This window comes from Aptenodytes patagonicus, chromosome 2 (genome assembly GCF_965638725.1).
Source record: "Aptenodytes patagonicus chromosome 2, bAptPat1.pri.cur, whole genome shotgun sequence".
Taxonomy (NCBI): domain Eukaryota; kingdom Metazoa; phylum Chordata; class Aves; order Sphenisciformes; family Spheniscidae; genus Aptenodytes; species Aptenodytes patagonicus.
This window is the reverse complement of record NC_134950.1, coordinates 57,630,242-57,752,137: the sequence shown is the minus strand read 5'-3', so window position 1 is coordinate 57,752,137 and position 121,896 is coordinate 57,630,242. Positions and strand designations below refer to the sequence as shown.

General features: G+C 40.3%; 3 protein-coding genes across 6 annotated transcripts in view; all 3 read right to left on the bottom strand.

Moving 5' to 3' along the window:
- Window positions 1-643: 643 nt before the first annotated feature.
- Window positions 644-27,124, bottom strand: TWSG1 (twisted gastrulation BMP signaling modulator 1). 2 transcript variants are annotated; one of them, XM_076329964.1, is made up of 5 exons: window positions 27,014-27,124; window positions 24,681-24,846; window positions 16,641-16,740; window positions 12,052-12,318; window positions 644-2,877 (listed from the first exon to the last, which is right to left on the bottom strand). In XM_076329964.1, exons 2-5 carry the CDS (start codon window positions 24,801-24,803, stop codon window positions 2,696-2,698), a joined length of 672 nt encoding a protein of 223 aa, XP_076186079.1. In that variant the 5' UTR covers window positions 24,804-24,846; window positions 27,014-27,124; the 3' UTR covers window positions 644-2,695. The 2 variants fall into 2 exon arrangements, with proteins under 2 accessions (XP_076186079.1, XP_076186080.1); XM_076329965.1 differs by having other exon boundaries at window positions 24,681-24,808.
- A 2,582-nt stretch (window positions 27,125-29,706) lies between these two features.
- ANKRD12 (ankyrin repeat domain 12) lies at window positions 29,707-105,373 on the bottom strand. 3 transcript variants are annotated; one of them, XM_076329961.1, is made up of 12 exons: window positions 105,235-105,373; window positions 85,500-85,637; window positions 77,067-77,214; window positions 60,255-60,401; window positions 58,307-58,507; window positions 53,920-54,062; window positions 52,127-52,274; window positions 43,761-48,442; window positions 35,965-36,063; window positions 34,170-34,313; window positions 31,308-31,403; window positions 29,707-30,985 (listed from the first exon to the last, which is right to left on the bottom strand). In XM_076329961.1, exons 2-12 carry the CDS (start codon window positions 85,584-85,586, stop codon window positions 30,800-30,802), a joined length of 6,081 nt encoding a protein of 2,026 aa, XP_076186076.1. In that variant the 5' UTR covers window positions 85,587-85,637; window positions 105,235-105,373; the 3' UTR covers window positions 29,707-30,799. The 3 variants fall into 3 exon arrangements, with proteins under 3 accessions (XP_076186076.1, XP_076186078.1, XP_076186077.1); XM_076329962.1 differs by lacking the exons at window positions 29,707-30,985; window positions 31,308-31,403 and adding an exon at window positions 31,833-32,343; XM_076329963.1 differs by lacking the exons at window positions 77,067-77,214; window positions 105,235-105,373 and having other exon boundaries at window positions 85,500-85,579.
- A 4,599-nt stretch (window positions 105,374-109,972) lies between these two features.
- Window positions 109,973-121,896, bottom strand: part of NDUFV2 (NADH:ubiquinone oxidoreductase core subunit V2) — a 17,195-nt gene continuing 5,271 nt past the window's right edge. Inside the window, exons 3-8 of the mRNA XM_076329960.1 lie at window positions 117,891-117,953; window positions 117,693-117,809; window positions 115,887-116,055; window positions 113,705-113,814; window positions 112,735-112,811; window positions 109,973-111,809 (exon numbers count right to left, since the gene is read on the bottom strand). Coding sequence (XP_076186075.1) covers window positions 111,716-111,809; window positions 112,735-112,811; window positions 113,705-113,814; window positions 115,887-116,055; window positions 117,693-117,809; window positions 117,891-117,953 — 630 coding nt within the window. The 3' untranslated portion in view covers window positions 109,973-111,715. The remainder of the gene's footprint in view (window positions 111,810-112,734; window positions 112,812-113,704; window positions 113,815-115,886; window positions 116,056-117,692; window positions 117,810-117,890; window positions 117,954-121,896) is intronic.

The window sequence follows — 121,896 nt, the reverse complement described above, 5'->3', positions numbered from 1 at the left end:
TTTTTAAAGCACGTTCTTAAGTACTTAGGTAGGTGACGGTTTGCTGGTATCCAGACCTAGGTGAAATAAGAGCCCCTCAAATAAATTATTATTTTTCTTGCAAAGTGTAGTAAGACTAAATAAAGTGATTAGATTTCTGTCAGAACATTTTGACTATTAGTAAAATTATATTTTATTGATTTATGTAAAGAAAAAACTTAAAAGGCACCTACAATTTTAGTTTTGGAAAAAACTGCTGAAGATTTAGTAATTCTTTGTATTGTTCCATCTGTCTAGATCAGTAACTTTTACACTACGCTTCCTGGTAACATTTGCCCTGAGAAAATAATGAGAAAGAAAACACGTGAACCAGAAATGTCTTTTTATTAAAATACCTCTTAAAACACTCATCGTAATAAAACGCACTGGATGTTGCTGTATGACATTTGCATACACACAATGCTTACAGCAAACTCTAGACAGCATCAGGAACTACGAAAAATAAGGCAAGCCCCAGAAAGCGTGCATCCTCACTACCTACTCTCGGGCCATTACACAACCAACCATATTTACATGTTTATGCCGTCCCCCCCAGTGTTTCCTGGAGATCTGTTAGGCCAGTCCCCCCTTCCCTCCCACTCCCCACCCTTGCTGTTCCCTTGACTTGACCTCACAGTGAAATTCTGATGATGTAAATGGAGACGGTGTCACAGAGCCAAGGGGCAGCAGGTGCCTGACCAGAAACATCAGCCCTGTTTCTTTCCCCCAAGAAGATTCTGAACTATCATAATGTTTCCAATAATTTAACATTGCAAGAATCCGAAGCATGCTAATGACCTGTAGCTATGCTTGCTATATGTCTCCTATCTTGGTCAAGAATGATGTTGCATCACCCTCCAGCTAAAAACAGTCACAGCCACTCTAACATATTCTTTCTCTGCATTCATTTTAAGAAACTCAAGCACAAGAGAAGATAACGTGAATTGTCAAATATAGGAAGAACAACTCCTTCATGATAAGCTAAGTTTTTCTATTCACGTCTATGATTTTTTTATCACTTAATTGCAAGTTTAAAGTATGAAGGTATTCCATTATCTGCTAGTTCAAAACAATAAACATTCTTCTTTTAAGTACTTCTTTATAGCTGAAAAAGAGACTGAAGAAAGTAACGTTATTTCACAAGAGTAGAATTTTTTATTATTATTTCATCGTATTGAAAGAACTGTATCATGAGAAAAAAATGAAAAACACATTCAGGCAAACTTTTCAACAAAATACATTTAAAATGACTGCTTTCATTTGTACATGGTACAGATAGACAGGTGCAACTAGAAAACAGTTTAATCCCTCTAGACTGAGGTTAGTGAGAGAAATGAATAGTTAAATTCTTTCTTGTGTGCGCATATGCATATATGCATTAAAAAAAAATTTCAAGGAGTTAAAACCCACATCATTATAAATACCAAAAGCTGATCATTAACTACTCATATACTTTATTCTTGTACTTAGTACCATTATCAATGGAGACCTAACTGGGTCATAGTAACTGCTATCTAACTGTCGAACGTATTAAAACTCTTGCTTAGAAAAATGGACAGAATGTTCTAAACTCAGAACATCCCAATTTTGCCTTTGCGGACACATCTTCCCTTCTTCAGTGACAACATTTCACGGGAGAAGAAAAAAAAAAAAAGAATTATATTTTGGAATAAATATTCACAGCAAACTACTAAATGGGAACATGCCTACTGCCAACTGCTCAACTGGTAACCCTGTACCACTTGCTAGTTCATGTTGTTTCATTCTTCTTTATTCATTAGTTATTAAATCCATAATAACCTTTCATGTTTCCTTTACTGGACTGAACCTTCAGGGAGTAAGCAACCCTAGAGAACAGTGCAAAAGGAGGGAGATGCAACTGCACTTAATAGCTTTATTTTGGTATCTAAGAGAAGACTGAAAAGATATATATCTTTTTTTAATATATAAATTACGCAACACAGGCCCCAGTGTACTTATGAGAGCAGGGCAAACGAAACTCGGAAGAAAAGTGTCCCATACATAGTGTTTTGTTGGGCAGCCCTTCTAAGAAGTTAGGATTTTATCCATGACAGCCCATGCATTGAACTTGAAAAGAAAGCATGAATTTTTCTTTTTCCCCAAATACCATTTTACAATAGAAGGCTAAGCTCAAAAACTGGAAGGTAATAAAGTGGGGGAAAAAGAAAAATCAGAAACTAAAATGAAAAAAACAGCCTCCAAAGAACAACCACCCCCCAACCTCCAACCTAGCAGCCATTTAATTATTTGTTGAACTTAGATGATGGAATCTCATTACCATATTCTTAAGGTTTCGCTACTCTAAACTACTAGATATAGTACTACATTCTGAAAACCAGTATAGTCCATACTTTCAAATCAAAGGAAAACAATCAGAATGGCAAGGAATGAGCATGGCTGTACCATTCGAGCAGAAATAAAGAAAAATAAACTTAAAACATAGTGTTGAAACTTCTACTGGTTAGCCTTGCTTACATGAATTAAAAAAAAAAAAAAGAAAAAAAAAGTTTTCAGATTTTATACATCTTTTTTCAACCAGGTACATTTAATTGCAACCAGCAGACACTCCACCAAAACGCAGTATTTGCAATCCCCATCTCTTTAACTGAGAGAGATTACTTTGGCCTCAGTATTGCTATATTACAATTTTCCTGCTTCAAAACATGCAGTTCATACATTTTACAGTTTTACTGCCATAGTCGATGCATTCTGGCCCAATACACTCACAGCAGGCGTTGTGAAACCATCGGTATTTGGATGCTCCCATGGACTCGCAAGAGATCTTGCACTGATGTATTGACATGCAGTCATCAAAATACACCACAGTACACATGTGTTCTAAACCAAGAGGGGGAAAAAATTTGGTTTAAAAGGTCTTAAAATATTTTTAAAGGTTAGTTAAAAATTAATTAAGTGTGCAGCTTTTGAAGTAGGATTGCAAATCGTCATGGCTATGAGGCATAAAGAAAAAACAGGTGATAGTGAAAGCAGAGAGCAGAGACAGAGACCCAAGGTGAGATCTATCAACTTCAAGTTTTCAGTGTCTACAACTCGACCTGTTGTCCGCTCTGCCTCTGGACTAATTTATTTCTATAGCCACAGGCAAGAATGTTTTTGCTGGAGGGTTTTTGTGTCCCACGGTTATGAGGGATACCTTTTAAAGTGTAAGGATGGGCTATGCCAAAATAAGAAGCAAGCATGTGTCCTCTGGAGGTAATATCTTCATCACCAAGATACCACTTCCAGTTGCCAGCAGTTACTACATGCTGTCATTAAAAAGTTCAGTTTTAGAGAAGTTATTTAAAAACCACCAAAACCCACTTATTTAAGTGTAAGCATTTCCTCCCCCCCAACTCAACAATATTCTTAAACTACATTAAATCACAGAGCTAGAGAATCCTGTTTTCCTCAACTTGAAACTGCACACTTTTTTCTTCTTTTTTTAGCAACACCACCAGCTTTATTGCTAAGGGTAAGAAACCCCTTCTGCCTAAGCGTCAACTTTATTCTTCTAACATCCATGCAATTACTTGAAATGCCATGAAGTTTGGTGTTGCAACCTCAAACTGGAGCTGAGGCATTCACCACAACTATAAAACAAAAACATCCCTCCCCAGTCTACTTCCAATTCTCCAAGCTGACAGATTCTACCGACTTTCTTCTGTGCTGACCAGGTGATTACACTGTAACTTTGTTCATCCTCCAAAGGACCTTGATTCCATCACATTTACCCCAGCGTAACTTGGCACACTTTCGGGAAAAGCACAACTGAAAGCTGTCTACAAACATGAATGTCTCACTCACACACATCGGATAGATTTGTGAGTGGGAGATGTCGAGGGGCTTTCTAGCCTATTACTGCTTATGGTGCATGGATCCAGGAGAAACATACTGACCTACATTCCAACATGGATTAGAAAAATGTAATCCAAATGTAAATGGTAAATCAAGACAATGGGGTTTTTTTTGAATGATTATGGAGATACGGAGAAGGGTAAGTAACTGAAGGACTCTTGGAGCAGTGTAGTAGTTAACCATAGTGTTTATTCAGTCTCTTACCTGTGAGTAAGTCTTGGGAGGCTGAAGTGCACCAGAACCTCCCCTTCAAAACATTGGTGCCCCATAGATTAGCAACCTCAGTAGTACGTGTATCTCATGGCAAGCTCCTAAGGTGAGGTCCAAAGGTGAGTTGAGGCCAGCGAGGGTCTCTGTCACCCTACAAGCCATCAGATCTATGCAGTCAGTTTCCCCAGCACCAACAATAGATGATCTCTGTGGGCATGTGGCAAGGAACAGCACAACACAGAGGAGAGCACAATGTACCTGCCAGCTTTTCTGTGGACACGTCCTCCTCCTCCTTGACATCTGGAAACCATGCCTACCCTTTTAAGAATTATCATTTGTCAAAACATGTATGAGGGAATCCTGATCAGAATTAACTGCCTTGTTCAGGCTCTGAACTGATTTACACTTCTTGCAGACACCATATACAGTGCAACAGGCAATAAGGATCTTGGGGAGGAAGTGCAGACCCATAGCTGAAGCAGTTTTCTGCTCCCAGGAAAGCTGTGCTGTGAGTAAAACTGCAGTTGTCCAAGAAATCTTGGAATACCTGAACTACTGCCGGGAATGTCAACAAAATACACTGTGGCTGTGTAAGTCCCGTCCCATTCTTGGCACTTCTATTTCTATGACCCTTTATAATAAAGCCTGAGGCACAGCAACCAGAGGAAGAGTTCTCAGAGAACAAAACCTCTGCATAAAACCAACCAACATATCTACAGCTTCAGTAAGGATACTTTATTCAGAGGGGAGGGGAAAAGAGCAAAACAGAAGCATATGCTACAGTAGCACAACCAAAGAGTGACCACCCAGGTATACACATGAAGTGCTCCGCCAAAGCTGAAAAGCAGTAGGGAGATGCAACCACCACAGCCCCATAGGCAAGAATCCACCTAGGTGCCCCACAGCAGCTTCATCTTGTTACAGGGAACGCACAAGGACTTGACAACATTTCATCACCAGCAACAAAAAACTAAGATTGCTTGGGTCCCAAGAAGGAGCATACACCCTCCCTTCTCAGGAGGCCCAGGCATTCCCATATCTGTCCCCCTCACTCCTCACAGGAGGTTTTCAGTGGAAGAGTAGGGTGTGAAAAAGTAGAGGTGAGTCACCAGGCAGTGTTCATCACGAGATCTAAGCACCAGTGTCCCATCAGTCATCCAGTTCAGTGCTGGTGTACAAGCACAGCAACCTTACAGAAGCCTAAGAAATATTCATACTCTTTATACCCTCTTGCTTAATCCCAATTCACTCATTTGATCCCTTTTCAGTAGTTTTCTTCTCACGTTTGACTTTAAATGCCCTAAGTAAGGTCAGTCTTAGAAGGTGTCAGCTGCAGGCACACAGCCTCTGCCCCAAAAACAGGCAATCCTGGCTAATCCAGAAAGATTTCTTGCTGCAAAATCATCTTTTGAGATGCCATCTCCACCTGACTGACATAGTCTCCGCATCAGCTTGAGAAGGCAAAACAACTCATGGCTCGCTCTAGATAGTAATGGAACAACTCTTTAGAGAAAACGGAGTCCTCTCCAAAGGGTGGCTAGAAGTGCTCACTCACTGTTGATCGCTGCACTCCTACTTGCAACATGCAAAGGAAAGCCAGTAGGTCAGGAAAGATTGTCAGGAAGGTTGGGCACGCTCTGAGGTGGGTCAGCTGCTCCCAGCACTTCCAGTCTGTCTTCACACCAGAGAATGACCAGTCCCGTCTGTGTTAGGGGATGCCTGTGTGCACCTTCATGTTAGCCTCATCTGTGACAGTAGTTCCGTCAGAACTACTGGAGAAGTAGTTCTAAGAAGAGAACTACTGTCAGAAGTTCTGGAGAAGCCCAATTCATCAGCTTATGCCTGCTGAAACTTGAAATAAACCTCTTGTGGAAGAAGAGTGTGTGATTTCTAGGGTGCAAAGATCAATGACACTGAGTTACCTATGCCTGAAGTTCCTGTCTGCTGCTCAGTGGAATCCAACCAACGTATGCGCTACGTTGGTGGCTCAAGACACAGGCACAGCCTGTGGAAAAGTAGGCTGTAACACAAAGAGCGGAGCACATGTACAGCAGCAGATGGCTACAACCAGCAGTACCATCCCTAGAACACCAAGCTCTGGTGTCCTGGTTTTGGCAGGGATAGAGTTAATTTCCTTCCTAGTAGCTGGTACAGTGCTGTGTTTTGGATTTAGGATGAGAACAACGTTGATAACACACCGATGTTTTAGTTGTTGCTAGGTAATGCTTACACTGGTCAAGAACTTTCCAGCTTCCCATGCTCTACCGACTGAGAAGGCTGGAGGTGCACAAGAAGCTGGGAGGGGGCACAGCCAGGACGGCTGCCCCAAACTGGCCAAAGGGACATTCCATACCATGTGACGCCATGCTCAGTACATAAACTGGGGAAAGCTGGCCGGGGGGGCCGCTGCTCGGGGACTGGCTGGGCATCGGTCAGCGTGTGGTGAGCAATTGCACTGTGCATCACTTGCTTTGTGTATTATTATTATTACATTATTGTTATTATTATTTTATTTCAATTATTAAACTGTTTTTATCTCAACCCATGAGTTTTTCTCACTTCTACTCTTCCAATTCTCTCCCCCATCCCACCAGGGGTGGGGGAGGAGTAAGCGAGCGGCTGTGTGGTGCTCAGTTGCCGACTGAGGGTAAACCACAACATCTGGTCCTCCTCCAGCAGCAGGATCTATAAAGCAGCTAGTGGTTCTTACTGGCACCCCCTTCCAGCAGTCTTGCCTCTGCTATTCCTCCGACAGCAGGGCTCACTGTCCAGGCCTGGTCTACCCAAAGGCTGTCCTTCCCCTTTTACTCCTCCTCGTAGCAGGAGATGGCTAGTCCCAGCTGTTCCTCTTGTTTTCAGAGCAGCAGCATCCAGTTTTTAATGCACTGCTGAGAATCCCTATGGTAGTTCTGACCCATACAGAGGTACCATCTAGCTCTTCACTACAAAGACAACTCCTGCTTGGCCCTCTTTTCAAGCACCATCTCCTCAGAGGACTGAAATGCCCAGAGTGGCTCCCTCCCCATGAGGACCCACTCAGCCTGGCATGTTCCCTCTGCCGCGGCTGGAGGCCTTTCTTCAGGAGTAACACTGAGGTGTGCTTTTGCATGAGCAAAGTTATCTCCAGGGGGAAGGAGGCTGGAAGACGGGCAGCACCAGGCCCATAACCCTGGCAGAACCAGATGACAGCAGTCGGGCCCTGTGAGACTGGAGAGACTGGTCTCCTCGACCACTCTCCCATGACCAAAATGGGAACCAAAGCCAGACCTCAACCTTATTAAGGTGGCAACAACAACCAAGGACATTAATCTTGATTGACTGGAGAGTGGAGAAGAAAGTTTATTTCCACCCGCACATAAGCCAAGAGGATATGTCCTAGAGGACCAGTCCAAAAATGCTGTGAAGGGGAGAGGGCAGACTGTACACAGTAGGCCAGAGCCAGCAGTAGACTTGGCTGGTTCCCAGTAGCTCTCGTAAGCAGCTGGAGGACACGCTCCATGTATAACCCTACCAAACTGTTTCTGAAGTCTCGCTCACTCTGAGACTTGCCAGGTCTGAATGAGTCAGATTGGCCAGAGAGCACTTTGTTCGTCACGGGACACTCCCGGTCCCCTCCTCAGCAGCATCTGTGCGCCCGTGTAGATGCTGAATTACTGAAAGCAGGAGAGTTCCTCACATCAAGCATTAAATCCCTCTTTATAGGCTGCAGAAACAGTTACACAGGGGAAAAAGAAAAAAATATATACCTACAGGCTCAATTGGGATCCAGGAGAGCATTTAAATTGTTTCACAAACCTAATTATATAGTCATCACTTGGCTCCCTCAGTGTAGATAAAAAGGATGTTACTTAGTGCAGTAACAGCTCTTTCATTTGCATTTTGCCAATTTTCACACAGCAAGGACTACAGACTACAGGTGGGGAGGGGAGAGGGAAGCAGCAGCAGGGCACTCCCCGCTACATAACCCTTTCCCCCCCCCCCCGAAATTTTTTCCCCCCAATTCATACTCAACGAAGATTGTGTGGCAGAAACAACAATCAAGTCTAAATTCAAAATGACCAGAAGAAATGGACTCACGTTTCTATCAGGCTTTGCTATGATACTGTCTGTGCTGCAAGCGAGATCTGTACTGGCGCACTACAGAGGAATTTAGCAACTCGGAGAAGATAAAACAATTCAGTTCTTGTAAGTTAAGGAAAAATGTCTATCTACAAGATGAAAAAACTTTCCCAGGTAGTGACAATTCCCTGTCTGCCACCTTTGAAGTTAAAGGTGCTATGTAAGTTCAGTTGTCTACTGAATCGGTAGCTCTAAAAGTACTTTAAAAAGGTAACTGTCCGTCCAGCAGCCATACCATTTTATGCCAATCAGAACTTATAAAAAGAAACATAAAAAAAAAAAGTCTTCTAGAGTACCTACAGAGGTAGATGCCACTTTACTGGATTTCTAGCTCTCCACTACCTGGCTGGCACTGGAGGGGAGCCGAAGTGCAGAGTGGACGCCATCCCCTGTGTCACCAAGCAGTGTAAGTCAGAAACCCTTAACTACAACACAGATTTTGTTTCATCAGTTGCCAAAAGATTATCTAGTTCCCCTCTCTCTCTCGCCAACATCCTGTCATCATCTGAAACAATTAAGCTTATTTAAACATCTGAACTCGCAGTTCAAAGCTCTGAGGGTATCAGCTAAAAGTGAAAGAAAAAGAATATAGTACAAATGTAGCTCTAGATTAATAATCACCGCAATCCTCTCTGAAGTAGCAGCTCAAATGCCAGAAACTACTGATACGAAGAACTACAGCAGCTCCAGCAGTGCACACATACTTTGGCAGCTAAAACGTTAAAAGTCAATTCACTGGAGGAAAGGGAAGACACTCATCAAGATAATAACGGGGAAGTTCAAGGTCTGGCGGTTGGGCTCGCAGTAGGCTGGGGTGAGAAAGGAATGCTTTATAACCCACCGCACCCTACCTCCTCCCAGATCTACAGTCGCCCTCCCGGGGCCGGTGGCTCCATGCCACTCAGGCACAAAGCTTGCGGGTTCCCATGGCTGGTGCTGCTTTTCCTGGCACTCACCCAGAACTGCAGTGAGCAAGTCTGGCACCCTGGACCAGCTTAATGGCAATCCCTGCATGAACGTGCGTTGAAATTAAAATCAGAACTGTGTTACACGACGTGACAAGGGGTATTTGTAGGCAGAGCCTTTCCAAATTTTGGGATGTATTCCAGAAGACAGCACAGAGACTACTGTCCCCTTACCAAAATCTACCTCTCATTAGCCCCTTTCCCTTTACAGGCAACGCAATAGGCTTCTGCCAGCACACCACGTTGGAGTGAAGCATGCAAGGTGCCACAGAAGAACCACGAAATGGAGGAGGCACAGCACTGTAAAGAAAACATAAAGCATCTGTGTTCCTGCTCACAGGAATATTCTTTCAAATCCCTGAATGTCATGGCCTTGAAGACAACTGCTTAGCGAGTCACCTTAAGGATGTCTCCATTTGCAAGATCTGCCCTTAACCCTAACAGCACATCTGGGGAGAAGGAAAGGGTAAGGAGATGGTTTTCAGTTTCTTCCACTGCAGGCTATGCTTGTACTTACTGCAACTGAGCACGCACACATACACATGCACAGACCCACCCTCTACTACAGCGGTTCTTCTAACACATGCTAGCTTGTTAAACCACAGTGACTCGATTGTGCGACTGAACTTTGCACAGGCAGAAGCCATCAGACTCCAGCAACTTCCTGGGCTCCCTCTCTGTGCCCATGCTCACTAGGCTCTTTGGCACTTGACATACTACCCCTCCACCTTTTGGTTACTGCGTCCCCGATGAACTCATCAAAAAACAGTATTAAAAACAATCCCGCCCCATGGATCATACAACATCCAGCACAAGAGGTGCAATTCCCCAATTGTCCTTGCTTCCACCACAATAAACATCAACTGACCAAGGCCGGGAGCCAACTCTGCTCTCCACCTTCTCCTGTTCTCGCTGCTTGAATCATCCGTGTTTTTATAAGCAAGCTTTAATATGACTTCTGAAAAAGCACAGCACTACAAAGTTACCTACATTGTGACCAAGAAATGACAAGACTCAACAGGCTTACATGTCTAGGTACTTAAGTTTAGGATGCTGAAAGCCATTTTCTACCTTTTCCAGTTCTTCACTGATCACTAAGATGGAGGAGGCATAGCCAATGATTACAAGAACAGCTCTGACATTTATTTCTGTTTTAAGTGTCTACTGAAGCCCAAAAACCAGTGGCATTTGGTGACTATTTCCAAATATAACTGTTGTTTTTGGACTGTCATCATTCCAGTGAAACCTCTGTCAACCTAATCTCTAATACGTTTTCAGTAAATGAAATGAAGAAGACTTTTGACTAAGAAAAGATTGCAGTGTTATGTATTTGTCTGTGTTGTTAAACTCAAAACTCCTCCACACCCTTGAGATGCAATGCAAATGCCAAGTTTAATTCAAAACTATCATTAGCCCATCCTGTTGGTATGGTAGTAAAGGACTTCCAGGGAACAGCCATCTGGGCTGAAGTACCTAAGTACAGTGGGATATATTCCAGATTGTTCCAAGCATAATTTTTTTTTCCCAAGTATAATTTACATCTTTAAATACTGTAGTGTTTGCACACAGGGCTTTTTGTGGCTTGCCATTTAACATGGCTTTCTGCATCATTCTCATAATGGCGAGCAAGTGTTTTAATAACATCAAAGACATATGAATGAGATGCTTTCTGACCATCTGGTTTCCCAGTTCTGGAATTAATTTATTTTTCTAACGTGCCTTAACCAAAGGAAATTAGAAAAGTTGCCATTATGGTCCCATTTAATCAACAGCAGTCCTACTTGGAAACATAACTAGGTCAAAGGTTCACAATGGTATGGAAAAAGCAGTGTGTCCATCAATTAGGGTATCTTTCATTGATAAGATAAAAGAGCCATCACAACAGCAACATATGGGGTTACAAATATTTAAAGTGTGCGTTGGGAAGGAAGCAAAGCATTAATTACACTAATAAAACAAATCAGAAGCTCTTTTTTCCCTGTTAAGCAGCAATTTCACTATGAACTGTTTATGAGATTCTTTTAAGTCCGATGTAATGATTTGCAGGGAAAAGTATTTCAGGTTTAGTATGGAAACCAAGAACCAGAGAGTATTTTTCTTATGCCACTGTTGTCACTACCTCAAACTTCTCATCTCCCCCCCCAGCAAACAATATTCTGAAGTCTGTCCTCTAAACTGAAGGTGAGAATATAAAAAACATGATATAAAATAAGAGGAATGAGTCCGTAAGTTGAATCCCAGCCCCCAAATTCCTTATTTTTAAGATTGTCTGTCACATATCCCTCCTCAACGTATAGAGCAATCTTGCTAATCTTACTCAGGTTTACTATTAATCCTGGATTTCCTACAAACCATCCTTCTAAAGAGTTCGTTATGCCAGCTCAGACGAAAGAAATAAACTACTCCAGATACAATGGTTTATGACACGTGGCTTTCTCAAACCTCTGAAGCCATGTGTTTCAGTTGCCTCCCTCTGCACTGATACATGATTTGGATTCAGTATTTGGTCTGTCCTGTCTCCTAAGCTACAGGTAACCGCTTCAAAGTCAAAGAACATACTGTGCCAGTGCACATGAAATAACGTGAACAAACTGCCTCATGCCACAGGAGGAATTACAGAGATAACAAACTCATGTGGTTCAGTGTCTCCTAAGATCATCAGACACTTTAACACCATCTTCCATGTTCCTCAATACTTTTGCCTCACTTGTTTTGTTATGTCATGCTCAAAATTAGACTGAACTTTTCAGACTTTTTTATGGGAAAAGAAGCAGCGAGCACAGACAAGCACAGAAGATGCACCAAGAAGGCTCCTGGAAGAGATGAGAGGAAACGCTAGGAATTTAGACACTATACTCATTACCTTTGTCACTAGAGTAAGGTGCGTGGACATTGTTGCTTGGAACAGAGACATTCTGATGCTGTGGCTGGTTCACTGTTTCTAAAAAGGAAACGAGGTTCTCATGGTGCGACAGTTCTTCTGCCACAGGGAAGGAAACAATATTCCAGTTCAGCTGAGTATCCCCTTCTGTCAGTGCCCGGAAAAGGGAAGGAATTGGTTCATGCAACTCCTCAACAGTGCTCTTGGATGTTGGAGGGGTGTCACTGTAATTGCGAGGATTGCACATACCTGCAGAGGAATGAAACAGTAAGTTACACGAAACTCCCTAAACTCTTTTCCTTGAAACAGGTGGGAATATTTAGAAAATTAAAATTGCTTTTTTTTTTTGCTAAGCACAACGGAGCCCTCTCATATATATCCCACTCTTAGCTCAACAGCAGAAGTACCACCAAATACAGCAGGACGAGCTATCCGTAATGGCAGATTTCAGCTCTCTGCAGACTTCCACAAAACACACCTGTGACTTGTGACATCCAAGTGAAAAGAAAAACCTCATCTAAACAGCACTTTGCTCCCTTTTTATGCTAGCATTACAGTTTAGAATATGAAGAGTTCAACGAAAGGTTTGTTTCCCCCGGGAAAAGAAACAAAGCACAGTACAATCGATACTAGCATAAATCTGGAATGAAAGCTTATGACTGAACGAAGATAGTATCTTGACAAGTCCTGAGGTACATGAAATTTTGATCACAATTCAAGTATTCGATCTCATCCGCTGCAGCAGTGCACTAGATCTTTTTAGTCGTCTGCCAGAGATGCAAAGATCACTATCAGGAGGGAGCAAGTCTGAATTACTTGACCTGCTCAGAGACAGCTGAGATGAACCTCGTTTGGCTACTTAGTTGGAGGGGTCACTACAGGCAAAATGCTTATTTCCAGGTTACCTCTTCCTTATTTTTCAACGTCTTTTGTGGTATCTTTTTTGAAACCTTGTAACCTTTTTTCTCTTTGCCACTTCCTACAAAATGTTTTTGTGATGTGCAATGCAGTTACCAGTTTTCATTAACCGTTTAAACACTAACATTTGTTACTAGCAATGAAACTGAAGGGTGTCTTGATTCAATACAAACATTGAAACAACCAAGATTAAAAAGAAAGGTTGTATCTGCATAGCTATTTAAACTCAGAAGCCATAAAACACTATTAGAAGTCACCTGGCAAGAGACAGACAAATCCATTTTCCTCATGTACATCTGGGTATCGTTTTGGGTAGTTTCACAGACACAGTTTTAGACAGCTACAGCTGCAAAAGTATCAAAGTGATATGGGACATACATGCTCAAAGTCTACCTGCCTCACTCAACCAGAGAAGCATCTCCTGCCCTGCGGGTACATTAGGACTCCAGCTTCAGAAATCATGTTTAACTAGAGCCTTACACACAACCACAATCTTTTCAATCTAAGTAGATGGATTTCCATAATGAACAAAAGAGAGTGAAGTTCGTCCATGATGATTAGCATGAGATCTGGCAAATCTTAAGCAAGTGGTTAGCATTACCAGCATTTAATAATAGGAACAACACAAGATAATCTGCTCCTGTAAAAAAGGCAAGCCAAGTATTAGGTAGGGGGGAAAAAAAAAAAGCCTCTCCTCCAAAGAACATCAGAGGTCACACTGAAAAATAATTGCACTTACGCAAACTTTCTACTGTAAACAGTTATTTTCTTACTCCTCTCAACTAGGTTTGCTCTTTACAGAAGTTCCTGGACTCACTGCTTTTATCAAAAATTTCTGTCACTGCATTATCACCTTTTAGTAAGCACTTGGAATATTCACCATACAATTGTAATAAAGGATGCCCACCTAAAATTTAATTAGGAAGATATCAAACCAGGTACGAGTTTTGTATAGATACATCAAGAGACGTACACTTTAATTGATGTCATTCTATTAATGCTGTGAAATGGAAACCAGTGAGCCTTTCTAGAGGCCCCCTCCATCAGGTTGGATTCAGAAAATAAATTTCACTGATAAGGACGACACACAGGAAAAAAAAAAAACCATCAAGATTGTTTATCAAATTATTGCAGAATATGGACAGTATGTGTGCATATCAATCCAGTATGAAAATATTATCTTAAGATGGCACCAGGAAACCATTGCTCATAGTTTAATGGGTAATTGTTCATTCCACAAAGATCCTTCCCTCTTACTATTTTTTAAAAGTATTTTAATTATAATAATTTTATAATAGTTATTATAATACAGTAGCTTTGGTTAAAGCAAAAATAAAAAAGCTTAACTTAAGAGCAACTGGTAAGGAACAAACATGTCTACATTACTGCTTTGGAAGTCAATGATTTAAGACAAAATTTGATAACCAGACTTTAAAACATAACTATGCCATCATGCTAGAGCTAGGTCTCCTGCAACTGAAAGAAACACAAATGTATTCAACAGTAACAAGCTGTACAATAATCCTTTCAATTTAAGTATTTTTCCTTCTTTTGTCCCCTCCTCTTACCTATCTATTACCACATATTGTTACTGAAAATCCAAGTTCCCTTCCAGCATCACAGTTCTCACATGGAGATTTTAGCCAGCCCACAGAGTTATACACAGTCCCAATCCATCTTTCTTGGATGAGAAGATGCAGAAATGGGCTATTGAAATGATGGAAGCAGACAAGCCTTTACATGAGGGACTGGAAGAGCTTAACCCACAAAGCTTAGAAAAACAGAGGAAAGAGGAACCTGCTGTTGTTCTCCCTCCTCTAGCGTCTTTGTCCCTGTCAGAGAAGGGAGAGAAGATCCATGCAAAACACAGGACAACAACTGACCAGAAGTAAAATTAATGCTGGAAGGTAGGAGGTAATTCCTGACCTCAGAGCAGAAGTGACCTGAAAGACATGACAACCTATCAGCTTTTACATTAGACGTGATCAGCTTATAAAGAGACTTAAATATCAGCTCAAGTATCAGCAAAGACCTGTCTCCAGGAAGCTGGGTATGGCATGCACTCCTGTTTCCTCATTTGAGTAAGGCTACAGCAAGGACGACCCTACACTGAAGAGAAGGAGAATAGGACCATGCCATAGAACCAACAAGGTCTGAGGCACCTGCAGAACCATCAGCAGGTGTTTTAATTTACTCAGTACTGGGAAACTGAACCTAAAACCTCTTTAACTTCTCTCCTGGATAATACCGTGGGAAAGAGCAGCAGAACAGTGAATAATCTGCAGATTTAGAAAAAAACCTGTGTGTGGACTCAGCTCTTTCTTCATAATCCCAAGAGGTAGGTTCTTCCTTTCCCTAGAGGAGATCAGCACATTAAGCCTTGCTTTCTACAGCAGGTAACAGTTCTGAACTAGGGAAATTACCTATTATCCTATTCCTCACCCCTGTGGCTGAACATGACAACAGCACACTTTAGTATTACGTTACAAAAATCAAGAAGACATTGAAAGGGCAAAGGGGATGGGGAAAAACGAGATTATATATATATATATTTCACTTTTCAAAGAGCCCACTAAAAGATTTCCCATCAAATAGGAAAAAGAAACTCTAAGTCCTATTTCTAAATGTGTATCCTCCACAGGTGCAGGGGCTGAAAATACTTTATGCCATTGGGAAGAATCACACATGCGCAGGACCGTGCCACTCCACTGCTTACTGGAAGACAGTAAAGCAAAGGTAAGCTAGCCAGAACCAAGCAAAAAGCAAGGTGTCAGAAAGCGTCTTCACATCATGATGGAACAGGAAAAGCAATGGACTGCACTGAAAAGGAGCATTTTGAAGCTAATCATCTTCATGAATTCAGAGAAGACCCAGCCAGCCAGAGAAGCTCAGAGCAGGTACAACACTCAAGACGCATCGCTTTCATGGAAGCCAGGTGGATTTTGAATGGCAGCAGAGGGAGACTTACAGCAACCACAGGAGGATGAAGCTTTCAATACATTTAAAACAAGAGACGGAACTAGAATATATCCTCCCTAAGCAGGGGCAGCATTCAGTTGCAGATCTGGAAACTCTGAACACTACCTGTTAGTAGTAATGCTGTTCTTGTTAAGACTGTCATCTAATCCTACAGTAAGAACTTGTATGCCTCTTTCTTACCCTCCACAAAGAGCTCTTGTTCCAAATAAAAGAATGATGAAAACATTGCGCCATGCACATTTACTACTAGTCCCAAGGATTCACAAGGGAACTCAAACCTAAAATTGTCCCTGTGTGGTATCTGTCAACCCACTTTACAGTTAGAAACCTCCATACAGCATCCAAATCCATGAAGCAGGTGCTGCGTAGTTTCCTCAAGATGACAATTCAAAAAGGAGTTTATGTTTTAGAGACAAAATTAAGAGTCAGTTACAATGACATTAACCAAGCAAAATCTGGACTACTGCCACCCCCGACTCCATAGAGCAGATTCAGCCTTCAAATATTTGGTTCCCCACAGTAATTTATTCCGTACCCACAGAATGAGCTGTAAGATGTTTAAAGCACAGATTCTGCCCCGATGTTTTACTTCTATTATAAGACTGTGAGCTCAGCATGTGGCCGGAGAAAGCAATTTAAAAAAAGAAGAAAATCCCAAACAAATGCAAACTTACCAACACAGTCACAGCACTCATCCCAAAGTGTGCCCAGGCAGAGCATGCACTCCTTACAGCAGGAACAGTTCCCTTCCCCAGGACGGCACTGACACAGCTCCTAAAAACAAGAGAAACTCATTACTCCACAGCAACCCCAGATGTAAAATGCTAACATGGCACAGCAATTCTTCCTCAAGCCGCAACTCAAATTACAGCATTAAAAAAGCTTAGTATGCTAATACAGTGAGTAAACGGTAAAATAGTTCCAGCCAAAGAACCGATCTTAGTTTACAAAAGGATCTTTTGCAAGTTCTTTTTTTTTTTTTTAAAAGGTGAAATTCTAAAGACAAATCTGAAGTCAGCATTTAAAAGAAAAAAAAACCTATTCATGGGAAAGGTGTGTGCACTTCTGTGTATGCCTGAATCTACAAGTTCTTTGAATGTTTTTGCCATCACAACAGGAAATTCAAAGAAGGATGTTTCTTTATATATAAATAGTGTGCATACGTTGTAATTTAGTTAAAAAAGGAAGTTACTATAAGCAGCATGTGCATACTGAAGAATATACACGACATCTACCATCACACCTATTCGTGGATTCTAAAAGGAACTTATTTGGTTAAGTCATCTGACCACAGGATTTTGTGCATCTCTGAATGCTTGTTACACATTGCTCTCCGTCTGCAATATTAGTGACCAGAGTATTTTTTTTCCCCAGGTCCAGCTGATTCATTTTTGCTATTATGAAAACAACCCTCTCCCTCCTCCCCCCCAGCTGACACCCTGGGATACTTCCAACACTTCTGGAGCCCCTAGAAAGTGAAATGGTATGCACACGCATTTTTCTTTAACCGTTATTAAGCTAGAAAAACAGAAAAGGCATGGAAGCAAGAAGCCAAACCTTTCTCTCAATGTTACCTAAACCTGAAGGTGCTGGTTTAGCAGTCCTGCTGAAGACGCTACACTTGTGGACCTCAAAGCGTGGAAATAGCCCACATGGATGAAGGAAATCTAAAAACGAGGCAGTCTCCTTCCCTCTAGCTCAAATCCGTATTAGTAATTCCAGTTCAGCTGAAAGACTGTGGCTACATGATGATAATATATGGGCTTGAATTATGCCGTAGTGCAAAACATGGACAGTCAAGAAGTCACATTTGGTTGCCCTGCCTAAGAATTTGGTTTTGATGACATCTGTCTAACTATCATGTTACGCACAACTGGTGAGAAACTAAATGCCGTTACTGGAAACACTGACCACGGGATCCTTCCCACCCCCAGCTTTACTGGAAGAGCCATCGGCAAATCTCTGCTACGCACCGGACCAGGGAGAAGACGATGTCCATCCCCGCTCTTTGATCCCATTCTCCAGAGGCAGGGGAGGGACACACCGCAGCATGGTCAGGAGACGCACGCGGACAGGAGGGAAGGGCAAGAAGATGGTTTGGCATGAAATTCTCCTAACCTGGAGTCGCCACTCGAGGCTCCACCACAGCTGGGTCACCCCTTACAGGCAGACACAAACATCACCTGCAATGTCTTTTTGTGGCGCCTTAGGAAGAAGCCGAGGAGGCAAAACTCCACTTTTTAAGTAATTTTTTGCCTGCTATTGTTAAGAAGCATCAGGTAGGGAAGAAAGGAAGCATTTTTACAGGATCAATGCAAACATCAGGAGTGCATTTGCTAGGCAAGGCAAGGCGCAGAGATGCACCCGACAGTGCATGACCCCCGTTCTCTCTTTATTCTGCATCACTGGCAACTGCAAACGTCCGCAGCCTGTTGAGCTGCGCAGCAATCACTGCTCTCTTGCATCAACTCACGCGGGCCCACAGAATACCGAAGAGCGCACTTCAGAGGGCAGGCCAGAGCGAGGTCCGGCTAGGGACGGGGCGTAAGAATACAGCAAACGAAGCTGCAGGGCTCCCAGGTCTGGACAAAACCGGAACAAACCCCCAAACCTGCTGCAGACATGCTACAATGTATTAATGCAGGCTAAATGCATTGATCTGTTATTTTTCCATGCACTTCATCCCAGATCACAAATCTTGAAGCTAGCAAAGAAACAAAATTCACAAACTACTGCATGTTCTACGTAATGCTGAGAAATGCTGTCGCCTGCACAGTTTAATGTGAACTGTTTGCCCTGCTGAGTGATCAAGCGTGAACTCCTGCTCCACATGCATTTTTGCAATACGCAGCCTTAGTAAGTCTTCAGTTTTTATTTACAGAGTGGAAAACTACCAAGATTTTCTACTTTTTCATCCTCAAAGTTTATTAATGTCACCTATTATGATGCTGTTTCTAAGTAAAAGATGAAAAACAGGCTCATTAATAAAATATACAATTTTTTCCACAAGAGGAGGCACCACAGACTTAGAAAGATGACTTATGTGAATGAATGACGCATTTCTAAAATATTTATCTTACCATTTGATAAACAGATTGTGTCAGCCTTGAGAATAAAAAGCCTGAATAAAACAACTTCAAAACCAACAATGAGTAAAATACTGTTACCTTGGCCAGAGAATAATACTAATACATATTAGCATGAAAAATATCCTATATATTAGTTCTTCAACAGTAAAACTGGGCAAACAACTTCATACTTATTAAGACATTGCAACACCAACAAGCCAGTATGTGGGAGGAGGCGATTGTCCGTAAACTATTAAACGTAATGTATGAATCAAAGCCAGAAAATTCACTAAATTTAAGTTGTTTCAGTTTTATAAATTGCACTGTGTGAGTCCAAGAAGCGTATTCTCACTGAATTAAATGTAACCTTAAATTATACATTTGCAACGTAATAAAAAAAATTCTGCTTAGCTTCAATATGTGTAAGCACTAGCTTGGGATAGCATCACTATACCTACCAGTATTTTAACAACTTTGTTTTTATAGGAAGGGCTTATGAGCAGTGTAATTTTTTATTTTATTTTCTATTTTTATTTTTTACTTTTTTTTTTTTCTTTTTAACTTGGAGGGGGAGGAGGGAAGAAAGAGTAACCTAATTAGTCTTCTGCACAGTTCTCCAGCTCCCCCCTTCTCAGAGTTCGGCTGTCTCTTCAGGGCAATAGCTGTATGTTTTTCCACATATGTGTTTGCACGTACATGGTTTCCTTAACCGCTCGAGTCCTTCTGCCTGACTCATCCACACTGGATACTTGTACAGGATACATCTTTTTAAAAGAATGCTTACATGAGACGTGGGTGAAGCGAGGCAGAATGAGAAACGTTCCTTGTTGATAGCTGGGGGTGGTGAGGCGTCAGTGGAAGAAAATATTACTCATAAGTCAACTTGGCAACTTCCCAAGCTGAACTACTGAAGGTGTATCGGAGAATGTATTTTGCTAGGCAAGAAATACGCCTCTCAGTCTAAAAATACAGCATTAAATAGGAAGCGGGCATGTTTGTACAATAAAGATACTTCTGCTCAGGAGAGCAAATAAAGATTTTTACAAGGTGTTTAACATCTGCATTTTTTCAAAGCTTTCTTGAAATGACAGAGACTATTTTCTCGGTGCAGTGAGAAACAGGACCTGAAGGCACTGGCGACATCTTTGCTAACTGGAATGGGGAGTGAAAGAAAAAGAGCTAATGTTTTTTCCTAGAACAGTTTAATAACAGAAAATCTCCTGGAAGCAAACCAACCAGAACTGTTTTGTTAACCCAACTGTGTTACGTACCACAGCTAAAACATACACACTGAAAGTAATTTTTAGATGCCTAAGCCCTGAATTTAAGGAGTGGTGTTTATTTCATACCACAGGGCTAAAAAGTCTTGGAAATCCTTTCAAGCTGACAAGTTTGTACACAAGATTAACAGGAGGTGAAGACAAAGATGAAGAAAGATTTTAATCAGAACGACACTGCACCAGCCAAGGTGGCTGCAAGCATGTAGTGCTTGGGAGAGAAAACTCTGTATTCTCCGGAAAACAACCCCTCTTTAGAAAGATCTGAAATCCATGCCTGAACTATAGAACCGTTTGTTTCCTACGTACGACAGTAGTTTAAAGAGCGGTTGCAGAGGAGACAGCAAAGCTCGGCTTCCAGCAGAACACGGACGTACCACCCAGGCCTGACTACTGCAGGTAGCTCTGCACCGCAAAAGCCAGCCTGGGACTCACCTCAAACCCGTTTACTATGAACAAGTGTGGGAACGTCCCATCCTAGAGGTTTCTGCCTTCAAGGATTTCCTCCATGTTGCAAGGACACAATATACGCATCCACTCTGCCCAGCGACCGTAACCGGCCTTCTCATCTCCTCCACACATGGAAACATCAAAACAACCCATGCGTCCAAGTCAACAACAGATGTCCTAGAATAAATACTGCAATATGCACATCGTGTGCAACCAGGCCTTGGTGGCCTACCTGAAAAGCAAGGTAACAGTCAGTTACTGACTTCAGTGTCCCCAGTCCCAGAGACATGGGAAGGCACTACATCCAAAGTCTTCAAGGGAACTAATTTTGCGGTCCCACTCTGCCTACACTCCAAAGTCTTATCCACAACTCCTTCAACAACTACAGGAAGCCACAAAGGTTTTTTGCGAAGGCTAAGCTTATGTGGAGAGTTGCCTGAAGCTACTTTCTTATAGGTCTTTGCCTACAGAAAAACAAGAAGTAGACTATGAGAGCACCAATGAAGCTAGAGCCTCAAGATGTAAAAGGAAAGCTGAATGCATGCGAGTTGTTGATCTCATGCCCTGTTCTGGATCTAACAAAATAAATATTTATGTAGGGACCACCCTTAAGCAGAGCAGCTCCTAAGGAGTGGCAGTAATGACTGTACTGACTTCTAGCCATGCTGGCAAAAATATTTACGTTAACTGTATGCTTTTTGAGAGAGCAGGTTTTTTGTCTCATTATGTCTCTAAGACAGGCAGCCTCACTTTCTGCACGCAGATGCAGATGACAAACATTCACATTCTGTTTGCTCCCCCAGTTGTCTCCGAGTGACATTATCTTGGTTTCAAGCCACAGATTTTGCCAAACTAGAACAGTTATAAAAATAGGTTAGGGAAAAATGTCACGCGATAGTCAAGCAAACTCACTCAAGACAGTAACTTATTTTTAAGTTCAGATTTCTCCAGAAGGAAGAGTTTAGAGGGGTAAAAAAATACATGGGTATACTCTACTTGTATACCTACCCAAGAAATAACACACACTTCATACAGCAGTGCAGCGCTTCCGCCACAACAGTGCTGAAGATTAAAAAAAAAAAAAAAAAAAAGAGCCAAGAAGAAAGATGACAAATGCTTTAAGTCAAAGCTTTAGGAGTCTTCACATCCACAATCAGACTAGTCTGACCTGATCTGTTCTTCTGTAAAGAATGAATACTGACTGGTATGTCAGGCCTGTTTGCAGGAAGAGAGCAGCCAGACGGTGAAAATGAACAGCGGCATTCCCCCATAACTGTACACAATTCACATGGCCTGGGTTACTTTAGGGTCTCGGACAATTGCGTACGATTTTAGGGAAATGCTTTAAAAAGGGCTGTGCAAAGTAAAAACAGAACACACCTACAACGAGTAAAGCAGTATGGCGGCCTCTTTGCATGCGCAGGGCTGTGTCACTACAGAGACGCCACCATAATCCAAGCAAAGCAGTCGTGTGAGCCACCTCCATGCAGCGCTGAACCTCAGCCGCCTTATTCCCAGCCGAGGAAGGACTCCAGTAGCATTAGCTCCACTTCTCCTGGGCTGTGCTCTCTTCAGACTAGCTCATAAAAATAAAGTTTAAATGATGGGTGTCTCAAGCTTGACTCTGATAAAAGGTAAGTGGGAAGGAGATGTCTTTATTTTTGTGGATGGTGGACTCTCTTAGCAGTAGAGGAAAAGGAGACAATAAATCTTCCCTGTTTTTCCTTTCATCCCCATTCATCTGGACCAACTGCTTTCTCCTGAATATGTGTCAACATATCTGTACCACTGTGCTTGCTATTTAAGTGCCTCGTACATCCAGCCATAACTGGCATCTTACTTTTTAAAGGTTTCAGGCCAAGAGGTGATACAAAAAAATGCAGAAGAAGGAACTTGTAACTGCATCAGTTTGTCACAGTGCACAATGCCCAACATACCAGCAAAACCACTGACATTGTCTTTGAAAATGTAAAAGTCAAAAGCCTTTTGCTTGCTCCCGTATTTAACAATTCTACAGACCGTGGCTGAGTCAGAAGCAACAGCAATTTCTTTTTTCTTTTTTTAAAGCAACGGCAGTGCAAAAGCCAGAAAGAAGACAGTTCAGCCTAGAGTCAGTCTTCACGCCACAGGATGGATTTGTGAATCTGGCAAGTATTTTTATTTGTAAATCAGACAAATTTTATACGGAAGTCAATGGAATGAAGTAAACATGGAAATGCTTCATGCCACTTCTGCATCACTTTTCAGACTGTGAACATACATTTACAGTAAACATATTAGCACATTACTGGCATATGATATTTGTGCTCTCTGCTTTTGCATTTCCAATCTACAAAGAGGCTGTAAGAATGGTTTCTTTTAAAGAGGCTGCAACTGACAATTTAAGAAGGATGTGAAGGTCCTTGAATGCACCCTAAGGAGGGCAACAAAGCTGGTGCAAGGGCTGGAAGGCATGTCCTGTGAGGAGCAGCTGAGGACTCTGGGTTTGTGTAGTCTGGAGAAAAGGAGGCTGAGGAGCCACCTCATTGCTCTCTACAGCTTCCCGAGGAGGGGAAGTAGAGAGGGAGGTGCTGAGCTCTTCTCCCTGGGATCCAATGATAGGACACGTGGGAATGGTTCAAAGCTGTGTCCATCAGGGGAGGTTTAGACTGGACATTAGGAGGCATTTCTTTACCGAGACGGTGGTCAAACCCTGGAACAGGCTTCCTAGAGAGGTGGTTGATGCCCCAAGCCTGTCAGTGTTTAAGAGGCATTTGGACAACACCCTTAATAATTTGCTTTAGCTTTTGGTCAGCCCTGAATTGGTCAGGCAGTTGGACTAGATGATCGTTGTAGGTCCCTTCCAACTGAAATACTCTATTCTATTCTAACCACGATGGCTCCTTTTTTCCCAATACGGAGTCAAAAAGCGTGTTCAATACACCGTCAGTAAATAAAGACTTGGTAGATACCAGAACTGCTTGCAATGCTGCTACAAAAGGCGCTTTCATTCTGCTGCACTCCATGCCTCTCAACTCTTGCTGTAAGAAGAGCAACCTGGTCTCAGTCTGTTTCTTTCACTGTGTGGGCATTACACACAGTGAGTCAAAAGCAGCAGCTGGATTTGAGTTTAACATCCATTGCCTACAAGTTCAACTTGTAAGCATTTTGTTTGGTGTTTTTTGGGGTTGTTTTTGTTGGTTTTTTTTAAGGTAGACCCGCATGCTTTCAGACCTTGCTCCTTACCATTAGTAGCCGTAGGTCCCTCCTGATCAAAAACTTTTTCCAAATGCACCTCAGGACTCTGAGACAAGTTAGGCCCCTACTCATGTTAGTTCTCCCATGTGAGTTTTTAGGCATCTTTTCATCAACTGTACAAACCTGATGTTATGGAGAGCATCAGGCATCAACTACTGCCCCTCTGCCTGGGCCGGGAGAGTTAAAAAAGTGGGCAGATTTCAAGTTACGGGGAAGAGATAAGGGGAACACCTCAGACAGATATGAGAACTTTGTAAGTGCATTTGAACTGCTGGTATTGCAGATATCTTTAAAAAAACCAATTGTTGCCCACAGAAACCTTTCTAATAACCTATCTGTTTTAAACTACTGCTTGTTCACAATATCACTAATAAAGAAGAAAGAGACTGAGAACTAACAGCATGACTGGTAGTGGCTTCTAGCAGTAACCCAGCAATCATAATCCTCAACTTGAAAATGTTTCCATGAAAAAAAGAAACATGCCCATATACACAAGCGCTTATCTATAAAACGGTTGTTAATCTGCATTTACATGTGCAGGAGACCATAATTAACTTCTTTAAAAAAAACCCACTATTTAACATAAAATACCAGTTATTTTTATCACTGGATCTTTTCAAGACACAGCTTCAGAACTGTTTCTTAAACACTTAAAAGCAAATAAAGGAAACACGACTTGTACCTGTATCAGGCATTTACTGACATCGCTAGCACAGAGCGCCTTATTGCAGCCTGTTGACGACTGGATCCACAGCAGGAACAGAAGGAGAGTGACTGTGGGCACTGTGACGTACTGCGACCTCATGTTTCCTGCAGGTGAGCAATTTTCACAAGTACTTCAACCAGCACTGAAATAAAAACCAGCAACTGAAAAGGCTATTGGAACACAATTTAAATCCTACTTCCCTTCCCCCTTGCAACTCCTTCAATAAAGATTACTATTCTTTTTAAGGGGAAAAAAGAAAAAAAGAAAAAAAAAAAAAGATCAAATTGGGGAGCTTAACAACAAACCCAACCCCTCCTCGCCCAGCTAACTTATTTATTTGAAGCTTTCTGCTATTGCACCTTTGGATTAAAACTGCAATAAACTTAAGGTGAACAATCTCAAGTTTGCAGTATCAAATATGATACCCCACAAGCAGTGACAATAAAAAGAGGCCTCAGAAGAGAAAACCCACCAATGAAGACCTAATTCTGTACACGCATAAAGCAGACAGATAGGTTTCACGTAGTATCTCCCCAGGCTAAAGGTACGCATAGGAGTCTAGGACCAAAGCTATACAGCAGCCTTTTACAACGTGGAAGGTTAAGTTGCCGTGTCATCTTTAATGTAGACAGACAGTTGTTTTCATCCCAACAGTTAGATATCTATTAGCTCTCAATTCAATCACAAAGTCATTAACTTCGTCTTTTAAAAATACAGACACCAACATTTAAAAAAAAAAAAGTACCGGAGACTTTGAACAACATACTTTCAAGAGCCACGCAAGTGACTGAAGTCAACCGCAGACGAGCATCTGCTACTTCAAACAGACAGAACTGGGTTTGTCCAAAGCATTCCACCTTTCTCCCTTTGTGAAAACCCAGCTTCTCGGCAGGTGGTATTTGTTACAAATACAGCATGATTAGCGGTGTGCCAGTGAGTTCTTACTTGTGCTTAGCATGTCAACCCAGTCAAAAGAGGAGCATATTGCACTAGGCACCGTACCAATATATAATAAAAGGCAGCCCATGTTTGGGCAAGCGTACAGTGAGCCTGTATTGTTCTCATAAGAGGGAAAAAATGTTAATGGGGCACTGGATTTCTTTCTTTCAGTATCTAGAAATGTTTTTCTGCTTTATGAACTAAAAAAAACCCCCAACACGCTCAATAAGCAATATACAAACTTTAAAAAAGTAGAAAAACAAGCTGATGTGTACATAAGGCACACATTTAAAGCCTGTGGCAGATTAGCCTTTCTTACAAGGGTTACTAAATGCTTCTGAATCTCTCCATGTTGGGCACACCGCCATCTGTACCCACGCAGGACTGGGAGGGACCCCCCCTGCTCCCCCCATGCAACACCCGGGGGCACGCATAGAGAACACGGGAGCTTCCCCCTCAGAAGGGGGTCACCGCTTACTCTCCCTGCTACCCACTGCGAAGAAAGTTTCCCTTGAACTAGAAGCGGTCCAAACCCATCGGGCGTTGCATTCCGGTGGGGGCAGGCGCAGAAGCCAAGGCAAGCACGATGCTTGGCTAGACGAGCGATCCAGGCGTGTTTTAACACCGCACCGCATCGTTTCGACAACGGGCCGTGCTCGGCTGTTGTATAAAAGGCTCCCGAGAAGCGGAGCCGGAGCGATGCCATTTCCACCAGCACCCTGCTCGGATGCGCTGGCGCCCCGGGCTGACCGCGTACGCACCCCTGCCCCGGGCTCCCCCCACCGCCGTATTTTCGCTTCACCCACCGCTGCTTCCCGAGACTTTTACCCGGCATCTCCCCCGTCCCTCCGGAGCGCGACCCCTGCCCGCCGCCCCTCCGCTCCTGCAGCCCGCCCCGGCGGCCCCGGCTCCCCCCGGCCCCGGCTCCGCATCGCTCTCCCTCACCGGCGGGCTCGCACCCGGGGCGGAAAAGACCCAAACCCCCCCCCCCGGCCGATCAGCCCGCGCTCGGCTCCCCCTCCCCGCCGCCTCACGGGAGGCCCCGGCCCCAAAGATGGCACTGCCAGGGGCCCGGGAGGACGGTGACAGGGAGCGCACCCCCCTGCCGAAGCGGCCCGGGGCAGGCGGGGCCCCGCGCAGGGAGCGCCGCCGAAAGCCGCCCCTCCCGCCAGCGGGGGGCCCGGCCTCCTCCTCCGGCAGGCAGGCAGGCAGCGGGGCGGCTGCGCCGAGCTGCACCGAAACTTTCCTTCCACAAAGAAGCAGCCGCGGCCCCGCCACCGCCTCCTCCCCGGCCACCGGCTCCATCCCGCCGGTGCCGCCGCCCGCACCTCTCCCTCCGCGCCCCCCCGCTCCGCCGGCGGCTGGCTCACCGGACGGCGCCGCGGGCCGGGCACCCCCCGCTCCGCCGGCGGCTCTCACTGCTCCGGAGGCGGCGGCGGCAGCAGCAACCGCGCGCCTCGGCCCGCTGCTCCCCCCTCGGCCGCAGGCAGCGCGGAGGCGGCGGCGCGGCCTCGCATCGCCCCGCCTCGGGGCACCGTCAGGCGCCAGGACCCTCCCCCCGCCGCCGGCAGCGCGCCCCGGGACCCTCCGCCCCGGCGGGCGGCGGCTGCGCGGAGCGGGGCGGGGGGGGGGAGGCGGGAGCCGGCGACCGGGAGCTTCGCGCTCGACCCTGCCTAGCGGGACGGGCGCGGAGGGGCAAGGCGGAGGAGCCCGCCTCTGGAGGGGCTGCGAAGCGGCGGCGGGAGGGCGCTTCTTCCGGGGTGAACGGCGGAACGTCCCCCCTTCCTACCCGAGTGCGAGAAGGGAGAAACGCGGAGGTCTTGTGGGGAGAAAAGTCAGCCCGGGGAGCTGGGCAGGGAGGAGCAGGGCGCAGGGCTTTCGCCGAGTGGCCGCCGCGGGGAGGGGAGGGCAGGGCGCCTGGGGAAGCACCCCCGCACCAGAGGGCTGCGGGCAAGGCGTGAGAAAGAAGAAAGGGAACGGGGGGGGGGGGGGAACCGCCAGTGGAAGCAAGCGGGCTTTGCCGCTAGAGGCAGCCTGCCGAGGCGCCGAAGGGGAACTCGAGCCTTGCGATAAATGAGCAGAAGCTGTCCTGAGAAAGAGCCGGCGGCGGAGGGGCCGCGCCCCGCCGAGCAGGTGGCGCGGGAAGCCCCGCAGCCGCAGCCAGCTCGGGGGAGGGCAGGGGCAGCCTTCGATGAGGAAGGGAGCCTGGGCGTTCGGACAGCCTCGCTCAGGATCTCGGAAACGCTGCTGTGTGGGTGGTTTATCCTACGTGCCGAGCTCCAGGGGACTAAGGTAACAGGTTTGGTCCCTGGAAGAAAAACGCAGGAGGAACCTGGCCAGGTACCCAGAAACCCGGAGTAGCCCTTGGGCTTCCCAGGAGGCAGCTGGGAAGTTACTACTGTATTTCCTCTCATCCCGCCTTCTGCCCTCCCAACTCGCACCACTTTGCTGAGGGAAATCCACAGCAGGGTGTCCTTAACACACTAGCTATCACCCCACAGCGTAAACTTGAAAAAAAATACACAACTAGAACAAACCCTGGATTCAAATCAGAGAAGCCAGGAGATCATTGTCTAAGGGACTGAAACACTTGGACGGTCCCCTTTCTTTGAGCAACTAAAGTTGCAATGGAAAAACCCAAAAATCTGTTTCACAGACCCTGACAATAGGAAATCATCTCCTTTTAAAGAAAACACAGGCTAACCCTAAGAAACATCTGTCTTCAGATCTCCTTATAGGATAGGATATTGCCAAAATACTTTTAAATTATCACAAAAATGTTTCTGCTGATGCTTCCGGAGGATGAACTTTCTGTTTGTTCTACAGTAAACACACTTGAACCCCCACCCTCCTCCCAGCCCTGCGAGACCCGCAGGGCTGTTCTTGCTGCCACGTGGGGCGCAGAACTGCCGTGGCACCCCAACACCGTCCTGCTCCCTGGTTTGTGTTGCAGCTGTTGCTCCGGTAGGGTCCGATGCCCTTGCTCTCTCAGCACGCACCGAGGTACCACTGTACAACTGCACCAAGTTCCAGCTATAAACCCGCCCAGCTGTCTCCTCCGTACCATCCTCCGTCACCTGCTTCTTGCCTAACAGCCAACACTCCTGCGACCCAGTTTCTCTTTTCTGTTCTTTATGAAATACTCTTAATTATTCATATCCCATACTTCAGAAAGTCTGTATTAGGTTGTCCCACTTCCAGATACGTATGCTACTTTTTATTACTCTAAGTATCTGATGGAAGTAAACTCATACCCACTTACTAGTTGTTAACACCTTGCAGCTTTATCCATTTTTTCCTTGTCTTTTTAAGCAGACAATACAGATTTCTGTATTATTTTAAAATTTTACAGCTACTTTCAGAAGAATATTTTACTTGCAGAAGAATATCACATTTGCATTTTCCTCAGTACATCTTCAATTCTGAGTGATGTCAGGAAGATATTCCTATATAAAAGCAGGAACAACTTCTTCCACAGGTACCTAACAAATTAAAAGTGGAAAAAAAAGTTACAGGGCAGGAACTACATATTAATTGGTTTTAATATGCTTGAGTTACTATTACTTTATGCTTGATGGGAACTAACAGTGATGCGCGCACAGGAAGGAGCCTACTGTCCATACAGTCTCTTGTTCAGTGCCCGTTTGCTCTCCATCACAAGAAGGGTACCCTGGGCGTAAGTACAAGCAGAAGGAATAAGTACGCCGTAGTAGTTCACCTAGTAATTAAAAATCAGTTCAAACCAAGTACTTTAAATCTCTTTTCCGGGTAACCAGGTCTCTTGCCTAAGCCCCGTTTCTTTCAGAAGTAATTTCACAGACATCATATCCCAAGCATTCTTGAATATTTTATGGACTAGAGGGCAACAAATCTTTTTCATGAATATCTAACCTCCTACTAATAAATATTTAACTGTCTGCTCATTAACAGTACTAAGAATAAAAAAAAGTGTTAAATTTCATAACATGGGAATTTGTTTTTACTTCATTGAGCCTCCTTACATACTTCAGGAATGCTAAGATTTGGTATAGCAAGTGTTACAACATTAAGAAATTCCAACTAATAACATGACCAATAAAATTTATTAAACATTATATTTACAACTATTTACATATCCTTCCATAGATTAATATTAAAATAGACAATATACAATTTAAGAATTTTCATTCAAAGGCATTTTGTTGGAAAAAATAGGCTCTATTACGAGACCACCATATAAGAGCAAAAGGGTTTTTTGTTTTACACAAAAATATTTTCAGTATAGTAAGTCATAGGTATGGCATTACAACAGCAGACTAATATGAAATATGATTTTGTAAATATTACAATTGTTTAGGTATCAGTTATTGAAGTAAAGGAGTTAAGAGTTCTGTGAAGCATGCAATACAGTTCAGTTTCAATTCTTTTACAGTTATGGTGATGAAACAAGCAGCTAAATCAAACACATGCCATACAAAAAAGAACTGCCAACCAGGAACACACTACACTTAATAAAAACTACAACTTTGGTCCAATAAAACATTAGACAAAAACAGTTTTACAGTTAAAATATCTATTTTATACAGGTTTGAACATTAATTACAAGACTATTTACATTTGCACAATATGTATAAAATAAATTATTTAGAAATGAAGACAATATTACATCTTTTTCCAAAAAGAAAACTGTACAGTAATTCACAAAATACAATAAGATTAATAGACTATTTTCCTCCAAGTCTTAATTTTCTTCCACAGGCTTTTTCATCATTTTTCTGTGGGAGTTAACTGTTACTGAAGTTTCATAATACAAAGCTTTATAGCAGATTTTAAGTATCATTTGTTTTTTTGGTGGCTGTTTTAGTTATTAACAGCTTCCAGCGCTGTTAACTCACCATGTTTCGTCATCTTTTTCAGCAATAAGCTCTAAAGCTATAGGCAATTTTAAAATACAGATAATGGCATTTACTGGGAAACTGACTTTAAAATTAGCATCCATCTTCTGCGTTTCAACAAGAGCCCGTGCCACACTTCTCTGAAGGAACACCTGAATTATTAAGAAAGGTAGTATTCCACAGAATTAAGTGCTCTGTCTTAAAAGAAAAATACCTTTGTGTATCACTGCACCTCAATTTCTAGTTGTCCAAGGGAAAGGGTGAGCCAGAAGATGCTAGTTGTCATATTGGCGTCAATTCAAAGTCATCATTAACATCAACAAGAGGAACGTAAAACTCCTGAATTTCATAAATGCTGATAGATTTGTATGTAGCAGGATCGAGTTCTTGTAGTTTAAGCTGCCACTCCAGTCTCTGTACTGCATTTAAAGCCGCTGCCTCATGCTGCTGCCTCATCAAAAGGCACGTCTATTTTAAAATTGAGAAAGAAGTTATTTCAATATTTGAAAAAATATTGCAACAAGTTTGAAAATAGGAAAAATATCTAGGAGCCTCTCTGGTGGTAGTAAGTAATTTCCCCACTATGTATTTAGAAATTTGCAGATTATTCCATTAAGCTATATAGCAACAAATATTAGGTTTTTTACACTGCTAGACCCTCCTTTATGTTGCCCTTAAAACCTCTACAATAGCCTATGATATTGCATACAAATCTACTAGTTATTCATCTCACCTTCACAGTGATGTTAGAGGTTTTTTTTTTTTAAAGTGGAAAGGCAAAGAAGTGTACCTTTAATTTGTCAAACTTATCATCAACGTCCTGTAACCATGACATAAACTGTCTTGCATTAAATCGATCCCTCACTGATGTTTTGCTGTCATCAGCCTGCAAAAAAAAAAAAAAAAATTATTCAAACTGTAAGTTATTTGATGATTCAGTCTTAAACATACTTTAAAACATAAAACCTACTTTGTAGGACCTTCATAAACAATAAAAAATTGTTTAAGAGTAGGAGGTTTCAAGATTTATGCCTTAAAGTCTTAACCAGTACAAGGCAGATCCTTCCACAAAATTGCTATCTCTTTGTTCTCTTTAAAATTCAGTAACAAATTAAATGAATATTCTCTCAGGAAAAGCAAAAATTTAATAAAGGAAAACTTAAGCAGCCTGGCTTAACTGGCTACACAAGTATTCAAAAGCAATAATAAAAAAATATTTTTACCATCAAAATCCCCAAAAGGAGATTAAAAAAAAGTGAGCAGACATGTCTAAATGTCCTGCTCAGTGAAACAATTTTTTTTTTTTTTTAAATATTTAATAAGAATCTGGAATGTCACATCTGCCCATCGTGAGAAACTAGATACCCTATAGATAGTCCTAAAGCCAGACTACGCCAATTTAACATTTAAATAATAATCACTAAATAGAACAAGCTGCTGTTACTTTTTTAGGAAAAAAGAAAAGACACTGTAGGAATTTGTACACTGCAGCAATGGGCAAGAACAGGGAAAAAACTGCAAAGACTGAAATCTCTGGAAAACAGCTGAGATTTCAGATATCAAGGACAGCTGAACAGGCTGGTTCTAGAAAGAGCCCTCAACAACACTGATCTTGTAACCCTGAAGAGCTGTAGGCATTTAGGTGAGCTGTGACCAGCTAACAGTCTGTTGACCGGACATTGGGCCTTTTTCTTTCCTCGTCTTTGGTTTGGCCCACACGACTGCAAAGTACGGTTCTCAAGGTCTGCCCAACATGTGCAGCCGGTAAAGGCAAGCCTCCAAAGACTCAGAAATCCCATAAAAACGGTTCTGAGGTGGTCATTTTCCTGCAAAATAAACCAGATCTTTGCTTACAAATCTTTCCCAGCTATTTCCTCAAATACAAGGAAATTTTCATCAGAAATGCTTCTTCATTGTAGAACAAAAGTAAGAGTTGCTAGCGGGGTAACAGGGAAGTGGCAGAATGCATTACAAGAGAATGGTTTCTTATGCATCTACATTCTTCCCATGAAGCAAATTTAAATCAAAGCATCAAGTTGGTAGTTTAAAACATCGATTTCAATTATACTAAAAAATATATTTAATACTTTGCTGAACATTATGTGCAGTATTATAATTTTCTAAGAAAAATTACCACAGACTGAAACACAAAGCTGCTGAGGTAGTGAGGGGGAAGAAAAGGCATTTTATTACTATTACTGTTATTATATAGATGGTCAAAAAAGCTGCATTACTTGGGGGGGAACCCACAACAACTTCTCCCCCCATAAAGATTCCTTTTATTTCATAGAATTCAAATATAGAATCAGCTTATTTAAAATCAACTGTAAATTGTTAACTATAAAAATGCAGTTATATGCATAACTCAGATATATCTCAAATTTCTAAAAAGCTCAGAGCCTCTAAATTGGGGCAGAAAAGAAAAAGCAAAGGACATTCTGAACTTCAGAACTAACAATGATGGTATTTGGACTGTTAACAGAAGAGAAAGATCTCATTTTTGCCCTATCAGTTAGATTTACTAAGGAAATGATGATTTAAAAAATTGTCGGTATAAAGCTTACAATGGGAGAACAATAGAGTCTCCATAAAACTGCTATCTCCTGCTGAATCACCTCGTTGTGCATAGCTCTAGCTCTTTAAAGATGGGGGGAAAAATGTAGTAACAGACTGAGGAAACACTGGAAGCTGTAATAATTCTACAAGGGGCTCCAGGACTAAGTAGAATTCCACATATGTCGGAAAAGTAGGTGTTTCATTTTAAAATGCCCAACATCCAATGCATCAACACTTTTATTACATCTGTGACATCAAATTTCTTCTTTGCATTATGTGCTCCTCACAGTCATTGAAACAAGTTCTGAATGCTGTTTCCATTTTTGTTAGTTAGCCGACCTGTTCACAAAATACCGACACCATGAAATTATATTCTCTTAGAGATACGGCTGCAGCAAACCTCTGAGTGGTAGTCCATAAAAGGTATGCAGATTATAAAGTATACTGCTCATTTTAGGTTTTAATCAGGAACTAAATACTAACGTTGAACATATAAATAACATGGCGCATGTGGAGCTTGAGGTGATTTTGAACAAAATAATTTAATCTGGTAGCGTTTAACATTTCACTGTTGGTCATGTGTTTTTTATGGAACAGTTCTATGACTGCCTTACAGAGAGGAGAAAAGTATTATGTGAATATCTCCACAACACTTTTCCAAATTTCATGAACAATCTCATCACTTCACACATTACTGCATTCCGATTCTCTGGACTAGTGACAAAAATGATCTTACATTCTGATAATTTTTTTTGTTGTTTAAGCTATATTTGTAAGCTACCAAAATATGTTCTGACTGAGATTTGATTTCATAAAAAACAGCAATGTTCTCATTTTATCCTTCTCATAATTTCTAGAGGTGAAAGAAAACCATACATGTTACAAAACAGAAAACCAGCGTACATGTACCCATATCCTCTTGTTATTGTACACCCAAATGAGGTCTAATCAAAGTAACAATCTACAATGTGCAAAATCTTAATTCCAGACAAATCAATGACAAATTCAGTATGGGAATAGAATTCTCTCCAAACACTCCTTTTGAGTTAGGCTAGAAAGACCTTTTTGTCTGAAATTCTGAAATACGTCTCTTTACCTGAGCATCCAGAGGCACGTTATAAACCTCGGCATCCAGCAGAACAGTGCAGGCACTGAACGGTAGTGTTTGATTAGCTAGCGTTCTTGCTGCTCGATAATGAACACGTAGAACTTCTTGTTCGTTAGAAACAATAAGCTTTTCCTAATTGAGTAAGATATCAACATACAAATACACATTTGGTAAATTAAGCATTTCAGTTTGATTCATAAAAATGTCCATTCATTTAAACATTTCTTTTTAGGGCTTACGCTTTTGAACAGCGTGAGAAATGGGCTGGTGGAGGGAGGAGCGGTCGTTCATCTAATCAAATCCAAAATTTCAGTTTAATGATGCAAAGAGTGTTCCCTGAGTGTCAGAACTGAAAACACCGTCTCCTCCCCACACACTGTTGGCTGAATGTCATGCCCAGATTTTCCACTTAGTGCTACTGAGGCAAGTTCTAGTCAATGAAGAAGGTGAAAGATGAAAGGTATGAGGAGCACAGGGTTGGGATATAGGTTTGTGAGTCTTGACTATATTAAGATTTTTGTCACATGCTTGTCATGCCAGGCACAATGGCCAAGCAAACTGAAGCAGAAATATAATTTGCAGGATAATCTAAATTTTTAATTTTTAAAATTTATTTTTTCTTTAAACAAACATGCAGAAACTCTATAAATCAATAGCTGGACAAAGATTCTTTCATGAACCGAGACAAGAAAATATAGCTCACTTGGCCAAACTTGACTTAGAGCTGTATAAAGTGGATTTGATTTGAAGAACAGTCTATTTGAGCAAAATAACTAAAAATACGCAGAATTTTATAAGACATAACAGAATGTATGTGTGTGTTTACTGCTCTGCAACATAATGGCTCTAATTTTTATCAAAAGAAAAGAAGGTGGATTATAAAAAGCTTGGAAAACAGAAAAAGCAGCATCTTTCCTTTGGTTACAACTGATTTCTTTTCAGTCAGAACTTGAACCATGTTTACATTCTTTGTGCTTGTTATTTTATACCTACCTTTACACTGAAATACCGAATTCAAGTAAAACCCCTCCCTCAACTGGTTTGGTAAGCCACATCGAAATCAACTTAATCAAAAAACTACCACATTGGGTTTTAATGAGCCAGCTGCTTTTATAACTGTATGGAAACCCTTAAAATACATTCTACATGAGAAAGGGGTCCTGCCTGTGTCCACAAGTAATCTGACTCACAATACTGACAAGACATCTAAATCTAGGCTGCCAAGGAAAAAGGTTTGGGCAACCTAAAAATAAAGAATATTCTTAAACCAGAAATATTTTCTCAATTTCTGTGTTCAAATTCACTGAAGCCTACAGATATAGTTCTAACATAATTTTAGGCAGTTTTTGCAAGCAGAATATTGCAAATAATGTTTTAGTCTGCGAGCCACATGAATTTTCTACCAATACAGAATTTACTCCTGCTTCAATTCTTTTAACTCGATCAATTTGGTTCTGAAGTCTACAACCATTAATAGCTTTCAAAACTAGAGTCTGCAGCTTTCTTCCCACTCCCCCCACTGCCCCTGGGAAAAATGTGGGCCACATCTTAGAGCAATTAACAGGAAAAAGCTGCTATCTTACTGACTTAAGTATTCTGCTAACAGTTGTCCAAACCATTTTTTTGTATTTACAAGTTTCTCCAATTCATAAATTTGGATAGAAGGCGGGTTATTTCTAAAGCATTGTTAAATTGAGCAAAATATAGTCTATCCATTGAAAAAGAAAAAACCCTAAAGCTTAAAGTCGGGAAATAAAAACAAAATAAATTACTTTAGTCTTACCCTTTCAATACTGTGCTGTAAACGTAGTTTCATCCTTACAACCTCCTGTTGTTTAAATAGTTCCTTAAGTGGGTCTGACAGTGAGGGAGGTGGTGTAATCTGCGGAAAAAGTTTTATAAATAGTATAGTGAATATGTATTTAACATATCCTTAACACTGCCTGTATGATTTGAGCATTTATTTAAAGAAACATAAGCAAGGTATTTTTTAGGGAAAATACGAGAGTTTTGTACGTTCCATTCATTATGTGACTTCAATCCATTTGCAGTAAAAGGTTTTAAGGATTCTTTACCATAAAGTTAATAAACCTGACTGAAATGGCATTTGAAACTGTTTAGTGCTTTTAACCAGTCATTGTCAGCATGCCGTAGCTGTTCTTTAAAAGGGCTATACATTAGAAGATAGTAAAAATACAACTTGCTTTCAATTTTAAAGACTCTTTAAAGCACAGCCGTTCATTTTGAGAAGTTAAAAACTGCCTAGCCAAATACAAGAGCAAAGTAAGAAAAAGAAAAATATTGCTAAAAAATTAAGTCACTTGATATATCTATACAGTGTCACTGGCATTTTATATGGCACAAAAGATAACCAACTGTATTCCTAATCTTACAGCCATGCAGAACAGAGGCAAGCACAAATAGAACACTAGAGCCCCAAGCAGTGGCTTGGAAAAGTGTTTCCTCCTGTCAGTTACTCAAATGAGTTTTTTTAAAAGGTTATGCCTAAAAATAGTAGTAATAATAATAAAATCAAATAGACTGGAGTGAGCTACCAACACTGTTATTGATTGGCTGTACTCTATAAACATTTTGCATTTTTAGTTAGTTATCGTAAACAACCAGTATTACTGTCCTGAATGAGCTGTATGACAAACACTGAAAAGGCACCTGGAGCCCTCATGGCAACTGCAGAAATCAGATGGTTCTGGAGAAGTAACTAATAAACATCTTGGGAGTTTTAAGGCTCCACCCAGAGTTTACTTTTCTCTATGCAAGTTCTGTCTGACAGTTCAGCATGGTTTTTAACAACTGCTAGGTGTAAGAGCATTGATACTGCTTTGGAAAGACTCATCAAAACGAAACGAAATACTGCTTACTACCACCGATACTCAGAAACCACAGCTGAAATACATACCTACAGGTATTACACTCTACCTTGTGCCTAACGCAAACACATAGACATAAATAATTCTATTCAATAATATGGATCCTGCAACTGTCAAGAAATAATAAATCCATTATGAAAATATGGACACATTGCGTTACTAGTATCAATCATGCACCTATACACTCCAGTGATTTATCTACCAAAAGTGACTCAATTATTGTTATCTTGGAAAATTATTTCAGGACAATTTTTTTCCCCAGCTGGAAGTTAGCCAATGTCATCAGAATTAAATAACATATTGAATAACTAGTTGCGGTTCATTCCTGAAGTTATTATTTGGTATAAAATGACATTCAACTCCTTCACGTTTCAAACTGCTAAGCAAGATACACTTCACTTCTCTCAATGAAAACGGTTTGGATCCCAAACCAGTGAGAAACGTTTATGGCATATGCCATTTTGTGTAAGTCATCAGTATTAAAAACAAACACACGCAACAAAAAACCCAAACCACAGACACCTACTGGAATAATCTGTCTCAATCATAATGGATGTCAGCATGTTTAAGTTCAGCCCGAGATATACCGCAGTCTAGTTTTGCCTGGAAACTTTGCACGCAGGGCACAGTACAACAGTGCTGTCAGAGTCTTTCAATAAAATAAGACAAGATGCTGGTAGCAACACCAAGCTTTTATTTAATTGATTTTACTAAACCCAAAAAGATCTCTCAAAAATCTCAGTGCGTTCGTTAATAGAGAAGCACACAGCCTAAGAAGCAATATAAACAATCAGTCTATAAATATTCTTTGAGTTTATGCAGCTAAGTTATCCAGAAATAAAAATTTCAGAGCTGGCGAGCACCCACATCCCCCAAACAATTTCGAATGTTATTATAAAATGTTATTCCTTTAAATTTACAGATGGTTTAACATTGCAACAGAAATAAGAATCAACACCATCGGAAATAACTGGAAAGGACTTCGAACTTGGGCGGACTTTTATTTGAACGCGTAAGAGAGTTCTGCCTCTGCGAAGCCCCTATTACACCGCAGCTTTTATTACAAGTCTTTTTCAGGTCCCAGAACGGTTTTATTGGACTACTGCTTTTGCCGACCCGCCACGTATACATTTTCTAACCAACGCCTAAAAAGACAGGGACAGTTTCGCCCCGGCCGGCGGCCCGCACGCCCCCCGCCGACCCCGGCGGGACAGACGCGTCCCAAGCAGCAGGCGGCGCCCTAGCGCTGCGGAGGGGAAGGCGGGCTCACCCCCGCCGGCAGGAGATCGACGCGCGGCCGGAGACACCCCCTCCCCCCCCCCCCCCCCCGAGGACGGGGACCTCTCAGCGGCAGTTAACCGCGGCCTTCCAACCGCGGCGGCAGCCCCGGACGCCCTCAGAGCCGCTCTGCGCCAGCACCGAGCGCCAGCAGCGCGAACGGCTGCCGCTGCGGCAGCTACCGGCTTTCATGATCCCGGAGATCGAGCACTGCTGCCTCTCTGTAAATTTACAAACGTTTCACTCCAGTCAGCCCTACGCCATCTTCCAAAACACAAACCTAAATACAGGACTGAACTTGTTTACATTAATTTGTGAAATGATGAATTTTTTCCTCTCTTCTTAGACGCACGGGAGGAAGGTGCCTCACATCCCGCAAGTCTGCAAACAGGATTAGAGTCGTCTCACACCACCTGCTGGAAGTCCCAACTTGTGAACCAGCACTGGATGGATCTGGACAAAGGAAATAAACTTTCTGGTCTCAAAGGAAACTGAAGTTAAAGGTTTCATAGAATCACAGAATCATTAAGGTTGGAAAAGACCTCTAAGATCATCGGGTCCAACCGTCAACCCAACACCACCATGCCCACTAAACCATGTCCCTAAGCGCCTCATCTACACGTCTTTTAAATACCTCCAGGGATGGGGACTCAACCACTTCCCTGGGCAGCCTGGTCCAATGTTGAACCACTCTTTCAGTAAAGACATTTTTCCTCACGTCCAATCTAAACCTCCCCTGGCGCAACTTGAGGCCATTTCCTCTCGTCCTATCGCTTGTTACTTGGGAGAAGAGACCGACACCCACCTCGCTACAACCTCCTTTCAGGTAGTTGTAGAGAGCGATGAGGTCTCCCCTCAGCCTCCTTTTCTCCAGGCTAAACAACCCCAGTTCCCTCAGCCGCTCCTCATAAGACTTGTTCTCCAGACCCTTCACCAGCTTCGTTGCCCTTCTCTGGACACGCTCCAGAAGAAAATTCTCCAGTTTCAAGGCAAGAACAGCCAGAGGAGCCTCTTGGATCTTCTAGTCAAAGAGATGGTTAGTAAAGAGACCATAAAAAGTGTATAGGGAAAATATGAACGTGTAAGTTGGACCTGCAAGAACAGAGCATGAAACTGAATGCCACAAGGAAAAGGTGACCTCAGTTTCTTGTACAACCGAAGTTATCAAACTAGTTTCTTAAGGGCCCAGACTCCATACAGAAAAGAGGGAAACTAAGGATTCCTGCCTTCTTGAGCATTCTCTAATCCCAGTCTGAGAAGCTACCCAGAAAAGCTAGACAGAACTCAAGCCTTTCGCCGCTTTGCTCCGCTTCACTAGAAGGCAGCCATCGGAACAGGTTTGTCTGGTAATACCTAAAGTTCAAGACATACCCTCACCATCTCCAACACATGAAAATCAATTAAGAAAGTCTCTTCCGTGCCTTGCACCCTTCATAACAACTACAACAAGAACACCAGCTCTTCACTCTATAAACCTTCAATCCTCAGTTGTGCCCGTTACAAAAAATAGCAACACTTAAGCTAACTCAGATTCGCACATACACAACATTTCTGCAATTATTTTCACACATCTCTACCCGTCTCCCCTCGCCCGTGCCACGCAAATCGACCAGCCTGCTCTACTGCTATAATATTTCATGCATTTAGGAAACAAGTTTCTGGTAGCACCACTAAAATAAGCTTTTGCCACTTAAGTTTCTATAGCAATGCCAGAGAGACTGGACAGAATCCCGTTTACTAGAAACATGTCTGCTAGATAGCCATCGCAAGCTGGAAATGAATCATCTTGCTATCTCTTCTCAGGAGGCAGTACAGATAAAGATGACTGAACCCCGCAGAACATACTGATGTAGCAATCCGAAAGGCAACATAGCGAAGTACAATTTAAATTTACTCTGTCAGAAGATTCAGATTTGTTTCCTTCTGTTTTGAACTGACCTGATGTCTCCTATCTTATGTTTTGTATTTGCATTGGTGAGAGGGAAGCCACAATTCATATGTGACTATCCTTACAGCCTTAGATGATACGGGTCATAAATTACAGTATATAAACAAGGTTGTAGAAAGCAAGCTTAAGCACACCATCTCCTGGTTCCCACCTACAGGATGTTTGAAGTTCATCAGATAAACTATAGTGCATCATTAAAATTCTAATGCAGAGAACACAAAGTATTCCGAGTCCCAGAGTGTCAGAGCTAAATGTATTGTCTTCACGTAGCCCTTCACACAGTGATATCTAAAGTACAGGAATAATTTAAGAAAGAGTATCTACTTTCACGTAGCCTATGTAAATTAATGAGGCAAAAATCAGGTTAACAGAGAATCATTAAAGAACCACCCTAAGGAAAAATTCAAAAAAACCAATCCCAACAGAGAGGTCATTTTACAGTTGCCTATTAAATTACACATTATATGCATAACAACATGTACATGTTACTAATATTCCACAATTGTAGAGAGACCAGGCATAGGCCTAGTTGTTGGACAATGTGTGCAATATATAAACAAACATTCATTTCTGAGCATGAAGTGATCTCTGGTTTAGCAATACTCCTTCTGATGGTATTTGTAATGGGAACTATTATGAATATGACTTTCAGTGGTGACAAACTATAATTATTAAATCGTATACACAAGTAAGCTCTGCAAAGAAGTTAAATCTGAACTACTAGTAATTTTTTAAATGGTATCTTTTTTCTGGAGAAACATGAGAAATTTTATCAAAATCTGTATTTACACAAATGACAGTAATTAAACAAATCATTTAGCTGCACTGTGGATGATTTTTTCAGACAAACAAAACTAAAATGCTTAAAATATCTCCCTCTCTAGATTACAACTCATGCTGCTTTCTTACACTTTTACTCCTAATGGAAATAAACACCAATTTCCTAATCGTTTATTTACTTTCTCAGCATTTTTTTTTCCTTCCCTTTTGCTCCTACCAGCATGGAATAAAAAACTTTACCTGTTCTTTCTACAACTGTAGAAGATTAACAGTACCATGAAAGCATATACAAAACAAGTAACAGTTTAAAACACCAGTATCACCACAACATGTATGTGTGGGAAAGCAACCCAGAAATCTAAATGAGATAAAAAGTAGTAACTGTAATCCTTCAAGCACGTATTCACATTTTTGAGAGTTTGGGTTTTTTTTTTCCCCTCCCAACAAGTAATTAAAAGCCATGAGAATGGGGAGTATGCATTCATCTCTGACACTTACTGAACGTAAGTTACCCAAGAATTTGTACGACCTACCCAACTACCTATATTTATTCTCATGAACTGCAGAGTCCCTGTTATACACCGCAAGAGAGACAGGAAGGAAGTATGAAGCAATGCTTTAATACCAAGTCAATAACCCTCCCTTTCTTATAGGGCCTATGCACATTGCCATTTGTGACAGGGAGATGAATTCTATTGCCCAGGTAGAAGATGGGCTAAGGAAAAATATATGCTGTGCTTCTCCACTTTCCACTTATCCCAAATTAAGCACTGAAGTGTGATGCCAAATCAGTAAGTTGTAGCTTGGAAACAGTATGTACTTGACTAGCAGCTGCTATAAAAAATAAAAATCTCTCTGCTTCTGGTGATATAGTATAGAAGCTGCAGCAGCTACTCAGAAAGATTTCTAGACTGGGGAAGGCTGACAGCCTGGTACATCGTAGCAAAGCTTACTATACATCCTAGTTCACTTACAGAGCAAATACAAGGGTCATCTTACCCACATCTTTCCTCAGACTATAATTGATTAACTAATTTCAAAGAACTGTGGTCCACCATCAAACAAGAGAAAACTTACTTAACACTAGAGGATACACGTATTCATTCTCTTGGGCAAATATAGGGGGCATAGTGGAAAAATGAGAGGAAACAGCTTACATGGGGATTATGACTACCTCTGGAATGAAGTAAACACAATTTTTAAAATTTACTTTTATATATTAAATTTGTGTCCATTGCCTAATGAAAAGAATCTTCAAACTCTACTGGAAAGAGCTAAGGCAGCATCTCAAGTAGGAGCATCTTAATGATGCTTTTTGACTCATCTTAAATGAGTTAACATAATAACTAGTCCATTCAGAAATAGAGAGGCTGAAGACTGGATACTTGGCTTGCGCGTATGAGACTTCATACACACAAACAGTTCAGTTTAGCAGGCATTTTTGCCATTCAAGGATTAAGATATTCTCCCCATTCCTCCTAAACTCAGACTTTTCCTTAACTTGACACATCTTAAGTAATGGGCATACCATCAAATAGTACTGAATTCTGACATTATCACGTTACTGTCAGTCAAACAACTGCTTTAGGAAATCAAATACGTGGTCTCAGCCTATTCCAGCTATTATGTGTGTTAACTTAAACCATTCAAACAGGTTTAAGCTAATATGTTTACCTCAGAACTAGAGCAATTTAAGTGGATCAGATAATAGGTGGAAAAATATAAAACCTCCTTCTCCTACTCCCAGGAGGCACAGTACTTCAAGGTGGCTAGCAGAAAGCCCTCAATGGACAATGTTTTGGGTCTCCCCTCTCCCCCCACGTAGAACACAATAAGCACAAAATCAGGTGTGCTGAGGAGAACAGAAAGGAATTACAATTCAGGTGCTACCATGATTATGCTGACATCAAAACAGAGACCAGCAGCAACCATGTTATTGTGAGGGGCACCTCTGCAGCAAATAGTAATACTAACTGCACTTGAGCCAATTACGTTCTGCGTTGCACAGACCTCCTTCACAGCTGTCACCAGGAATATGCCTGTATCAGAACTATGGAGAGCTTAGAACTAAACAAGTGTCCCTGAACTATGGATCTTCAGTGAAAAGGAAGAGAACTTCACATTATTAAATAAAATCCAGAACACTTTAAACTGATGGATTACAAAAGCCAGGACACAGAAGATTACATCTGCTGCTTTTCAGAGTGTTAAGGAGAAACTGAGATAGCTAGCAGGCACTCTCCTACTTAAAACTTTTGGTGATGGACTTAATATTTTAAAGCACTGCACATCCACCCCCCCTCCAAGTGAAACAGCTTTGAATAATTAGTTTTAACCAAATTATTGCCAGCAGAAATTCGGAGAAGCTCTTAACAACTGACTTCACTTCTGAAAGGGTAGGCTTTACAGTAGTAAATACTTTGAAATATAGTATTTGTCTAAGTGCCTTTTAAAGGTGTCATACATGATGGTTTGTCTTGTAATGACTGTGAAACCACTGTTTATATTTCCACTGAACGGGGCTTTTAAGTATGACATTACTGGTCAATATTAATTTGACATATGTCAACTTCCTATTTTCAGCACAATTATTTAGAAACAAGTTAGGAAGAATATGAAAGTTAGAAAAATAAAACCAAAACATGCCTTTCATTGTACTGTATATTTAAAGACCACGATACTTACAGTTGGGATGCATATCTTGCTCAAGGGATTGCCATCCAGTAGGTATGAGCCATTGAAGGTCACATATTCATCATAATATTGAGGTGCCTGAGGAATAACACTGCACAATAATTTACGTTTCTCTTCTATTTTTTTTCTTATGTGCAAGTATTCAAAATACGGGTTCGCTCTCTCAGAACTGTATGGCTGAATCTCTTCAAGTTTCAAAGAATCAACAATAGCTGCCAGCGACTGCTGGGTTTTCTCCTTAGCTTGCAGTAAAGAAGGGTTCACTTGCACAGGCTGAGGCACACGCGACACCTTTCTTTTACGTGGATGATGTACCTGAGCATCATCCTCTTCAGTTAATCTAATCCTTGCTTTCATAGACGCTGATGATTCAGACTCTTTTTCTGATGTCTGCATGCAGCCAACAGGATTCTGCTTACCCTGGTTAGCAAGCATATTTGCTCTGTTCCTCGTGATTCTTTGAGATACTTCTTGCTGTTCCACCTTCTGATCCTCAGCAATTTCTTCTTCTAGTTTAACTATTTGGCTGTATTTATGCACCTCTTCCTGCATAATCTGTTGTGAACTATTTTCTGAATTAGATAAAGAGGAGTACTGTGGTGGATCATCTGTCAACACATTTTCTCTGTCTGCAGTGCAGGGTTTTTTATTAGCTGATTCGTTCGTAATTCCCTTTGACATTCCTGAACTTAGTTCACAGAGATCAGCATTGGCTTTACTATCGACATGTACTGAAACCAACTTTTCTTGTTGGCCTTTTTCATTTCTAATGTCTGAAGCATCTGCTGTGTTACTATCCACTTCACTCTGAGCATTCTTACAAACAAGTTTATTGAACGTGTATGAATTTATATTTAATTGTGAACTGCTATCACTTTCAGGAATATCTTTTTCTAACGGTACCATAGGTAAATCATTCACCCTTTCATAGCTCTGTGAAATATCCTTTGCAGAGCTCTCAGAATATACAGCAATGGGTGCATCAGACTTCTTAATATTTGAAGGGAAGAAAGCATTTTCCATCTCTCTGGTACTAGTAGCATCTGTATCCAAAGTAGAAGCTGTAGTTTGAACAAGATTTTGTTGTTGTACAAACGATGAATCTTGACTGCTAATGCCTGGTAAAGAAATGTGTTTAGACGCATCCAGGAGTGGCTGGATAGGTAAAGAACAAGGCGACTGTGAAGGCAAAACCGATGCAGATTCTTCAGAACTGGAATTTCCCTTGATTTCAGCATGCTGAGGCAAAAATTCAGATGCTTGTTGCTCTTTTAATGTCCTGTTTTCAGAATTATGCATTGCTATGACACTGTTAGTATCTTGCTCTGATACGCCATAACCTGAGCTGTTAAACTCATTGTTTAATGAATTAAGTCTGTCAAAAGGCACATCCCACTGTTTGGTTTGCTGAGTCACACCACTTTGACTACACGGCTCTAAATGCGTATTACAGTCTTCTGAAGGGCCCATCTGAGCAGTATTTTTAATGGTACTTGTACCCGTTGTTGCCTGCTTGTTGCTAGCAGCTCCAGTCAGAGATGATGTAAAGTTTGACTGCAAACCAGACATACTACTTTGAAAATCTCTTTCAAGCATGCTACATGGTAGTTCTGGTTTAGGAGAAGTGCTAGCAGAAGTCTGAACCGATGGCAGAGCATTCTGATTATTTTCTTCTGGTATTCGATGCTGTTTGCTGTGTTCAGAAACAGCAGCAGGCATGCTGCATCTTCGAACCTCTACAACAGGTCTACACTCATTTAAAACCAGTTTAACGTCTTCAACAGATGCTGATCTAATGTATGCTGGCGGAAGCCTGTTTGCGAAAGGTGGCTTAATGCGATCTGGCAACTCAGCAAGACCATCAGTCTCTTTTTCAAGAAGGGCTGGTGATTTGGCACTTGCCAAAAACGGTGATTGTGAAAAAGACGTCTGGGAATCAGAACCTTCTAGCATGAAGTCTGAGTCATATTCGATTACAGGCCTTGGAGTAGTTACTGTGGTATGGCAAGAATCCTCAGAGCTTGCAACTGAAACCATGGACACTGATCTGGAGCTCAGACCTGTCTTTTCACTTTCTGATTTGGGGGATCTATTTAAATTATCTAAAACCGAGGAAGGCTTTATAACATTGACACTTCTCGTATCTACTGATTGTGATCTATTACTTGTAGCATCTTTCTGCTGTTTTTCCTTCATGCAAACATCTGGCAACTCTGAGCTTTTTGAACGAATCAGTTCTTTGCTTTTTACCTCAGCTAATGAGTGCTTTGGTTTTTCTTTCACCTTGTTAAGTTCTAAACAAGTGCGGTTTCTTAAACGTTCCTTCTCTTTCTGTTTTATTTTTTCTTTATGCTTTCTATGCCACTGCTCTATTTCCAGATCTTTAAGGCTAAGCATTCTTTCAAAACTAGTTTGCATTAAATCATCGTTGACTAATCTTTTTTCTTTAGGTCGAGCATCCTTTGCTGCAGGAGCTGGCTTAGGCTTAAGTTTCTCATGTTCGAGTTTCAGTTTAAGTAAACTATTTTGATGCAGTTTATCTTTATGCTTGTCTCTCTCTTTGTATCGGTCTATATCTTTTTTATCTTTCTCTCTACCCTCTGGAGTTTTCAACAAATCATCTTTTGGTTTTTCTTTCAAAGATGACAGTTTGTCATGCACTGGTTTATTACTTTCTGTAATACTGCATCTCCTTTCCTCTTGCATATGCTTAGAGTTTGCTACTGTTGAGATCTCCTTGTCTTTGGATTTTTCTTTTTTTTCAAGTTCCTTTTCTTTGTCTTTAGTTCTATTTTTTTCTGATTTAGTATATTCAGATTCTTTTTCAGACTGTTTGACTTTTCTGTCAGTACAGTGTTTTTCTTTGCTTTCAGCCCAATGTCTGTCTTTATCAGCCTTTTCTTTATCATGCTTCTTATCAGTTTTTTCTTTATTTCTTTCTTTGTCATCAAGTTTTTTAAGAGCACTCGTGCTTTTTATTTTATCATTTTCCTTATGGCATCTTTCTGCTTGCTGGAAATTGGGCTTCTCCTTTACCTTCTCTATATTTTCATTTACTTCAGCTTTTTCTTTCTCTGTCTTGTATTCATGTTTTACCTTTTTCTCTTTTTCTCCATTTTTTCTTTCTATCTTTTCAACATCTTTTTCTTTGGCTGAGGTTCGCTTTTCAGTCTTTTCTTTATTTTCCTTTAAATTCTTTTCCTGCTTTTCAGTATCTGTTTCTCTTTCTGTTAAAGGCATGCTGGCTGCCTCATCTTTAACACCAAAGCAGAACAATTCAATTTCTTTATCTCCAAGGATAATTTCTTTTTCTTCTTTTGTATCTTTCGTTTTTTCATCCTTGAGAAACTTCTCATTTTCCTTTTTGTTCTTCTCTTTCTCCTCTTTAGCATTTCTCTCTTTCTGGAACTGTCTCTCCTTAACTAACTTATCTTCTTTTGCCACAGCTTTTTCTAGCCTTGATTTTCTGTCTGAAGAAAGAGATTCATGTTCTATATTTAACAACGTATCTTCATTCTCATCACTTTTGAAAAAGTTCTCTTTCCAAAATTCTCTGTCAAACTCAATACTTCTTTGACCCTCTTTATCTTTATGTTTATGTTTTTCCTTTTCCCCATCCTGTTCCTTTTTGTGCTTGTCCTTTTCTCTTTCTTTGTGCCTTAATTTATGCTTTTTAAGTGTTTTACCTTCCTTGTCAATCTTTCTCAGAGTATACTCTGAATTCTCAAATGTTGAGCTATTATCTTCCTCTTTAATTTTAGGACTAGATTTTTCACCAAATTCTAAGTGAAAATCTTTCTGATGATGCTTGCTTTTTTCTTTGTGCTTGCAGGATTTGCCACTAGAACTTTCTGTTAGATATTCAGAATCAGTGTTGTGATCAAACCGAACTAATTCAGATTGCAATGCTATTTCAGAACCTCCTGGTGACAAGCAAGTTTTGGTGTTTTCTTGCTTTAATGGTGTTGACTGCTTTTCACTTAATCCACAGGGATGCTTTGGAGATTTGCCAGCAGTGATATGAAATAGATGTAAAGAAGAATCTTCTTTTGGGGTGAAAGACTTCTTAAAGGTTTCTTCCTCTCTAGTTTTATCTAAAGAATCTAACCCAGAAGTAGCTACATTTGTTACTCTAGCATTTTCTTTTTCTTGCTTTAGTTCTTGATTCTCTTTATTTTTGCTCTGATTTTTTACTTTCCTTTTAACTTTGCCTTTTTGCTTGTGTTCATTTGTAACCATATATTCTTTCTTCACTCTTACATCAGAATTTGATGTCTCTGAAATAGAGCAAGGAGAGACTATCTTCTTGTCCTGAAGTATTTCTTCATCTGAACTTTCAGAACTTGAATACAGAACTCTAGATGGTTTCTGCTTTTTGCTTTTAAATGATTTTGAAAAGACAACTTTTTCTTGTTTCACAAATAAGCTGTTCTTTTCAACTTCAGTCTCATCCTCTTTCCTTAGGTCTTTTCTAAGAATATGTCTGTCATCGATCATTTTTTTCATTTCATCTTCATCATCATCTTTAAACTCATACTCATCAAGAGCAGATGGAAGTGGCGCCTTACTAGGGACCATTTGTTTGCTGTCATTGGCTACAGAGTCCTTTTCTGCTTCTGAATCAACATTCCCCTCTACACTGGAAGGATTTACGGATGGAGCTTCTTCAGAATCTAGAGTAAGAAAACCAAAAATTAGTTGAATACTGATAGGACATTCTTCACACTTTAGTTCAGGACAAAACAGTTCAGTTCAGCAGTCATACTGCTATACAAATGAAAAAAGAAAAAACCACTCAAAACACACAATAAACCATCTCACTAGAATTAAACTTTTTAAGAGAAAACAAAAGGTCATGAAGCCAAAGTGCTCCCCGCACTTTACAGTTGTCACTCAGGTATGTAAAAATATTAATTAGCACTTATATCCCAATCTAATAAAAGCAATGCACTTTAAATTTTATAAACCTCATCTATTGTGCATAATTCCTGCATAACCTGACTCTTTCTCAAGGACATCTTGCTATGATGACTCATTCCTCCAGGAATTCATCAACTCTTATGTTCTCTAACAACTAAACTATGTTCTTCCACATGAACTATTTAGTCATGTTTCAACAGCAGATGAGCTTTTATTCTTAGAAGAGAAAGAGCTGCTCGTGTAAAGAAATTCCCTCATGAATCTTTGTGCATCTGATACAGACAGCCTGAAGTAGACTATGCTATAATTCACTGCAACTGGTCTCTGCTATACAAGTGCATAGCATGGAACAAGTATGTTGTACTGGATGTCTTGGACTTGCAAGTCCAAAATGTAAACCTCTCAACTGTTCCTAAATTTTAGGAAACATAAGGAGTGTTATCACCACCTGATCACATGAAAATCTAGAACTCAAAAATCTTTAAGAAGTGTTTCTGGATGTGTTGTTCTCTCCAAATAAGGTTCTAAGGCAAGCCTCTTCAGCTGAATCTATCAGTTTGCTTTTTAGAAAGAAATGAATATTGTCATATTCAGTACCATAGACTAGAGATTTGACATACTGAATAAAAAGTAACAGAAGATTTTGAAATAACAGTGTAAGGAAAGTGATGAAGCCGTTTCAATGCATTAAAAAGTTTGAATGAGAAAAAAAAAATACGTTCTGCTGCAAGATTCCCCCCCCATTTCCAGTAGGATCCTCTGTGGACCAACTGCCAGTACACAATGGTTAAGACACATACCTTGCCAGCAGGCTTCTCAGCTACTTTGTATTCAACAACACAGTACAATAGGGACTTCTAGGATCTATTTTGTTATCTTCTATATTATCTGTAGCACCCAGAACATATTACTAGTTCTGTGCTATCAGCTTTTTATATATTCCACCACACCACCATCCCGCCCATAGGTACATGCCATCATCTTCCTGCCTTAACTCTAACCACTCCTTGTAGCTTGTCTGTGCCTTCTCTTCACCCTTTTCCTATAAGGTAGTTGCTGCTTCTCTCTTCCATGTCCCTATTTGCTTTGCTCTTAACAGTCTTTCCCCATTCCAAACACATCACACAGCTTCCTCCTTAATGAACAAAGGTAAAGCAATGGAAGGTACAGGAGACGGATCACCTATTCTCTAAGCCTGATTCCTTGAGAAACTGCAGAGAACATTCTGCTCCTCCTGGAAACTGAGAGATATCCTGCACAGACAACTGCTGAGGCATCAATTGCTAAATAGTAACAAGTTTCTATTATGCCTATGCAAAAATATTTTTCTTAACATTAATGATTTGGCTAAGCTTAAGTAGATCCCATGGAGCAATGCCTTAAAACAGAATGACTATGCACTGTATTTCAGGCTATTCTTCTAATGCAAAAAAAAGTTAAGACTACGTCAGAATATTTATTAGCTCTACATAGGTCAACACGACTTTTTTTTGCTTGAAGTATAGTGAAACCTTTAATAGAAAACACTCCTAGGGGTTTGGGGTTGGGTTTTTTTTTGGTTTTTTTGGGGTTTTTTGTTGCTTATTTTTTTAGTTGGTTTTGTTTTGTTTTTAATTGTCAGGGAAAAAGAAACTGACTTTAACAATCATGTGACACAATGCTCTCCCTCATATAATTTTCACAGAATCGCAGAATGATTGAGGTTGGAAGGAACCTCTGGAGGTCGTCTCGGCCAACCTGCCCTGCTCAAGCAGGGACACCCAGAACCAGTTGCTCAGGACTGTGTCCAGGTGGCTTTTGAATATTTAAGAGGATGGAGACTCCATAACCTCCCTGGACAACCTGTGCCAGTGCTCGGTCATCCTCACAGCAAAAAAAATATTTCCTGCTGTTCAGAAGGAACCTCCTGTGTTTCAGGTTGTGCCCATTGCCTCTGGTCCTGTCACTGGGCACCACTGGAAAGAGCCTGGCTCCATCCTCTTTCCATCCTCCCTTCAGGTATTTGTACGCATTGCTAAGAGACCCCTGAGCCTTCTCTTCTCCAGTCTGAGCAGTCCCAGCTCTCTCAGCCTCCCCTCATAGGAGAGATGCTCCAGTCCCTTCATCATCTTCCTGGCCCTTCACTGGACTCTCTCCAGTATGTCCATGTGTCTCTTGTAGTGGGGAGCCCAGAACTGGACCCAGCGCTCCAGCTATGGCCTCACCAGCGCTGAGCAGAGGGGAAGGATCACCTCCCTCAACCTGCTGGCAACACTCCTCCTAATGCAGCCCAAGATACCATTGGCCGCCTTTGCTGCAAGGGTGCATCGCTGGTTCACGGTCAACTTGGTGTCCACCAGGACCCCCAGGGCCTTTTCTGCAAAGCTACTTTCCAGTCGGTCAGACCCCAGCCTGTATTGGTGCATGGCAGGGTTGTTCCTCCCCAGGTGTAGGACTTTGCACTTCCCCTTGTTGAACTACATGAGGTTCTTGTCAGCCCATTTCTCCAACATGTCGAGGTCCCTCTGGACGTCAGCATGACCCTCTGGTGCATCAGCCACTCCTCCCATTTTTGTGTCATCAGCAAACTTCTTGATGGTACACTCTACCCCAATCATTAATGAAGATGCTAAACAGGACTGGACCCAGTATTGACCCCTGAGATACACTGCTAGTTACTGGCCTCCAACTAAACTTTGTGCTACTGATCACCACCCTCTGGGCCTTGCCATTCAGACAGTTTTCAATCCACCTCATTTCTTTTACTCGAATCTGAATTCCTGAAGATTCTGTGAAAGCAGAATGAAAAGTTCCTGCCTGGCACTCAAGCAAGTTACTCGTGGTCAAGAATCTTTTGCTTCCAAGGGGACAATAGTTCTTTCTGTGCCCCAAGAGGTGATACCTGTTCCTTAATCTGCAGAAATACAGTAGGGGCCAAGAATTACTGCCTTCACATTAGCAAGCTACTATCTGGACACTTTCACAAACCAGTGATTCCCCCACTGGCAGGGACTTCTCTTTACTGAGTAAGTGTGACTACGTTATGCCCATGTGAGACACTAGCTCCCAATTCATCTACTAAGGACGTGAAATAAGTGACTTTGGGGATATTTTCCCCCCAAGACAACCTCTCAGAAACCACTTCGTATTATAATAAATATGGTATTTTTCTCTGTATCTCTCTCTGGTAAAACCACCACTCTGAGGTAGGGCTGATTTGGAGAGTGGGAAGAGCTTATTAAAGAGAGAGGGAGAGAAGAAAAAAAAAGTCAGAATAAACATTTCAGATAATTCAGTTGAAAGATTTGAAAACTACCTCTAAAAGTGGAAAACAACCTTAGCAATAGCAACTGCTACCTGCAGCAACTCTTAATAGCTAACACTATGAAAAGATTAAAACCACCTAACTTCAGGTGAACTGATGGACTTGAAGTATGCAATTAAATAGCTACTTTTACCTGAGCAACTGTCCTCATCATCAGAGATGGGTACCTCCCTTTTCAGCAGCATTTCCAACTCTTCAGTTTCAGCAACATCAACAGGTCTCTCCCCATGCTTATTGGCTTGAAATGGATTTCCACCATGTCGAAGCAACAGCTTCACAATCTACAGCATTAAATGAATGAACTTTTAGGTTTTCCACAACATGCTACTTGACCAGCATAAAAATCTTCCATTGCACACAAAATGTGGATAATGTGATACATAATCCTAAACTCCTACCTATGAAACTGAGACTGCAAAGCAAGACTTCAGCAACTAGAATGCAAAGTCCAGGTATTCATAATCTGCTCATTAAAAGAGGTAATGGAGAAGACTAAAAAAAGTTGCCCTCTGTTACACAGACATAGCATCATCATAAAGAAAAGCAACAGCAGCCTTTTGTTCTTGCGTTTCTAGCATTTCCTCACACAATTCACGTGGTTCCTCACCTACTCCTCTGCACTCAATTCACCTCCTTGCTCCAAATTTTATAGCACTTAACTCTAAGGAACAGGAAACGTTTTTCAAGTAGCAATACTATTGGTTTCCACAGCATTCCAGAAAAGCCCTGACAGAGATCCAAGTATCTTGTTGGAAGAACAAACTACCCCCATCCCCACTGAATACAATACAGCAAAATCACCAATTTCTCTAGCATCAAGGGCAAAAAAATTGTTAAAGTTACAATGATACCAAGGCCACTGCATTTTCAGCACAGTATCCAGTATCACTTTTTTTGGTCCTACATGCTGAGAGTGGAGAAATTCAGCAGACAGCAATAAAGGTAACATGAAACTTCAGAATTTTTCTGATACATAATGTTGGTGAGATGGTCAGATATGTATACTGAGACCAGACAAGCAAGAGGCCCTGTTCTCCAAATCTTTGCTACAATTTTATGCAAGTTCGATCTAAAGACCCACTTTTGTTTAGATACCCATAAGAGTTACTAAACAGTTAATAAAAATTTCACAATCAGTTTATCATAATTCTCTTCTCTAGCCTTTCCAGAATATCCTTTCAAACTGAATGCCTTGTTTGGAAGGTATACTTGATTTAAGGATATTTTCTATTTTTTTGCTTTATACAGTAGATCACGCACATAGTAATGAAATGAGAGACATAAAAGGAGAGCAGTCATTTCTGCATCTAGTTCGCAAAAAACAAGAACAAATTCAGAAATTAATGTAAAATACCTACAGTGCTCCATTTACTCTGCTAAGTCATTACTGGTAAGTTTTTTTAAAAAAATAAAGAATGTACATACATCAATGCTCTATTTCAAAGTGCATGAACAAATACATTAAAATAAATGTAGGATACATAACTTTAAATATTTTTATATATATATAAAAAAATACTTTATATATAAAAAAGTGTATTTTACTTTCCTGTATGCACAGAAATAAAAAGTATTTCCCCAAACCCACAGTATACTGTTTGGAGACATTTTTCTTTTGAGAGATCTATACAGTAGAAGTCTCTCTTAAAACAAGAAGTCATTAAAATGTTTATTTATAAAAAAAGTAAAAGTGAAACTTTAAAATATTTAAGAAAACAGATACTGGTAGAAAATATCTGGCAACAGAAGTAGGATGAAAAGCAAGATGAAACAAAGAAAACCAAAACAACTTTAAGATGCCCCCAAAACAGCAGAAGCAGAATTATAAAACCATGTGAGAGTAATCAGGACAGTTAGGATTTGCTCTAAAGACTGAGCATTTCAAACCACTTATTTATTCCCCTCCCACTCTCCCAGCAAACTCACATTTCTATGCCCACTACTAGCAGAATCATGAAGTGGTGTATCATCGTCCAAGCCCTGTGTGTTCACGTCGGCTCCCGCTGCTATCAGGACTTTAGCAACATCGTAGTAACCAACATTACATGCTTCATGCAGTGGTGTCCAACCTATAGTGAAGAATTGTAAGTGTAACTTTGAAAGGTCGAAGATTCAAGTTTGTTTTTTTCTCCTGTGCTATAGATCTCTATTGCCTTGAAACATTTCAAAATACACTCACACACAGCAGTTGGCAGGAAGGTAATGCCATCCATCTGATGAACAACACGTGCTTTATCAACTTTAAACCTCATGCCAACAAATTCCAAATTTTACTGTGATTAAATTGAACACAGAAATCACTAATCAAATAGTAAAAGAAAATCTGGCACAAAATCCCCAGGCTAAACATGTCAGACTAGTGAGCATTTGAACACAGTGTTAGGTATATATAAATAACATTATTCTATATGGAAACAGTTTGAAAACCACACTATTGGAAAGAATAAGTATGGCAAATTATCATAACCAGTGCTCCTTTAGAGCCACTGAACAGGTACCGGGAATCACTAATAATGTTCAGCAGCTATTAGTCTAGATAGCAAGCTATTAATAAATATTGGCAGAGAACTTATTCCTGATATTTCCTAGAATATTAGTCATTTTTAGAAATTTTGATTTCCAAATTGATAATCTGAAGTTCAGTGCTCATTTTTTGTAGCAAAGCCTCAACTGAAGACAACAATCAACCCCCACGCACTATATTCCTTACCTCAACTTCCTCTCCACAACTTGATGCCTTCCACTTCATAGCTGCCTTGAACTTCCAGCCTGCTGTTGATGCCTTCTCAAAGCCCAGTTCTGGGAAGGCATTCAACTTTTGCTTCCAACATAACCAGTGCAAGTCTGGAAGAGTTTGTTCACTTGAACGCTGCATCTAATCAGTACATCCATGAAGAGGAGGTACAAGAAGAAACCCCTGACTTATCTAATCCTTCAGTAAGGTAATTTCTCATCTTCATCTCTCACTCAACTTCTCACCTGCCACTCATTTAAATTAAAAAAAAAAAAAAGCTAAAAAAAAAGGCTTCTACCTTAGCCTGTGGCAAAACACTTCTTCCTGATCTTTGTATACTAAATTTCCCCTTCAATCATCACTTCGGCCACTCACATCCAGCACTGCCTGGCTACCACCTCCTTCCTTCCATTTTCGTGTCACTTGCCTTTTTCCCACTCACCCACAATGATGACACTCTTCTGCTCTCAGCCCTCTGACCCCTGACTTCTTCCCTCTTATTAATTCTCTCTGTAATTCATTCTTCTCCATGTTTTACTGCTTTGCCTTTCTATCCTATCACCATGTCCAGCCTGCCAACTCTAGTCCTGGCTTGCTCTCAACATCTGTTTCCTTTACTCCTGTTCTCATACAGCAGTATCATTCTGGCAGATATTCCATGAGCAGGGTTACTTCCTCCATTACTAATTCATTTTCTGCTCCTTTAGTTCTGCCAAATTCTTAGCTAAAAAACTCTAATTCTCTAAACTTCACTGCATCCGAAATTCTTACTTTGCTCCACCCATGACTCGCCACTCAAATTCTCCCCCTCTTCTTGACTTTTTCCTCTGCACAGGATTTTGAAGCTCAGCCACCTCTGCTTCTCACTTTGGACTACCAATGGAGAAGTATCTTACTTGATCCCAAACACCTCCTCCAGAGTTCTGAATAAAGTCTCTAACAACTTGCTCCCAATTGATTCTCAGAACCAACTCTCAACCATTCTCCTCATCCTTTCATTGGCCTTTAAAATTAAATACCTGTACCAGGTCAGGCTGGGATGAAGTTATGAAGTTAACTTCCTTCATAGCAGCCCATATAGTGCTGTGCATTGCATTTGGGGTTAAAACAGTATTCATAACACACCAGTGTTTTGGCTACTGCTGAACAATGCTTGTACAGTGTCAAGGCTTTCTCTCTCCCTCCTCCCTCACAAGAGGTTGGGCAGGGACACAGCCAGGACAGCTGACCCAAACTGACCAAAGGTATGTTCCATACCATACGATGTCATGGTCAGCAATAAAAGCTCAGGGAAAAGAGAAACAAGGGGGGGATGTTCGTAGTTATGGCGTTTGTCTTCCCAAGCAACCGTTACACCTGCTGAGGCCCTGCTTCTCAGGAATTGGCTGGACATTTGTCTGCCAATGGGAAGTAGTGAATTAATTCCTCTTTTTCCTTTGCTTGCACGTGCAGCTTCTGCTTTTCTTATTAAACAGTATTTAAGTCAACCCATGAGGGCTTTTTTCCACCTTATTTTCTCCCCCTGCACTGTTAAGGAGGGGGAGTGAGAGAGCAGCTGGGTGGGTGTCTGGCAGCCGGCCAACGTTAACCCACCACCATATCTCTTTTTGATGTGTTTCTATTCTCCCTATGATTTCTATGGGACTGTCTTCCCCTGAACTTCCCCAACCTTTTCTAAAATTGCTCTTTCAACAAATTCTCACCTCCCCTCTCAGCTTCTCTGAAGATCCCACTGGGTTCTACTTCTGCTTCCTCTCTCTTCTTCCTCTACAAGTAAGTCCTGGGCAGTCTCATCTTCAAACACAAATTCAGCTACCCTCTGTACACCAAGAAATCACTGATCTTTTTCTCACCTAAAATCAACAATTTAGTCCATCTCATTAATATCTTCTCTTGATGTCAAGTTTGAGCTGACAACTAATTCTACCATATAGTTCTTAATTTCTCTCACTAGGGCCTGCTACCTCAGCTCATCTCACCATTCCCATTGAGAGTATAATTCTCCTTATAACCATTCAGACCCATAAACTGAGCACCTTTAGCAGTCTTCACTGTAGGTCTAGTCAAAACTCTCATTCAGACCTTCATTATGTTTTTGCTTCTATTTTGCAATTACTCTAAAAACTTCAAACTGCTAGTGCTGCCAGTTAAGTATACCAACGAGTATTCTCAACATTCTCTTTATTCCCTTGGGATGCCAGAAAATTCCCATAAATTTTGTCACCTTTTCTTCATTTCTTCCCTTTGCACTGGGAGCAGTGTCTTTTTGAACATAACCAAAAGCAACATGGCTCTTTCTTATATTTATTTCCTCACTTTCCCGTGATCCACTTCTACTGTGGATGCAAAAAAGCCAGTGTTTAATGGCTAATGTTGAGAGGTAGAGTACTAGGAGCAGTTCGTTATGCTGTTTATATAATGTGCACTTGATACTTCTATTATTTTTTGGAGTTGTCCTTGCATTTAAGAGAAACATCTACCGAATCCTGTCTTTTTATAGATGTCTCTTAGACCCCAACCCCATAGCCGCCTCTGCACCAACCCTTTATCTTCTGATTTATCCTTCCTTTTACTTTGTTCCATCCCTCCTCATCACCCCAACCCCTCCTATACCCTAAATGTCTACCCAATACTCCAGCTCCTAAGTCTTATGCCCTTTTACACTGGTTGAGGAAAAACCAGCAGGTACTTCGGCTTATCTCAATATGTAAATGCATTTGATTTGGTGCCTGGCCAATCAACAGCTGGCAACTACTGAACTCAAAACTGTAGGTTCTGTCTTCTGTGGAAGCATTACTTTGTGGATCTCTCATTTACTCTGCTGGAGATTTTTTACTAAAACATGTAGAAACTTAACTACCATGAGAGTATCAAGAGCAAAATAGGCAAAAGTTTGCCAGCAGGTTCCAAAAAATTATTTAGGAGGTCTTGCAGACAAACAGACAGGCAACACAGACACTTCCTTATAGAAAAGCTACTAAACAGATACTAAGAAAAGCAAAGAAAGATACCAAATAAAGGATACTAAAATATGGTACGAGTTATAACTTACCTTAAAGTTTATCAATCAGTGCTGAAATCACAGCAGATACTGACATACCAAAACTGGTATTAATCTAGCAGGACAAGTGCAAGCTATACCATACCCATCTGCTTTGGTGCGTATTAGCTGTCACAGTAAGACGACAGTGTACATTACAGTGCTACCGCTTTCACTGTTACTAAACTTTGCATCTCTTCACAGAGCCTACAATCCCATTATCAGTTACTGCCTTTGCCTAGTATAATTCTGCAAAGTTCAGCAAGCGTGCACATGTATTTTTATATATGCCTAGTGTGCAAAGGCCCTGGCCACAACTGAAATGTCCAGGTATTATTACACTGTTCTAATAATATACTATGTACTGCAGTGTCCCAGTACTACCACTGCCATCAGAAATAGATACATGATTTGAAAATTTCCAATCAATTTTGTTAGATTTTTCATATGCATATAGCATGAACTGAAATTAAACCTCTGACAACAACTTCAGCAGTAATATTTAATTCGTACAGTTAAGAGAACAGGTATCAACTTACCTGCAAAATCTTTTACATTCACATTTGCACCTAAACTGATTAGCTCCTTAACCTGTTTAACATCCCCTCGAATTGCTGCCATATGTAGAGGAGTTTCCCCTCGTTCATTTCTCTTGTTAACTTTGTCTTTTTGTCTTGAAGAGGAGCTTGGAGTTTTCTTTTGTGTTGGTGTTGTTTGTAAGGGATGATTTAAGGTGGAATCTACAAAATAAGTTTTTAAATGGTCACTAAGTTATTTAACGCTATTTTTACTTCATCTCATTTTAACAATTGTATTCAAAGACTACAATTATCAGTGAATAATTATATTTAAATCAAGGATGTATTTGACACTTCACATGTATCAACACAATGCCTATCTGCAATGTGCAAAAGGGTGTTTTGCAAAGTCTCGCTATTTTTAAAGTAGGTTTCAAGGACAGATGAAGTCTATCCAAAATACAAGGTTCACATACTCTGGTATAAATTCTGCTGAAACAAGACAAAGCATCACCATGCAGATCAGTATTTACCCTGCTTCCCCCGCCTCCAGCACACTTCTGCTGTATTTTTATGTAGTGGGATGCCAATTTAAGGAATTACTGGTTGTGCATTGTACTCCCTGCACTTTCTCAGTTGTGCCAACCAATGTTTTTGGGTGGACTGGACAGTAAACTACTGTTACTAAAGTTTCTCAAAATTTTCTCAAAAATAAGGGAAGCCACAAAGCCATTTCTCCACAAAAGGAGAAACTGCAGTAAGACAGCCTGTATCGTATTTTTCCAGTAGTCTTTGGTTACAGGGAGTCAGTTAAAGTATTATCTTCTGTAATTAAAGTTATTAATATATTTGATAGAATATATGCTTCTGAAAAGAGTGCTTTATGAATATAAATATATACTGAAATAATAGAATTCTAGTTAAAATATTTCTCTTCAAACATTATTCTATTGAAGACTGCCTATCAACTAAAAGTTAAATCCCTAACCAAAGCAGTCTGGTTCTATTTCAATAACAATTTCAGTAAAAGTATGCAATACTTCAGGCAATGCTTCTAGTGTTTTGATGGAAAGAAGAGAGCCTGGAAGTCCCAAACTCTTCTGCAACTTTTATAATCAGTGACAGGGAGCTAGAGCATATCAGTCTGGCAGTTTCCATCTTCCTGATTCCTTGAATTTGATCTCTCAAGCAACTGAGAACATCCATGGGCCAGGGACTCAAAGGTTTTCATATATGGGGTAGACTTTCCCAGCATGAGGGACTAAAGAATATCCTTTTTTTCCCTACAAAGTATTCCAAAATCTGAGGAGCTTTTTAAAGATACCTCCTCTTGCCATGAAATTGTCTTGCCCTTCTCTACGTAGATTTTGTTTTAAACACAGCAGGATAGTAAAAGATTAGGTAACTGGCACCAAATCCTTAAGGAAACGCAGCCATTCGCTTTTAAATGCCAAATTTGTAAAAACATTACACAGGTAGAACATACACATACATAAAGATTTTTTTAAATACAACTGGATCAAGGAAAGTTTGAAGTTCTGAATTAAAACTAAGGTGTCTCCCCTCTCCCATTAAATCCTAAGGAGACGATCCAGTTTCTTTCTAAATTAAAGTCCTGCTACAAATGGAGGCAATGAGACAGTAGTTAATAAAAAACAGATAGTGTTTCAGTTTTTAATTAATGCATATGGAACAGTGTTTGAGAGGCAAAAATAATCAAAGGAAGAAAAGAGATTTTCAGGTTTTACAGCTATCATAATGCAAAGCTTTGCACATAAATACAGAAGGTCAAGAATTTTTCATCAAATTACTCGACAATGCACAATAGAGTTTTACCAGAATTACAAATAATTTTAAAAAATTTCAGTAAAAAGCAAGGACTGTTGAAAACCAGCGGGATTCGGAATATTCTGATAGGGACAGAATTAAACAGGCAGGAGGAAGAAAACTATTAACTTTGTAAGATCACCTGGACTGTTGTCTCTTGCTGTCATCTGCATGAGAAGTGCCATCTGTTTGCGCTCTGACAGAGGATAACCAAAAAGAATGCTAACCGGTGTTGATTTCTTATTTCCAGCATCCTTCTTCATTTTCTTTTTCTCCGGACCTTCCTTCTCTGGAAATATTAACATTTAAAAACTCAAACTGCTGTTCTATTAGAACATTTTTCTAGAAATAAAAACGTCTGTTTAAGGTATGTGAACTGATGATTGGTGGCAGGTGATGAAAACCAGAAATTGCATCTCTAATTTGCTGCATTCACATTAGTTTTGGTTACCTGTTCTAATCACATCAGGATAATAAGCTACTGAGTTAAAGCACTTAGGGTTGTAAGGAGGATTACTGAAAAATTCTAAAAGATGAAAAACCTGTTTCACAGCAGGAAGACTGTATATGTCACAACTTCAATTTCCAGAGAATCAAGTCAGGCGCTTAAAAAATTCTGTAAGATCAGCTAGTCAACTTTCAGCCTTGAACACGGATCTGAGACTGTGCTCTATTCTACTTCTCTCAAGACACCACGTTAAAAATTAGGAAAATACTTTTTAATACTGGTATTTGTTAGGTAATTGGATGAAAGACTGTTTCTCTCAAACTCATCCTGTTACTTCACCTTAGAGCAATTTCTTCTCCAAAATTCATATCCTTCAAAACATACAGTGATTTTATATATGTAACTTCTTTCCTTTTATGAATATTTACAGTAGTTGTTTAATATTTCATGTCCAAGTTTTAAACCAGGAGCTAAAATTACACATCTGAATAAACAGATAATTTCTAAAGCTATTCAGTACCTACAAACTCTCACAGATCTTCAGATTGGTTAAATGTGCTATGAAATAAGACAACTTTTTAATACCTAACAAATTTCAAAACTAGACTTTTATTTGTGTAATATGGAAACTTTGGTCTGTGTCTTCCATCCTTTTCAAAAGTTCTTCCTTCATTTTTCTGTATAAAGGTCTCCTAAACCAAAATACAGGCATTTAGATTAAAGTATGATAGAAAACAACTGATTTGTGATTAAGTGACTTCGACTAAATCACTTTTAACTGGAGCAGTATTTAACGATCTTAACATCAAAGAAGTACAAACTCTCAATGCATCAAATTTCTTTTGGTACAACTATTTTCCACAGATCTCCCTACCTGGTCATTATTGTTTAACTGTATTTTCTAGAGACATATTAGTTTGCATTTACACGTAGAGAAGACCATTCATTTTCTGTAATTATCTTGGCTTTCCAGGCAACTGCTCTTTTTCTGTCTTAAACCAAATTCAACGTTTTATATTTTGTAAGCAGCTTGTATTACTTGCATGTTAGATCTAAAATGTCTACCTTTTTCTTCAGAGCCCCTAAGATTACTACTTGAATATAAACACACTGGATGTAAAAGATGGCTTAAGAAACCTTAGTCACATATCTGGTGACTTGGAATTAAGATTTTTGAACGAGTTTAAAAAAAATTTTAACCGCCAGTGTCAAGAAGGAATGGTCTGAAGAGTACTCTAATAGATTCAACCAACAAAAACAACATCTCGAAACTGAGCAAATAATTCCCTTGGTTCTCTCCTTAAAAGCCCAGGTTAGGTATTAGCTTTTCCAGAGATCCTGCCCACTCTACCGCACCCTCTCATTTTGGAAGCTTCCCTACCAACCACCTCCCCAAAAGGCCTTTAAGCAGCCAGACAGGACTCTGAACCCTACAGTCACCATGAGTAAACACAACTCACCCTCCAGGCTGGACTACTGACCACAAACATAGGGACAGAATTCAGTAAGGATGTCTATTGCCTGCTTTCTCCTCTGTGGCTGGCTGATGTGCTAACCCCATTAAGCAAGCAAGAACACAAAACAAAGCTGAGATCTAAAAATTACAATGGGGAATAGGTAATAAATGAAAGGGGGGGCAGGGGGGGAAAGATGTTGGACTAATTAATCAGACTTGGCCATACTAGTATGCTAGAATTTGGCTGGGAATTGGTTGAGGCTTGGTTGGGGATTGTTACTATTAGTTAAATAAGCCTGGTTGCCACACTTATCTTTTTAGCTCTTTGTGTAATAAGTTATTTCGTCTTATTCTTACTGTGACTGATTACCATCTGATGAGGCACTGTTCATCCGGTTTTAGTTAATCTTAGTATTTTGGGCCATACTAAAAAAATGTGGAAGTGCAATTAAGCTACAGTCAAGGTTGGGGGAGGATTTTGTTTTTATTACTGTCCCTATGATTATACTGGTCTCCCAGTTCCCTTTCCTAAATCTCAACCTTAAACACCTGTATAAAAACTTCCTTTAAAAAAATAAATAAATCTGTCATCTGCAAAAGCAGAAAATCTTAAACCAAGAGACTCCACTGAGGCAAACTTCACTAACCTACTGCAGAGAGCAAAAAATTAATAAAAATTACAAATCAGAAGCTTAAGTCCCTTTGAGGTTCCTAACCATGTACCATTCCCCGTTTCATTAAGTCCCAAACTGACCCTTTTCCATCTTTCGATTTTCTCCACTTCTGCCTTAAGCCCTCTCTGTGGCCCTCCTTGGGTCATTCATTTCGTCTCAACTCATTTTCTGCCTTCCTAGCCTGCTCTAAATCCCATCTTCTAGGCTTGATTACATACATAGGCTCTAGTAATGCAATGCTCTTGAGGCAAAGGAAGGCACGTAAATAGTGCACATCTTGAATTCCATAGTGATCAAATAAGAAATACATGATTTTACAGACCAAACAATTATGAGCAAGACTATTTTAAGAATGGAAAGCTACAGACCTATGTACGTATTAAAAAAACCCTACAAATTTATCCATCATTTTTAAAAAGGAAACAAGATCCCTTTTACAGAAGTAATTGATGAGATTTTTCTAACCTGCATGCATCTCATACTCCTGAATATCTAAAAATTCATTCAATATCCAAATCAATACTACTGCCCTATTGGTAGAACGTCTGCATAGGAAAATTTAAAGAAAACCTACAATGAAATTGTACTTTCAACTTTTCACTGTGAATATGCTGTTCTCTCTCCAAGGATAATGTACAGCATACCCTCCATTGATTAATTTAGTACTTCCATCAAAACAACACATTTCAGTTTGTCTGGCATAATCTGCTGTTTCTTAGCTTATGCTATTCATTGCTCATGATTCTTTTCTTGAAAAACACATTCATTTTCATTCTGAATTATTCCTTACAATTTTATAGCTATACTTATCTTGAGAAAATCATACATCAAAATAAATGAAATAAATCTTTTGATGATCTAGCTTTTACTTTTTCACTATACAGTGTACTTTGCCAGGTATTTTTATCTGTTGGTTTTTTGGTTCTTTTGTTTGTTTTTTTTTTTAATCATTTTGTTAGAAACGCCTACTAAGTAAATGAGTGCAATTTAGTCCCGTCTCATGTTTAGTGTTGTCAAACAACATGAAGATCCTCCCCTACATATTCCAATGCATTTCAGTGGTGGGGCAAATTATTCTTCTATCACTTTTTATTAACACAGTGTTTGCAAAGCATTTCTAGAGCTTACCAATTAAAAGTACCAAGTAAGAATACAACTGCTCTCACCAAGTTACACTGTATTTATGCCCTTACCACTCAAAGACACAATTTTATTAAAATTTATGTGAGACTTCATATGTGTTTTCAGTAAGTCTAAACAGTTCAATACACAAAATTAATATGATCAACAACAAACCTAAAAAAAAAAAGTCTCAGGACTACAGCAGGTGTACCTGATAATCCATTTACCGGAGTACGTCCTGTAAGACGCTACTGCTTTTCCCCACCAAGATCTCATGCCTACACCCCGGTTCTGAATGTACAAGATAAAACAACATAGGACAAAAGGGATGGAAGGAAGCAAAAGGAAGGGAGTAGGGGCATATACAAAAGAAATTTTTATACACAAATAAATAAAATATAGTCGAAAACTACCTTTTTTTTTTTTAATCCAAGGAAAACAACAATGCAACTGTTGATAAAGATGCTACACAGATCCACAGAAAAATTCTTATAAATTATTGGGAACCCCCATTATGCTTACTGCAGAATATATTATAAGATAGGTTTTCACTGCTCCAAGAATATCATCATGCAGTACACTATACTTTATTTAGCAGGAGAAGACCAATTTAACATTCAGGAACTTTGACTTTTTAGATATTCTTTATCTTGTGGTAACAGAAAACTTTTCACAGCTGTATACTAGATGTTTATACAATTTGAACAGTAATAACTTCCCTAACAGAGGAATAATATCAGTTTAAGAAATTAAGTTTAGGTAGAATTTAATGTATAAAATTGACTGTTAAAGTCAATTAGTTGTTTTGGGGGTTTTTTTGGTTTTTTTGTTTGGTTTTTTTTTTTTTTTTAGATTTTGAGCATTTTGTTTTCAAAGTCTATGGAAAACAAATACCTTCTTTTACATTCACTGTCTTGTCACTTTTGGTGTTCTTCAGCAGTTAGAAACAGAACATCAGGGAATTTCTTACTTGTTATTAAAAAAATAAAAATCAAAACTCTTCAAGTGGCTTCATGTTCATTTATCTTTATTAAATAACCTTCATAATATGCAGCCAAATCTATCTGGACAATATTCCTTTTAAGATTTTCTATTGCAATGTAAGCTTTTCACCTTACAATTTAAAAAAAAGGATTTAAAAATAGCCAAGTTATGTGAAACATTGATTTAGGTGCATTTGAGCACTTATTTGTAGAAAAGCTTCATGAAATTCACTCACAGTACTTAAACGTACTGGCACGAGAAACATCAGAATCACCAGCAATTATTTTAGGAGAACTTATGCATGACAGATTATGTCCCCCAGGCAACAAATAATGTGTCTGGGTGGTTGTTTTTTTTTTTTTTTATTTGGATAAATTACAAATTCTCAGTCAAGTAATTTCTAAATGTTTTCGGAAAATAAATCATTAAATAATGTAACGTGGATTTCCCAAAACAAATCATGCCAAACTAACAGAATATTCCATTTGGTAAAATAACCACTTTAGTGGATAAAGGAAGTAAAGCAAAAAGACCAAATTCAAACTTCAGGGCTCATGATAGTCTGGTTTAATGTAAAACTCTTATCATAGTGCAAATTGTAAGGAATAACAAGATTAAGAAATAGGACCACGCAAAGCTAAAATGCGAACTGCTTGAAATAAATGCTTCTGAGGAATTTATAAGACTGAGTGATATACAACAAAAGACTAATATGCTTATTACCAACAGCTGTAGAAGACAGGTGAAGATGATCAATTCTGCAGATGACGCAGTTAAGACAGAGTTACTGAGATCTGTGTGACTGTGGTAATCTGACTGAAGTAATTTTAAAGAGAAACACATTATTATTGACTGCTGCTTCCTATCCTCAGTGAAAGAGAAAGATTAGAATGTGATGAAGAGACCTCACAGTATACTGTACACTGTAAAGATATCAAGGCACCATTGTGATACCTAGTTAATCAAGTTTATGGCATATTTATTTAACCAAACCAACACACACACACAAAACCACCTCCACTTCCCTGCTTTGAGCCCAAACAACAGTTAAAGAAACTTGGAATAGTTGAACAATAAGTCCAAATCCAGCAACCAGTAACACAGTGCATAAACAGTCCCTGTAACAGCCCCACTAACCTCTGTAACTACGGGAAGCACAAGTATAGAAATTGTGTTACTGTAAAGTATACATGGAACAAAGAGGTCAGTTGTTTTGCTTTTCTGGATGTCTATTAAATGCTAAAAGAAATATGACTGTGCCATGTTTGGACTACTTTAAAGACAGAAATTGAAGGGGTCAGAAAACAAAACCAAGATGCTACTATAAACAGAAAACCTGGAGAACATAATTTCCAAGAAAAGATCAACAAATTAGCACATTCAGTGTAATTGTAACTCTTGTTCTTCCTGAATAATCAACTATGTAACAAGACTACAAAAAAAAAAAGCCTATGCTTATCTTTACAATGAAAAGATTTTTCCAATCTCCAGTTATGTTAATTATCATGAAAAATTCAAATTTCTCTCTTCAGACTAATAAGGTGGAGAAAGCAAACAATCCTGTCCTTTGCAAAAGCAGCACTTGGCTGTTGTGCATATCAGAATAAGAACATCAGAGGTTATTTAAAAATAACCAAATTAATGAAATAAATCAACAAAATTTAAATAATGCTATTTAAGTAGTCTAAATAAGTGATGGCTTTTCAATAAAATTATGTTTTTGGATTGGGAGACTTCAAATCATAAAACCTATTAAAAAGGTATGAAAAATGCTTCTCCTTCCACCATCAACTCTACCAGTCTTAATCAAAGCTTGTGTGTAGAATGCTTCATAAGATTAACTTAAATAAGGTGTTGTGGTTTAACCTCAGTCGGCAACTGAGCACCACGCAGCCGCTCGCTCGCTCCTCCCCACCACCCTGGTGGGATGGGGGAGAGAATTGGAAGAGCACAAGTGAGAAAAACTCGTGGGTTGAGATAAAAACAGTTTAATAATTGAAATAAAATGATAATAATAATACACAAAGCAAGTGATGCACAGTACAATTGCTCACCATCTGCCGACCGATGCCCAGCCAGTCCCTGAGCAGCGGCCCCCCCGGCCAGCTTTTCCCCAGTTTATGTACTGAGCATGACGTCACATGGTATGGAATGTCCCTTTGGCCAGTTTGGTTGTGCCCCCTCCCAGCTTCTTGTGCACCTCCAGCCTTCTCAGTTGGTAGAGCATGGGAAGCTGGAAAGTCCTTGGCTAGTGTAAGCATTACATAGCAACAACTAAAACATCGGTGCGTTATCAACTTCGTTCTCATCCTAAATCCAAAACACAGCACTGTACCAGCTACCAAGAAGAAAATTAACTCTATCCCTGCCGAAATCAGGACAATATCCACCCCTTATTCTATACCATCTGCGTCATGCCCAGGTCCCCCACTTTCCAATACATTCCCATTAATCACCACCCCTTTTTTTTTTTTAAATATATATATATACACACACACACAGAGATATCATTCCCTTAGTCTGTGGGCCATCCCTCTAAAATGTTCGGTGAGTTCATTTAGTCCATGACTTCGGGCTCCATCTGTCGTAATAATCTTCCAGGCCAGGAAAGATGGAGATGGTATGTGGTGTTGGATTGTTTCACGTTGAAGTCAGTTCTGGTTCCGTCATCACTGTGCTTTGCTTGGTTTCATCGAAGTTCATTCTTCGTTAATCTGGGGGAGTCTTATTGTAATATCATTGGTATGGCATATAATATTACGTAGCAATTAACATCATATAGTTCAGATCACTGGCTATTCTCACCCAAAATCAAATCCCCTTGAGGTACACATCAGACTTCCCCATCCTTCCGCATTATCCACCAAGTGCACCCAAGTCCTTGAGCAAAAGCAATCCCACGGATTGGTTTGCCTCTGCCCGAGGCAGGAATAACCCAGACTGTCTTCCCCAACATATTTTTAATGTGCACTGCAGGGACTTTATTCCCATCTACAGTACGAAAAAGTTTTGACTGGGCAGGGCCAGCTCGATTGGCAGATCCCCTCGTGTTGACTAATGAGGTGGCCTTTGCTAAATGCGTATCCCAATGTTTGAACGTCCCGCCACCCATTGCTCTCAGTGTAGTCTTTAACAGTCCATTGTATCATTCAATTTTCCCAGAGGCTGGTGCATGATAGGGGATGTGATACACCCACTCAATGCCGTGCTCTTTCGCCCAGGTGTCTATGAGGTTGTTTCGGAAATGAGTCCCATTGTCTGACTCAATTCTTTCTGGGGTGCCATGTCGCCACAGGACTTGCTTTTCAAGGCCCAGGATAGTGTTCCGAGCAGTGGCATGGGGCACGGGATATGTTTCCAGCCATCCGGTGGTTGCCTCCACCATTGTAAGCACATGGCGCTTGCCTTGGCGGGTTTGTGGGAGTGTGATATAATCAGTCTGCCAGGCCTCCCCATATTTATATTTCAGCCATCGTCCTCCATACCAGAGAGGCTTTAACCGCTTGGCTTGCTTGACTGCAGCACGTTTCACATTCATGGATAACCTGCGCAATAGTGTCCATGGTCAAGTCCACCCCTCGATCACGAGCCCATCTGTATGTTGCATCTCTTCCTTGGTGACCTGAGGTGTCATGGGCCCACTGAGCTATAAATAATTCACCCTTATGTTGCCAGTCCAGATCCACCTGAGCCACTTCAATCTTAGCAGCCTGATCCACCTGCTGGTTGTTTTGATGTTCTTCAGTGGCCCGACTCTTGGGTATGTGAGCATCTACGTGACGGACTTTTACAACCAGGTTCTCCACCCGGGCAGCAATATCTTGCCACAATGCGGCAGCCCAGATGGGTTTGCCTCTGAGCTGCCAGTTGCTCCACTTCCATTGCTGCAACCACCCCCACAGGGCATTTGCCATCATCCATGAGTCAGTATAGAGAGAGCGCACTGGCCACTTTTCTCGGTCAGCAATGTCTAAAGCCAGCTGGATGGCCTTCACTTCTGCAAATTGGCTCGATTCACCTTCTCCTTCAGCAGTTTCTACAACTTGTCACATAGGACTCCACACAGCAGCTTTCCACCTCCGATGCTTTCCCACAAGATGACAGGACCCATCAGTGAACAGGGCATATTGCTTCTCATTTTCTGGTAGTTCATTATACATTGGGGCCTCCTCAGCACGCGTCACCTCCTCCTCTGGCGATATTCCAAAATCTTTGCCCTCTGGCCAATCCATGACCACTTCCAGGATTCCTGGGCGACTGGGGTTTCCTATTCGAGCCCGCTGTGTGATCAGTGCGACCCACTTACTCCACGTAGCATCAGTTGCATGATGTGTACAGGGGACTCTCCCTCTGAACATCCAGCCCAGCACCGGCAGTCGGGGTGCCAGGGGGAGCCGTGCTTCACTGCCGATCACTTCCGAAGCAGCTCGAACCCCTTCATATGCTGCTAATACCTCTTCTTCAGTTGGAGTATAGTGGGCCTCGGATCCTCTGTATCCCCGACTCCAAAACCCTAGGGGTCGACCTCGAGCCTCCCCTGGTGCTTTCTGCCAGAGGCTCCAGGTAGGGCCGTTCTCCCCGGCTGCAGTGTAGAGCACATTTTTTACATCTTGTCCTGCCCAGACTGGCCCCAGGACTACTGCATGAACTATCTCCTCTTTAATTTGTTCAAAAGCTTGTCGTTGCTCAGGGCCCCATTTGAAATCATTCTTCTTCCGGGTCACTTGATAGAGAGGGTTTATGATCAGACTGTAATTTGGAATATGCACTCTCCAAAAACCCACGACGCCTAAGAAAGCTTGTGTTTCCTTTTTGCTAGTTGGTGGAGACATGGCTGTTATTTTGTTGATCACATCCATTGGGATCTGACGACGTCCATCTTGCCATTTTAATCCTAAAAACTGGATCTCCTGTGCAGGTCCCTTGACTTTACTTTGTTTTATGGCAAAATCGGCCTTCAGAAGGATTTGGATTATTTTCTTCCCTTTTTCAAAAACTTCTCCTTCTGTGTTGCCCCACACGATGATGTCATCAATGTATTGCAGGTGTTCCGGAGCCTCACCCTGTTCCAGTGCAGTCTGGATCAGTCCATGGCAAATGGTGGGGCTGTGTTTCCACCCCTGGGGCAGTCGGTTCCAGGTGTACTGGACGCCCCTCCAAGTGAAAGCAAACTGTGGCCTGCACTCCGCTGCCAAAGGAATTGAGAAAAACGCATTAGCGATATCAATTGTGGCATACCACTTGGCTGCCTTTGACTCCAATTCGTATTGAAGTTCTAGCATGTCTGGCACAGCAGCACTCAGCGGTGGCGTGACTTCATTCAGGCCACGATAGTCTACTGGCAGTCTCCACTCTCCATTAGACTTCTGCACTGGCCATATGGGACTGTTAAAGGGTGAACGAGTCTTGCTGATCACTCCTTGGCTCTCCAGTCGACGAATCAGCTCACGAACGGGAATCAAGGAGTCTCGGTTGGTGCGATATTGCCGCCGGTGCACCGTGGTGGTAGTGATTGGCACCTGTTGGTCTTCGACCTTCAGCAACCCCACAACAGAGGGGTCCTCCGAGAGACCAGGCAAGGTTAATTTCCTCCATCTCCAAGGCAGCTATACCAAAAGCCCACTGGTACCCTTTTGGGTCCTTGAAATACCCTCTCCTGAGGTAGTCTATGCCAAGGATGCACAGAGCATCTGGGCCAGTCACAATGGGGTGCTTCTGCCACCCATTCCCAGTTAGACTTACTTCGGCTTCCAATACAGTTAGCTGTTGGGATCCCCCCGTCACCCCAGAAATATAGATGGGTTCTGTTCCTATATATCTTGATGGCATTAGGGTACACTGTGCACCGGTGTCTACCAGAGCCTTATACTTCTGTGGGTCCGATGTGCCAGGCCACCGAATCCACACAGTCCAGTAAACCCAGTTGTCCCTTTCCTCCACCTGGCTGGAGGCAGGGCCCCTCTAATCCTCATCACAGTACTTGTTTCTCATTTCTTGTACATATGAGTCAGAAGTTTCTTCATTAAGATCAGGAGTAAAATCAGCCCTTCTACTCTGTCTGGGGAACTGCCCGCTGGAAACTGGAGCAGCAATTTTCCTGGAAGAACCCCCTTTTGTGATTGTTTTTCCTTGCAAGTCACGTACCCGTGCCCCTAGGGCTGAGGTAGGTTTTCCATCCCACTTCCTCATGTCCTCTCCATGGTCACGCAGATAAAACCATAGGGTGCCCCGTGGTGTGTACCCTTTATATCCTCTCTCTTGAGCAAAAGAACGCTGACTCCTAATAGCTGAGGTACTGGTCCGTACAGGTGAGGAGTAGGACCTATCCTCTCTGAGTTGCTGGACCTCCCGGGACAGTTTCTCCACAGCCGAGACGAGGGAGGAAGAGAGACTTTCCTCATATTGCCGGAGTTGACTAGCCAATTCATCCACTGTTTGTTCCTCTCCATCTTTCCAGGTCATCACTGCCAATGAATTGGTGTATGACGATGGTGCGCTCCTTATAAACTTCCGCCACATGGGTCGTGTGCACTTGACTTCATCTGGATCTTTGGATAGTTGTTCAGGTCATCATAAATCACCTCCAGCACAGATAATTCTCTCAGAAGCTGGATACCCTTCTCCATGGTGGTCCACTTGCTTGGGCGACATATGACATCTTCCTTGAAGGGATACCTTTCCTTCATGCTTGACAAGAGTTGCCTCCAAAGGCTGAGGACTCGTGTCCCTTTTCCAGTTGCTTTGTCAATGCCCCCTTCCCTAGAAAGGGATCCCAGCTGCTTGGCTTCTTTACCCTCTAATTCCAGGCTACTGGCCCCATTATCCCAGCATCGGAGCACCAGGTGACAATATGCTCGCCTGAACGACGGCTGAAATCTTTTCATATATCTCGCAGCTCACTCAGGGATAGGGATCAGGTGGTTACCATCTTATTTATGAGTTCTTCCTCTTCTTCCTCCCCAGTCAGCGGCCGGGTCTCCTCCTGCTGTTCTCGTGATGGCCCTTCTCCAGGGTAGTCTGCCTCATACACTTCTTCCTCCGGCTCCCTTCTAGAAGAAGTTTCTTCCTCCCTTACTAAACGAGCCGACTTCCGCTTCCAAGATTTCTTCTTGTGTACAGGGGCGACTGATACCGGCACAGGCTGGTTCTTTGGTTCAGCCACAGGGTCTGTCGCTGGGGTCGGAGTGGCCGCAGGGCCTGTCGTTTTACTGTCAGATCCAGAGACCTTCTCTTTCCCTTTGAGGGTACTGAATAGTGTTGAACAGGGCTCGGTAGGCATGGGCCAGGCCCCAGCACGTTGCAATGATCTGTGTCTCTCTGGAGTTGCCAGGGTGACAGCATACTTTGTCCAAATATTCTACTAACTTTTCAGGATTCTGCACTTGCTCAGGGGTGAAGTTCCAAAACACTGGGGGTGCCCATTGGCCTAGGTACTTGCCCATCTTGTCCCACACACCCTGCCACTCATAACTATTCAGCGTTGGGGCAGATCTCTGGATGATATTCTTAAATTGCTTACCAACTTTAGACAAAACCAAAACAATATTCCAAAGAAGTACCAATAGAAGTATCTTAACTACCCAAGGATGTTCAAAATACTGAAAAGTTACTGTAATGAAGGAGGAAACATCATAGAAGAAGGTAGTGACACTGCCATTTGTATTTCCTCCGTAAAAAAACTCTCAGAAAAGTTACTGCAATTGCTAGTTGTCTCCACGAAATGGTATCCGTGGTACAGTAACGGCTTCATTGCGAAACTTACATACCACGCTAACGTCAAGGTCAATGTTTTAAAAAACAAACCTCCCAGGCAAAACATCACTAATCGCTTCAGACCACAGCAAACTGCAAAACCCAACACCAATCTTTAACATGTACAGCAAAAAAAAGAGCACGATGCAGATTACACAAATCAATATCGAGAACAGAGAAACTAACATTGTCACCCACAACTATTAACAGATACAAGTTCCTTAATACACTCCGGTTAATCTGTTATTATCTCAAACCCTTCGTGCCCCATGTTGGGCACCAAAAAGGACTGTTGTCGTTTAACCTCAGTGGGCAACTGAGCACCACGCAGCCGCTCGCTCACTCCCCCCCCACCCTGGTGGGATGGGGGAGAGAATTGGAAGAGCACAAGTGAGAAAAACTCGTGGGTTGAGATAAAAACAGTTTAATAATTGAAATAAAATAATAATAATAATAATAATAATATGATGATGATAATGATAATAATAATACACAAAGCAAGTGATGCACAATGCAATTGCTCACCACCCGCCAACCGATGCCCAGCTAGTCCCCGAGCAGCGGCCCCCCCGGCCAGCTTTCCCCCAGTTTATGTACTGAGCATGACGTCACATGGTATGGAATGTCCCTTGGGCCAGTTTGGGTCAGCTGTCCTGGCTGTGCTCCCTCCCAGCTTCTTGTGCACCTCCAGCCTTCTCAGTCAGTAGAGCATGGGAAACTAAAAAGTCCTTGACTAGTGTAAGCATTACCTAGCAACAGCTAAAACATGGGTGCATTATCAACTTTGTTCTCATCCTAAATCCAAAACACAGCATTGTACCAGCTACTAGGAAGGAAATTAACTCTATCCCTGCCGAAACCAGGACACAAGGGTTAAAGTTATACTGCAAATTTTGCAGTATAAATAAATTTGACTGCAGTATGTATATATCGTATTAGCTTTTTGTGGTTGCTCTGATCAAAGAATGGGGATGTGATAACAGAGCCCTCAGTAGGATAACCATCCAAACCAGGACAGTACAATAGAGACACCCCTGCACAACAAAAGAAATTGAGAATAGGACGCCATTGCTTAAAGACAGGTATGTAGTGCAATTTCAGGTGACGTTGCTGTCCCATTGGCCTCTTCAGAAGGCCACAGGTCTCCTGTGACTCATGTTACCTTTCAGCCCTGTGGAGACTTCTCAGCTACTGCAGGCATCCCAACTGGCATTGCATGACTACATTTAGGCAACTGGACTCAGTCCTAACCGGTATGAAATTATTAATAAAGTAACCTAAAGGCTAAATCTGAAAATATTTAATACTAATTAAATAGTTGGGTTGTCAAGCACTGGACCAGGCTACCCAGGGAAGTGGTTGAGTCACCATTCCTGGAGGTATTTAAAAGACATGTAGATGTGGCACTTAGGGACACCGTTAAGAGGTGGACTTGGCAGTGTTAACAGTTGGACTCGATGATCTTAAGCGTCTTTCCCAAGCTAAGTGATGGTATTCTATTCTAATTTATTGCAGCAGTTTCTTAGGCAAACACACTGATTTAAATCTAAATTTAGATAAACAGGAGGACTAGAATTGTTCTAGACTCTTACGGGACACTACAAATGCTGTTTGATTTCAGTCTTGCCAAAACTGACTGGGAGTAAAATTGACTTTATGTATAGTTTTGTAGGAATTAAATTTAAAAAACTATTTCCAAATGAAGTTAACATTCAGTTTAGCTGTCCATGTTCATTGTCACTTGTGGTTTCTAGACAATACCTGAACCAAAAAATCCCCACCACAAAAAGGAGTACGAGGTGGAATTGCAGGGGGCAATTTTTACAAAAATAAAGCAAAAAAGACAAAATCTTAGTTCATGAATGAATACTCTGGAGATAGAACTGAGACAGTTCTAATGATGTAAAGCTCTAACAATTATGTATTCCCTTTCTTTGACCAATTTACCTGCCTAAACAGGATGAAACCCAATTATCATGAGGTTTCTACAATCAGCTAGCAACCCTATCATGTATCTTGAAGATAAACCGTTTATTAAACTAAACCATTGATTTTTTTTTTTTATTCTAGAGCTACTTTTTATGGCATTTCTTCGTTTTTGTTCACCCACATTTTTAGGAAACCCTAAATCTTTAAAAACATTTGAAAAATCAAACTCAATGGTCTTATCTGTTACAGAGAAACTATTTAGCAAAGCAGTAAGAACATTTTTGCTATTCTGAACTCTGAAAAAAACCATATTGGAAGACTATTAAAAATAAAACCATAGGAAAAGGAAAAAATACATCCTGGAACTGTAATGGACAGTGGGAAGAATGGAGTAGTAACACATATTTTTTCAGAATCTTTCTGATTATGAGTTGTACACACAACCTTTGACCATTTCCCTAGAACACCACCACAGATTTTCACAAAGTATCAGAAGAAAACTGAGATTTTTTTTTTTTGTTAAATTTATTTTATTTTTAAACACTAGCACCACTAGCTGATAAGAAGGTTTTCAGCACCTCTTCTTTTCCCTCTGTCCCTGGTTACACTCATCTCCAGAAACTTACTTTCTTCCTTCTCAAATAACACTTGCCATTTTCTGTACATAGTTAACAGGGAAACACTTCTGTCAGAGGTAACAGTTTAGTCCAGTGATGGCAAACCTTTTCAACGTCTAATGCCAAGTTTGTGTCTGAAGCAGCACTGCATTTCATGATCACTGATGTCAGTTCTAATCCATGTCAGTGCAAAACTTGTCACTAATGTAAGTGGTTAATTCCCACTGGTCTAATCTAATTGGTTAGGTATAGAATCAGCATTATAAGAACTGTTTTTTTCATCCTAGTAGTGCTCCTGCCTCTAAAGTTTGTGGAAAGCTTATGTACCAAGTTCCTCATCTGTAAAATGGGGTAGTTGCTCTTACCTGCTTACCTCAGCAGTAATGAAACAGACAACAAGCTATGATGTTTTACTACACGGTATTTAAAAGCTATGTGCCTTCTATTGTTATATTAAGTATTTCTTGCCCCTGCTTGAACTGTTTAGTTCATCTCCCCGTTACAGCTTGTAACAAAAAGATTTTTTAGTGCGTGCATTGTCTTCTTGTGCGTGTCTAAGTGCCTACAGTAATCCCTCTTGTTTGTGGCAACTGTGACAATAGATGCTACAGCAAGAGAAACACAAAAAATTACGTTACCTTACAAGACGCTGTGACAATGAATTATCTAAAGTTGATGGGGGTGGGGAGAGATGACAAAAGATTTCCAACACAGAAAACATTAGATAAGCGCTAAATATTACTTCTAAATATATTTCTTTCCATTATGAAAAACAGTTAGGGTCTATTACCAAGTAGTAAATTTAATAAAGCAGATGCTGGGAGCATACTTCTAATTTATACATGGTCTTTTCAGAATCAAGTGGTATCATGAATAGTGTAAGACTCTAAAATTCTGTAAAACCACTGAAAACAGAGATCTAAAGCCAAGAGTATTGTTTTGTAATGTGACTATTTCAAATTTGGATTTCATACCATATTCTCTTTACAGTAACAAAAATATGTAGGTAATATCCAGGAGCCAAATCTTCTGCATTAAATCAATCCTGGACAAAAATTAAACATGTACTGAGGTATATACTTCTACCTTGCATTAAAATCTAAGCATATTAAGGGAATTACCCGTTTATGAAAATATTCAAATGTACAATGAGCACTGTATAAGAAAGTGTAGTACTGAGCCTCTGACAAATTTGGGGAACATGCCTTCTGGTGGCCTTCCAGAGGGCACGGATACTGTCTTGCTACCAACAGAACTATTACTGAAGTATGACATAGATAACTAATTACCTAAACTCAGAGACAACTGTATTCTTGGAATACATCCAGACCCCTCCATCTTGATTTGAAAAGAGCCATGTTAAGAATGGTATTTTGAAGTCTTGAAATCAGTTCTAATAGAATATGCTTAAGTTAGGAAGAACTACCAGCCTGTGCAGAAAAGGTATCCTGAACAGGTCATAGGAGCTTAGACTGAAAGAAAAGTTCGCTCTCCATGGCTAGTTTAGTTAGTTCCATAACCTTAGCAACCTTTTATCTTATATGGAGGACAGTACATCTACCAATCTTTTCCACTCTCCCTCCCCAGAAAAGGCTACGGAAGGCTGACAGCTGTGTCTCAAATCAAGGCACTTACATGTCTTTTCATCAGTTTACTTGTTTAAGCAAATGGACCTCTAGAGATGACAATGTAAAGAAAGATTTAGTACTAAAATAGAAGCAAAAGAATGAGGTTAGGAAACAACTGGAAAACGTAGATAAACAATGCTGGCATGCTAGCTCTTGCTAATGATAAGATGAAAGCCTATCAGGCTGAGATGCAACAACCAGGAGCAAGCAAGCAAATTTTATACTTGGTATTCTTTTTTAAAGGGAAAAAAAAAGAATCAATATAAAAACCATAATATACAATTAATTAAATTAGGACGTATTTTACCAACAAATAATTAGTTAAGGAAATAAAAAGGTTCTACCTGTGTCTGAATTGCGATCTTCATTTCTGGATGGACTAATAGTAAAAGGAAGTTTACGTTTCATGGAAGACTTTTCTTTCATCTCCTTCCCCACATCACTCCTATCCACTTTTGGAGTTTTGCTGTAGGATGCAATCTTGTCCTTGCTCTAATATAAATAAAAAGTATACTAAGTAATTTTTGCATAAAGCAGAATAGTCTTATAACGTATACAGACTGAAAAGACTGCTATGCAAGAATGTATGTGCATGTGTCTATGTATGTGTATTACGTGGTTTATTCAAAAACTTTTAAAGTAACCTTACTAAAAATAATCAATGGCATTTCTTTCTTTTTAAAATTAGTATCTTGTGTTATTTCTACTTCCAGATACATCACTGTAGAACTGCTGTTCACTATTAGAGCCTTGATTAATAAGCAAAGGAACACCACAAACTGGACAAGAATTTGCCAAGTCTTAATGACCATCCCAATTTCCTTCCCTGACCATAATATAACAATCACATTAAAAGCACATTAAAAGCCCACACTGCAATTCAGACTGTGAATAGTAACACAGTAGCAACAAAAAAACCCCTCTAACAACTACCCCCTGCCTCCACCCCCACCCCGTAATCCATCCATACAGAACTCCCTTTCTATTTCAACAAGAAAAATAGTGTAGTGCTTCATTTTCTAAAGTAAAATTTACTAAGAACTTAGAAAATCTATGAAGAAACTTTTTTAGCTGGTATTGAATTTAGAAAAAATAGGTACAAGCTATTTGGAATTTTTAGTTCCATAAATCTGGGATTTTTGGCTTATAAAATGTATTTCAAGATAAACAGAGAAAAACCCAGATGGGCACAATATTAACTTATGTTTGATTACTTTGATAATATAGGAAGTCGAAGTATGTAAAAGATAGCAGGTTACTGAAAAGACTGCTTGAGACAACCCTCTGCACGCCCCAACATTTTGGCCTACCAATCAAGATGCAACATAGAGACATAACATCTTCTGTTCATTACATGCTGCAGAAACACATTATCCAGCTATGTCAGCTATCACAACTCCACAGCTTTGTATCATTCTTAACAGATGATCAGATGAAACCAGTAACAGATTCATTTTCTAAAGGTCAAAGAGGCACATACACTTACTTGCCAATCAGAAAAACAAAAGACTGCTCCCTTGGTACTTTTGAAGGAAGAAGTTAAAAGATTTATTCTGATTAGAGGAAAACTAGAAAATAACTCCAAGTAAAGGTACTATTCTTGAGAGCACCTTTCCTTTATTTAAAAACAAACACAGGTAAGAGAAGTAGTTTGGTTATATCATCGGGCACTGAGTTTAAACTGTTGCCAAAGGGATAGGCAGAAGTGATTACAAAAAGAACCTGCAAAAAAACTCTACAATCTTCAGATGACAAATATCTGTACCAGAGAAATCACAAAGAAGGAATCAGACTATGTCAGGAGAATTCCTGAAGTAAAAGGTTGATGCCCCCAGAGAAAATGTATCTTCACTCTGAGTTTGGAAACCTGACCAAAAAAAAAACAAAACCAAAAAACAAAACAAAACACACCCCAAAAAACCAAAACCCCTAACAAACCAAAATGCAGACTAAAACCCACACGCTAAAACCAAAATCAGCCGTCCTCCAAAACCCCAAAGGAAACAACAAACACTCCCCCAGCCTTTTTCTTACATGCTAGAACAAGAAAATCTAAAAATCTAAAAGCCCCTAAGACTCCCCTAAGCCCTTGGGAGATAAAGTGTCTGTGCTATTACTTTTGAAAGAAACTAATCAATCTAACACAACTGATCATTTGCAAATGCATCTGTAAGCTGACAAGAGCAGATCCAAACTCCATTAAGCCCATTCTGATCTCTTCCACTACACATAAGAGTATCCCCACTTCAGCCCAATCTCACCAAGAGCTCTCTCATCCCTTGTTCCAAACAATCCAATTATTTCTCATGTGTACATATGTAAGTTTCCCACAATATGATAAAGCCGTATTAAAATTTTATTACTTTCTCTACAATAAAGTGGTATTAAAATTTTATTGCTTTCTCTAGAATATTATCTTATGTTAGGTACTACACAATAGAAAGGATCAATTAAAAATAATTTAAATTTCCTAAGCAGGAAACACTGGTCTCAACTTGTCCTGTAGAAAAAGAGGCAAGCTTTTTGCGGTTGGTAATCCTTAAAAAGAATCACTTTTTTTGGTACTAATCAGTAAAATACATTGGTAGGTGCTCACAGAGAGACACAAGCTGCTTAAATAATTTGACAGCTTTACATTTATCCTTATTCTTAAATTGTTTATATGCATTATGTCAAATATTATGACTGATGTACTACTTTTTTGATAATCACTGAATATTAATTTTGTGATGATCGAAGTAGGAAAGACAGTTCAAAATGCATACTTTCAGATAAATAAAGATACATTGAAAATGAAAGAACAGGCTATACACAGAAAACACAGCAACTGAAAAATGAGAGTATTTTGCTCCTTGGCTGTTGTGGAAATAAACATTTAGCCACCACCGGTGGTGGACTTTCCAACCCAAAAGATGCAATGAACAGGGTGTTTGAGAACTCTGTACAAAGTCAACGCTATTTAGTATTTTCAGTGACAATGCTGAAATAGAGATGCAATTAGATATGCAGACACCATCACAACCAGGAGAGAGGGATAAGCAAAGAGCACTGGCAAAGGGAAAATAAAGTGACTAGCGAATTTGAAAAACAGTCTAAATACAAAACAAAATGGGAAAAGCCAAGGTAAAACCAAGGTTCTACACATTGATAAAAATAATTAACTGTACAATCACAAGACCCCACGTTAAAAGCCACAAAGCTCTTAACAGTCTCCTGAATTCAACTTCAAGTAAAGGAAGGCAAAAGAAGGTAGCAAGCCCTGCAGGTCAGAACAGGCATTTTGATTTAAAGGGTGAGCATTCACTGTTCCAACTACTCCTGGTCACTGCAACAGCATGGACTTCTTTTTTTTTCAGGGTCCAAAGCAAGGTTAAAGATTCAGCACAAATAGGTCTATATTAGTTTGACATGATCCATGGAAGCAACCCAAAACGAAGCTGACATCTTTTATAAAACAACCTGTAACTTAGAATATCTGTGGACTTTCTAAAGAGGTTCATTAATCTAAAGTGAAAACTGCTAATCAAATAAAACACTGAAGACACGATAATGTTCAGATACATAGACTATTGCTGCAAAGAGAAAGGCATTACGTAGTCTCCATGTCCACTACAGTTAGAAAACATTTAATGGCTTTAGACTGCAACAGGAGACAAGCAAAGGTTATTTATCTGTCTACTAAGTATCTAACTCTATGCCAGTCAGTGTAATTAAGTATCTGAATAAACTGCCCAAGGAGACTGGAATTTCCATCAGCCAAGGCTTTAAAGAAAAGGTCTGGCAAACGTCTGTCAAGAACCGAGTACAGCTTATTCTACTCTGGGGCAAATGGATGAGCTGGATCTGCATGTCTCAACATTTAATGCATGCTTCACTGGAGGACGTAGTAACACGAATTTTCTCTGTCAACAAAACCATACTACTATGTTATGAGGAGGAACACATTTTTAATCTGTTCAACAGAAACTGTCTCAGAAGGCTAACAAACAGCACTCTGGACATCTCTCGATATCCCATTCCAGCTCTATTGTCTGGTACCGCTACAATCAATGACAATACACAAAAGGAGACAAGAGTGCCACATAATCTAGCAGATGTACTAAGCCCCGGGAGAATCAGCATTCTTTTTCTGCCTATCAAAGATAATTACATACTGAAGCGTGTTCTGCATGGTATTAAAATGGCTTTGGGCACTATTGTTGGAGTCTAAGAAGAGAGTTCTTACAAACCCCAAATGTGTTTCTTCCTTGGACCACGTATCTTATCATTTACTTCCTGAGTTTTGGCCATGTAAGTTCTAAAATATAAATTCAGATAAATTAAAATTTCATTATGTTATTATCTTTATAAAATATCTCATTCAAACACTAAATGGCCTATCTGCTGTACACACTCTTAGAATTTTTTTATTTATTTTATGCTCCCAAGATGAGCAACTGAAATAAAAATACACGTACCCTAAAGCAAATATGATATAAACTCAGCTTATTAACAGGAATGTTATTCCTAATGATTTTTTTTTAAGCTCTCAGAAGACCTGAACACATAGCTGATTCGCACAGCTCTTTACTGGTTGCTAGAACAGCATAATAAGCATTAACTTCCATTGGACAAATATTAAAGATTAAGTCTCATAACAACAGTAACTTTACTACATTCCTCAGTCAACAGCTAAGAGTGCACAACCAGCAAGAGCTAAACATTGCATCAACTAGGCAAAACAAATCCTGCAAATGTTTTTTCTTTTATCTTAATATATTAACCATTGGAATAGTCTTACACCATATATTTAGGCCATTACAGTTTTAATTTTGAGAAGAAGAATGAGGAAATTTTTAGGGAGTAGTGTCCTTTAACATTACCGTTCATTTGTAAATGCACTGTTTTGTGTGATCATTATTTCACATTAGGCCTCCTCTGCCTACAATGCATCTATGAACATGTAAGGGAACACCAGTAATTAAACTACCTATCTTCTGTTCATTTACAGTCATAGAGATTAAGCTCCATGAGTAGTTCAAAGACATTTCTGTTTCAACAAAGTGGACACAGAAGCAAGTTAAGAGCAAGCTTACATAGCGAAGTGCAGAAGTGGTTTGACTCTACCATTCTACAGAAAAAATAAAAAGCCAAAGCTATGTGAAAAATACAATTGGAATGCATTTTTTGTACTAAGGACCACTGCAATTATCTGAATATTGATGACCTCAGGGTCTTTCCATGCTACTAAAAGACACAGGCATCTCTGATGGTACAGTGAATGGTCACTCATTGGTCACACAATACTGAGAAAAGTGTGTGGACAAGAGGTACTTTCCAGATTAGTCAAGACACTTCCATATCAAAATGCCACTAAAGCAAAAATTTTACTTTAGTATCCCTTTCACCTGCAGCATCAGTACTTCTTACATCAATTACATTAGGTTAACGAATCCGTAACTTTTTCCATAAGAAGTTCTAATGCTTCAAAGACTATTGTTTTTAAATTCATGGTTGCAAATATTTACATATTGAGAAAAATCCTTATGTGCTTTACAGAAGTTTCTACTACTTCCTGAAGATATTTCATTTAAAATTATCACGGTTGATTTTGCCTGGTCAATCATCACTTCAGAGTTTTATGTCTGTGTGTGTAATACAGATTTGTCTTCATGATTTTACGTTTTCAAACTCAAATTTTACTCTTACCATATTGTTTGCTGAATTTTAAATAATTTTCTAGGCTGAATTAAAATGATTACATTTTGGCAATATTTTATTTTTTCTAATACAGGGGAAAAGATTGAAGATTATTCAAGGGCCAGCTAAACACTGCTAACAACTACTTGCCCATGTGTTAGAGAACAGTTCATGTGACTGTTTAAGTGACTATTTAACATCTTAACCATGTATTCAATTTTCTCAAAATATGACAAAAGCAACCAAACTGTATTTATTATGCTAAAAACCTGAATACAGGAATATTAACTGCAACACTTAAGTATTTCTGTAATTTTATTTAGGATCTCACATTTTCAATATTAAATATTACATATATCAATTTATACCATACAATCCCCAAACCAAATCCTACATTATTCTAATCTCACATTAAATATTGTGCCAAGGTGGACAGCAAGCAAGACTGAACGTAACAGTGCAAGCAGTTTATCAGTTTACTGTTTGGTATCAATCTAATTAGTCCACCATTGTGTTTCCATACACATGTCCTTGGTCAAACTTCCATCTTCCCCCCGACTTTAATTTTCTAAGTAACCCTGCCTTCACTGGCCTCTTAATCTCAAATACCAGGCAAGGTAGAATCTGAACCTAGCACATTTGTCCATACTTCCAATTCCTGTACTGATGATCAGTCTCAACAAGAAGCATTTCCTTGTTAGAGCAGCCAGCTAAGGAGAAACCATCACGCAAGCTAGTATGACAATGAAAGGGTTTTATGCGACCATTAAAAATGGAATGTTAATTTACTCCCTTCTAAATCAAATCAAAATTTGCCATGTATAAATGACACCATGTTCACTGTTCTATTCCCTGGAAAAAGTTATTCATATTTTCATATGGATTCATATCTTCTTCTGGTGAAAGAGAGCTACACATATCTGTTTCAGAAAATTACCTAACTTTGCAGATATTGCAGGGTAGGGGGGTTAAAATGGCTCAGCAGACATTAATTGTTATTAGTACATCGGAGGCAGGAGATTACTGGAGACGAAGGTGTCAAGACAACCAGCAAATACTGAACTGGGCACAAGGATCACTGCTAAGGCAGTTCCTTTGGCAGTGGCTGCAGATTCAACAGCCACTCTGGAAACCAGCACCATTTTTCTACTATGGCAGCAAGCAACAGGGAGAGGAGGTGAGGGGATGTCAGAGGTGGAGAGTGGAGGAGGAAAAGGGGCCTCAGAAGTAAACTCTTTATTTTGATTGATTTATCTTTTTTAAACTCAGATTACAGAGCAATTTGTATGTAAAATTCAAAGCCTACAAAGGAATAAAGTAATCTGCACTATAAAAATATGATAGTCTATTTCTGTATGTTCAAACCTACAAACAAATGCATTCCAAGCATTTCAAGCCGTACCTTTAGCAGAGAAACAGGGAAAAGAAAAAACTTAAAAATTGACACATTCCAGCAAACCCACTATTTTTGCTTTGATGAAAGCGAACAAAAGATGAAAATTCATTTTAACCTGTGTTACAGGGTTTTTTTAAATTAAAAACACAAATAAAGCTTGAAAAAAAGATGACATAAGTCAGTTTTCCTAGCATGAGCAGCTGTTGATTGTCTTCCAAATTTTCCTGTGTCAAAAGCTTTTTTCAGAAATACTGAAGTGTCAAGGTAACAAGAGTTTATAAAGCCAGAAAATATTTTTTTTAGTTAAATAACCTAAAATCTTTACAAAATGTGGCTTATTTACAAGTATATAAATAAAAAGGCAGTACTGAATACCACTAAATTTCACTGCAATAGCCTTCGTATTCTTGCTGCTTGTAGGCCCCAGTTTACCCCCCTTATTCCCAGTGTTGAATGACACTTCAATTAACTTGACCATATCCCAAAGACCAGACCAAAACAACAACAAACCCCAACATTTTTTCATCCCTTTATTAGTAAGCCAATTTCCTTTCCCCATTTTACTCTTTTTTTCTTATCGAGGTAGTTCAACACAGCTAGCAGAAACAACTACCTTTGTCTCACTTTGCTGGGACCCATAAAACAAACTGGGAAGAGACTAAAACTCTAATGCTTTCTATGAATGTTTTCAGAAGACAAACAGTTTGAAGCAGATGCTGGATCTTCTCATCTTTTCCTATTTTTTCATCTCTCCCTGTCTAATATCCATTCATTAAGTGGTCTTACAGAGAATACAGACTTCAATAAAATAGTAACAGTTAAGTATGACACCACACACACACACACACACACACACAATCTCCTTTTCCAGAGAAAACAGTTTTAAACATCATTTGGGAGATAAATGGATTCTCTCTCCTTAGGGCAATATACAACTCATCATTCACAATACAGAATATTATTCTATCTTTTGTTATTCATTAGTACTACAGATAAACTTGTCTGTTGTACAAGTGTACTAGGCAGACAAAACAGAGAACTGGGTTATTTGCAGTTTGGCTCCAGAAGTTTGAAAATTATAGGATACTTCACATTTATAAACAACAAACCACCCTTCAGTATTACTGGAGCTTGCATACTCCTTCATTCTCCAACACTCAAAAATGGATTGTACAGTTTATAGAGTAGACTCCCTTGCACAGGAGTTACGCTTAACCCTTCTGCAGCATTTGGCTTTCAAGTCCTCCTAACAGAGGGAACAAGTCCCTGTGTTACAAAGGAATATAAGAAACTTATGTTTGTTCATTGGTCTGTGCTCTGTCACAGGCCTTCAGAAATGTTTCATGTGTTTGTTACAGACAGTAAGACACTGTAAAATTAAAAAAATATGAGTCATTGTTCTTGTGAGTCTATAAAGACTTCATATGATGTAAGATATGGAAACTAAGCACTAACTTACGTCAAATAAACCTAACATGTCCAGCTTCCTTTTGAATTAAGATGCAAGTTGCAATAAAAGGCATAAATTCCATTCCCTAGTTTAATTTACAGTTAAAGCCATGTAAAAACTTTTTTTTCTGCGCTCACGGTATCAGAATATAGATTCATATTTATTTCTTCCCATTACAGTAACAAAAATCGTGATAGAACACATGCTCTTCATTTCACTGAAATTAAATGGACATGAATATAATTTTGTTACCTTTCTTGCAGTTGGTTTTTCCACCATGGTGCTATCGCTGTCAGAATTTTCAACTTGAACTGTTTTTGTAGACCCAAATTTGGGCATTTTATAGCTGTTTAGCTAGCTGTATCTTGTATCAGAGGGTTCATCGTGTGTCTGAAAAACAAACAACCAACATTATATAAACATACACATTACAGTGTCATTTCAGGACAAATGTTGTTACTGTAGATGGTAGCAGAGCTGAATAGTACCTCAAAAAAGATGACTAACAATGACACCTGATTTCAAGCATCCCACTCATCTGCAGCTCAAACTTTGGGGTGAAAACCTAAAAGGTCTAACACGGCTACTACTGGCAACAGTGTCATCAGAAAACCACCAAGTCAGTTGCTGAACTGCGTCATCCCTCTAACTTACCTCTTTGGCAGACTTAACACTTTTGGATATTTGATGGTTTATTGGTTCAGTATCTCAATTTTATAGTTAATAAGACTGGGAGGATACGTAAGATCATTTCTAGCAACAGTGTGAAGAGAAATTAAGCTTTCTAGCCTGGGAAACTGAAATATTGTCTACCCAAAATATTATGGAAAGAAGGTCAAATCTTGGTGATTTGCTATCCTATTTGTTGGAATAAGAGATATATGTTAGAAGAAAAATCCTCTAAAGCTTAGACCTGGAACTAGAAACCTTAATTTCCACTGTCTAGCAAATTAATTACATAAGCCATTGCTATATATATATATGTATATAAAGCTCTAAGAGCTCTGTGGTGTTTCATCTCCAGAGTACACCAAGTAAGTGGCATTACAGATTCACATCATGGAATTTTGTTTTTTCCATGTTAGTTCTGATTCCACTTTTCTACTTCAAGAGAAGCAGAATATTTTTAATACGTAGAATCACAGAATCATTTAGGTTGGAAAAGACCTCTAAAATCATTGAGTCCAACCGCAATACCTAACCAGGGAAAGTCAGGCTGTCCTAAAAAACGTATGTCAAGAGCACAGCAGAAGACTGCTCTACACTTTCAACACCACCAGCAATACAGTCTAGTGCTTTTTAGCATTATTTATTTAGCATCTTGTTAAGAACTACAAAGTTCTTACTACAAAGAAAAAAAGTTAGGATAAACAAACAGGCCCTAATATCTTGCCAGCACACCAGAATTTTTACTACACAAACCATTAAGTACTATGGTAAGTGAGTTTAGCAACGGAAGACCGCAAACTATCAATTCTGAATAACAAACAAGGAACAGAGAAGTAACGCTTCTCTCCATATTCTATGGTTCAGGCAACTGTCAAGACAGGAGCTAAAAATGAGACAGGAATCAGCAGGGCAAACTCAGCTCGCTACAGTGTGTAAGTAAAAGACCATAGAAGAAAACATGGCAGATAATATTAGAAAGCTAACTTAAACAAATTTGTACCAAGCTCATAAGCCATCATCTTCACATCTCCAAAGGTGCACTGGAGATTCTCATTCACTCTGCTCAGGCTTGTTAACAGACAAACATGTTGTTAGGCCACTACATACCACTCCTCATAAATCCCAAAATGTATTAACAGATTTGTGGCCTAGCCAAGACTCGGAAGCCAATTCCAGCTGAGGGTGAAACCCAAGAAATCTAACACAAAAACATAGCTTACAGCAGGAACAGTGTCATAGCCAAAAATCCCAACAAAGTCATTTGCTGAACTCTCTCGTTTGCCTGACTTGCCTCTTCCACAGAATGAAGAGCCACTCCTCTTGTAAAAGTGCCTAGGAGGAGAGGTCACGTGAAAAGTAAAATTGCATTTGACGTCACTTTAAAGCTGGTGACGTTTTAGGGGTCTTGTTGAACTGATGTGATCACAGTCTTAGTGAGTCTTGTAGTAATTTTATGTCTCAGCTAGACATCATTTCAGGCGTGACATTTCTATTGTTGCTTTACAGTTAAGATTTTGGGATAATGACATAGTGAATTTGTTGCTGTTATAGGACCAAGGCCACTATTTTGGTTTGACACAGGTAACTGACAACAGAGACCGGTATTTTCTCTTTGGCAGATAACTTTGAGAAAAATGTTTTGCATACTAGACCTGACACAAAAAACTTTCATCTTGCAACAAATTTCTGCACAGCACACCACCACCACTCCACCCACCTGTCCCCCGCAAGACCTAAACTATGGGAAATTCCCTTACAGAATACTTAGCTTAAGATTAATGCCACTGTATACAACAAAGTAACATCTTGCTTTCTTATTCTTCCAAAACAAGAGGGGGAAAAACAAGAGGCGAAGGAAAGTTCAAAATGCTCAATCCTCAAGTCAAAAAATTAGGAAATGCTGCACTAAGGTCTGCTCTTTTCCTCCCTTTCCCCTACACCTGATTTTTTTTTAACATTAACCACAAGGAAGAGCTTTATTAGAAACTGTCTCACATACAATAACCTGAATCTTGCCTCCACTATGATACAAGATACCATATTGTGAAATTCCTACTGTTCTACTCTTACCCAAGACAAAAGAAACATTAGTATATTCCCTTCATTTATGTAGTGTCAATAGGATTTATGCAGCCCTACCAATACAGAGAGTAATTGTTCATTTTTAATAGACATCAAAGCACACGGTTATTTGGCTTTTCTTTTTATTTGCTTTTTGTAATAGTTGCAGGAAGAAAAAGGGTTATTGGTGCAATGGAGGGTACTCTAGAATGAGTTTCCTGTAGTTTACAAAAATCTCAATACTAAAAGAAGCAATGAGTTAGTATCTTCACAGACAACGACTACTGTGCTGATTACACCATACATAGAGTATTACCATAGCAGCAAATATCTCTGTTTTCATGGGTTTAAAAAGAAAACACAAGTCACAAATCTGCTTTTGCTCAGTTAGCCTCTCAAATCCTCTCTTATGTTTCATTTGCAACAATTCCCATTGTATATATCATCATGATTACAACTACTTTAAAACAGATCAACGTGTGAAAGTTATCTTTATTATTTTAATCAAAATTTTTCTCATTGCATATGCTGCTGTTTTCTTTCCTTCCTTTTTTTCTGCTACTTGACTCCCTGAAACTATCCCCATTCCTGCTTTGCTTCTCTTCCTTTCCTGATTCGGTATGCCATTCCCTATACCCTTCTGGCACTGACAGTAAAGAGCCCAACTTCATGAGCTTAGTAAAATTTATTATCTTAGGCTTGGCTCCATTCCTCTTATTTGCCTCACCAGTAAGGGCTAAACCACATTAATTGAACAAGAGTTCCTCCTTCACAAAAGGCCCAGCCTCCCTGCATGTCCGTTCAACTCTTACTGAAAAGAAATAGTTCATTTTTTAAAATGCTAGACAAAAAAAAAAAAAAAAAAAAAAAAAAAATCAATCAAGCTACAGGTATCGTATGGGGCAAGAGGATGATGAAAACATTTCAAAATAAAATTACATTAAAGGTATATTTTAATAATACAGTTAGCACAAATAACACACAAATGTAAGTAAATGAAAACAGAAAGCATAGGATGTTTCCATTTTCTTCACCACATGATCAAAATTAAATGTGAATTCGTTCAATTCTTGACCCCAAGGCAATTATGTTTTGAAGAGAAAACTGCTTTGGAAGTTTGCTAAAAACTGAGTATCATATACTGGATTATTAAAGCAGAACCATCCCAACTATCACACTGACACACGGCAGTATTTCCATTACATGTTTTATGTGCCAGGTTGCTATTTTACAATCCCTGTGTGAAATACTTCAAACAGACATAAATGCTTCAAATATTTGAGAAAAAAAAAAACTTTTCATAAAGGCTAATTTTTTTTATTTCATAAGATAACACTATGGTCCAGAAGTGTAAGCAAACTCTTCAACCCATGATCGCATAGTATATATTACAATAAAATTCTGACACAAAGAAGTTATTTTACTGACATTTTAACTTTATTTCCTTTTGCCTGCAGTTAGTGCCATTTCAATTCATGTCCTGAACACAGTCAACAAACATTTGCATTCAAAGTGAAAATGTAGAACATTAGCAGATTCTTCCAGGGAAACCTAGATCTGTCTGCTCTGAGTTTCCTTCAGGGCTGTTTCTTAATGCAATTATTGGTTTACCAGGCAGTCTTGATGGCATATTTCAAATCACCAGAACCCTAAATTAAAAGTTAAACTCTTTACATTCAAATTATTCTCCTCTGTCACAATAAGCAGCACCATCACTTTTCATCTGACAAACAGGCACAGCTGTGCTTTTTCTCTACCAAACTGATCTATTTCATGCTTTTCAATAAAACATAGAATCTGCTTCCTACTAAAGAAACTTCTCTGCATGTAATAATCAGATATTCTGATTTTATGTTTGGACGTCTTTATGTTTAGATGTCTTTCCTGCACATTCATTATCAGTTATCAATGTCCTATTATTTGAAATACTGTTAAACTCCTCTCAATCATTTTTCACCTAAAGGAACTAAAAAATTCTATTTTCTCCTTAAAGTAACAAAGGTAAGCATTTTGACAGATCTACAGGCAATGATATAAAAAGCTAGGATTATTTCATTAAAAAAACCCACCCCAAAAACGAACAAAAAACCCCCACCAACCACCAGAATTTCAGATATAACTAGCTACAGAAAATTAGGCATATAATAAATCTCTAATACCAACAAGTTACTGTATTAATTGTATAAGCTTACATCTAGGACTCATGAAAGGGCATGCCTTCACCTATGTAAAAAAACCAGAGAATTCATGCAGTACTCCAACAGCTGCCACTGCTGTTCAATCCCTTTAATGAGAGTTTTTGCTTTCAGCCCAGTCTCCTGAGAAACTGAGGCCCATGTGTTTGTTGCATGCATACGTATGATTCACCAATGACTTTCAAGCCTGTAGATGGATTTTCTTTAAATTTGACAGCAGAGAGAAGTTTTCAAATATATTAAGCACTCATAAATTTAATGGAAAAAGGTGGCTGGTGGATAATAACAACAACAACAACAATAATCTGTCACTGTTTTCCCCAAGGGGAAGTTTCAATATGAGCTTCATGCCATATTGCATGTAAGAAAACTGCAGATAAGATGGCCTTTTATAAGCCACTTTCCTTCTTTTCCCCTAGTCACAGGGGAAGTTTCAATGGCGAGTTGCACGTTACCAGAGTCAATGAACCATAAGACATAAATCCATAAGAAATTAAGCATCATTAGTTCTGGTGCTCACAGAACTACTTGTTTCCTTTCTGGTTTACAATGCATGCTTGCCTTCCTGTTCCTGCATGTCTTCCCCATAACACATACAGCAAAAAGTTACATGATGCTTAGGGAAGGTTTTCTTTGGTAGCCCTGTTGTACAGTTGATCTTGAAGGTTAGCTGACTGCTATTATAGCAAATCAATGGGGCACAAGACTGAAATTTATGAGAATATTAGTAGTAGATGGGTTAATTTCCAAGATACTGCATTTATCCTTGAGCTCTAGAATGCATTTGCATTTAAAAAGCAGGGGATCTAGCATAAGGCAATCTTCTCAACTATCTCTGTTCCTCTATATTTCCCATACCTTATTTCATCTCCAAGGGGGGGGGGGGGGGGGGGGGAGAAGAAAAATATCCCTCTCTTCCAGTAGGGGTTTACTCCAGACCGGGAAACAGTGAATCAACTGTACAAAATTTCTGCTATAAATATTTGACAGGAGTGCTTCAGAATGTTTTGCTAAAATTAAACTTAAGAAAATGACAGCTAAGGCTACATATACATTAGCAAGAAGTACAGAATTATCGAGAGCAGATCTGTAGAGTGGAACAGCTGGTAACAAAAATTCAGAATTTACACTAGTCACATTTAGCAGTTTTGCTCTGGACTAGTTCTAGTGCAGTCCCACTAAACACACATTAAAGGTTGGGGCACATTCAGCACATTCCTGAACACATCTCTTGGCTTAAAACAGGAGGAATCAAGCTCTGAAGCTACTGCATAGAGCAAACTAAACTACAGCGAGGAGAGCTAAAGATAGTCACTCTAAAGGTGTATTCCTGATTCAAATTAAGACACTGATGTAGGTTTCCTCTTAGCGATCTCCTCCCTCCCACCCCCAAGACTTTGTCTCTTCCAAGTTTATTTAGAAATGACTGGTATGATTTAGATCTCAAAGCTATTAAGAGTCTATTATGGAAAGGAAAAAAAAAAAAGTTGGTGGATGAGTATAAGAGAGAGATGTCTAAGAACAGCTGAACTGAGGGAAAGGCAGGCAAAAGCCAACATTACATATTCTGTTCAGAGAAAGCCAGCTGGCCAACCCGTATGTACATACTGGCTAATTAAGAAGTATGTAGGTAGCTCCCGCCTAGCCATGCCAAATGTTATCTGTATTCTAGTGGGAGTGTTAAAGGCAGCTGAGGTTAATGCACTGGGAGAAAGGGAATGGCTATAGTACAAAGGACCAAAATCCACAGAAAATTGGGCTTTTTAAATACTGTAAGGAGCAGAGTTTAAGCAAAAAGATATTAGCAAAAAAAATGTTCATTTAACTAAGTTTAACACTCAGTTCTTTTTTCTTCTTATCAGGAAAGTGCAAATGACTTCAGTATTTTATTTCACAATAAAAGCATCCTTCAGCAAACAACTTAGAAAAGTGATTTCTTTCCAAAAGAGAGGTTAACAAACTCTAGTATTGCTAGTGCTACATGAAACATTGTGATAGGAGATGTAGCAGCACTGTCATTTTTTTTTTCCCCTTCTTCTTACAGAACTTGGTGCTTCTATACAGACAGTTACTCAACCATAACCTACTGCTATACAATGAAACAGTTCCCGGTCAGACTGCAACGCATATGTTATCACACCAGCATCTACCTTTTCACCTACAGTGTTCAGTAAGAAAAAAAGGGCTCGAAACGCAATGAGAGGTTATTTGGGATATTTTGGTTAGAGGCTGGGGACATGCCGAGAGGCACAAGACCAGGAATTTGGGACTCTGGGGAAAGAGACCATTCAGGTACAACACGCTGTAGGAGGGTAGTAAAGTCCAGTAGTACTGAGCTGGGCTTTTCTGGCTTGGGAATTTAAACACCACGTGTATGAAAAGAACATCTATATTTTTACCTGATATTTCCCACACAGAAGTATGCCTGTGAGGAGTAAAGCTTCAGATTAGCTAAATGAGAGAATGTGACTGTGATAAGGAAGCAACGGAGAGAGAAACTTGAGAGGGCAGGTAAGAAGGGATTGTGCTTGGGAGGAGAGTAGAGGAGACTCCATGATCAACACACAAGAATTTTTTCCCCAGAACAGGGAACACAAACCAAAATTCTTTAGTCTTGCCATTCCTGTGGCCCTGTAAAAAAGCACAAGCATTCCATCTCCTTTTAGTTTTAATGGAGAATGACAAGCTTACTACTGTGGTCAGTTTTCCATTACCTCTTTGGACGGACATACTCATAGGAACGAAGTCTTAAACACTGCTGCTGTCTCATGAGAATGTCAAAATGATGGTAAATGATGGGACATTGCCCAGGGCATGCACTTAAAAATCTCATTAGAACATTATACAAAATACTGTTCTGAAATTTCAAAGTTTCAGAGTGACTGTAGCCACAAAAATATTAGTCTTTGTACCAAGGTCTTAATTGCAGAGGACTACATAAACACAGCTATTCTATAATCATTGCAGCAGTTTATTTGATCTTTACAATGAAGACAATGAAAGGGCTATTAAAGGCTTCATTTGAGCAAAAACAGTTTTAGGTTTCTTGTGCAGAGTCCTACAAAAACAGTGTTACAGGGATCCCAAAAAAAGACTTCCTCCCAATCATTTAGCAACCGAGGGTTGCATGCATGTTACTGCTAAGTACGATTACTGAACAACTTAACTCCCAGGGTGCTAAAGTCAAAGTTGAGTAGGTATGAGATCTAGATAGTAAAATACTTTATATTTTTTCCAAAAGTTGATAATACATTAGGCATATGCAGCTATAATGGACTAAATACGCACTGCAGTACATCCCTACCTGGCAAGCCTGCCTCCTGCTGCAGGCTAGAAGTATATTGTCCTTTACAAGCTTAAAGTAAAACACATTTTGCATAAGAAAAGATGAAATAATAATATAATAAAAAATAATAACTATTTAAGACTAAATTTTTACCATCACCACTTTCTGTATGTGGCGTGCACTAAAATACCATCAAATACAGTGAACAGAACAACTTACCAGGCACTTTTTGCCCTGCACTCCATGGTGTCTCATTGCACTTGCAATTCAGTTCTCTAGCAGTAACCAGCAAACAAATTACTAAATACTACTGGCTTTAGGTAGCACACCAATTTAGTATGTTGGAGAGAACAGTGCCTGAATGATACATGCAGTGGCTTTTACAGATGAAAGGTGACAAGAACATTTTTATTTGGAAAATATTCACAAGCTCTTTTCACACGTGATTGCGACAGTTCAGTCCATGCAGACTCCAGTGTCAGAGTTATGATGAAAGAACTAAGCTCCAACACAGTCTCAAACTAACGGTGCCTAAGGCAACAGTCTGTTGCGGTATTAAGTGCAAATGCAGTACCCAGCATGGACATGAGTCACAAATTTGGCAGATTTTACAGCATTTGATGATAAAATACGACAAAACACTTTTGGTCCAGAAGTGAGGAATTTTTTATTACAATTTTCCTTTAAGATTTGCACAATACTTGAGATGACTTTGTGGCTAGAACACACAACACTGAGACCAGTTCTACACTCCTTTCTTTGCTATACCTATTGTGCAACCTCAGAAAAAGTGCCTTACCCCTCCCCTGCAGTAATCCTCCCTACCAGATTTTCAGATGATATACTAAAAATCAAAGAAAACAAAACAACAGCCTAACATAAACACACCTTTCAGAAATATATACCATGAGATAACTTGGATAAGTGTATTCTGGAGACTCCTCAGATCCTAGCTAATATATGGAACGGACTACTAGACTCACTGTCCTATCACAGAGTATTTCTACATTTTAATTTGAAATGTTTAGATACTTGAGATCCAAATATATAAGGATTGCACAAATCTGTCTGTAATAGGAAGAATAAAATATTTAAACCCCTTTTTATAAAGGTGTCCTTGAATACTGAAATAGGAATGGGCAGTAACTACTCAATCTCCAGAACAGCTTTTAATATACTTTGAAGTACCTACTCATCGCATGCCAGACTACACTACACAGGGCTAGGATAAAGTCCCTAAAAGACAGCCAACACAGGCAGCAAGAAAGATTTTCCAATACTTCAGCTGGAACTCACCACTACTTCCTACCAAAATAAAGAACGTATCTCATAGTCTAGGAATTTCTACTAGGAAGAGCAACAAATGAGAGTACATACAACTCTTTCCTATGCAGAAAACGAACAAGACTCTTTGCAGGGGTTTTGTTGCACTTGCCTATACAGGACCTTGGGCTCCTACTCAGAACACCTTCAAATCCATATTTTAAGACCCTCAGTTTACCTGTGCTTGGTTTCAAGTTCCACAGATTATGCAATACTCTTCAATTTCAATAGTAGCACCTAGACTTGTCAACCTCTTTCTAACAAATACGCTCTATTAAAGAGCATGACTGAATCTGGAGTTTTCTGATTGAGTTTTAGTAAGGCTTTTTTTTCCTTTTTAACTAAACACATGCTTACCAAAGAACACAAGAACTTCACTGCTCATAGAATTAAAGAATAGTTGAGGTTAAGGGACATCCGGAGGTCATCTAAGTCCCTCAGTTATCTAGTCAGTCAGACATTTTCAGCTGTCCTTGTACTTACATAGACCAGGTTGAGTTTGTTACTTGAGCAGGAAAAAAATGGTAAAAGAAGCCATGGAAAATACAGACCTTCCTATTCTTGACTAACTATAGGCACCTATAAATCATGCAGCAGAGTTTTACAAGCAGCACACTGTGGAAGAAGAATAAACTTTGGCCCAAAATTTAATTTACAGAATCTTATTCACTGATTGAAAATACCACACCCCAATATGCCTTTGAGATTTGTTGCATGGATTGACTTGAATTTTAAAGGTACTACTGGTTTACAAATTACAGCTAGATCATGCTTCAATAACAGCTGTATCTGAGCAAGAGATTGCTCCTCTTTCATGTCACAGTTCATCATTAGAACTACACCTGCACTTCTTTCTGTAATGTTTTCTTGCAACTACACTTATAATAAATGCCAACCAAGTAAGGACTGAAACTCCTGTTGGAGTAGCGTTGGACATATCTCACCTCACACAGTTTTAACTAAAACTCAAAAATCTACCTGTCAGAATGAAACCAACACATTGGCACTGATTTGCTTCCAAAAGTAAAAACAAAATGAGACAAAATGAATGAGATTTTTAGGGTATCTTACAACTCTGATTTTATTTATACTTCCTTGAACATGATCAAGTAATATATTCATTTGCTGAACATTCCTTTTAAGCTAGTTTAGCCCTTAATGCTCCTGCTGAAATGTTTAAGTAGCACTCAAGACAAAAAGCGGACTTCAACTTTCTGTGATCATTCTTACTACTGGCAAAGGCAAATCCTCATAGCAATTGAAGAAACTTGCTTCTGTTGCTGTGTGAAAATTTTTGACAACCTGGTGAAGTTCTGAGGAACACTGACCAGAAACACACGTAGGAAGTGGCTTCACTTGCTTCCAGAGAAAGAGAATCTATTTGTCACTCATACCACAATTCCCTGCTATTTCAGCTTGCCTTGATTTCCACCTTCTTAAAGAGAAGGAAATGTCTAAACCACATTTTTTAATTTTAAAAAACATCGTAAATAAAGAGGAGGACCTATCCTGGACAACACCACAGAACTTAACTATCCATAAATCAGAACTGGGAATAAAAAGGATTAGGCTTCCCCTCCTTTCACAGACAGTAATTTATTTTCACAATGTTGCTGGAAGATGAGAATTCATTATTTCCTTTATTTTACAGATAGCAACTTAAGTCCGCAGAAATAATGAGGTCAAGAGTTTGACCAATTTGCCATACCCATCATACATTATGGAAAATTATTTTTCAGATTATTTCATGTTAGACAGTACTTTATACTTGGTGAGACCATAGCTACTAGTGACTTCAGTTTCAACTTCTGCAATCAACTCCTCTTCCCCACCACTGCAGAAGAAAAAAGGTAAAACAGTCTCAAAGCAGTTATCCACAAGTGAGGAAAACACTTGGCAAATGCTCATAAAAAGCCTGTATCTTTCACAAATTCCAAACCAGACTGAAAATCAGTAATTTTCAGGGTCAGTACTCAACTTTCTTCAACATGGGACCCTCTTTTCTCTTCCTGCAACCTCCTCCTAAATTAGAGAACTTATTTCAACTTCTGCAATAGGACTCCTCTTGGAGCAGTATCCTGGACTGCAGAATTGCAATTTATCCCCAGAGATCCATCCCGTTCATTATTTAAAGTGGAGTCCCAACCAAAACCCATCAACTCGTGATCCCATTCTTCTATCCGCAGAAGGGCAAATGAGTAGTGCTATTCTAATATATGGCAGACAGCATTTCTGACACAGCAGAACATAAAGGTTAGTGACATTGTAGTTTACAGCAATAAGGTGTGCAAACACAGACAAGAAGAACTTGCTTTACTTCTTTTGCAACACAATCCCATTTCCTTCCTTTACTTTCTTTAAAGTTTCCAATCTCAAATAGATTCTGAGATCCTCCCACTGCAAATGTCACGCCACACATCAAGATTATGAAAAAAAAAAAAAAAAAAAAAATCAAAAAAGCTTGTTGATATCAGACTTCTAAACTCATATGGAATTAATTACTATTTATGTCTTGCCATGGCACTGAAAAACCATAAAAGCTAACATTTTGTCAAAATATCCTTGCAGGTGCTATGCCAAACAACCTAGTCTTGCTTAGCATATAAGAGCTAAAAATTATTAACAGAACATGACAGTGGAAAAGAAACAAAAGGATCCCAGCTATCTATAAATGACCTTTAATGTTCTTCCACACAGATAACTGAACATGGAAGAACTAAAGAAAATGAGTGTGCTAGTCTCTGCTTCAACACCTCACAGTAGTATACTAAATACTAAAGTCCAAGTATCCAGAAAGGTGTAATTTTCAAAGGACGGGACACTCAAAAAATCAGTTAGATTCATGGACCCAAAACCTGTGTAAACCCATCTGCATCAAGCCCCATCCAACCGAAGACACAAAGAGACTGCCTCCAAAGACCCTGTAAGGTGCTGAGAAAAGGTATAAAACAAAAGAAGTAGGGATGTCTCTATTTTCTCATATAATTTCCTCTTAATACCCAAGAAAAGCGCTGCATTCAAAATATTTGAATTAATGTTTTATGACAAAACTGATTTTAAATGAAACAGCTTAAAATACCAAAGCTGAACGTTTGTGGAACTTCCGTAACATAAACCAGATGACGTTTTTATCAGAGAATAGTTAGGAATTATTTAAAAGCAGAAAATCCTCCCTGATTCCATGAGACTTGTGCTGAAGCTTCTTTTTATGCATATAGGTACGCATCCCCTGCCCCAGACTGGGAGGGACAAGATGTAAGAAACATACATTTAAGAATAGGGTTAACTCCTGGCATTAACAACAAACAGAAACAAACAACGAAAACATTCCCTCTCCCCAAAATGGTGATAAGCCCGCCTTCCATAAGTCAGACATTGACTCCCATTTCAGTTGGGCAGGAATGGCTCCCATAGCAACAAGGGGCATCATTCCTTCTGAACCACATATACCATTTCTAGAGCATTCCTCCATGTGGGCCAGTAAGGAACTGCAACCGGTGACAGAATTCAAGATGAATCTGAAGGATGTTTGTCAGTATTGTCTTATTCTCAAGTGCATTTCTCTACTCTCAGATCAACCCTTTGTCTTTTCACGGAAGATACTAGCATTATTGTTTTTACATATGGCTGGCTGTTCTGCAAGGAAGTGCTGGAAAGAAACAAACAGAATTATGAGAGTACAAATACTACTGGTTGAATAAATAATTGTTTTTCTCCTTGAAAGGAATTCTGCAAGATCAAAAATACCATAAGTTTCTTTTCAGATGTTATCAATAGTCAAATGACAATTTCTGAATAAATGCTCTTATTAATATTTATGCTTTAGCTACTTTTCATATTTCTCCTTCAGCAGTAGAAAATAAGGTTGTTTCACTTTCAGTTTCTCACTCACAAGCTGAGGTGCAAGCACTGGAAGAGATTTTCTTCAACTAAATTCCAGTACAAACAACGTAGAAAAGACACTCATGTATTTGTCTTTTCTTTGTCAAAAAAAAAACCCAAAAAAACCAACAAACAGAAACTGCATTTTTAATAAGCGAGATGAAGTGCAAAGAAGTTTTACTTATGTAACCAGTTAATTAGTCGTTTAAATTTAAAAAAGCCAAACAAACAAAACCCAAAAAAACTTCATTAAAACTCCATATAGTTGAACTTAGTAGAATGCACCACAGCTTTACAAGACTACCACACACAGGCAGTACAAGAAGAATGCATCCTTTGACTATTAAAAATGAAATTAGTCAGGAAAAACACATTACCTACAACAGTTGAAAAACATTTCTATTCTACATTTGAAAGAAAAAAAAAGTTTGACAGTTCTACAATTTATCAAGCCTTCAGCAACAGGTTCAGCATGGAATCCCAACAGACTAACTAAAATTAGAACTTCATAACATTTTACTCATACTACTGGGGTGAATTCCAGGTTCAACTGGTCATGCCTATAAGCAATCTGCTCTAGCTGACCTTGCTCTGAGCAGGGGGGTGGACTAGATGACCTCCAGAGGTGCCTTCTAATCTCAACTAGTCTATGATTCTGTTTCATGAATTAAAAATACAGATATTCTTTACCTCAGCGGCAGCATGCCTACTGGCAGTTCTCTCCTCCTGCTGATACATTCAGCATATGAAGAGGTTTAAGTCTTCTATATTCACCATAGAATATGGTGTATGTCATACTACGCTATGTAGTCAGGACAGCATTTATTCCAACCAAGACTTACACAGGTGGCTAGAAGAACCTGTGTAGATTGTGAGTACTGATGTCATATTCAAGTTAAATCATATCAAGACAGCTGCGTAGACTACGAACATCATATTCCTACTGAGGGACATACCTAGCTGTCAAAATAAACATTTACATGGAAAAACAACCTCATCTCTTTACTCCAAAGATCAGACATACATAAGCTTCCAGAGTGCCTGAAGGGATCTCCCTTTATTCTGGATAGCCTCTCAAAATAAAGGAGATTCTTTCCTTTCCCAGAATTTCCTCTTCATAGGATCAAGAAAGAGTCATGCTTGCCCAAGAACTCTGGCTCTCAGGAGTCAAAGACATTTATTGCAAAATCCATTAGTCCTCCCTTTTAATCTACAAGCCTAAAAAACTTGTATGTTCACAGGTGCTTCCTCTTGAGTCTTTTTTAGGATGAGCTAGGGGTTCAAAGGAAGCACCTGCACAGATGTTCAGCATAATATGATACTCCCATTAAGCTAAATGGAGAAGTGGAGTCGTAAGCTTCAGTTTTGATCTACTGGTTATTCCTTAAAGATGTAACTAAGTAGATCTTTGTCAACTAAGAAAGACTATTCCATTAGCACAGTGCCTATCAAAGAAAAACTTAAAAGCTTTTCTATCAGTACCTTGCCAAACTTAAGATAAGCAAGTCTATAGCAAATTAAGTTTAAATTCCTTCTATAGGAATCTACATCCCCTCTGGAAACCTTCTAAAGATCTTCAAGACAAGAGATTTCAAATCTACTCTATACATTATTACTAGAAACTCAGTAACTTCTATTTAAATCTTCATAAGCTAATGATAATTTGCCAACCTAAAAACAAGAAAACCCACAACTTATGTACAGCACTGCCAGAAGGAACATAACCTAAAAACATGCAAAGGCCCTTCACAGGCTAAAAGCAGATGAACTGCCAACACCCACTCGCAGTCCTTCAACTTTAGCAGGATTCACCACAGGTAAAACAGTGTGCTTGAGTGCTACCGTTCTTGAGTAAGACCTAAAACAGTAGATGCAGGAAAAAAAAGCGAGCTTCTGACTCTGACTAGGCTTACTTACAGGTCCGCAGCTGGATAACGGAGGCTTTTGTCCTGGCTAAATTGTGAAGACATGCAAAATATTCAACGGTCTTTATTGCCACCTCTTGGCCATCACCACATATCACAAAAGTAACAGAACAAAATCGTATACCAGTTCCTTTATGGAAATAATTTTTCTTTGGGGGGAAAAGAGATAGTGAGGTAACAGATGGAGTGGAAACAGAGAACAGAGAATAACCATAATACTGTTTGCATACAAGTATAACTATTTAGAGCTGTAAAACTACAGTGAGTACTGCAATTAACCTTCATTAATGTTTTACTATGTCATCTGGAGAATCGAAGGGACTGGAAAGCAAAGAACCAGTTATTGTCAAGACAAAAGACAATATATTTTATTTATTTAAAAAAGATAATATGGTTGTCAAGACACCTGTCCCTTCTTGAAGTCAGAAGACGAATGGATTAGCATTGCTTACTCTAGAAAGAGAGTATCACTAAACGATCTTTCCATTTTCCCTTTCTCAGTAAACTAGTAGTAAGACCTCAGATTAGTAGGTTGCTGAACAGTGTAGAGCACCACAGAAAGCCAATTTCTCTCAGTTAGCATTCTTTGTTGCACACAATCTTGAAGCGAACATAAACAAGAGGAAGACATTGCCATGAACCGGCTAAGGAAGCTATCTATCTATCAGAGCCTGAAAAGTTTGAAAAGCCAGACTAATACAAAAGGCTTTGAAAGAGAAGGGAAACTATAGGAAATGTCATCCTGTAAGTAAGCTCATTTCTGCTGCCATGAAGCAATGAAACTTTCTAAGATTTCTACCACAACAATACTCCTAGAAATGCAAAGTGTTATTTGGTTTCTGTTGCATTTAATACATTCTGAAGCTCAGAGAGTGGAAAAAAGTGCTTTCTACCTCTGATGTTTTCCAGCCTCATGAATGCAAGACATAGAACAAGAAGAAAGTCGTTCCAATACTCTTCATCTCCACCAGGCTACTGGCAAGTAGAAAGCACATGACAGGGGCAGAGAAGAAAATATCTCAAGTCTTCCTAGTCAGCTTGCATTTTTACTTTTTGCCTCTAATATAGATTGTAATTGTGTCTCTAACATTGCTAATGGCTTTTCTTAGCACAAACCAGTGTGAAACCAATCCTCTTGTGACATTATCACTACCTAGAGCATTCTGAGCAGCAGCCATGAAACTGAGGAGAGTTTACTCACTTTGCTTGCTAAAGATAAAAGCAGATATAAGGACGCTTCGTCAGATCCAGGGAGATAACCCAAAATAAGCCAAGGCAAAGTCATACTCTCAAGGGTTTCAAGTCTCTCTTTAAATGAATATTTAGGTTTTATGCCAAGTGGCAATAAAGGTCCTCAACTGCATAGGTAAGATACAAAGTATGGCTCCATAAGCTTATGGAGGAACTTTTTAAGACTTCTCTAGGTTCTGGAATAATAATGAACTGTTAAGAAAAGAACTGAAGATGTTAGCAGGGCTCTGACTTCTGTTATTCTGTTAATAAAACTATTCAGTGTCATAACACAAGATGCAAGATAGAGTTTATGCTAATATTTATTTCATACCATCTGTCGCTAGAGTCTAAGTAGAGTCTAATGATGTAGTTAAAAATAAGTATAGTCTGATCTGGAGACTAAATGACCAATCAACATTTATACTACTCCATCTGCAATAGAACATGTAAGAGAAGAAACACCAAACATTCACGCCCAGCCCACCTCTTCATAAAATAAGATCAAATTTGTCAAAAGTAAGTTGGTTTGAGTGTGCATATTAACAGTGTGAGTGTGGTAGCAGGTTAATCATTACATATTTTGCAATCAATAGTTTTTTCCAGTTTTAAAGAGGACCAACTGCGCTAGTCTTCCAGACAATCTCATCAGCCTAAGATTGTCTAAACATGGTAAATCAGTTCAACAAATAGAATTTGCTTTCATACATCTGTATGCCCAATATTGAGGAAGAAGTTCTAGCTCAGCCATTTCTAGGTGCCAGTATTTCCGCTAAAAGGATATCCGGGACTTTTCCATCTACTTAAGTTAAAGCTGCAACACTTTATGGGTTTTGTAGCAATTTAAACAGACACATAATGATGCAAAGAAGCTGCTGCTTGAGACTATGATTGATGACCTCTAATTTAATAAACACAGGTATTCAATTTTCAGTTTGTGCTTTTAATCCTAAAGTAAGTGGTAACATAGTAGTACCCCCTGCAACCGATGCCAAACAAACATTGAAGCTTCATACAAGCACTCATTCAGCCTGCTTATTAAAAGACCTTTTCCTCAAAGAAGTTACCTATTGTGCAAGCCTGCTGGAAAAAAACGTAAATGAACTTAAGTTTGTTGCACAAAGCTTGCTTTCTTACACAACATCTGTCCTAAGCTTCGCTGTCTGTAGTATTCAAAGTTCACAAATAATTTTGAATAATCCTCTGGGTGGGAGAAGAACACACAAAGAGATGGCAGTGGAAAGGCAGAAATCCTTATATCTGAAAGACTGAGCTGTCATCTTTGCGAAAGAACCAAAGGCTCTCTGATCAACTGTCTGCACTCAGTGATTACTAGAGAAAAGCCCGGAAATCAGAAAAGGGACTCACATACCGCACACCAAAAAACTGACATCACCACAAGAATGCCACCATAGTCCCCTGGGTGCCGAGGAAAACAATGGCACTCCTTGACATTTTAGCTTAAAAGACACATACAGGAAAGTAGAAGTATTAAGGGGGAGGGGGAAGACACAAGATAGTCAATGGGTTTACCATTACCTTCCCAATGAAGTATTCTGCTATACCTCAAACCCTGCCATTTTATTTGAACAGTTTCTCAAGCTTGCACAGAAACCTGCTGAATTCACACAGGGTGAGATTAATGTCCCCAGCTCATCAAGTCACAAGGTTAGCTGAGAGTCTGAGTTTCCATCTAAAAAATGAAGAAAAGCGAGTGACACCCAACATCTGCACAAGCCTCAAATAGTAACAGGTGAAATGCCCTGATGTCTCACATCATTCTGAAGATCTATTACTCTAGGGACTCTTACCCACTGAACTACAGCAGAAGATTACAGTGGAAGAAGGAAAGAAAGCACAGGATGCTTAGCTCTTTGCAGCTGCACAGCACCTGTGGGTAGCTCACTGTGTCCCTAGAGTAACCTAGATGTGAGGACCTAGAATAACTAAGATGTGAGGACAACCAAGCTGCCATCAACTTGAATACTGAAAAACACCCAAACCCTTGATGCTTCAAAACTAGAGAGTAGAAGTGACCCCTGCCTCCAAATCATGACATGTCAATAACACTGAATTATTTTAATAAATGTTAATGATTTCTTATGGACATGATGATCTCACCCTGTCCTAGCGTTCCAAGATTAAACATTTCTTTCCTGGAACGTAAGTACATTTGGACTGTTCCACATCTGTCTAACAGCTTTTTGTTCCTACAAGCATCACAACTTACTCATCTTCATTAAAGCACTGTTTTATCCCATAAACTCTCTTGTAATTCAGAGGTATAAAATTCAGATTTTCCTCCACATCACATGGCCCGCAGAAAAAGGCATAGAACACACTGACAGCGTCCAGGCAATTTCCACAAGACCTCTAGCTGATAATACTGGTATTAAACTACTCATTTTATTTGGGAGTTTAAATTTTTTTAAAAAATCCTTTCATTTCTTATCAGCTACCCAGTCCTTAAAAAAAAAAAAAATAATGAATATTAGCAATGGTACCTAGAGAGTCAGGCTAGAACTAGCGTGAAGAACCGTGCAACTGAGCCTGGCATTCTCTCATTTCTCGTCCTTCCTTTGTTGCCTAGTGTCACCTGCGCTGTGCGAGTTACTGTGCTCCACCTCAGCGACGGCTGCCTTGCACTGGCAGACCAGCCAGCTGAACGTATTATTCTGCAAAACAACCCGGCACCCTTTAGCGTTTAACGGAAGACGCCAGAAACGCCTCACCCGCTCGCCCCAGGTCTCGATTTGACGAGGGCAGGCTACCCCGGCGGGGCGGCACGGCCGAAATCGGCGGAGCAACTCCCGAGGCTGCAGGGAGCTGCCGAAATTCCCGAAACGGAGGCGGAGCGGCGGGGCGTGTGTGTGTGCGTGTGTGTACACCGCCATGCCGCGCTCGGCACCCGCGCCCCGGCCGCCCGTGCAGCCCCCGCGCCGCCGCCTGCCTCCCTCTCCACGGTCCTGCCTCCCGCGGCACCCGCCGCCGCCGCCCCCCGGCCGCAAGCGGGCCCCCCGCCGGACGGCGGGGCAGGGGCTGGGCTCGGCGGGCGAGAGGCGCGGCCGCCAGACGGTGACAGCGGCGGCCATGGCTCCCGCCACGGCTCTGACAGGCTGACAGCGGAGAGCCGCTGCCCGCCGCCGCCGTGCCCCCTGCGGAGGGCAGCGCCGGGACAGGCCCGCCGCCCCGCCGGGCTGGTCGGGGGAGGCGCGGTGCCCGCTGCCCAGGAGGGTAGGGCAGCGGTTACACCCCCCGAGGCGGGCACCGGGTGAGGACTCCCCGGACGCCCCGCTGCCCGCCGTTCAGAGACAGGGGGACAGCACCCTGCGGGCGCGGGCACCGCGGCGGCGAGTGGGATCGGGGGTCCCCGCCGCGCACCGGGAAGGGGTGGGGAGGTGCGCTCCGGTCCTTACCTTCTCTCGGGAGCCGGCGGCGGGACGCGTCCTCCTCCTCCCGCCGCTTCCCTCCTCCTCTCTCCGTGGCGGCGCGGCCGCGGGGATCCGACAGGGGAGCGGGTGCCGCCCGCCGCCACCGGCGGTGCCCAGGGGCTCAGGCCCGGCTCCGGCCGCTGTGGCTATCGGGTTTGAAAGCACCCCTCCCTCCTCCTCCTCCTCCTCCTTCCCCCCGCCCGCTCTCGCACTCCCTCCCTCTTACCCTGCGCTGCCGTTGCCGCTCCCCTCCCCCTTCCACCACCCCCGACGTCGCTGCTGGAGTAGAGCTCCGCGGAGCTCCCATTGGCCGCGCTCCACCCACGTGGCCCTCACACAGGGCACGGGACGCGGGCGGGCAGGCGCTGCCGCGAACGTTACACCGCTCGGGCGGCGGTTGGGGAGGGAAAGGCGGGGGGGGGGGGGCGACGTCACCGCGCCGCTCCGTTCCCCCTCCCGAAGGAGACGGTCACGGACGCGGCCCCCCCCCACCGCCCTCTGACGGGTTCCTCGCTGCTCTGCGGGCGGAGCGCCTCGACCCCCCCTGCGCACGCAGGCGACGGGGAATAACGGGCTCGCAGGGTGCCACGGGGCGGGGCGGGGGGTCGCGAGGGAAGCGGGTGGCGACGGGAGGACGCGAGCCGCGCGCACGCGCCGGGGCGGCCCCTCTCTTCTTGGCCGCGGCCACTGGAACTTTCTGGAAATGGCGGCGGCCCCGGTGCGGCGCGCCTGGTCGCGGGGCAGGGACGGGGCGAGGGGGCGAGAGCTTTCCAGTCCCCGCGGGACGGGACCCGACTTAGAGCCACCGGCGCGGCCTCCCTGCTGCCGCCGCGCCCGTGGCGGCCGCTCCCTCCCCGGGGAGGGGTTTTCCGGCGGTGATGGCGCAGTGAGTTTTAACAACCGGCGCAGTACGCGTGCGCGGTGGGCGCAGCCCGGTAGCGGCGGCGCATCCAAATGAGGCGGGTGCGGCGAAGTACGGGCACTAGGGGTTGAGGAGGGCCCGCTGCCCCCCCCGGGCGAGGGCCGCCTTATTGCCTGGCGTACGCGCTAACGCAGGGGCTGAGAGGAGTGCTGCGTGCCGGCGGGCCGCAGTTAAAGGGCCTGCAGCTTTTGGGAGAAGCCCCTGGACGCAGGTGCGTGTGGCGCCGTGCCGGAGAGCCCGGGGGGAAGGCCGTTCGCCTTCGGGGCACCCGCGTAGAGAGGCTGCGGGAGGAGGAGCCCGCCGCGCCTGGTGGCCTGGCCGGCGCCTCCTCCCGCGCCTCGCTTTGTCCGCAGGCTGAGTCCCCGTCCGCACCCGCCCGCCGCTCCCTCCCAGCGCTTCGCATCCTCGCGGGTGCAAAGAGCTGCAGGACCTTCTGCGGGGGGCATGCGGCCCCCAGCCCCGCAGGCGGGCACAGCCTGCCGTTTGACGCTTGGGCCCGCTTCCAGTTTTCAAAAAAAACCAGGTTTTTTTAGGGTGTCTTGCTTGCGCCAATAAGGCAGACGTCATATAAATGCACCAGAAGGGGTTACAGAAGTAGACTGACGTTAGTCCTAGTTGCAACCTTAAAACGGGTCATTCATCTGCGCTTGTGAAAGGTTTTGCATCTGCTTATTAAAATAGTATTATGTGGTAAGGCTTAAAGAATCTGTATGGTTCTGTACTCGTGGGCTCTCGAATAGAGCTCTCCAGATTGCTTCTGGAACATGCTAAAGGTAGGTGGGCTGTCAGGTGTAGTATTTTGAGAAGGCAGCTAAACAAAGCCCTTCCATTTGATGTAGTCTTAATTGCCATGCTCAGCCTGCTACTGGATTACTTTCATGTGTTACTGTGTAGAAAGCAAGAATTCCATAATAATTACCAGGCAAGTCAGAAACATGAATTTTTCAGAATTAAAAGATTGCTTTGATTAAGGCCATCTAACTGTGTGGACTTCCCCTGTATTCTGATCTCCACCCATCATGTTCCAGCGTGGGTAGAGAATGGCATCACAGATACCAAATTTTCCCATCGTGCACAACATCTTACTGTTTAGGCAAACTTCTCTGACGTGCTTTCAAAATCTTACTGTACAGATGCTGGTACAGATCATTTGTGTTGCAAAGCAACTGCCTTCATTTTCATTTGATTCTGTTAGCGCACCTTGAGTACTGTTGGCTGACCGGGAGCAGGTATGGCAGCACCCGTGACCACATAACAAAGGGAGTTGCATTCACTTCATATTCTTTCATGTCAGGTTGAGTACAGAGGCCATCACTTGAGGTGGCAAGCAGACTGAGGAGTAGACAGGCTATAGACTGCCAGCGTAAGTGGAGTAAACTCCCAAGGCAGAATATTTTTTCTTCTCACGGTACTATATAGGGATGATACTGATGATTCACCTTCTAAAAAATGACAGGCTACAGGTGTAGTGCAGCAGTGTAATACAGCATTCTGGTCCTTGTGCATCACCACCAGTAGTGTGCAGTTCCAGGATTTCAGTGTGTGTTGGTAGGTGTTTATAACCAGCAGCTGAGATAACGGGGAAGGAGTCTCGCGAGCAACAGCTTCTGCAGCAGATGTTAAGATTTGATAATAATATCTATCAGTAACTAAAAAATACAGTTCCTTAAGCCTTTTATAAGAACTACTGTTTGGACTAACAAAAAGCATCAGTCGGTTAATTCCTAATTGTTACCCCTACATTAGTTTCTTCCCCATGTCTCCAGAAGCCCCTCCCTTTTACATAGCACAGCTGCAAAATGCCTTTGTAGCTGCACTGTGTTGGCAGGCATGGCACCTCCCTTGGCCTGCCCTCCCTTGTGAAACATCTTGCGTTACCAGCTGTGTGAACGACTGGTCTTAAGACAAATGTGCGTGGCATCAGGTGGAACTGTGTCATTGCTGAATTCAATGTAGTAATTGAATGACTGAAAATCTCAGACTGCAGTGCCACAATCCAAAAATAAGAACTTTATCCTAAGAATGTGCAAAATGTCATGCTGGTGAAAGCACGTGGACTAGCCTCGGGTAGGTAACCGGCAGGTCAGCCGGTGAGCCCAGCTAACGTACTGCACAGATGGGACTGAATCTCATCGCTTCTTCCTATTTCATGACAGAACACTCTTCCAGATAACATTTTTCTGGCAGTGTGTGGAGGTCATGGAAATCCTTTCCCTTATCCAACATCAAATGCATCATTGGGTATCTAGTGGAGTTTCTTACTATTCCGAACTTTCTTCCATCTTTACCAAAGGAAAGAACCACTGCCCACTCTCAGTCCAGTGGATTCTTCGCATGTCTTCTGCTTCCATGTTCTAAATCTCATTTCCTTTCTCAAGACTGTACCTATTTTTCTTAAAATCTTCTCTAGGTAGTCTTTTTTTCCTCCCTAGTTAAAGGGAGGGAAAAAAGCTTTCTTGTACTTTTTTTTTTCTTCTGCGTTTACATTTGGAGAATTAGTATAGCATGTGAATTCTTTCATTTTTCCCTCATTCAAGGAGAGGGGCAATCAAGCCCACTGAAAACACAGAATCGGTTCTGTTACTGCTGTGTTACCAGTTTAAGGAATGTATTGGCTGTTGCTGTAGTTAACGCATTTTTCATTTAACTCGCCACCCAGTATTCACATGGTCCAAGATACTAACCAGTAGATCGAAACTGCAGAATTGGAAGTGTTTAATTATTTGACAAGTTAGTGTCAGCTGCTCAGAATTACTATTAGTAACCCTCTGCTATTGAGGATTGAGAATAATGGAAATTGTGTCCTGTTAATAGTTACCTAAAATATTCACTACTACTAATAAAAGCAAGCACAGGGTATTATCTGCAGCTTTCAAGAACAGAAAAGAGAACTTGGATATATTAATTCTTACACTATTCTAGAACTCTTCCATAATGATCACCTTGTTAATCCTCATCAGTCCTGCGTAAGTTATCACTGTGAAAATAATTTTGCATATAGTGAACAACTACCTGTAACAAATATTGCAGAATCTGTATCTCTAGTTGAGGTATTTGAAGTTTGAAATGTTCAGATTTCAACAAAACCTGAAATAATGCAAGATGTGAATTTTTTCTCTAATCATTTATCTTAATAGAATGATTGCCAAACTTTTTTGATGTAGAAACGAGGATCATAAAGCCTCATATAATTGATGAATGAAGTGGGTAAGATGAGAGAGAATAATAATGGTTATTTGCTTATTTCTCTTCAAATATTTCAGTCCTATAGCTGCCCTACGATACTTAATTTAATTTTAAACAGTGGTGTATCAGACTTACACCACACAGTAAGGATAGTGTAAATTACCCTTTTCTCATCAAGTGATTGGCAGACTTATGTGTTGCATCAAAATGACTGACATACTTGTCTGTGGAACACCACTAACATGATCTCTGACAAATGGGAAACTGTTGAGGTCCATGTTCTGCTCATGAGACAGACATCAAGATTCTCATGTACAGATGGAATTAATAGGGGAGAAAAGTGGGACAAGGCAACAAATTCTCCTGTCTAGCTTTACCATTGGCAGGAGTCCGGCACTCTAGAGCTTTGGTTATGAAAGTTTCAGACTTGGCAGGTCTAAAACTATGTTTCCCTTCACAACTATGCAATCCCATCAGTTTCACAGTTACTACAAAAACATGGGTAATTGTAGGACATGATAGTTCCATAACACATGCAAAATCCTCATTTATATTCAACGTGTACTTCAAAAATAGTTGCCTGCTTTCATACTAGGTTAGAATAAGGTAATCCTATAGGAACTAGAGTACAGCTTTATTGTTAGTCGAGCAAACAGCTTAGTTACAGACTGGTATATTGAAATGAATCTGTCTTTGCATCAAGATCTAATACGTTGTCTATCTCATTTTATGTCTCTAGAGAAGTGCCACGTAGTGCCAGACGCCTGGCCTGCTACAAGGCATGTGGCTGTTACAAACACTGGAGTGACCTTTCAGAAAAGCATTCAGCAACTTTAAATTACAGATAACATTTCAATCCATGTACTATTTTCTTGTGTGCACAGTGTGCTATACCACTTACATACAAGATTTTTTTTCATGCTTATTGGGCAACTGCTTCACTCATGACTTGTATCTATCAAATTTATTTTCCACTTGTATGCAATTCAATGATTTTGTTTTATAAATTTAGCAATGTAGAAGGGATAGAAAGTTTTACATACAAATGATATACATCTATATTTTGTTCTCAGAACTACCAACAGTAACACTACTTGTTTAACAATACATCAAGGAACTTCACAGAGCCTACTGAAATCAAGGTGGGGCATGCACAGACTGTATGAGATAAACATGATGCAGGGAAATCTGTAGATACAAAATTTGACTCAGAAGAGGGAAAATAGGGAAGTACTGTTAATCAGAATATCAAAACAAACATAATATAGAATAAAATATAAATAATACAATTAAGCTCTATCACATTAATTGTAATAAGAACGCGAGTTCCACAGCAGATTTTAGAAGAGGCAGAGACAGTCTCAGGTGACTGACATTCACATTTCCTAATTTACATTGAAATGTATGTATGTGTGTATATATATATATAAAGTATTTACCAGATTTTAAAAGCGTATGTATTAAGTGTCAATATGCAGTCAATTTTTTTAAAAAATTATCTTCAACTTTTTTTATATCGGGAGAAATACCTCAGTTTCACACAAAATAGTTCTTAAAAGTAGCTGATACACAGCAGTAAGGTCAAAGAAGGATCTGTGAATCAAATACCTAGTTTCATATATTATACTTAGCCATGTATTAAACTGTTCTGGTATGTTCTGTCCTCCCCCAGCTGCATACCCTTGGCTGTACTGAATAAATTTATACAGGAAGCGGTTTCTTCTTGTTGTTCATTCTTTTAGTAAAGTACTACTGGTATTTGGGTGTTTTTTTGGTAACATGATAAAAAGATAATTTTCACATTTTTCCTGGTCACGGAATGGTAGTAAGAAGAATTAGGCTCAAGAACCACTTCTTACTGAACCGACCAGATTTTTTTTTTTTTTTTTTTTTTTTTTTTTACACAAGACAGCTTGGATCACCTTTCCTGGGTTTTTTTGTTTGTTTTGTTTTTAAATTGCAATTAAAAGTAGCATGAAATGAAGTTTTATCAGATAATCTCCTTTCAGTTTGTTTCCTTGTGCATTTGCCAGACTTGTAATTTAGTCAGTTTTGTTGCTCCTTCAAAGAACCTTAGAAAAAGTTGAAAGAATTTTCAGTGACAGATCAAAAGATGCAACTTTCATCTCTCTGTGATCATAAGCGGACTCTTTCAGTGAGTCACTTTACAGAACCACTGTTCTTATCATCTAGAATTACAATTTCGCTTTGCAGTAGTTAAAACCATGGTAAGTTAGATATTCTAATAGCTGTTGCTTTCTTCATTTTTTTAAAAAAAGTACTAGAACATACATCATTTTACTGAGATTAAAGTTACTTTATTATTTTCAGACAGTTGATCTTATATTACAAAAATCCTTAGAGGTCAGCTCGAACTCCAAAACCTGGGCCTTTGGGTGGTTCAGTCAGAGAAGTCAGGCCACCAGCTGGCTCACAAGAAAAACGTCCACTCCTGAAAAATAGAAGCGGTTTTATTCATTGCTGGTATTGTTATAACCTCAGATGCTGTTTAATCACTGGATAGAAGACAGTTACAAATCTGACTTAAGGCTGATGCCACTTTTCTTTTTTCTTTCATCCTTCCTAGTCATTCTTCAGAAATGTGTGATGCTATTCTGGAATCAAAAGGATGCCAAATTCAAGTCATGACATATTTTCGTAACTGAAATGCAAGATAGGACCACTGGTTTTCTTTTTTTTTTATTTATAGGTTGGCCAGACAAAAGTGATATTGATCCCAGTAATAGCAAAGGCAGTATCCAATTGTATCGGTCATATTTTTGTTGAAGATGCTTCCCTGTGTTTGGAAACTAACCATTTTAAAATTTTTGTTCTTATATTCAAAAAAAATCATTATAGAAACAATAGGAATAGGTAACACACCCAAGTCAAATTAATTCCTCCATTCACACAAACATCTATGTAGTTGGGCTAACAAAGAACAAAGGGAAATAATAGATAAGAAAAGTTCAGAAATAGTAACCCTTTCAAACTTGTGATCTTTCTGGTTTTTGTCAGAAATAAAAAAAAAACCCCAACCCAAACAACCAACAGGCATTTCTTGATTTACATGAAGTAAATCCAACAGGTGACATCATTCCCCTATTATGTACTAAGCCAAATCAGAATTGACATTTTCACATTTTATGCTCCTCTAGTCAGCCATCAAGAACATGAAAAATTCTCTTCTCAGTTCTTCCCAGTTCTTTTTGGCTTTGAATACATAGAAAGGCACTGAACACATGCCATTCTGTTCAGTAAATTAATTAATGCTTTTGAGCTGTAGGTTGTGAACTCAAACCACTGGAACAGGAACTTAGTTTCTCTAAAGGACCAGTCTTCAAGTAATTGGCCATTATTACGCAAATGTAGCATACCTCGGGCCAGGTTTGGGAACTTTGCCAGCCTTTAGCTCATCAATTATCTCTTCAATATCTTTGGGTGTCAAATCTTCCTGTTAAAAAAAAGAATCAGATCAGATCATTGACAAAACAGAAAAAGTTATGCAATTATGCTAATTGCAGCATTCAAAATTCATCAGATAGTGGCTCTCAGGTGTGATCCTAGCATAGGTAATTTTGATCCTTTCTATTAACACACATACTAGTTCAAAGAATTAGGAAAATTAAAAAGCCTACTGTCATTTTGATGTTAAAATTTATATTTTACTTATAGTTGCAGAAATTATGTTAAAACTAACAATGTTGATGCGGGTCATCTCTAACATGGGCTTATGTTTTTAGCTTCCTTGGTATATTAGTGAGCTGGATCTCTGCCTACCCACTATACACATGCCATTGCACATACTGCAAAATGGTGTCAGCTGTGACAAAAAAGTTGTGGGTACAGTTCAAGAGAACAGTTCTTAAAAAAATTAACCAGACTGTGATAACAAAATAAAATATTTTAAAAGTAAGGTTTTTTTAAAAAGCTGGATTCAGTCAATACATTAGTTCCTTTGGTCTGATGGCATCCAAGTAAGCCATAATTCAGAAGTCTAAAAGTTCAAAAATAGTGTTAAACCAGTCCATACTTTCCAACAGACTGCTTTAAAGTGCTTTTAAAAGCTTATAAAAAACCTATTTAAAAATTCCAGATTTATGGGCAGACCACTATCACAAAAATGCATCACCCCACTTGTATAAATCAAGACAGTAACTGAAAGGAAAAATACACGGATACACTGATACAGATGAAGCGTCCTAGGAAGAGATGCTCTAGGTTATAAGTTGTCCCTGCCAACAGGAATTTGAAGAAACTGACCAAAACTTCAGAATCTGAAACAAGTGAAAATACAGGTAACCCAGCAAAGAAGTTTAATCTTTCAAAAGGGAATGTAATACTTACATAGTAGTTGTCATTTATTTGTACCATCGGTGCATTTACACAAGCACCTAAACATTCCACTTCTATCAGCGTGAAGAGTTTATCAGGTGTTGTTTCCCCAACTTTTATACCTACACCAATAAGGAACACGAGGTTCAGCAATGGCTACTGAACAAGATTAATAAAGCATGAGTCTAAGTACTCCATAGTCTTCTCATTACTTTTATTTTGGCCTTAAAAACATTTGCAGAGTTAAATCCTCTTAAGTCCAAAATGTTTCCATTAAACAAAAGATTCTAATAAAATGTGAGGTCAGTCTTTGGATACATTTTTGAGACCTCATTTACAGGTTTACAGGCATGATTTATTGAAAAATAACCATGAAATGACAGTTCTAAGAAACAGAACAACTCAGGAACATTTTTCGTAATCAATACAATAGAATGGAAGAATAGGGAAAACATAGGTTTCATGTGCTGATACAAAAGGCGTTAATATACAGTGTTGAGTACTGAATTTCCAAATTAACCAAGATCCAAGCATTAACATTGTTAGCTACAAATTCATAAGCGACTTCTAAGTTTATACACAAAGGCTTATATCCTGAACAACTCCATACACATACTTAGCTTCCATGACACATTATTGTTCTAGTGATATAGATACAGACCTTCCCCAGAGGGCAGGTTAGCCAAAATAACACCTCAGTATCTTGACAAAATACTCCATGGAAGGAAGAATGCTGAAAAGTAGTTTTCCTCTACAGTTATTGGGGGGGGGGGGGGGGGGGGGAACGGAACTAACAGAAGTCTAAGTAAGGTCTATGTCTCAGTAAGAGCTACACTATCATCCTTAATGCTTTGTTTTCTCAAGCTAAGAGTTGCAGTTAAAACTAAGCTGTCTTTGCAGTAACAAACCAAGACAAATTTCTTCTAAATACGTCTTTTCCAGACAACAGACTATATGAAATGCAAGATAATAAGCAGCTGTTCTGCAGCCCTTACCACAGTGGTTCTTAGAAAATGTTAGCATAGCTTGCGACTTCATAGAAGGGGAAGAGTTGTTAGATGCCGATCTTAACCCCTCTTCTCCCCATAACCACCCAACAAGGAGGAAAAAAACCCAACCCCAACGCACACACAAAACCCATGGGTTCTCCTTACATAGAATCTTACATCTCTCATGATGCAGCACTCTCAATTGACTTTTTCCATGGAGAATTTGTAAATTACGTTAACATCATGTTTGCCATTCAGAGGGACCTTGACAGGCTAGAAAGGTGGGCCCATGTGAACCTCATGAGGTTCAACAAGGCCAAGTGCAAGGTCCTGCACCTGGGTTGGGGCTGGAGCACCTCTCCTATGAAGACAGGCTGAGAGAGTTGGGGTTGTTCAGCCTAGAGAAGGCGGCGGCTCCGGGGAGACCTTATAGTGGCCTTCCAGTACTTAAAGGGGGCCTACAGGAAAGATGGGAAGGGACTCTTTATCAGGGAGAGTAGTGATAGGACGAGGGGTAACGGTTTTAAACTGAAAGAGGAGAGATTTAAATTAGATACTAGGAAGAAATTCTTTACTGTGAGGGTGGTGAGACCCTGGAACATGTTGCCCAGAGAAGTTGTGGATGTCCCCTCCCCCTGGAAGTGTGCAAGGCCAGGTTGGACGGGGCTTTGAGCAACCTGATCTAGTGGAAGGTGTCCCTGCCCATGGCAGGGGGGTTGGAAGTAGATGATCTTTAAGGTTCCTTCCAACCCAAACCATTCTATAATTCTATCATCTTACTTAAGTAAGAAAACCCTCACAAACAACTTTCATATAGCATATATCTTAAAATTCTTATTTTGCATTAAAAAAAGTGCGATAGCATTCAGGGTCCTCTCCTATATATGGGATAGGGCTTACTTTCTCAGTCCAAGAGTCATATTAGAATAATGCATTTCCTGTCAAATTGCCTTTAAAACCACTTTAAGACCACTAAATGACACTCCAGACAATGGCCTTTTCTGCTCAACTGTACTGAAATCTTTAAAAATAAAGAATAAATGCCAAATCTGAAATTTGAAGTATTTAGTGCCTATTCTCCAATGATTTCACACTGTATTTTCAGGACTGTTGCTCCATCCCCACCATATGAAAAATTTTACTTCAGTATCATTAAACAAAGGTAAAAAAAATTACAAAAATTATATTACAAATTTGTGTCATACCAAGTTTCTTCTGAATGGCTTCTAAAATACTATCAGAGTCTCGCAGCATGCAAGGCGTGGTAGTGCAGACCTGAATATGGTATTTCCCAACAGGTTTGCGATTATACATTGTATAGAAGGTTGCTACTTCATACACTCTCATGGGAGGCATTTCTAAAATTTCAGCAACCTGTAACAAGGGGAAAACAGACACTATATTGAATTCTCGCAGGGCATTGGTAAAGGCATTTAACAAACCATTTCAATAAAGTCACCTGTCCTCCGTCTGCAGTAACCGATAAATAAGAGGGAGGGGATGGGTATGAAAGCACAGCTGTATTCAAGTGCCAAGAAAAGACACCTAAGTTACTCGGATTGGAGTCACCTTGCTCGAGCACAAACTCCACTAAGCCATGGATTAGCACAGCAAGGACCTCAAGTCAGTTCCCTCCAGCATCTAGCATCATACACAAGCAAGATGCAAGGAGTCAGCTGGGTTCCAGCTTTCATTGTCCGCTCCAGCTCATGCTGCACTTCTGCTCTTTTGCTCTATGAATGAACGAACTTGTACACATCTGCCCACACTAACCCACGTAAGCCTTTTGGTAAGGGAATACTTACAGGCTGGTACTACACTCACCTAATTCAGATACAGCAGGTCTGTCTCAGGTTCTGTGACACACCAGGGCTGGCCTTAGAAACGCCACTGCTATATCTGCAGATTGGCGTCACAGCTAATAGGCAGTGAAGCACGATCTCCATGGAGCCAGTTCCGGTATAAATATCCCTGACCTCATTAACCTGGAACCCTGGCAAACTGCTCAGGTTGAGAACTGGCTCCGTTTTCAAAAGCGTAACTGTTTTATGTTCCAGTCTCTATAGCAGGCAAATAACAAACCACAGAAAATACCTGTTCACTTAAAAATCTTAAGATCATTTTAAACATAATATCAATCCGAAACTTACAGCAAATAAACAAAAATACTTTTCCCATTCAGTATAAATGTCGATTTGAGGCTTTATGCTACACTGTAGAAACAGTAGCAGATGTAAGTTGCCCTTCTCTAAATGTGCACTTAACTCCTTCAGTAATTTCTGTAATGCTCACAATCCTCACTTAGCATATCTTGATTGAATTCAAAACTTTGCACTTTAAAACTGACGATATGCCAGATTGTAACACAAAATATGATAGATTTATTCATATGAATATAAACCAGAATTTTTTATTTCTTGGTATTTGATTACTGTCATGCAACCTATCACTGTGGAGCACTGTAGTTGCTTGCTTGCTTATTTTGAAACAATTTTAATAAATAATTTGATAAGTCTTCCAGGCACTTGCTGTGAGGCATTATAAAACACATACTACGCTAAACACTGCTTTGCAGATTAGCTCTAGGCTACAGGCCTAGAGATTAAGTACAATCCTGGCAATGTGTGTAGTGCCACTAATCTGAGAAGAGAAGAACCCCCACCATCGTTATCCTTTTTCTTTCCCCAAATTCAGTAGCGAACAAAATTGTTCAAGTTTCCGTTCCTACTGCCAGGATGATTCTGGGAAAAAAGCCTATCTAAATTATCATCTCATGTAATTTTTGTTTTGTTCTGTCTGTAGTTTCTAGCAACAGGCTAACATTATGTAAACAACAGAGCCCAGAGTTCCCTGGGTTAGTTTTCCCTTTTATTTTTTAAAATGTAGTCTCACAGGGAATTCTCACAATTCTGTGCCACATGTACGCTTTGATAAATAAATGCTAATATTCTAGTAAGATATTTAAAGAAAACAGTAAAGTTATGCTTGAAAGACAATTAAGTACTAAATACCTTGTTCATAGCCGATATGGGCAACCATCCATGCTGTCTTTGGGCCAAATCTAGTACTGCCATGACAGCTGCAGACTTGTGTCCCCCTGGATAGCTGTTTATGATTGCTTCTATTCGCTTTTTAAAAAGAAAGGGAAAAAAAAATAAGTACTGATCTAAAGACAAGGTCTGTGTATTTAACTTTTTTTGTCTGCGTACCTTTTGGTTTTCAGGTGTAAACTCAAATGGAGTATCTGGATTATTTTCAGGACTATCTCTGTGCTTCAGGAAAAGAAAAAGAAAGCATGTAAATAAAAATTATTCAGGACACATTTACTGTTGTAAAATATCTTCTCATTAGATAGTTACAGTTGAGTTGCTTGAATAAAACAGATATATTCCAGATAAAAATTTCATAGTACTCAATCATAAATGATTAAATATCTATGAGAAGGTTATCAAAAACATTGGTAATTATTTAATCACTCTTAAAAATGACGACTTATGCCTGTTATTTCCTATTCAAAAAAATTATTTCTTGAGGAATATGGTGGTGTTGTCAAAATACACATTTTTTAACACTGTTAATCCAGTTTGGCGATTATGTTCAAACTCATCACAGGTAGATTAAGAGTCCTCTGGTTAATACCTTAATAAACAACAAGGGACTAAAAAAACAGCCCACTTTTTCTTTTCCCATGAGACATTAACTATAAAAACTTTAAAATTCATCAAGAAGCTTGCTATATAACTAAAATATTTGCACATTCAAACACACATTATTAACCCATTTTAACATATTATTTTGATTTGTAATGGATTTCAACATTTTAATTTTAGATACAATTCTGAATCAGAGTGGAAGAAGCAGAATTTTGAATTAATATTTCCAAAATAAGGTATTTATGAAATTATTTTTAAGGTGGTTTTCTAGGGAAACATCAAATTGAAATTAGTTCTTCTATTTTCAGAAAATAGAAATTTGGAAGTCTTGAAGAAAGTGACATTTTCCTATAATAAAATCTTAGTTCTGGCAAAAATCCTTATCCACCAGAAAAACTTCCTGCACAAAATTTTCAGTTCTATCTAAGCAGCGCATTTATGGTATCCTTGAAATAATAGCTAAGTTTCATTCCAAACTTTATACAGTTTTCAAATTAAATGGAAAGTTTGGGGAAGAACGCAAGCTATACTTGAGGCTTGATGTTAAAAGTAATCCACAACCAGCTAATAATAAAAGCTTTAAAAGTATATTTAGGGCAAAGAAACCCACTCCATGGACTTTCGCTTTCATCATTTTCTCAAGTAACCTAGGGTGATTTTGCAGTTTCCACACTGTGTTATTAAGCAGCGAAGGATGTAATGAAAAATCTTAATAATGCAAGATACTTACATACTGAAAGACTGTCATCAGTGCAGAACTTAAAATATGTATGGTCCATAGCTATTCCTGGATTTAGAAATTTTAATATGGAAATATCGAAAGGCAAAATACTTGACTTCAATTACATCTGTTGGTCTAGCGAGAGATTCCCTTTGCTTATCCTGTCCATATCCTGGAGCAGACAGTACTACTGCCACCGTCAACTTGAGAGCATGTATCCCTACCACAGTTTCAAGTCAAATGTAAAAGTACAGTCAATATCTACTTCTCCGACAAGGATGACTTTCCCCTAATAACAAGAATTACAGAAAGATAACTGATTCCCTTTGAACACACTAATGTTTTATTAAGTATGAATTTATTGCTTATTGTGTGGTCTACAAGATAACATAAAACAACTTTTAGGAACACAATTGCCACTATTTTAGACTGACCCTTCCAGATAAAGGATTTGACTCCTCATATGTAGTGTTGATGAGGGTCTTCTACCAATTTTAAAGACAGTTCTCAAAAAGAGGCTAATGGAGGAAAAACTGATTGGAAATACTGTGCAACTTTTAATTTTTTTCCCTTTACAGACCTGTTCTACGTCTTAGCTGCACAGATCAAATCCATGATTCATAAGTGTTTCCAGAACTTAACTCTTCCTTCTCAAGTTTGCATGCCTGTTTTATTTCAGGCTGCTATTTTGCCTTCCATAGCTGTCTGATACAGTTACAACTGTACTTGATCGCAATTTCTTTTGCAAATAAGTATATTTGATTTATTAAAATCTCACTGTTTGTCTAGAACAGCTGTTCTTTTCAGTGTATCATCTCTAAACTGAGATCCTTAAATACCCTACCTGTGAAGAGGAATAATAGAAGACTTTATATCTGAAGCTACAGTTTGCCACACAGTCAGTTCCGTGCAGCAAGGCTCCAAGATACACTGTAAAGGCTACAGCACAGGTGAACACTAAATAACATCACGTCACCTTTTTTTGTTTTCCATTTTCCTAAACGGGCTTCATCTAATTCTGTGTTGTGGAGAGTTTGATAGTTTTCATTGAGAGCTTACAGAGTTCTAGGCCTACTGAGTTGTTCGGAATTTGTCAATCACACGTTCCCTAGTATTCCATTTGTCTGACGATGCACCATTTATCTGAGACTTACATGAGCTGATTTGCTCTTAAATGATATCAGTGCTTTTCTGCCTTTTTTTAGGACACAGATTCTGCAGAACAAGATCAGAATTAAGAACACAGTATTGGAAGAAATACTATGTTACATCACAGAGTGATTGAGGTTGCAAGGGACCTCTGGAGGTCACCTGGGCTGCCCAGGACTATGTCCAGATGACTTCTGAATATCTCCGAGGATGGTACCTCGGAGATATGCCCACAACCTCTCTGGGCAACCTGTGCCAATGCTTGGTCACCCTCACAGGGAGAAAGTGTTTCCTGATGTTCTCCGAGGCCATTGCCTCTGGTCCTGTCACTGGGCACCACTAAAAAGAGCCTGGGTCCGTCCTCTTTGCACCCTCCCTTTGGGTATTTATAGACATTGATAAGATCCCCCTTTCCCCAGCCTTCTCTTCTCTTAACAGTCCCAGCTCTCTCAGCCTTTCCTCATGTAAGAGATGCTCATAAAAAGAAACCTATATTAAGGCTTCCTCCATACACAAACTAAGTACAAACAATTACATCTGTACCAACTACAGTAATTTGTTGAAAAGCAAGATCACTCAACCCACACATTTTTTCCAATTCCCTTCCCGTGCTCCCCGATTTCCTGAAGTCTTACACAATATGTTTTTAGTCCATGCATAGCTTGACTGTATCACATTTGTATTGCAGCATTCAGCCTAACCTACTTGAAGTGTGAACAACTGCACTGTGAAGGCCTACCCAAACCACACTGTCCCCACAGATGATGGTACTCTCCCACAGAAGGTACTAAGGCTGCTGAATGTTCATCTTGCATTCTTTTTGCTACACCAACCTGGGCCATTTTATTATTCTTTTTCAGTGATCTAATCACCTTTCTTGACACAGAGAATTATGTTGTGGTGAATGGAGTTAAATCCAGTTGGCGGCCAGTCACGAGCAGTGTTCCCCAGCGCTCAGTACTGGGGCCGGTCTTGTTCAATATCTTTATCAATGATCTGGATGAGGGGATCGAGTGCACCCTCAGTAAGTTTGCAGACGACACCAAGTTGGGCGGGAGCGTTGATCTGCTCGAGGGTAGGAAGGCTCTGCAGAGGGACCTGGACAGGCTGGATCAATGGGCCAAGGCCAACTGTATGAGATTCAACAAGGCCAAGTGCCGGGTCCTGCACTTCAGCCACAACCACCCCATGCAGCGCTACAGGCTTGGGGAAGAGTGGCTGGAAAGCTGCCTGTCGGAAAAGGACCTGGGGGTGCTGGTCGACAGCCGGCTGAACATGAGCCGGCAGTGTGCCCAGGCGGCCAAGAAGGCCAATGGCATCCTGGCCTGTATCAGAACTAGTGTGGCCAGCAGGAGTAGGGAAGTGATCGTGCCCCTGTACTCGGCACTGGTGAGGCCGCACCTCGAATACCGTGTTCAGTTTTGGGCCCCTCACTACAAGAAGGACGTTGAGGTGCTGGAGCGTGTCCAGAGAAGGGCAACGAGGCTGGTGAAGGGTCTGGAGAACAAGTCTTCTGAGGAGCGGCTGAGGGAACTGGGGTTGTTTAGCCTGGAGAAAAGGAGGCTGAGGGGAGACCTCATCGCTCTCTACAACTACCTGAAAGGAGGTTGTAGCGAGGTGGGTGTCGGTCTCTTCTCCCAAGTAACTAACGATAGGACGAGAGGAAATGGCCTCAAGTTGTGCCAGGGGAGG

Coding starts and splice junctions, on each gene's coding strand:
- TWSG1 (XM_076329964.1), bottom strand. CDS start 24,803: ATGAGGTCGCAGTACGTCACAGTGCCCACAGTCACTCTCCTTCTGTTC. Junction 12,319..16,640: donor TGAGTGCTGTGACTGTGTTG/GTAAGTTTGCAT, acceptor ATTCCTCTGCAG/GTATGTGCAATCCTCGCAAT. Junction 2,878..12,051: donor ACCTTACTCTAGTGACAAAG/GTAATGAGTATA, acceptor CTCTTGGTTTAG/AACACATGTGTACTGTGGTG.
- ANKRD12 (XM_076329961.1), bottom strand. CDS start 85,586: ATGCCCAAATTTGGGTCTACAAAAACAGTTCAAGTTGAAAATTCTGAC. Junction 58,508..60,254: donor AGCAAGAGACAACAGTCCAG/GTGATCTTACAA, acceptor CTTATTTTGTAG/ATTCCACCTTAAATCATCCC. Junction 34,314..35,964: donor TACAGCACAGTATTGAAAGG/GTAAGACTAAAG, acceptor TTACTCAATTAG/GAAAAGCTTATTGTTTCTAA.